This window comes from Leptodactylus fuscus, chromosome 7 (assembly GCF_031893055.1).
Source record: "Leptodactylus fuscus isolate aLepFus1 chromosome 7, aLepFus1.hap2, whole genome shotgun sequence".
Classification (NCBI taxonomy): Eukaryota; Metazoa; Chordata; class Amphibia; order Anura; family Leptodactylidae; genus Leptodactylus; species Leptodactylus fuscus.
The window spans coordinates 139,989,746-140,123,294 of NC_134271.1; the positions used below are offsets into that span (position 1 = coordinate 139,989,746).

At 45.2% G+C, this 133,549-nt stretch overlaps 3 protein-coding genes, 1 long non-coding RNA gene and 1 pseudogene across 4 annotated transcripts; 1 reads left to right on the top strand and 4 right to left on the bottom strand.

Annotated features, from left to right (window-relative positions):
- Window positions 1-2,746: 2,746 nt before the first annotated feature.
- On the bottom strand, window positions 2,747-41,970 carry LOC142214278 (uncharacterized). Its single transcript, XM_075283178.1, has 28 exons — window positions 41,841-41,970; window positions 41,246-41,304; window positions 38,711-38,785; window positions 36,207-36,297; window positions 35,580-35,716; window positions 35,104-35,226; window positions 33,975-34,044; window positions 31,046-31,879; window positions 29,841-29,883; window positions 29,669-29,702; window positions 29,547-29,585; window positions 27,685-27,744; window positions 27,423-27,575; window positions 25,926-25,989; window positions 25,640-25,723; window positions 25,463-25,564; window positions 22,873-22,959; window positions 21,307-21,396; window positions 20,765-20,821; window positions 20,479-20,550; window positions 17,624-17,698; window positions 16,713-16,826; window positions 16,054-16,146; window positions 14,487-14,696; window positions 7,161-7,277; window positions 6,950-7,009; window positions 6,629-6,794; window positions 2,747-3,032 (listed from the first exon to the last, which is right to left on the bottom strand). Exons 2-27 carry the CDS (start codon window positions 41,288-41,290, stop codon window positions 6,655-6,657), a joined length of 3,069 nt encoding a protein of 1,022 aa, XP_075139279.1. The 5' UTR covers window positions 41,291-41,304; window positions 41,841-41,970; the 3' UTR covers window positions 2,747-3,032; window positions 6,629-6,654.
- A 28,246-nt stretch (window positions 41,971-70,216) lies between these two features.
- LOC142214283 (cathepsin S-like) lies at window positions 70,217-83,047 on the top strand (annotated as a pseudogene).
- Window positions 83,048-95,438: 12,391 nt separating this feature from the next.
- On the bottom strand, window positions 95,439-99,775 carry LOC142213008 (uncharacterized). The gene is made up of 3 exons (XR_012717220.1): window positions 99,671-99,775; window positions 97,062-97,115; window positions 95,439-95,485 (listed from the first exon to the last, which is right to left on the bottom strand). It is a non-coding gene; the product is annotated as an uncharacterized LOC142213008 (long non-coding RNA).
- Window positions 99,776-102,098: 2,323 nt separating this feature from the next.
- LOC142213010 (olfactory receptor-like protein OLF1) lies at window positions 102,099-103,034 on the bottom strand. Its single transcript, XM_075281154.1, has one exon. It carries the CDS (start codon window positions 103,032-103,034, stop codon window positions 102,099-102,101), a length of 936 nt encoding a protein of 311 aa, XP_075137255.1.
- A 14,525-nt stretch (window positions 103,035-117,559) lies between these two features.
- LOC142214577 (olfactory receptor-like protein OLF1) lies at window positions 117,560-118,519 on the bottom strand. Its single transcript, XM_075283518.1, has one exon. The coding sequence runs from the start codon at window positions 118,517-118,519 to the stop codon at window positions 117,560-117,562; it is 960 nt and encodes a 319-aa protein (XP_075139619.1).
- Between the last annotated feature and the right edge of the window lie 15,030 nt (window positions 118,520-133,549).

A 133,549-nucleotide genomic window follows, 5' to 3' on the forward strand; every position in this document is an offset into this window, starting at 1 on the left:
GGTATAGTGTCCAATAGTGGCCCCTCCCCAGAGTATAATGTCCCATAGTGTCCCCTCCACACAGTATTATCCCCCATAGTGACCCCTGCACACAGTATTATCCCCCATAGTGACCCCTGCACACAGTATTATGCCCCATAGTGGCCCCTGCACACAGTATTATGTGCCATAGCGGCCCCTGCACACAGTATTATCCCCCATAGTGGCCACTGCACACAGTATTATGTCCCATAGTGGCCCCTGCACACAGTATTATGTCCCCATAGTGGCCACTGCACACAGTATTATGTCCCATAGTGGCCCCTGCACACAGTATTATCCCCCATAGTGACCCCTGCACACAGTATTATCCCCCATAGTGTCCCCTCCACACAGTATTATCCCCCATAGTGACCCCTGCACACAGTATTATCCCCCATAGTGACCCCTCCACACAGTATTATCCCCCATAGTGTCCCCTCCACACAGTATTATCCCCCATAGTGACCCCTGCACACAGTATTATCCCCCATAGTGACCCCTGCACACAGTATTATGCCCCATAGTGGCCTCTTCACACAGTATTATCCCCCATAGTGGCCCCTGCACACAGTATTATACCCCATAGTGGCCCCTGCACACAGTATTATACCCCATAGTGTCCCCTGCACACAGTATTATGTCCCATAGTGTCCCCTCCACACAGTATTATCCCCCATAGTGACCCCTGCACACAGTATTATCCCCCATAGTGACCCCTGCACACAGTATTATGCCCCATAGTGGCCCCTGCACACAGTATTATGTCCCATAGTGGCCCCTGCACACAGTATTATGTCCCATAGTGGCCCCTCCACACAGTATTATCCCCCATAGTGGCCCCTGCACACAGTATTATGTCCCATAGTGGCCCCTGCACACAGTATTATGTCCCATAGTGGCCCCTGCACACAGTATTATCCCCCATAGTGGCCCCTGCACACAGTATTATACCCCATAGTGGCCCCTGCACACAGTATTATGTCCCATAGTGGCCCCTGCACACAGTATTATGTCCCATAGTGGCCCCTGCACACAGTATTATGTCCCATAGTGGCCCCTGCACACAGTATTATGTCCCATAGTGGCCCCTGCACACAGTATTATGTCCCTCAGTGGCCCCTGCACACAGTATTATCCCCCATAGTGGCCCCTGAACACAGTATTATCCCCCATAGTGGCCCCTGTACACAGTATTATGTCCCATAGTGGCCCCTGCACACAGTATTATGTTCCAGAGTGGCCCCTGCACACAGTATTATGTGCCAGAGCGGCCCCTGCACACAGTATTATGTCCCATAGTGGCCCCTGCACACAGTATTATGCCCCATAGTGGCACCTGTACACAGTATTATGTCCCATAGTGGCCCCTGCACACAGTATTATGTTCCATAGTGGCTCCTGCACACAGTATTATGCCCCATAGTGGCCCCTGCACACAGTATTATGTCCCATAGTGGCCCCTGCACACAGTATTATGCCCCATAGTGGCCCCTGCACACAGAATTATGTCCCATAGTGGCCCCTGCACACAGAATTATGTCCCATAGTGGCCCCTGCACACAGTATTATACCCCATAGTGGCCCCTGTACACAGTATTATGTCCCATAGTGGCCCCTGCACACAGAATTATGTCCCATAGTGGCCCCTGCACACAGTATTATGTCCCATAGTGGCCCCTGCACACAGTATTATGTCCCATAGTGGCCCCTGCACACAGTATAATGTCCCATAGTGGCCCCTGCACACAGTATTATGTCCCATAGTGGCCCCTGCACACAGTATTATGTCCCATAGTGGCCCTTCCACACAGTATTATGTTCCAGAGTGGCCCCTTCACACAGTATTATGTGCCATAGCGGCCCCTGCACACAGTATTATGTCCCATAGTGGCCCCTGCACACAGTATTATGTCCCATAGTGGCCCCTGCACACAGTATTATACCCCATAGTGGCCCCTGCACACAGTATTATGTCCCATAGTGGCCCCTGCACACAGTATTATGTCCCATAGTGGCCCCTGTACACAGTATTATGTCCCATAGTGGCTCCTGCACACAGTATTATGTCCCTTAGTGGCCCCTGCACACAGTATTATGCCCCATAGTGTCCCCTGCACACAGTATTATCCCCCATAGTGGCCCCTGCACACAGTATTATGTCCCATAGTGGCCCCTGCACACAGTATTATGCCCCCTAGTGGCCCCTGCACACAGTATTATCCCCCATAGTGGCCCCTGCACACAGTATTATCCCCCATAGTGGCCCCTGCACACAGTATTATGCCCCCTAGTGGCCCCTGCACACAGTATAATGTCTGAAGATATTCGGTCTGAATGAAACCATCAGGCAAACCTCGCGAATATTCCCAAGATTAACCTCACAAGGTCACCCAGCACACACTCACCTCCATACACTGTTTCGGTGGATTCTAATAGTGGTAATTATGAGCTTGGTTTATATAATTGGATTTTTGTATATACCGTAAAATCCCTTTCTTGTTGTATTTATTGGGGGACACAATGCCAGACCCCCAATTATAGAAATGGGCAATCACTTGATGTCGGGCCCTCTTGCAGCCTCGGGCCCTGGGCGACCACACATTTCACCATTACTATTTTCCTTCCCTGAATCTACTACAGTAACAATAGCAGAAACACCAGGATTGTGGAAAATGTGTCTTGATCCATCTGTGCACACTGATACTTTGAAGTTCCCACCTTTTGCACAGCAGGTGGCGCTACTATTAATATCCCACTGGATAAAACGACAGGAGGAGCGGTCAGAGTCCATTCACATTTTACTAATGGCATAACATGCCATCTCTTAACAGAATAAAAAGAAACTCCTAAAACTATATACAAGTCACTGGCCGTCTGATATCACAGGATATATGGAGATGGGTTAGTCCAATGTTCCATAGACGGTCACAATACAGACTTTACACATAACACTGCGTTGCTCCGACCACGGCAGCGCCTCCCCGACGTCCATATCACCAGGTAGATGACACCTAGATATCATCAGAGAGAATAGGTCAGGTTGGAGGAAAGTGATAATACCTGGTATAGACAGGTTCTGTCTGCCCACACAATGGCGACTGCGGTATATGTGTAACTATGGGACAGGGAAGAAGGGGCAGAATAAAGGAGGAAAAGCGGGAGGAAGTAAAACGGGAAAAGGAGGGGAAAGGAAATGTGAGAGGAGGATGAGGAAGAAAAGTAGTAGAAGGAAGTGGGGGGAGAAGGAATCATGTGAGGAGGAGGAAAAGAACAAGGAAAAACAGAAGGAGGAAATGTAGGAGAAGAGAAGGAGATGAAGTAAAAGTGAGAGGAGGATGAATGGGGAGAGGAGGAGGAAGAAAATTGGGAGGATTAATAGCAAGGGAAAAAAAGAGGGTAGGAAAAGCAGAAGGAAGAGGAAAAGCAGTAGGAGGAGGAAGAGCAAAAGGAGAAGGAAAGGCAGGAGGAGGAGGAAAAGCAGTAGGAGGAGGAAGAGCAGGAGGAGGAAAAGCAGTAGGAGGAGGAAGAGCAAAAGGAGAAGGAAAAGGAGTAGGAGGAGGAAAAGCAGTAGGAGGAGGAAGAGCAAAAGGAGAAGGAAAGGCAGGAGGAGGAGGAAAAGCAGTAGGAGGAGGAAGAGCAGTAGGAGGAGGAAAAGCAGTAGGAGGAGGAAGAGCAGTAGGAGGAGGAAGAGCAGTAGGAGGAGGAAGAGCAGGAGGAGGAAAAGCAGTAGGAGGAGGAAGAGCAAAAGGAGAAGGAAAAGGAGTAGGAGGAGGAAAAGCAGTAGGAGGAGGAAGAGCAGTAGGAGGAGGAAAAGCAGTAGGAGGAGGAAGAGCAGTAGGAGGAGGAAGAGCAGGAGGAGGAGGAAGAGCAGGAGGAGGAGGAAGAGCAGGAGGAGGAAAAGCAGTAGGAGGAGGAAGAGCAAAAGGAGAAGGAAAAGGAGTAGGAGGAGGAAAAGCAGTAGGAGGAGGAAGAGCAGGAGGAGGAAAAGCAGTAGGAGGAGGAAGAGCAGTAGGAGGAGGAAGAGCAGGAGGAGGAAAAGCAGTAGGAGGAGGAAGAGCAGTAGGAGGAGGAAGAGCAAAAGGAGAAGGAAAAGGAGTAGGAGGAGGAAAAGCAGTAGGAGGAGGAAAAGCAGTAGGAGGAGGAAAAGCAGTAGGAGGAGGAAGAGCAAAAGGAGAAGGAAAAGGAGTAGGAGGAGGAAAAGCAGTAGGAGGAGGAAGAGCAGTAGGAGGAGGAAGAGCAGGAGGAGGAAAAGCAGTAGGAGGAGGAAGAGCAAAAGGAGAAGGAAAAGGAGTAGGAGGAGGAAAAGCAGTAGGAGGAGGAAGAGCAGGAGGAGGAAAAGCAGTAGGAGGAGGAAGAGCAGTAGGAGGAGGAAGAGCAGTAGGAGGAGGAAAAGCAGTAGTAGGAGGAAGAGCAGTAGGAGGAGGAAGAGCAGGAGGAGGAAAAGCAGTAGGAGGAGGAAGAGCAAAAGGAGAAGGAAAAGGAGTAGGAGGAGGAAAAGGAGTAGGAGGAGGAAGAGCAGTAGGAGGAGGAAGAGAAGGAGGAGGAAAAGCAGTAGGAGGAGGAAGAGCAGTAGGAGGAGGAAGAGCAAAAGGAGAAGGAAAAGGAGTAGGAGGAGGAAAAGCAGTAGGAGGAGGAAGAGCAGTAGGAGGAGGAAGAGCAGGAGGAGGAAAAGCAGTAGGAGGAGGAAGAGCAAAAGGAGAAGGAAAAGGAGTAGGAGGAGGAAAAGCAGTAGGAGGAGGAAGAGCAAAAGGAGAAGGAAAAGGAGTAGGAGGAGGAAAAGCAGTAGGAGGAGGAAGAGCAGTAGGAGGAGGAAGAGCAGGAGGAGGAAAAGCAGTAGGAGGAGGAAGAGCAGTAGGAGGAGGAAGAGCAGGAGGAGGAAAAGCAGTAGGAGGAGGAAGAGCAAAAGGAGAAGGAAAAGGAGTAGGAGGAGGAAAAGCAGTAGGAGGAGGAAGAGCAAAAGGAGAAGGAAAGGCAGGAGGAGGAGGAAAAGCAGTAGGAGGAGGAAGAGCAGTAGGAGGAGGAAGAGCAGGAGGAGGAAAAGCAGTAGGAGGAGGAAGAGCAGTAGGAGGAGGAAGAGCAGTAGGAGGAGGAAGAGCAGGAGGAGGAAAAGCAGTAGGAGGAGGAAGAGCAAAAGGAGAAGGAAAAGGAGTAGGAGGAGGAAAAGCAGTAGGAGGAGGAAGAGCAGGAGGAGGAAAAGCAGTAGGAGGAGGAAGAGCAGTAGGAGGAGGAAGAGCAGGAGGAGGAAAAGCAGTAGGAGGAGGAAGAGCAAAAGGAGAAGGAAAAGGAGTAGGAGGAGGAAAAGCAGTAGGAGGAGGAAGAGCAGGAGGAGGAAAAGCAGTAGGAGGAGGAAGAGCAAAAGGAGAAGGAAAAGGAGTAGGAGGAGGAAAAGCAGTAGGAGGAGGAAGAGCAGTAGGAGGAGGAAGAGCAGGAGGAGGAAAAGCAGTAGGAGGAGGAAGAGCAAAAGGAGAAGGAAAAGGAGTAGGAGGAGGAAAAGCAGTAGGAGGAGGAAGAGCAGTAGGAGGAGGAAGAGCAGGAGGAGGAAAAGCAGTAGGAGGAGGAAGAGCAGTAGGAGGAGGAAGAGCAAAAGGAGAAGGAGTAGGAAAAGCAGTAGGAGGAGGAAGAGCAGTAGGAGGAGGAAGAGCAGGAGGAGGAAAAGCAGTAGGAGGAGGAAGAGCAAAAGGAGAAGGAAAAGGAGTAGGAGGAGGAAAAGGAGTAGGAGGAGGAAGAGCAGTAGGAGGAGGAAGAGAAGGAGGAGGAAAAGCAGTAGGAGGAGGAAGAGCAGTAGGAGGAGGAAGAGCAAAAGGAGAAGGAAAAGGAGTAGGAGGAGGAAAAGCAGTAGGAGGAGGAAGAGCAGTAGGAGGAGGAAGAGCAGGAGGAGGAGGAAGAGCAGGAGGAGGAAAAGCAGTAGGAGGAGGAAGAGCAAAAGGAGAAGGAAAAGGAGTAGGAGGAGGAAAAGCAGTAGGAGGAGGAAGAGCAGTAGGGGGAAAAGCAATAGGAGGAGGAAGAGCAGTATGAGGAGGAATATGGGCCCGTTCACACGGAGTAAGCGCACGTGTATTTTGGCAAAATACACGTGTAAAAATAAGACTCCCACCGACTTCAATTACATTTTTTTACATGTGTAAAAAAAAAAAAAAAAAACACGTCAAAATACACATGTAAAATGTCATTAAAGTCAATCGGAGTCTTATTTTTACATGTGTATTTTGGCAAAATACACGCGTGTTTACTCCGTGTGAACGGGCCCTATCAGAGAGAAGGACAAAGTGCGAGAAGAAGAGGAGGTGTCGTAAATGTGAGGAGGAGGAAGAGGAACAGAAACAAGAATTAGGAAAGTGAAAGTGGGAGGAGTATGAATTACAGGGGAGGAGAAATAGCAGGAAGAGGAGGAGGAAAATCAGGGAAAAGGAAAAGTGGGAAAAAAGAAGGGAGGTAAAGGGAATGGAGGAAAAGAGGTAGAAAGACAAGGAAAAGCAGGAGGAGGAGAAAAGTGTAAAGAGGAAGATAAGCAGGGGAGGACAAGAAAGACTATATTCCTTTGGATGACAATCTATGGTCTTATAGAGTATACAGACAGGGGCCGTCTTCATGTGACATCATCACTTACAGAAACAGTTGCCTGGTTTTGGAGGATTACGGTGGATTTCCTGTTCTGTTTTTGAGGATGCTCTTGGGGTAGGCGCTAGACTTTGTGGGTTCTTGGCTGGACCATGTGCCTTGTGGTTTGTCAGATGAGAACCCGCTGGAGCCTGTAGGCTGCTGACTCTGCGGACCTGTAAAGTATAGCACGATACATAGTGTAGAGTAGTAGTGCGCCATTGTCACAGGTGAGACAGCCGAGGACAGAGCTCTGTTAAAGGGCCTCTTTGTCGTCACTATTTCAGGTCTGGTGTGCTAAGATTTGTACCGATACAAGGTGGACACATACCTGACCCGTAGCCTCCTCTGCTGTTGTACTGGGATTGCCACTGGTTCTGGGTGTATTGCTCTATGAATAAACACATTATTACTTATACACCTTCCTCCTCTTCCCATACAGACATGCTGTTCCCTATTCACCCAGTGAAGGGCGCTCTAACCACTAGACGTATTAGCAGCAAGGCTTAGTTCACGCACAGTGATATGACCAAGTATAATACCTCCATATCTTCCTGATCCCGTCCCAGTAGCTGTTGATGGCGTCTCCTTATACATCCCTTGGCCTCCCGTCTGCCCTCCGCTACTCCACGGCATTGGCTTGTACTTTGCATCTGGATCTATAAAATAAAAGCATATATATGGCTACAGTCCTGTAATCTGGCAACCATTACAGTCCCATGACTTATACAGGACAACCCTCTCCGCACCGATCACTGTACCGCCATAGAGCGGCACGTGGAGGAGCTGCAGGTTCATATGACATATTTATACCGCCATATGGTGCTTCCATCACATACCTTCATCTATAGCAGAAGCATTGCAATATTATACATGCCATGGCACAATGAATGTTGGTGCAGAATATGGCGGCCATGTTCAAGATGGAGGAAGCAGCCATGTCCCTATGGCTATGTCTACATGGCCATGCAACGTCACAAATGTCACACAATGTGCTTGTGCAGAAATCCAGGTGCGACACTGCGATTCTTAAAGGGGTGGTCCAGATCTGTGATATTAAGTTCCACGTCCCCTTCTGAGGCAGTGACATCACGTCCACTTGTGTGGTCACAGCTCATTCCCAATTCAATGAACTGGGACTGAGCTGCAATACCAAGCACTGCCACTATATACTGTACGGCGCTGTGCTTTGTAAGTAGTGATCGGTCCAGGGTAATGGGGCTGCCCCATAGTTTATACTTATCCACATGAGGTTACAAGTGTAAGATTGTAGGGTCCTACCCCAGCCCTGCAGATAGATAGGTTACTGTCACCAGAACCAGTATATCACCCCAGCTCTGCAGATAGATAGGTTACTGTCACCAGAACCAGCATATCACTCCAGCCCTGCAGATAGATAGGTTACTGTCACCAGAACCAGCATATCACTCCAGCCCTGCAGATAGATAGATCAGTGTCACCAGAACCAGCATATCACCCCAGCCCTGCAGATAGATAGGTTACTGTCACCAGAACCAGCATATCACTCCAGCCCTGCAGATAGATAGATCAGTGTCACCAGAACCAGCATATCACCCCAGCCCTGCAGATAGATAGGTTACTGTCACCAGAACCAGTATATCACCCCAGTCCTGCAGATAGATAGGTTACTGTCACCAGAACCAGTATATCACCCCAGCCCTGCAGATAGATAGGTTACTGTCACCAGAACCAGCATATCACCCCAGTCCTGCAGATAGATAGGTTAGTGTTACCAGAACCAGCATATCACCCCAGTCCTACAGATAGATAGGTTAGTGTTACCAGAACCAGCATATCATCCCAGTCCTACAGATAGATAGGTTAGTGTTACCAGAACCAGCATATCATCCCCAGCCCTGCAGATAGATAGGTTAGTGTCACCAGAACCAGTATATCACCCCAGTCCTGCAGATAGATAGGTTACTGTCACCAGAACCAGTATATCACCCCAGCCCTGCAGATAGATAGGTTAGTGTCACCAGAACCAGCATATCACCCCGGCCCTGCAAATAGATAGGTTACTGTCACCAGAACCAGCATATCACCCCAGTCCTACAGATAGATAGGTTAGTGTTACCAGAACCAGCATATCACCCCAGTCCTACAGATAGATAGGTTAGTGTTACCAGAACCAGCATATCATCCCAGTCCTACAGATAGATAGGTTAGTGTCACCAGAACCAGCATATCACCCGAGCCCTGCAGATAGATAGGTTAGTGTCACCAGAACCAGCATATCACCCCAGCCCTGAAGATAGATAGGTTACTGTCACCAGAACCAGCATATCACCCCAGCCCTGCAGATAGATAGGTTACTGTCACCAGAACCAGTATATCACCCCAGCCCTGCAGATAGATAGGTTAGTGTCACCAGAACCAGCATATCACCCGAGCCCTGCAGATAGATAGGTTAGTGTCACCAGAACCAGCATATCACTCCAGCCCTGCAGATAGATAGATCAGTGTCACCAGAACCAGCATATCACCCCAGCCCTGCAGATAGATAGGTTACTGTCACCAGAACCAGCATATCACCCCAGCCCTGCAGATAGATAGGTTAGTGTCACCAGAACCAGCATATCACCCCAGCCCTGCAGATAGATAGGTTAGTGTCACCAGAACAAGCATATCGCCCCAGCCCTGCAGATAGATAGGTTAGTATCACCAGAACCAGCATATCACCCCAGCCCTGCAGATAGATAGGTTACTGTCACCAGAACCAGCATATCACCCCAGCCCTGCAGATACATAGGTTAGTGTCACCAGACCCAGCATATGAGCCCAGCCCTGCAGATAGATAGGTTAGTGTCACCAGAACCAGCATATCACCCCAGCCCTGCAGATAGATAGGTTACTGTCACCAGAACCAGCATATCACCCCAGCCCTGCAGATAGATAGGTTAGTGTCACCAGAACCAGCATATCGCCCCAGCCCTGCAGATAGATAGGTTAGTGTCACCAGAACAAGCATATCGCCCCAGCCCTGCAGATAGATAGGTTAGTATCACCAGAACCAGCATATCACCCCAGCCCTGCAGATAGATAGGTTACTGTCACCAGAACCAGCATATCACCCCAGCCCTGCAGATACATAGGTTAGTGTCACCAGACCCAGCATATGAGCCCAGCCCTGCAGATAGATAGGTTAGTGTCACCAGAACCAGCATATCACCCCAGCCCTGCAGATAGATAGGTTACTGTCACCAGAACCAGCATATCACCCCAGCCCTGCAGATAGATAGGTTACTGTCACCAGAACCAGTATATCACCCCAGCACTGCAGATAGATAGGTTACTGTCACCATAACCAGCATATCACCCCAGCCATGCAGATAGATAGGTTAGTGTCACCAGAACCAGCATATCACCCCAGCCCTGCAGATAGATAGGTTACTGTCACCAGAACCAGCATATCACCCCAGCCCTGCAGATAGATAGGTTACTGTCACCAGAACCAGCATATCACCCCAGTCCTACAGATAGATAGGTTAGTGTTACCAGAACCAGCATATCACCCCAGCCCTGCAGATAGATAGGTTACTGTCACCAGAACCAGCATATCACCCCAGCCCTGCAGATAGATAGGTTACTGTCACCAGAACCAGCATATCACCCCAGCCCTGCAGATAGATAGGTTACTGTCACCAGAACCAGCATATCACCCCAGCCCTGCAGATAGATAGGTTAGTGACACCAGACCCAGCATATCACCCCAGCCCTGCAGATAGATAGGTTACTGTCACCAGAACCAGCATATCACCCCAGCCCTGCAGATATAGGTTAGTGTCACCAGAACCAGCATATCACCCGAGCCCTGCAGATAGATCGGTTAGTGTCACCAGAACCAGCATATCACTCCAGCCCTGCAGATAGATAGGTTAGTGTCACCAGACCCAGCATATGAGCCCAGCCCTGCAGATAGATAGGTTAGTGTCACCAGAACCAGCAAATCACCCCAGCCCTGCAGATAGATAGGTTACTGTCACCAGAACCAGCATATCACCCCAGCCCTGCAGATAGATAGGTTACTGTCACCAGAACCAGCATATCACCCCAGCCCTGCAGATAGATAGGTTAGTGACACCAGACCCAGCATATCACCCCAGCCCGGCAGAAAGATAGGTTACTGTCACCAGAACCAGCATATCATCCCAGCCCTGCAGGTAGATAGGTTACTGTCACCAGAACCAGCATATCACCCCAGCCCTGCAGATAGATAGGTTACTGTCACCAGAACCAGCATATCACCCCAGCCCTGCAGATAGATAGGTTACTGTCACCAGAACCAGCATATCACCCCAGCCCTGCAGATAGATAGGTTACTGTCACCAGAACCAGCATATCACCCCAATCCTGCAGATAGATAGGTTACTGTCACCAGTACCAGCATATCACCCCAGCCCTGCAGATAGATAGGTTACTGTCACCAGAACCAGCATATCACCCCAGCCCTGCAGATAGATAGGTTACTGTCACCAGAACCAGTATATCACCCCAGCCCTGCAGATAGATAGGTTACTGTCACCAGAACCAGCATATCACCCCAATCCTGCAGATAGATAGGTTACTGTCACCAGTACCAGCATATCACCCCAGCCCTGCAGATAGATAGGTTACTGTCACCAGAACCAGCATATCACCCCAGCCCTGCAGATAGATAGGTTACTGTCACCAGAACCAGTATATCACCCCAGCACTGCAGATAGATAGGTTACTGTCACCAGAACCAGCATATCACCCCAGCCATGCAGATAGATAGGTTAGTGTCACCAGAACCAGCATATCACCCCAGCCCTGCAGATAGATAGGTTACTGTCACCAGAACCAGCATATCACCCCAGCCCTGCAGATAGATAGGTTAGTGACACCAGACCCAGCATATCACCCCAGCCCTGCAGATAGATAGGTTACTGTCACCAGAACCAGCATATCACCCCAGCCCTGCAGATAGATAGGTTACTGTCACCAGAACCAGCATATCACCCCAGTCCTACAGATAGATAGGTTAGTGTTACCAGAACCAGCATATCACCCCAGCCCTGCAGATAGATAGGTTACTGTCACCAGAACCAGCATATCACCCCAGCCCTGCAGATAGATAGGTTAGTGTCACCAGAACCAGCATATCACCCGAGCCCTGCAGATAGATCGGTTAGTGTCACCAGAACCAGCATATCACTCCAGCCCTGCAGATAGATAGGTTAGTGTCACCAGACCCAGCATATGAGCCCAGCCCTGCAGATAGATAGGTTAGTGTCACCAGAACCAGCAAATCACCCCAGCCCTGCAGATAGATAGGTTACTGTCACCAGAACCAGCATATCACCCCAGCCCTGCAGGTAGATAGGTTACTGTCACCAGAACCAGCATATCACCCCAGCCCTGCAGATAGATAGGTTAGTGACACCAGACCCAGCATATCACCCCAGCCCGGCAGAAAGATAGGTTACTGTCACCAGAACCAGCATATCACCCCAGCCCTGCAGATAGATAGGTTACTGTCACCAGAACCAGCAAATCACCCCAGCCCTGCAGATAGATAGGTTACTGTCACAAGAACCAGCATATCACCCCAATCCTGCAGATAGATAGGTTACTGTCACCAGTACCAGCATATCACCCCAGCCCTGCAGATAGATAGGTTACTGTCACCAGAACCAGCATATCACCCCAGCCCTGCAGATAGATAGGTTACTGTCACCAGAACCAGCATATCACCCCAGTCCTACAGATAGATAGGTTACTGTCACCAGAACCAGCATATCACCCCAGCCATGCAGATAGATAGGTTAGTGTCACCAGAACCAGCATATCACCCCAGCCCTGCAGATAGATAGGTTACTGTCACCAGAACCAGCATATCACCCCAGCCCTGCAGATAGATAGGTTAGTGACACCAGACCCAGCATATCACCCCAGCCCTGCAGATAGATAGGTTACTGTCACCAGAACCAGCATATCACCCCAGCCCTGCAGATAGATAGGTTAGTGTCACCAGACCCAGCATATCACCCCAGCCCTGCAGATAGATAGGTTAGTGTCACCAGAACCAGCATATCACTCCAGCCCTGCAGATAGATAGGTTAGTGTCACCAGACCCAGCATATGAGCCCAGCCCTGCAGATAGATAGGTTAGTGTCACCAGAACCAGCAAATCACCCCAGCCCTGCAGATAGATAGGTTACTGTCACCAGAACCAGCATATCACCCCAGCCCTGCAGATAGATAGGTTACTGTCACCAGAACCAGCATATCACCCCAGTCCTACAGATAGATAGGTTAGTGTTACCAGAACCAGCATATCACCCCAGCCCTGCAGATAGATAGGTTACTGTCACCAGAACCAGCATATCACCCCAGCCCTGCAGAAAGATAGGTTAGTGTCACCAGAACCAGTATATCACCCCAGCCCTGCAGAAAGATAGGTTAGTGTCACCAGAACCAGCATATCACCCCAGCCCTGCAGATAGATAGGTTAGTGTCACCAGAACCAGCATATCACCCCAGCCCTGCAGATAGATAGGTTACTGTCACCAGAACCAGCATATCACCCCAGTCCTACAGATAGATAGGTTAGTGTTACCAGAACCAGCATATCACCCCAGCCCTGCAGATAGATAGGTTACTGTCACCAGAACCAGCATATCACCCCAGCCCTGCAGAAAGATAGGTTAGTGTCACCAGAACCAGTATATCACCCCAGCCCTGCAGAAAGATAGGTTAGTGTCACCAGAACCAGCATATCACCCCAGCCCTGCAGATAGATAGGTTAGTGTCACCAGAACCAGCATATCACCCCAGCCCTGCAGATAGATAGGTTACTGTCACCAGAACCAGCATATCACCCCAGCCCTGCAGATAGATAGGTTAGTGTCACCAGAACCAGCATATCCCCCCAGCCCTGCAGATAGATAGGTTACTGTCACCAGAACCAGCATATCACCCCAATCCTGCAGATAGATAGGTTACTGTCACCAGTACCAGCATATCACCCCAGTCCTGCAGATAGATAGGTTATTGTCACCAGACCCCAGCATATCACCCCAGCCCTGCAGATAGATAGGTTACTGTCACCAGAACCAGCATATCACCCCAGCCCTGCAGATAGATAGGTTACTGTCACCAGAACCAGCATATCACCCAGCCCTGCAGATACATAGGTTAGTGTCACCAGACCCAGCATATGAGCCCAGCCCTACAGATAGATAGGTTAGTGTCACCAGAACCAGCATATCACCCCAGCCCTGCAGATAGATAGGTTACTATCACCAGACCCAGCATATCACCCCAGCCCTGCAGATAGATAGGTTACTATAACCAAACCCAGCATATCACCCCAGCCCTGCAGACAGTGTTTTCCCCTCGTGAATTGGGGCCTCCCTTGGCAAGATGTCGCTTTATTGCCTATATTCAAATGAGCTCTTTGGAGCAATGGCACCACCCTCATTGCTTCAAATAAGCTCTTATTTGCATATAGACAATGTCAACGAGATCTCCCAAGGGGAATAGACTGTTTGATTCTAGATATCGTGGGGTCTGGTGACACACTCCCTTTAAGGCACCTTTACATGGTGTATGCTTAGCATTAGGCATTAATAGGGTTGTCCAGGGAGTTTAGACTATACCTAATCTGGTGGACTCTTAATGATGGACCCCGGGGTTCCGGCCTGGCTCTGTTCCCCAGGTTGCTCCGCTCCGTCCCCTCTCCTCTTATCTCACAGGACATTACTTGTGCTAAGGGGGTTGGTAGAGTCCTGCAGGATCAGATAAATGAATCTAATCTCCCTGGACAACCCCTTTAATAGTACAGACAATGTGAATCCCAGCTTCCTGGACCGCTGCACTACCTGAATATCCGCCGGCTGCTTGTCCCATGAGAGGCTTTAGCTCCTTGGAAGGAGTCGGGTTATCAAATCTGGACCCAGAGGTTTGCTGATTCTGACTGAAATATGCGCCCGCTGCTTGTCCTGCGAGGGGTTTCGATTCCTTAGAGGGATTTGGATTATCAAACCTGGAGCCAGAACTTTGCGCCATCTGACCGAAACGCGTTTCAGGACCTGCGATATTAAAACAAATGGTACGACATTGTGATCTCACAACAGAGGGCGCTCTGACACTGTTCACACTTGGCGGATATTGTTAACCCCATTTTTTGTGTTTTCCTTAACTTTGGGATTGTTTTTCGGGATGAGGACTTGTTTTTACAGGTCAAATTGTACTTAGTAATGGCATCATTTAACCCCTTCCCACTCTGCGCCTCCTGACGCGCTTTCCTTATCGCACATGTGGATAACCCGCAGACTATAGGTAATGGGTTATTATGGCCAGAATAACAAAATCCATAAGAAAATATGTGCCGGCCCGGCTTCTGAGTGGACGCCATAGCTCCTCATGTGCCTTGGGGTATAGAGAGATGTCCTAATTTGTGAATAATCTAAAGCAGCTTGACTCCCTTTATGACATGTCCCACTATAAGCTGAGAGTGCGTGTATGTGACATCCCAGACACCCGCTGATCAGCTGTTTGAAGAGGCTGCCAGGATTGTGAGAGTGCCGTGACCTCTTCACCATTTACATCCCACGCCGTAGGTTTCATAGCAGCCTTGTTCCATAGAAAATGAACTGGGCACGGTAAATACATTATATGGCCTCTATGAAAAAGACTGTGAGCGATGTAAAAAGGTCAAGGGGTCACGGCACCCTTGTGTACGTTGCAGCTCCTTCAAACAGCTGACCAGGGGGCTAGGTCATAAATGATCAGTAGGAGTCCCGCACCCCCGCTGATCAGCTATGTGAAGGAGCTGTAAGGCTTATGAGAGTGCACTCACTCCTTCATATTGCACACTGTAGGTTTTATAGCAGCTGGACAGCCCCTTTAAATTGTATCAGAGAGATTGTATCTTGCAAGAGAAGTCGCTCTGTCGGCCGGGTTCACACCTGTGCCCGTGCCCGCTTTAGCGAATACCTGAATATTCGCCAGCGGCTTGACCTGTGAAAGGCCGCGGGTCCTTAGGGAGATTGGGATTATCAAATCTGGAGCCACAGATTTTCTGATTCTGACTGAAATGCGTTTCGGAACCTGCGGGGGGAAAACATTTAGATTGTATGAGGGGCGGACGTTGTAAGATCACACTGACTCGAGAGCGCCAGTAGACCTCAAGACTGTGTACATACTAGAATGGCACCCTGCGGTATCATCTGGACATGCTGCTCCACAGAGACGGACTTGGAGTCAGGAATATCCGTATGGACATGACAATGGCACATGTATTGCCCCTGTAGCACACGTAGGTTTACCACCAATGCTACATAGTGTTACAGTACAGGATCACAGCAGGCAGTGACAACCATTCTGTAACCAGACAATATGGACCCCGGGTACAGTCATGTGATACCCCCGAACCTCAGTCATTACCTGCACTTATGGGGGGCTTCTTCTTCTCCAGAGGTGCTCCGTTGTCAGCCCAGGAACCACCAAACTGATCTTCGTAAAAATTAATGTCGGATTCTGTAAATGAATGAATAATGATAGAATAAAACCAACCCCCATAGTAAGAATGTAGAATGAAAGGGGTTGTCCAGGACCTGAAGGCAATTGATACCGATCACCTATCCACGGGATACGTGATCGGCATCAGATTGGTCAGGGTCCAACACCCATCCCTCCATGTCTGAATCAGCTGGAAGCCATATACTAAGTAGCAATGGCAGGCGCCACCATTACAGTGTACAGAGCTCTGTACACTGTATACAACGTGTAGTGGTGGTGCCTGGAACTGCAGCTCATCTCAATAGGGGCAGAACTGCTTCTGGCTGTATACCTAGTATATGGGTTCGTTCACATGGGGCAAGAGGGGGCGGATTCTGATGCCGAATCTGCCCCCTCACAATAGAGGTCTATGTAGACCGCTACCTTCCTTTTTGGCGTGATCGGTATGGTACTCTGACCATGACTGGGATAGAGCGAGAGTGTCAGGACTGTGCCGCCATGTCCAAAAAGGTAGGAGTGACAACTCTTACCAGGACGAGAGTGCAACGGAGTGTACAGGGGGCCTCGCACACTAAATGGGATACCTAAATATTGGCCTTCTCCTTGCCCCATGGAAGTTGTTTCTGAGTCCATTGAGAATTCTGGGTCATATTTGGAGGCAGGAGTTCTTGGATTTTGACTGAAACGCGTGTCAGAACCTGAAATACAGAAAATGGTTTGTTAAAGAGAGTGAGGGGAGAAGAGTGAAGGCGAACTACTTCTCTGTATACATGGGTCTATACGGATGTAGGGTGCAGGGGGTCTCTGTCAGACTGCAGCCATGGCTTTACTAATTTGGACATGCAACTCAGATATCTTGGGCGAGTACTCACTGGAGAGCCATTCCTCCTGACCATGAAAGCTGGGCTCAGCCAAGTGTGCGTGTGTCCTCAACAAGGAATTTAGTCAATGCCAGACACGAGGGGCGAGTACAAAGGATCAGATATCTTACAATCCAACATGGTGGATTTAGGGAGGCAGAGGGGCTGTCTGATCTGACACATTGGGGGTCTACCACTAGGATATGCCCCCAATGTCCATCAACATTAAACTACTATCATTGGGCTGCACGGACACCATTTCAATCAATGTCACGCCAACACCTAAGTACCAGAGCCCCTATATTCTGGAGGTCCACCTGCTGTAATCCCAAAAAAACTGGACACTGGTGGCCTATCCCGGTTATGTGCTACCAATGCTTGTACTGACAGCTATAAAGAAGGTCCCGGCGCCATCTGCAGGTCACACTAGGGTGAAATTGTATAAAGTAGGCTACTGAAAGCTCAGCAAAGGTGCAATCACAAGGAGGCTATAGGAGAACATTCGGTCCCCCATCCTCCTGATCGATGGGGGACACAGCAATAGGGCCTCCAGCGATCAGACACTTATCCCCTATCCACAGAACAGACAATAAGTGTCCTTATGGCACAACCCTTTAAACTCATTGTGACATTACCTGGTCCTGAGACGGATTCTGTCCTATCGCCGGGTCCCTTGATGTCAAAGCGAGACACCCGATTTTGGTTGGAGCCTAGAAATGGGAAAAAAAAAAAAAAGTCCTTAAAACTTAGATACGGTATCCAAGAGGATTGTATACTGGAGCAAATAACCAGAGTAACACTAGGGGGAGCTAGAGATATCAGCAGACAATCTGGGACCACTAGAGCTACTGTAAAGGGTTAACCCCTATAACATGTCCTCAGTCCTGGCACACAGCTGATTCGGCAGGGGTACTGTAGCGGGACATGGCGGTCAGCCATTCATTGTGGAGTCGGAGGGGGATGGTTTGGCCTCCACAGCCCTAGGCTTGACCTGTCCGCTCTCCTATCAATTCCCATACATAACATTTCTGGATCATCTTTACTCAGAGCTCTGTATTGGTTTCCCAATGAATGGACGACAGGATGAAGTTGAACTGTAGCACCCATGAATTATGTATTTCCAGGAGGACTAACAGAGGAACGATGCAATGCAGTAAACTTTCAGAAGACAGAAATGCTTTTTAAAACCTCGTAACAGAACATGGCGTACTACGATGTCATGGTGTAAGTAAGGTGGTATGGAGAGGAATCAGCAGCGGAGCTCCCCTTACTCTGTGGGTGCTGGTTGTACTATATAGCAGGCACCCACTACCAATAGCCATGACATCTACATGGGGGCTGAGCTGTAGTACCAGTACCCGGCCACTATACAGGGTATGGAGCCATCTGCTTCCAGCTCTGTGCACTGTATAGTGAAGGTAGTGGGTGTACTCCCAAACAGCTGATTCATATCAGCCCCCACCAAATATTTATGGCCTACTAGCAGGAGGACCCGGCTTTGCATGGGTAGATTACATTTTTTGTTTGCATAAGGATCATGTGTATCTCAGTATGGATGTCTTGGAAAAAACTGCCATCAGTTGTTACCTGGAGTAAGGCTCTGCTACATCTTACATACACAGCTCTGCTACATCTCTACATATGCATAGCATACCCAGCTCTGCTACATCTCTACATACCCAGCTCTGCTACATCTCTACATACCCAGCTCTGCTACATCTCTGCATAGGCACAGCATACCTAGCACTGCTACATCTCTGCATAGGCACAGCATATACAGCTACATTTCTGAAAACGCACAGCATACCCACCTCTGCTACATCACTGCATAGGCAAAGCATATCCAGTTCTGCTACATCTCTGCATAGGCACATCGTACCCACCTCTGCTACATCTCTGCATAGGCACAACATATCCAGTTCTGCTACATCTCTGCATAGGCACATCGTACCCACCTCTGCTACATGTCTACATACCCACCTCTGCCACATCTCTGCATAGGCACAGCATATTCAGCTCTGCATACACATCTACATCTCTGCATACGCACAGCATACCCAGCTCTGCTACATCTCTGCATACGCACAGCCTACCCAGCTCTGCTACATGTCTGCATACCCAGCTCTGCTACATCTCTGCATACGCACAGCCTACCCTGCTCTGCTACATCTCTGCATACGCACAGCCTACCCAGCTCTGCTACATGTCTGCATACCCAGCTCTGCTACATCTCTGCATACCCAGCTCTGCTACATCTCTGCATAGGCACAGCATACCCAGCTCTGCATAGGTACAGCATATCCAGCTCTGCTACATCTCTGCATACGCACAGCCTACCCAGCTCTGCTACATGTCTGCATACCCAGCTCTGCTACATCTCTGCATAGGCACAGCATACCCAGCTCTGCATAGGTACAGCATATCCAGCTCTGCTACATCTCTGCATACGCACAGCCTACCCAGCTCTGCTACATGTCTGCATACCCAGCTCTGCTACATCTCTGCATAGACACAGCATACCCAGCTCTGCATAGGTACAGCATATCCAGCTCTGCTACATCTCTGCATACGCACAGCCTACCCAGCTCTGCTACATGTCTGCATACCCAGCTCTGCTACATCTCTGCATACGCACAGCATACCCAGCTCTGCTACACCTCAGCATACCCAGCTATACTACATCTCTGCATAGACACAGCATACCCACCTCTCCTACATCTCTGTATAGGCACAGCATACCCAGCTCTGCCTACATTTATGCATACGCACAGCATACCCACCCCTGCTACATCTCTGCATACCCAGCTCTGCTACATCTCTGCATATGCACAGCATACCCACCCCTGCTACATCTCTGCATACCCAGCTCTATTACATCTCTGCATAGGCACAGCATACCCACCCCTGCTACATCTCTGCATACCCAGCTCTGCTACATCTCTGCATAGGCACAGCATACCCACCCCTGCTACATCTCTGCATACCCACCCCTGCTACATCTCTGCATACCCAGCTCTATTACATCTCTGCATAGGCACAGCATACCCACCTTTGCTACATCTCTGCATACACACAGCCTACACAGCTCTGCTACATTTCTGCACACCCAGTAGGATCCTAAAGATAAGCCATTAATAAAAAAAAAAAACAACCCTCTTAAGGCCCTGTGATGACCTCATCAAAGGTCTTCAGGCAACTGCATATGTAGCAGAATAGCCCCCTCCTACCGTCCTATGGGCTGTGTCCATTGACACGATACACAGATGTCGCGCCCACTACTGACCAACAGTGGGAAATATTTAAAATGATTTGGGGAAAAAGAAAATGATAGTTGAATACTGGTCTGATCAGAGGGGCCTCAACCAATCATGAGAACAGGGGCCCCACATGCATTGTGGTTTACATGCTCACTGCCAGTCCTGCCTCCCATATCTATGGACACCTGTATGTAGCAGGTTGTGTCCCCGCCATTACAATAATCTGACATTACCTTGCCTGGAAACTGATTTTGTCCCACTAACAGGTCCCACGTCAAAGCGAGAGCTCCGAGTTTGGGTGGAGCCTAGGAATGAAAAAAAAAACAAAATGAAACCTTAAAATGTAAAAATCTGATTCATTATCCTATGGGATTGTATGCTGGTGTGTATAATGACTAACACTAGGGGGAGCAAGAGATAGCTTGGAAAGTTCTGTCCCCATCGTCTTGTCATTACCAGATCACCCTGCCTAAGACTTTTGCCCCTCGTGTTCACGGCATTGCAATAATCTGACATTACCTGGTCCTCGGTTGTCAAAACGAGAGCCCGGATTTTGGTTAGAGGAGTTGGCAGAGTCTATGGATGAAAAAAGATATACTTAGGATAGAGGTTGGCCATACATCACCCATAAACCGTCCCTGCACAAGGCTCTGCGGCTGCAAGATTTCGGGCGGACGTGTACATACGAGTGGACTACTTGGAGGTATATAGTCTATGGGTGGTCTGGAAGCGGTTAAATAGGTTATCTGGGAATTATTAATTGATGTCCAGCACCCGGGGGCCGCAGCTGATCAGCCACTTGCAGTTCACAGTGCCATACATTTGTGCAGCAGCTGTGCTCGTTTAGCCCATTCACTTGAATAGGACTGAGCTGTGATCGGGCCATGTGACCGATGAAGGTGACGTCACACGGTCTGAGAAGTGAAATCTGCTGATCCGCAGGGGTCCCGGGTGTCACTCCCCTTGGCTTTTTCATTGTTGACTTATCCTAAACATAAGCCATCATAGACCCTTTAAAGAGGTCTTCTAGGGCCACATTTCCTCCATTACTATCTACTTACCTTGAGGTTTTAGGAAAAGTTGTTGCAGTACTGGCCCTAGACCGGACACGAGCGCCTTATTGGAGAGGGACGCCGGCTGGGACGGTTTGGCTGCAGAGGGGGGTAGAAATATCTGGGTTACTGTAAGATCTGGAAAAGTGACCATATAAAATGGAATTTGGAATCAATCATGGCCCCTCCATCATTTTCCAAGCTCGGGGGGTGCATTTCACCTGACATTGGCCTGACCAAAACTGCATAATAACACCCAGAAGTGGGTCGTCAGTATGTGATCTGTCATGGTCCGACACCCAGGCACCACACAGATCAGCTGTTATAGCAATCTCTGGTGGGCAGGAAGTGTGTAATGCAAGTAATAGGAGCGGCACTGCAGTTCCCCAGAACCACTACTGGGTAGTGGACGGGGCTGCTGCACTTCACCTATTACTTGAATTACGCATTGTCCGTCGACTAGCGTCTGTGTGTCGGACCACAGCACACGGAGACTCCTCAATAGCTGATCTGTGTGGGGTCTATGTGTTGGACCACGACACATGGAGACCCCTGCAATAGCTGATCTGTGTGGGGTCTGTGTATGGGACCACGGCACACGGACATCCTTCCAATAGCTGACCTGTGTGGGGTCTATGTGTTGGACCAAACCACACGGAGACCCTTGCAATAGCTGATCTGTGTGGGGTCTATGTGTTGGACCACAACACACGGAGACCCTTGCAACTGCTGATCTGTGTGGGGTCTGTGTATCGGACCACGGCACACGGACATCCTTCCAATAGCTGACCTGTGTGGGGTCTGTGTATTGGACCACAGCACACGGAGACCCTTGCAATAGCTGATCTGTGCATCGGACCACAACACACGGAGACCCTTGCAACTGCTGATCTGTGTGGGGTCTGTGTATCGGACCACGGCACACGGACATCCTTCCAATAGCTGACCTGTGTGGGGTCTGTGTATTGGACCACAGCACACGGAGACCCTTGCAATAGCTGATCTGTGCATCGGACCACAACACACGGAGACCCTTGCAACTGCTGATCTGTGTGGGGTCTATGTGTTGGACCATGGGACCCGGAGACTCCTCAATAGATAATCTGTGTGGGATCTGTGTATCGGACCACGGCACACGGAGACCCTTGCAATAGCTGATCTGTGCATCGGCCCACAACACACGGAGACCCTTGCAACTGCTGATCTGTGTGGGGTCTATGTGTTGGACCATGGGACCCGGAGACTCCTCAATAGATAATCTGTGTGGGGTCTGTGTATTGGACCACAGCACACGGAGACCCTTGCAATAGCTGATCTGTGCATCGGACCACAACACACGGAGACCCTTGCAACAGCTGATCTGTGTGGGGTCTATGTGTTGGACCATGGCACCCGGAGACTCCTGCAACAGCTGATCTGTGCAGGTTCCGGTTGTCACAGCCTGACAGATCACATTGATCGCTGGTCTATCCTGTAGCTAGGCCACCAGTACCCCTTTACTACCAATATACTGTCACACTTTGGGTATGCTGCACTTTGGGGATGGGAATAACCCTTTCACTGTTGCATAGTTACCTTCAGGTTTCGGAAAAGCTGGTACTGAACCCTCCACCAGCGCCTTCTGAAAGCCGGTCAGGGGCGTAGGCTCAAACCTCTTCTCTACTACGGAAAGATATCAATGTTAGTGAAAGATCATATGTGGAGTCATAGCGGAGCGTATCTCATCTTCCATCTAAAATCCCTGGAGATGCTACAAATTTCAGATAATTGCACCAAAAAGGGGTATCACAGTGTGTAGGGGGCCGGGGACAGTGTGGGGGTTGGCTATGGGATCCCCAGGACAGAATATAATTGGGGTACGTCTCCCGGATTCCAGATGCCGGTGTGCAGAGACTCCTTTTTCTGCTGGACGAGTCCCTGCAGTTAGGTTAAGAGCGGTGGCAGTGGTAAAAAACCCAAACAAATAAAACTCATGAACCTATGAAACAGCGCTTTATTCATATGGACCAATCACAGAAGAGCCGCTGACGGAGCCCTTACCACCAATGTGCAGCACAGGAATAAACAGCAGGGCCGCCCCTCCATTACCGCTGACGGTCTCGCTATGATTTGCTGCCAAATTCAAATGGACACATCGACGACTCATAGCAGGACTTATTAACCCCATATGTTCACATCAGTCTCCTAAGGGTAGGACCCCTTTAAGAGTCAAGAGATCCTGGTAATTGTAAGTTACACCCTATGGATAGGGGAGGACTACTAAACTGGTGGGGGGTCTCACTTTTGGGACCCCAAATGAACATGAGATGAGTTTACAGGATTACCCTTTCAATGCTACACAGTTACCTTTAGGTTTTGGGACACCCCTTACACCCTCCACCATGTTCTTCTCCGCTGCCGAAAGATATCAATGCAAGTGTAAGATCTGAGACGACATTTGGAGTCATAGCAGGGCGTATGGGGTGTCCCACTGGCTGGGGGCCTGCAACATTTTGGCTATAGCTCCCCGGCTAATGCAGACTCTGGTCAGAGCATACATTAACCCCTTCATTACACGTGCCAGAAGTAGTCGCAGCTTGTGGTGAAGTAGACATGAACCCAATGGTCCAATCCAATTCCTGGATAGCCTGCGCTTTTATCATAGTAAACCCTAGGAGGCGCCACAAGATAAATGTCTAGTGGGGTCAAACCAGGTGACTGTGATGGCCAAAGTCCCCTAGACATGATCCCATCCTTAAAAATGCTCACGCCTCAAGCATGGCAGGAGACGTGAACCTGTGTGATATCAAGAATATTTAGATAGTCAATGGGAGTACCCAAGGTGTGTGTTGGTATCGGGACCTTTAAATTCTTATGAATACTATAGGCTCTCTAAACAGCTGATCGGCGGAGGGGCTAGGGTGTTGGACCCCTGATGATCTTAACTACTCCCAGACTGCCCATTGACTTTACGTGCTTGCTCTTGCCCAGTATAGTGAGACATGGGCAGCACAGGCTCCTATTGACTACATGACTGAAGCAAAACATGGCTGTCAGGGGCGCCATAGAGTGACACAGTGTTCAGTCTTCTTTGATGCAGATTTTACGATGGATTCTGCTTTCAATATCGGCTCCAAAATCTGCCCTGAATATCGAAACAGGAGGCTGAAAAAATAAGTGCCCTATTGATCCACCCTATGACCGATCACTCCTCTGATAACCCCGTTCATGTGAGGCCGCGGAGGAAAGTGAGGTGCAAGTCTGGCTTAAAATCCTCTTCACTTTCTGGTGTGTGACCTTCTCTTACACCCATCTCTCCTCTCCAGGGTGTTATGAGGGGGCTCCAGATTCTCAATCAATTAATAAATGTATCTTTTGACCAAATTTTACTAAAATGTGTTCATTGGTCTTGGAATTACAGCGGGGCCTCCAGTATCTGGGACGCCCTATAGCAGCGATGGAGAACCTTTTAGAGACCGAGTGCCCAAACTGCAACCCAAAACCCACTAAACTATCACAAAGTGCCAACACTGCAATTTAACCTTAATGATGTGCGGATCTGCAATTACACACAATTACAGACCTGCAAAATATGGTCATACGAATGGGGCTTTATAGAGGTTTCTACTCCACTGTGCCACCACACAGCCCAATCTGCTGCACAGTGACCCCCACACAGTATAATCTGCTGCACAGTGGCCCCCACACAGTATAATCTGCTCCATAGTGGCCCCCACACAGTATAATCTGCTCCATAGTGGCCACCACACAGTATAATCTGCTGCACAGTGGCCCCCACACAGTATAATCTGCTGCACAGTGGCCCTCACACAGTATAATCTGCTGCACAGTGGTCCCCACACAGTATAATCTGCTGCACAGTGGCACCCACACAGTATAATCTGCTGCACAGTGGCCCCCACACAGTATAATCTGCTGCACAGTGGCACCCACACAGTATAATCTGCTGCACACTGGCCCCCACACAGTACAATCTGCTCCACACTGGCCCCCAAACAGTACAATCTGCTCCACAGTGGTCCCCACACAGTATAATCTGCTCCACAGTGGTCCCCACACAGTATAATCTGCTCCACGGATAGGTACCCAAACAGAGGGCTCAGAGTACCACTTCTGGCACCCGTGCCATAGGTTCGCCATCACGGCCCTATAGTATAATAGTTACCTTGAGGTTTCTTAACAGCCGGTTGAACTTTTGGTGCGGGGCCAGACACGGGCGTCTTGTGCGGAGGTTGGGTGACCTTCTCTTTTGTAGACCCTTTATTATCTGCAAAGAACAGTGGGGTTCATGTTATCTCTCTGCGCCCCTGTATATGGATAGCCTTCCCCACTGTATACTTACCTTGAGGTTTCAGACCTCCAGTAACATCAAGTGCGGTGATATCGGTGCCAGTCGCTTCCTGAAACAGCTTAATCATCTTAGGTTCTGAAAAATCAACACAATAGTTAAAGGGGGTCTCCAGGCTTACTAAAGGGGGTTGTGCCGTTAAGGACTCCCCTATCTACAGGATTGCTAGGGGTGCAACTACTGGGATCAGGAGAATGGGATCTTGTGTATAATTGGACCTATATCAGAAGGTTACAGTAGTGCAGCCTCAGGCTTTGGGCCTGTACCATAAGCACCTTACCTGAACAACTTAGGTGCGTTGCGAATATGCTTTTCTCTTTTCGTTTCTTAATCTCAAAAAATTCCTAGGATATAAAAAAAAAAATATAGCTGGTTATAGGAGGACTGCTGCAAAGTTGTGCAGATCTGTACTGTTAGTTTCGCAGCTGTACCGTAAAGCGATTTTTAATTCGTGCCGATGGTCATTCGGGACAATCCGTTCCGATCAGGCGCTATTGGGACCTGGCACCACTCAGTAAAGGCTCATCTCATAGCAGCCTGGAGTCCTAAATAGGTCCTTCGCTTCTTAACTTTAAGGAGTTCTCCCATAATTTAAAGGGATCCTATCATTAAAATTCCATTTTTTCTCACTAACATTTCGGAATAGCCTATTCTTCTCCTACCTTTAGATGTCTTCTCCGCGCCGCCGTTCGGTAGAAATCCCGGTTTTCAGTATGCAACTGAGTTCTCTTGCAGCACTGGGGGCGGGCTCAAGTGCTCAAACAGCACCGGGGGTATCCCCAATGCTGTGAGAGAACTCTCCAGCACCGTCCCCATCTTCTTCATGCGTCTTCTTCTAGGCCTCGGGCCTAGGACAAAGCCGACTGCACATGCCTGCCGGCCACAAGAAGCCAGCGCTGGAAGAAAACGCGTGAAGAGGACGTTCCTGAAGAAGATGGAGGCGGCGCTGTACTGTTAGTTTCGCAGCTGTACCGTAAAGCGATTTTTATTTCGTACCGATGGTCATTCGGGAAAATCCTTTCCGATCAGGCGCTATTGGGACCTGGCACCACTCAGTAAAGGTTCATCTCATAGTAGCTTGGAATCCTAAATAGGTCCTTTGCTTCTTAACTTTAAGGAGTTCTCCCAGAATTTAAAGGGATCCTATCATTAAAACTCCATTTTTTCTCACTAACACGTCGGAATAGCCTATTCTTCTCCTACCTTTAGATGTCTTCTCCGCGCCGCCGTTTGGTAGAAATCCCGATTTTCGGTATGCAAATTACTTCTTTTGCAGCATCGGGGGCGGGCTCAAGCGCTCAAACAGCACAGGGGGTGTCCCCAATGCTGCGAGAGAACTCTCCAGCACCGCCTCCATCTTCTTCATGCGTCTTCTTCTAGGCCTCGGGCCTAGGACAAAGCCGACTGCACATGCCTGCCGGCCACAAGAAGCCAGCGCCGGAAGAAAACGCGTGAAGAGGACGTTCCTGAAGAAGATGGAGGCGGCGCTGGAGAGTTCTCTCACAGCATTGGGGACTACCCCAGTGCTGCGAGAGGACTCATTTGCATATTGACGAAAACCGGGATTTCTACGGAATGGCGGCGCGGAGAAGACATCTAAAGGTAGGAGAAGAATAACCTTTCTTAAGGCTATTCCGACGTGTTAGTCAGAAAAAATTGTGTTTTAACGATAGGATCCCTTTAAGGGAGCTCTCAAAACAAATTCTGAGCCTTTCAGCAAAGAAGGGAATGGAAGGAACATGGCGGTCCCTCATGTTCAGGACGGCGGACACCGTACCTTCTTCTCTTTTTCCAGCTTCTGCTTCTCCTCTAAGATCCACTTCTGTAGACCCTCCTTCTTGGCCCTGTGACGTGCCAACGCATCAGACATCATCTTTACGGCGTCCATGACATAATGGACGCCGGCTTCGTCTCGGATTTGGTAGGTTCTCTGATAAAAAGATGAATGAAGCCAGATCAGGATACGCTCATTATACGAGGACACTAGTATATTAATGGCCGCTGTCTCCAAGTCGCAGAAATCGCGCCGTTGACCTTACCATGTAATCAAACAACTCCTCATTACACCAGAAATCTTCCGGGTCACAATCGCTGAACTCCTATAGAGGGAAGACGGACATTTTATCAGCGCTTGCTGTCTATAACCTAGGACTGGGCATTGCTGCTCGCCGGGCATGGAGTTGTGGGGTCACAGATTGGTCAGAGCGCCCAGGCTGACTATAGGATAGGGCATGACATTATCAGAACTGGACCATGAAGCCATGGAAGGAGGTGCCCTGGCCGAGTATTGACTTGGCCTCAGGATCCCCCGAGATCTCAGTCCTATTGAGGGTCGGTGGGATGTGCTGGATAGACAGGTCCGATCCCTAAGTCGATGTGTCGAGTTCACTGGTCACGCGGTTCAGCCCCCATTCAACTGAATGGGGATGAATTGCGATATCAAACACAGCCCCTGTGAGATGTACGGCGCCGAGCTTGGTGTTCAGCGAACAGGTCACAGAGTCAGGCACCCAGGTCCGCCACAGATCAGTTATATCTTAGGGATAGGTTGTCAATATGCGTGTCCCAGAAAACCCCTTTAAATCCTACTAATACCTTGGATGTTTGTTCCACTATCACAGCCAAACGCCTGAACGGATTTGGCTGAGATTTTGTACATACCTAGAAATTCAGCCGGAAAATAACATAGGCCACTTCACGAGACGCGCACTCCCCCGACAGCCCGGCTGCGATCGGTGGAATGATGCTCCAGCTCCGCTGTAGGACCTGAGATGACGTGATCACGGGTCTTTCAGCGGCGCCCCCAATGGTGCGCAGCAGGCTCTGGGCGGGCCGGTGAAGAAGCAGCGGAGCCCAATACGTACAGGGCAGTCTGTGGGCGGGCTGGTCTCCGCTGTGCGACCTGGGCAACATGGCGGCTGCTCTGCGGGGCCCGACGACTCCATCGGCGGCAGCGCGTGTGCAACCTGCCTCAGGAACCGACGCGGCCGCGCTACGACAATCTGTGAGGGGCAAGACGTCCATCGGCTCTGCCGGCTGAGTAAGTACACCTGGAGACTGTATGGTCCAGGTAGGGTGGGCCAACCGTCGTGCCGTGGGCAAGGTGTTTAGGGCCCTGGGGGACTGTAGGGTGCGGGTACGGCGGGACGACCGCGTAAGGGCCCGTGGGCAAGGCATTTGGGACCCTGGGTAGCGCGTGGGAGGATGGTGCGCAGGACACAGTTTGGGGGGTACAAGGGCACGCGAGGCAGGGAGAGCACGGGAGAAGGGTTCCCGCGGGAGCAGAGGAGCAACTGCAGGGGAAGAGGGAGGCCCAGAGAAGGGTGCAAGTGGCGCCGTGGGATGGGGGAGCCACAGGAGGTGGGGGGACGGGAGCCACGGGAGGTGCAGCAGGAGGGAGAGAACACCACCCCAGGGGCGACAGGGTTCCGCCTTGGTGCATGGCACATCATCTCCACCACCAATACACTCTACGCAGCTCAGCGCCACCACCAACCCGCAGGCAGATGCTAGTTTTCTATACTTTACGCTGCAGCTAGGCCTCCATAGAAGCCCAAGCCCACCAGACAGTCAGTGCATTCAGACGTGATGATCGGGTATCTGCCATATAGGGGGTGAAGTGAATGATCCTTAAAGGGGTTGTCCAGGATTTAGGTTTATTATGGCCTATCTTTAGGAGCTGCATTGCAGTGCTGATACCCGGCCATGACCTAGAGATTGGCGCTGTCCGCTCCCGGCCTGGTGTTACGTATAGTACTGACGTCGTTAGCTGCCCCATACAGTTAATTTGTCGGCCCCCTAAAAAAATCTCATATTTATGGCCTAATCTCAGAAACCTAAATCCTGGACAACCCCGTAAATAAAGGGGGATCCCATCTGCCCACATTTATAAGTCTCCTACCATGCTGCACACTTCCATGTCGCTGTCGGTTTCCTTCTCCTGAAAAACAAAATATAGTCCGTGAGTCGCCACTTTCCGCAGATGACCGATCCGGCGGCGTCTACGGGAATTCTGTCACTTACCGTCTTCTTCTTACAGAGGGGGAGATGTGCGCTGCTAAAAAACGAAAAACATCCATGAATACGTTGTAAGTTCTATGGAGACTCAATAGCAAAGAGTTGTATAAAGCACCGGACGCCATCTATACCAATAACTAACCAAATGGCGCCCCCTAGTGATCGCCTCAACACTAACCTGAAACCTTCTTGTGGATTTCCCTCGTGCGCTGCCTTCAGTTCTGTAACGATAGAATATATTATCACACATCGATAGGTCAGGGTTTTTGGCAGTCGTTGTACAAGACCGGACCATTCTGGAGGGGGAACCATCTCCCCCTAAATTACACAAAAATCTATCGAACCGTTTCTCAGTTCTAGTCACAATTGTCAACAACCAATATGGCCTTGTAAAATGGCGTACTGCTAGAATGGGATCTGACGTCTGGAACTCCCACCAATCCTGAGATCGGAGGGGGCGCAGCGCCGATTTGTTGCCTAGACCCCCCCGCAACCCTATTCACGTGTATGGAGCTTTGCCGCAACACGGCGGGCGGTGAGGAGAGACTCCAATAAGTGTTGTGGGGTCGGACCCCCAGTGAAGACATATCCTATCAGATGGGAATACCCTATTAGGGTGAGTTCACATGGGGTTTTTTGGACCGGAACCTGAGGTGGAGGCCGGCTCAGGGTCCGGTCCAAAATACGGGTCGCTGCGACTGGATACCGGCACCCAGTCGCACACTCCGCTCCGGATTAGGCCCAAATGAATGGGCCTAGTCGTGCGTCTTCAGGCCGAATCACGAGGCGACTCCGCCGAAAGAATGAGCAAAAAGAACTGATCGGCTCCCATTGATTTCAATGGGAGCCATCTTTCTGGTTAGAATTTTGAGGCGGATACGGCCTCAAAATCCTGACCAAAAAACCTCATGTGAACTTACCCTTAGACTAGAAGCGAGCTCCTCTTCCTATTCTGAGGCCCAAGACTTGTCCTATGACCATATTGGAGGTCAGTCCCATTCAAATGAATGGGGCTGAGCTGCAACACCAAGCACAGCCAGTATACAACGTACAGTGCTGTGCTCAGGAAGTATTGTGCACCCGGATAACCTAGCTTTCCAAAAGATCAGGCAAAACTAACTAATCATTATATACAAGAGCCTTGGAAAGCTGGGTGAGAGCTCCCCATGGCCTTACTAGTTGACATCGCTTTCCTCGAAACATCTGTTCCTTTTGGAATAGAAATACTAATTCGGTAATAAACCCCGCATCATGTCATTAGGCTTATTAATGAGTCATGCATGATGTTACGGGGGCTGCCCCTAGAGGGCAGCACTGTTCTCCTAATTACATCCTGGAGAATAGATTTGCATTTTTCCCCCTAGAAATAGAAGATAATTTTACCTCGGAACGAGATGCCGCCTGTGGGCAACACGGAGCGCACATCCACATCGCCACAGCCCTCGTCAAACCGCGATCTGCGTCTACGGGAGTCCGGAGAGCGTTGTCGCCTCCTATGACGGTCCGAGTCCCGGAGAGCTGCGGGTCCACCACGATCACTGTTTACCCGTCTCAAATCGACGTCTTCGAACTCATCTGGAGATGCCAGCCCTGCGATACCTGTCAACTGGAGGACAGCGCCTACCGGTGGCAGAGCGGCAGGTTGGAACGGGCGTTCTAGTGGATAGGACGTTCCGCCACTATTAACACCTCGAAGATCTACATCTTCCATGCCGCCTTGAGGTATTGGAGGTCCACGGCCGGCCAGCTGGAAAGTACTGCCCCCTGGAGGCGGATACGGAGGGACGCTATCAATAAACCGCTGATCGACTCGAGAATCGGGCAACATCTGTGTGCCGTATGGCATGGCCGGGCCTCCAAAGGCACCGTGTAGAAATTTCGGCATGTCCCTGTTGTCAGACTGGTACGCCGAGCCCATATCGTGGTATCTGGACTGGGCATCTCGGCCACCACCTAGTCCTTGGAAATCTGCATTGTCTATTCGATCTTGCCGTGGATTACTGGGACGGTGCAAAGCCCTGGCATCGAAATCGTCATCGAGAAGCTGAAATCTTGGCCCGTCACGGTGCGACTGCAGTTGCATGGATTGGGCGTTGTCCTTTTCGCGATTTAGGGACCCAAAATTGGCGTCATTTCTCGCCAGTTCCTGCTCTCTGCGCTTCTTCCTTGTTTTCTTGCTCACTGTCTGGTTTTGTTGGTCGGCTTTATTAGACCCGGCTGTAGGATTGGAAGAAAGATTTACTTTCAAGGGGTCATCCGGGGACTATATAAAGACAAAACTTGATCTGGGGTTCTTCTTCTTCAGAACCTTAGGATTCTGGGCTGGTTCTGACTTGGGGTCATGTGATCAGAACCAGAGGCAGGAGGTGGCGTGATATGGGTCGTGGTTGCTGGTTCCGATCACATGACCCCGGGTCGGAATCAGCCCACAAACCCGAGGCTCTGAAGAAAGGAACCCTGAAGAAAGAGAGTCTTAAAAACTCCCTGGATAACCTCTTCAATAATGTAGAAGGTCAGAAAAACACGGCCGTCCTTTTCCAAAAAATAGTCCCGCTCCTGTCCACAGCTTGTGTGGTATCGAAGCCCAGCCAGATTCACGTTAATAGAGCTGAGCTGCAATACCTGACACAGCCTGTGGACATGTGCGGCACTGTTTATGCAAACATGGTTCAAGAGGGAAAAAAAAAAGAGGGGGGGGGGGTATTTATTAAGTCGGCAGAATGGAAATTTTGGTTGACTTGGGGAAAGTACAGACTTAACCCCTTCCTACCTTGGGCATTTTTTGATTTCCATTTTTGACTCTCCCCCTTCCCAAACCCCATAACTTTTTTATTTCTCCGCTCTCAGAGCTATATGAGGTCTTAAAGGGGTATTCCCATGTCCCTTGCTCACCAGTCTTCACTGCTGCAAAGACTTCTTTCTTCCTGGTTTTCGACGTCAATTGGTGGGCAGGGCTTCATATGCAAAGCTACACTCTCCGAATACCTCCCGTTTAGCGTGTAGCTCCGTCCACCACATAGCGTGATCCTATGGGACGACTGAAGGGCCTGTGATGTCATCAAAGGTCCTATAATACTTGGATTTAGCTTGTTCTATATAGAGTCGGCTAAATCCTAGTGAGCAGAGGGACCAGGCAGGGACCCCCCCCCCCCCCCAAATGACCTATCACCTGTATTCTAGGTTTCGGTACGATTCCGGGATACCAAATTTATATGGTTTTATTTTCATCTTAACCCCTTACCAAAAATCCTAAACTGTGCCAATTTTTTTTTTTCTAAAAGTCGCCATATTCTGACACACGGAACGTTTTTATACTTCTGTGTACAGGGAAATTTTTTTTTTTTTTTTTTTAGATTTGTAGAGCGGGCGTTTTTGGACACAGGGATAGCCAACAGTATTTAAGTACTTTTATATGAGTTGCAGGGAAAGGGGGGGGGGTGATTTGAATTTTTAATACATATATATATTTTTAACTTTTTTTTTGCATTTATTAGACCCCCTAGGGGACTTGAACCCCAGGGGGTCTGATCACTAATGCATTACAAAAATTCAGCATTTCTATTGTAAGCTACATAGAGTGCCTGCGATCACTGTTAAAATGGCGCCTCAAGCGTCAGAGAGGTTAATGCCCGAGTTTGGTGCGGGCACTGATCGCGGGCATTAGCACATGGTGTCTTCTGTATAAAATAGCAGACAACAGGCAGCTATGGCGGCCGACAGGCCGCCATATTTAAACACCCGGCATCCGCTAGTACGTCGAATTTCGGGAAGAGGTTAAAAGGGACTGTCCAGGATAACCATCTATTTGAAAGGAGGCTGGGGAAGGTGAGAAAAAAACAAAAAAACAACCACCCATACTTACCCATCCCCAGTGCTCTGGTATCTCTCACTGCGGTCCGGCTCTGCTGCTTAGGGGTCTTGTTTTGGCAGAAGTCCCGGCCGCACATGACCACCGAGGTCAATCAGTGGCCTCAGTAAAGGAACTCGGACATCACTCGCAACGTCACCTATGACGTCCCGTGTCCTTTTCCTAGGCCGTGGCTTGAGAAACAGGGCAGAATGAAAGATTACCCCCTGGTAGGGGGCTTTTCAGACTGAGAGAGGTAAAGTGTGAAGCCGCGGGGGGACGGGGGACTGATAAAGAGATAGGTTGTAACAGCCTGCAGTATATGGAGCTGTCAGGAGTCTGTTTTAGGTTATAGCGTGTGCATTCGGCAGGGTGATACGGTGACATCCATCACACTGACCAGGAGGGGGCGCACCCCCTCCTCCCCGAGCCATTTCTTTCTTTCTTTTTAGGTGGTGAACGTACCATCCGAAGCAGGTTCTGAATCACTTTCATCACATTTGTTTGGTTTCGGTACATAAACTTCATTCACAACCTAAGATATAAAATAGAAGAGGAGCAATTACACGCCCACCTGCGACCGGTGGAAGCAGGGGTATATAGCTAGGAACAAATGGGCCCCCCTCCCCTCGTATAACGCCCCTTTCCGGGCCACCACATGGTATAACATACCCTTTACTGCCCCATTACAGGCCCTCATACAGTAAGGGCCCGTACTGGTCCCCGCAGAGTGACCTTTAGGCCGTTACCTACTGGATCACTCCAACAGGTAGCAGCCGATTGGCATCGACTCAGTTCCTGGTAACCGCCTCCCCTGCATGTTACAGAGGAGGACACAATTTAGCACCAGGACCACAAAACAGAGGTGGCGGTTAGCAGGAGCAGGGTCAGGTCCGGTCCCCTAAAGTCACAGACCCCATAGCAGCCACTACGACGGCTATGGTGGTAGTTCAACCCCTGCCCTAAAAATACAGAGACAAAAAATTACATAAAATATACACACAAAAAAATTGGCTGACCGATAGGGTCTTGGGATGTATTTCCTCGTCGACCTCTGAGATCGCCACTACCCCTAAGAATGAAGGGCCACAGTACCCCAATTACCCCATCTGGCCCTATTCAATGGCAAAAGTAGTCCTGTAACCACAATGACCATGCCATCAGACTGTGAAGGGGCCACAGCTCCGGCCCGCCTCTGCAGCCACTTCATTCGTTCATAGGACCGCCGCTGATCAGAAAATGACGGCATATCCTAGTGATATGCCATTGCTTTACAAGATGCAGCCGCAGGTGCACTGACTACATCATACATAGAGTATGGTTGCCTAAAAGCCCCATCAGTGCCCGTAGGTTGGGTCAGGTTGCTGTCATTTCAGACAGTGGCCCACTTAAGCAGATCGATTGTAACGTGTAATGGTGTGAATGCTGGCGGTCACCGACAGGCCTGGTGATGTGGCCAAGGCTTTATGGGGGAGAAGGAACGACAAGGCACATCGCTCGCTCCAGTCACTCCTATAAGTAGCTGTGGCCATTCACCAGGCCCGTTCTACGGCATACATAACAGCGGTCTACGGCCGCCATGAAGAAGGCTTACATTGATCTTCTTCCTTCCATAGGTTTGCTCGATGGCGAGGGAGCTGCTGGTCAGTCTCCTGTAATTGGCTTGGCTTTGGATTTCGTAACCAGCCCAGATTCCCATAATAGGATGATGCTTCACCTGAAAGACAAAACGTCAGAACCTAAACGGACGTCACCACCCAATACGGTAAACCTTCCACGCCGGTGTCACCTTTTAACCATTTCAGGACTGAGCTTTTTTGCCCTACTACCGGTTGTCATCCTCTCTATTACACCTTGAAGTTAAAACAGTTGTACAGTATAAAAAAAAACATGGCTGCTTTCTCACAAAAACAGCGCCGCACCGGTCCAAAGGTTGTGGGCGGTATTGCAGCTCAGACCTGTTCTGTTCACTGCAATACCGGACACAATCCACTCGCGGAAGAACCAGCCAATGGTCTTCACACCATGGATAACGGGACGCAGCAAGCTCATGTCAAGGGTTGGACTTACCAGGTAGGCTATTCGGTGTTGAATCCCCACAATGTGGAGGTAGATGGCGTCTGGGTTGAAGGGAGCATCACACAGCTTGCATTCGTACATGCGGGAACCATTGCTGTCCTCCGCATATTCATAGATGTACTCAAGGCCTGGCAAAACAAGACGTAACCCTTTCAATATCGTAGTCTCAGATTTCCCCTTAAAGGCCCAGAAATGTATACACCAAAACCTTAAAGAATAAGAGACTGCTGCTCCTTTATAGTATGGGGACGTGGGACCCCCGTTTTGCCTCTATCCTGTGGACAGGGGATAAGTTTACGGGGTCTTTCCATATGGGCAATTTATGACCAGAGATAGAGTGGTCAGGTCCCCACCAACCTGCAGGTTATGTTCTATCCCGTGGACAGGGCATACCTCAGCCCCCTTTAGCAGATCACTAGTATGATCGGAGGTGCTCCAACCTCAGGATTCCCACAAAATCGCTAAAACAAGAACCTAGTCCCTACAGATCCCGTCTACCAAGCTCAGCAGGCGCTGAGGTGCGCTGTAATCCCTTCGTCTTGGGTCCTAGGTCAGGTTCCCCACCTAGCGTCCCATGACGCGCCCCCTAGGGATACACCAACCTTAGGACTTTCTTACCAATAAAAGTGTCCTTTTTGCCAGTATCTACGATCTGCTCACTCAGCGTCTTGGAAGTATCTACATAGGACAGCTGTGTATTCTTTACCCCCTGTAGAAACAATTGGCAGAATCAGGTTATGTCCTCATCGTACAGGACAATCCCACTAACACACAGCTAGGTTATCAGATCTTCTGGATTATTGGACCATTATACATATCCCTACTACTTCTAAAGACATCATACGTCACAATCTGAGGTGTCTTATAGTCAGATTCCCCCACTGAAGCCAGAGAGACTTTGATCTACAGGAGCGGTCTACAGACTCTGATCTGTGAGGTTCACCTAACACTCATTTATTGATGACTTAAAGGGATTCTACCATTAAAATCAAATTTTTTTCTCGATCACACGTAGGAATAGCCTTAAGAAAGGCTATTCTTCTCCTACCTTTAGATGTCTTCTCCGTGCCGCCATTCAGTAGAAATCCCGGTTGCGTCTGTATGCAAATGAGCTATCTCGCAGCACTGGGGGCGGTCCTCAGCGCTCAAACAGCACTGGGGGCGTCCCCAATGCTGCGAGAGAACTCTCCAGTGCTGCCTCTGTCTTCTTCTGGAACGCCCTCTCCCTGTGTCTCCTTCCGTTCTGGGTTTCAATCTTCTAGGCCTCAGGCAGAGCCAAATAAGCATGCCCGAGCCACAAGAAAATGGCCCCTTACATAGTAAGCTGCTTAAGTGGCCATTTTCTTGTGGTCACAGGCATGCACAGTCTGCTTTGCCCGACGCCTAGAAGTTTGAAACCCAGCTCCTGAAGAAGATGGAGGCGTCGCTGGAGAGTTCTCTCACAGCACTGGGGACCGCCCCCAGTGCTGTGAGAGAACTCATTTGCATACAGATGAAAACTGGGATTGCTACCCAACGGCGGCACAGAGAAGACCTCTAAAGGTAGGAGAAGAATAGCCTTTCTTAAGGATAATCCTACGTGAGATCCATAAAAAAAAAGTGATTTTAATGATAGGATCCCTTTAATCAAATCCCAGAAAACCCCTTTAATTACTGACATCAACAGTATATCCTATCCTATGTGAAAGTTTGTGTGTTTGGATGTTTGTTCCTCAATCACACCCGAACGGCTGAATGGATTTCATAGAAATTTCACACACACCTACATATTGGCTAGGAAGGAAAAATGGGCTACTTTAAAAGTGTGTCATTCATCCCAAAACGCCACCACGACCCTCAAAAGTTGTCTCCTGCTCCACTGTCGGTCCGGGCATGACGTCAGCGCAGGTAGTTACACGCCACTCCTATTGGTGCATGTCGGTGTGTGGGCGGGATAGGGAGCCAGCACAGCAGCCCATAGGTTGGCGCCGAATTGTGGGCGTGGCCAGCGCGCGGGGACCCTTTGCTCAACATGGCGGCTGCCCGCATGGTTCCGAACGCCGCAGACATGCCGGTCGGCCACACATTGCCTCAGGCCGGCGTAGCATGCAGCAGCGCACCCGGCCCGAACAAGCCCAGCCACACCTACCCGCGAACTGTGCGGCTGGGCACACACACGGCAGGGGAAGGACCGCACATGCTCACTGAAGCTGCGGCCATGAGACACTCACCTCTCCAGCATGTGCATGGTGAGTGCTGCGGGAACAGGGATCGGCGGGTTGCTTAAGGGAGGGGGGGGGGACAAAAGGTGATGGGGAGGGGGGGTTGGTGGTTTGGGGGAGGTGGTGGGGGTTAGGGAGGTGGGGTTTGGCACCAGAGGGCAGAAGGTAAGTAGGGGGAGGGGGGCCAGATTGCACATGTGCAAAGGGGAGGGGGGGGGGGAGGGTAACTGGGGTCACGGGTAGGTGGTGGTGGGGGGGGGGAGGTAGGGGTAGCTGTAGGAGGCGACTGTAATCTCTAAAGGGGGGAAGGGGGCCGGGGGCGCAAGTGGGGGGGAAAGGGGAGGGTCGGAGGTGCAGCAGCGGGGCTGTCGGGCCCCGGCCCACGATACTGTGGGAGGGGCCCGCGCCGGCCACAAGGAAAGGGCTGTGGGGGGCCACGGGCCGCGCTGCAGGTGGTTCACGCAAGGGTAAGGGGACAGCGGACAAAATCGCGGGTTATAGCTAGCACATGTATACATGTATGTATTGTAACATGGCTGTTTTCTCCTTCTCAGGAAGAAATTATGTAGCACATTAAAAGGTGTCATTAAAAAAAATACAACTGGTCCCAGAAAAAACAAGCCCACTGTATGGGTCCTGGGGAAAAAGTTGGTACCAAACTGATGTCCTATCCAATGAAGATGGGTGGGCTCTGACTGCCGAGACCCCCACAGATCAGTCGCTTCCCCACGCTGCAGTGCTCACTCATTGTACTTTTAATAGTAGCCATAGTGAGTTCTCATTGACGTGAATGAGATAACCACTACAATGCTCACTATGGCCGTCATTAAAAGTATCGCAGCTCACACTATCAACGGGAAACAGTTGATCTGCAATGGTCCCAGGCGTCGGACCCCCGCTGGTGTCAGGGAGATCACTCACCATCATGAATTTATGGACCGGTGAGACGTAGTGTATGGCCTGGTCTCTCGGGTTGATGCACCGTATGTTGCAGAGCTGCAAAAGCACAGAAAAAGCAGATTAGTCACATGTACACTATGTAATCCAAGACCCCGACACTGCACACACATCATACTGTACACACGCAGAGTACCCCAATACCCAATAACAGGGGCTTTAAGGGTGCATCTGTTTCATGGAAAAGGAGAAATACGCGTGGGTCTAATTACAAAGTCAACTAGTGAGATAAAACCTCAATTCTTTATTGAAAATAAGATTAGATAAGTCTACAAGTGGTGAGGCAATGTGTCATTATGTGAGGAATAAGGAAACCCTGAGGCTAAAGGGATTCTACCATTAATACCTCTTTTTTTTTTTGTGGATAAGACGTTGGAATAACCTTTAGAAAGGCTATTCGTCTTTTACCTTTAGATGTGATCTCCGCCGCGCCGTTCCTTAGAAATACCGGTTTTTACCAATATGCAAATCACAGCGATGGGAGCGTCCCCACTGCTGCTCGAGAACACGATCCTGCGACGCCTCTATCTTCGGCTGGATCCTCTCCTTCTCTGTCGTCTTCCTCCTGCGTCACCTCCGACGCCTGCGAAGTTGGCTCTGCCAGTGAGACACCAGCAGAGCCGAGTGCGCATGCCAGCCGGTGGCCATTTTTGGGAGGCCGTTCTTACTCTTGTAGTTCAATGTAGGAGCGGCCTCCCAAAAATGGCCAGCGGCTGGCATTCGCACTCGGCTCTGCTGGTGTCTCACTGGCAGAGCCAACTGCGCAGGCATTGGAGGTGACGCAGGAGGAAGACGACGAAAGAAGGGGAGGATCCAGCCGAAGATAGAGGCAGCGCAGGATGGTGTTCTCGAGCAGCAGTGGGGACGCCCCCATCGCATTTTCTGCGCTAGGGCCCGCCCCCATCGCTGCCAGAGAACTAATTTGCATACCGGTAAAAACTGGTATTTCTAAGGAACGGCGCGGCAGAGATCACGTCTAAAGGTAAGAGACGAATAGCCTTTCTAAAGACTATTCCGACGTATTATCCACAAAAAAAGAGGATTTAATGGTAGAATCCCTTTAACCTTCGGGTTTCCTTATTCCTCACCACTTGTAGACTTATCTAAGCTGCAAACCTGGGAGTGTTTTACCTCTCTTAGATAGTGCTCAGTATATAGATTTCTGCTTTTTATCAGTGTCCTTTAGCGATGCCCTATGGGACCATACCGGCCAGTATAGGGTGTTTTTGTAGTATTAACCCCTCATCTCCCGGTGTGATACTGCAAACATTACATACTGAGAGGAACTATCTGGAGGGGTAAAAACCTTCCCGTTGGTGATATCGCTATATATATGGTTTTAAATATTTCCAATAAAGAATTGGAGTTTTACCTCACTATTAGGGTTGAGCCGATCTTTACTTTTCAGGATCGATTTTGAAATCCGATTTCCGATCATTTTTCATGCGAACCCGATCTCGATCCCAATGCAAGTCAATGGTATTTTTTTATTAATCGGAGATCAAATTTTAAAAACAATCTTATTCGCTATACAGCATGGAATCTAACAATGGAACGCTTTAATTGTTAAATCCATGCTGTGTAGTGATTTTTTTTAATCACTAACTAGCCAGAGGATTTTTTTTTAATCCTCTGGCTACTTAGTCCCCCCTGGTGTCCACTTACCTGCGGAGATGGCTGGTCCGGTACCCGGTGTTCTTGTTCTTCTTCGCCTCACTGCCCCCGCCTCCCAGGTTAGAAGAGTGTGGGCGGGTACTGGGAGGGGAGACATCACGTCTCCCCGCCCTGTACCCACCCACACTCTCCTAAGCCACAAGCCCCGCCTTCTTCTTCTTAGCTCTTTAACACTAACCTGGTAGGCGGGGGCAGCGAGGCGAAGAAGAACGAGAACACCGGGCACCGGACCAGCCATCTCTGCAGGTAAGTAGCTACTAGAGATGTTAGCTAGTCTCCCATTAGAATGAATGGACGCAGCCGGCGCGCAGGGGGTTAAGACTGCATGCCAGCTGCTTCCATTCATTCCTATGGAACCGCAGCGGAGCCTTCACACTGAGTATACACTCAGAATGAGCGGAGCGTATACTCAGTGTGAAGGCTATCATTGTTAGCTTTTCCCACAATGCTTGGCCAGTAGCAAAGCATTGTGGGAAATAATCACCGATCTCGATCCCACCTAAAAAGATCGTGTTCGGAATTCCGAAATTTTCTTGATCGCCGATCGGAATCCGATCTTTTCCGAACACGATCGCTCAACCCTACTCACTATTTTTGCCACAAAGTTGACTTTGCATCTGTTTCATGGTCTTGGTCAGTGGGTGCAATAGATCTCCCAGGTAATGGCGCTACGTTTTCCATCATGCATATATGAACACAATCCGATGAGATGTCATGGCCTCCTCCGCACATGACCTGTCAGCGGATCTTCTATAGATAGACCTACTTTGGATTTCTCAACGCTACATGAATAAGCCAGTGTCTGGAATCGGCGGCGGTACTTACACGGCAGATATGTTTGAATTTCGTCTTTTTTGTTGCGGCGTCCATGTTTAATCTTCACACTCTGTAGAACAGAAAACGGTAAGAAATAAAGAAAAATATTGCGTGAGGAATAAAAAGTATATACATACACGCACTACATTAATCTATCTATACACGCATACGTCCATCTTTGGGCAGAAACCGAATCGAAATATGACGCGCGAGTCTCACTGGCTACGTCCCTTCAGAAGTGAATAGAGACAATGGCGGACATGTTTGTCACCTTCCCTTCCGTCTTACCATGTGGGCCCATTCTACAAATAGCGATTAGAGATGAGCGAATACCTCGCTCCATAGGAATGAATGGGAGCGGCTGCGCGCCGGCCAGCGCTTAACCCCTTGCAGTTCGCACGCTCCCATTCATTCCTATGGGAGTGACCACTGGTCGTGACGGCACCACGTACGGGTTACATACGAGATTGGAGCGGTATATGGTATATACATGTAGCCCTACATACAATACATCTCTGTTATCAGCTGCACCATAGGTACCAGGACAGTCCCTCCAAATATAGCAACCATAGGTCCCTAGTGCCCAGCACCTCACTATACTTACCCCTACAGGTTGCAGGCACAGTGTGGCTCCTCTCCTCCACTTCACAACTTCCCACCACTTACACAGCGCCCAACAATAACCTCCGTCCTCTCATTGTCTCCCGTGCAGGCGCCATTTTGTCTGAGATTATTCATTAGCCGTTCGAAGTTCGGGAGGCTACGACAAAATGGAGGACAATGGAATCCGGGGCTCGGCAGCGCAGACAGTAAATTGCGGCGCAGAGACGATCACTTCCGGGCAAGTTGTTATTGACGTCATCAACATGAGCCAGCTCGTTGTGTTTAGTGTTGGAGGGAGAGTCTGTGTGTGTGTGTGTCCGGCCAGCAGGGTGTAGAGGCGGGGAGAGCTCTAGTGTCACAGCCGGGGGACAAACACACTGAGCGGCCATAGACCGACATCTTATTGTGAGTGCCTGGTGCCCTGTGGGGTGGCATTATCAGGGCACGGTGCCCCGCACATCTCACAGAAGACACCTAGCTTTAGGTCATCAATATCTTTATCCTAGAACTCCCCTTTAAATTCCCTGACAACCCTTTTAAAACGCCCAATTCAGGTGAATGGTTACTGTAGTACCTGTTCTGAAACACTACACTGAGAACAGCGCTGTCCGTTTCCTGCTGCGTTCTTGGTGGATCTGTTGCTGAGAATATACACATACACACTATATTGGGGCCTGTGAAGAGGCAGTATAGTGTGTGGACCCAGTAAAGGGGGAATTACTGTGTGTGTTTCTTGGAAAAGGGGCAATATACTGTGGGGTGGGGGGTAGGAATGGGGGCAATATACTGTGGGGTGGGGGGTAGGAATGGGGGCAATATACTGTGGGGCGGGGGTAGGAAAGGAGGCAATACACTGTGGGGCGGCGGTAGGAAAGGGGGCAATATACTGTGGGGGGTAGGAATGGGGGTAATATACTGTGGGGCGGGGGTAGGAATAGGGGCAATATACTGTGGGGTGGGGGTAGGAAAGGGAGCAATATACTGTGGGGCGGGGGTAGGAAAGGGAGCAATATACTGTGGGGCGGGGGTAGGAAAGGGAGCAATATACTGTGGGGCGGGGGTAGGAAAGGGAGCAATATACTGTGGGGCGGGGGTAGGAAAGGGAGCAATATACTGTGGGGCGGGGGTAGGAAAGGGAGCAATATACTGTGGGGCGGGGGTAGGAATGGGGGTAATATACTGTGGGGCGGGTGTAGGAAAGGGAGCAATATACTGTGGGGCGGGGGTAGCAAAGGAGGCAATATACTGTGGGGCGGGGGTAGGAATGGGGGTAATATACTGTGGGGCGGGGGTAGGAATAGGGGCAATATACTGTGGGGCGGGTGTAGGAAAGGGAGCAATATACTGTGGGGCGGGGGTAGGAAAGGAGGCAATATACTGTGGGGCGGGGGTAGGAAAGGAGGCAATATACTGTGGGGCGGGGGTAGGAATGGGGGTAATATACTGTGGGGCGGGGGTAGGAATAGGGGCAATATACTGTGGGGCGGGTGTAGGAAAGGGAGCAATATACTGTGGGGCGGGGGTAGGAAAGGGAGCAATATACTGTGGGGCGGGGGTAGGAAAGGGAGCAATATACTGTGGGGCGGGGGTAGGAAAGGGAGCAATATACTGTGGGGCGGGGGTAGGAATAGGGGCAATATACTGTGGGGTGGGTGTAGGAAAGGGAGCAATATACTGTGGGGCGGGGGTAGGAAAGGGAGCAATATACTGTGGGGCGGGGGTAGGAAAGGGAGCAATATACTGTGGGCCGGGGGTAGGAAAGGGAGCAATATACTGTGGGGCGGGGGTAGGAATGGGGGTAATATACTGTGGGGCGGGTGTAGGAAAGGGAGCAATATACTGTGGGGCGGGGGTAGCAAAGGAGGCAATATACTGTGGGGCGGGGGTAGGAATGGGGGTAATATACTGTGGGGCGGGGGTAGGAATAGGGGCAATATACTGTGGGGCGGGTGTAGGAAAGGGAGCAATATACTGTGGGGCGGGGGTAGGAAAGGAGGCAATATACTGTGGGGCGGGGGTAGGAAAGGAGGCAATATACTGTGGGGCGGGGGTAGGAATGGGGGTAATATACTGTGGGGCGGGGGTAGGAATAGGGGCAATATACTGTGGGGCGGGTGTAGGAAAGGGAGCAATATACTGTGGGGCGGGGGTAGGAAAGGGAGCAATATACTGTGGGGCGGGGGTAGGAAAGGGAGCAATATACTGTGGGGCGGGGGTAGGAAAGGGAGCAATATACTGTGGGGCGGGGGTAGGAAAGGGAGCAATATACTGTGGGGCGGGGGTAGGAAAGGGAGCAATATACTTTGGGGCGGGGTAGGAAAAGGGGCAATATACTTTGGGGCAGGGGTAGGAAAGGGGGCAATATACTGGGGTGGGGGTAGGAAAGGGGGCAATATACTGTAGGGCGGGGGTAGGAATGGGGGCAATATATTGTGGGGTGGGGGTAGGAATGGGGTAATATACTGTAGGGCGGGGGTAGGAATGGGGGCAATATATTGTGGGGTGGGGGTAGGAAAGGGAGCAATATACTGTGGGGCGGGGGTAGGAATGGGGTAATATACTGTAGGGCGGGGGTAGGAATGGGGGCAATATATTGTGGGGTGGGGGTAGGAAAGGGAGCAATATACTGTGGGGTGGGGGTAGGAAAGGGAGCAATATACTTTGGGGCAGGGGTAGGAAAGGAGGCAATATACTGTGGGGCGGGGGTAGGAATGGGGGTAATATACTGTGGGGCGGGGGTAGGAATAGGGGCAATATACTGTGGGGCGGGTGTAGGAAAGGGAGCAATATACTGTGGGGCGGGGGTAGGAAAGGGAGCAATATACTGTGGGGCGGGGGTAGGAAAGGGAGCAATATACTGTGGGGCGGGGGTAGGAAAGGGAGCAATATACTGTGGGGCGGGGGTAGGAATAGGGGCAATATACTGTGGGGTGGGTGTAGGAAAGGGAGCAATATACTGTGGGGCGGGGGTAGGAAAGGGAGCAATATACTGTGGGGCGGGGGTAGGAAAGGGAGCAATATACTGTGGGGCGGGGGTAGGAAAGGGAGCAATATACTGTGGGCCGGGGGTAGGAAAGGGAGCAATATACTGTGGGGCGGGGGTAGGAATGGGGGTAATATACTGTGGGGCGGGTGTAGGAAAGGGAGCAATATACTGTGGGGCGGGGGTAGCAAAGGAGGCAATATACTGTGGGGTGGGGGTAGGAAAGGGAGCAATATACTTTGGGGCAGGGGTAGGAAAGGAGGCAATATACTGTGGGGCGGGGGTAGGAATGGGGGTAATATACTGTGGGGCGGGGGTAGGAATAGGGGCAATATACTGTGGGGCGGGTGTAGGAAAGGGAGCAATATACTGTGGGGCGGGGGTAGGAAAGGGAGCAATATACTGTGGGGCGGGGGTAGGAAAGGGAGCAATATACTGTGGGGCGGGGGTAGGAAAGGGAGCAATATACTGTGGGGCGGGGGTAGGAATAGGGGCAATATACTGTGGGGTGGGTGTAGGAAAGGGAGCAATATACTGTGGGGCGGGGGTAGGAAAGGGAGCAATATACTGTGGGGCGGGGGTAGGAAAGGGAGCAATATACTGTGGGGCGGGGGTAGGAAAGGGAGCAATATACTGTGGGCCGGGGGTAGGAAAGGGAGCAATATACTGTGGGGCGGGGGTAGGAATGGGGGTAATATACTGTGGGGCGGGTGTAGGAAAGGGAGCAATATACTGTGGGGCGGGGGTAGCAAAGGAGGCAATATACTGTGGGGCGGGGGTAGGAATGGGGGTAATATACTGTGGGGCGGGGGTAGGAATAGGGGCAATATACTGTGGGGCGGGTGTAGGAAAGGGAGCAATATACTGTGGGGCGGGGGTAGGAAAGGAGGCAATATACTGTGGGGCGGGGGTAGGAAAGGAGGCAATATACTGTGGGGCGGGGGTAGGAATGGGGGTAATATACTGTGGGGCGGGGGTAGGAATAGGGGCAATATACTGTGGGGCGGGTGTAGGAAAGGGAGCAATATACTGTGGGGCGGGGGTAGGAAAGGGAGCAATATACTGTGGGGCGGGGGTAGGAAAGGGAGCAATATACTGTGGGGCGGGCGTAGGAAAGGGAGCAATATACTGTGGGGCGGGGGTAGGAAAGGGAGCAATATACTGTGGGGCGGGGGTAGGAAAGGGAGCAATATACTTTGGGGCGGGGTAGGAAAAGGGGCAATATACTTTGGGGCAGGGGTAGGAAAGGGGGCAATATACTGGGGTGGGGGTAGGAAAGGGGGCAATATACTGTAGGGCGGGGGTAGGAATGGGGGCAATATATTGTGGGGTGGGGGTAGGAATGGGGTAATATACTGTAGGGCGGGGGTAGGAATGGGGGCAATATATTGTGGGGTGGGGGTAGGAAAGGGAGCAATATACTGTGGGGCGGGGGTAGGAATGGGGTAATATACTGTAGGGCGGGGGTAGGAATGGGGGCAATATATTGTGGGGTGGGGGTAGGAAAGGGAGCAATATACTGTGGGGTGGGGGTAGGAAAGGGAGCAATATACTTTGGGGCAGGGATAAGAAAGGGAGCAATATACTTTGGGGTGGGGGTAAGAAAGGGTGCAGTATACTGTGGGGCGGGGTAGGAAAAGGGGCAATATACTGTGGGGCGGGGGTAGGAAAGGGAGCAATATACTTTGGGGCAGGGGTAGGAAAGGAGGCAATATACTGGGGTGGGGGTAGGAAAGGGGGCAATATACTGTGGGGCGGGGGTAGGAATGGGGTAATATACTGTAGGGCGGGGGTAGGAATGGGGGCAATATACTGTGGGGTTGGGGTAGGAAAGGGAGCAATATACTGTGGGGCGGGGGTAGGAAAGGGAGCAATATACTTTGGGGCAGGGATAAGAAAGGGAGCAATATACTTTGGGGCGGGGGTAGGAATGGGGGCAGTATACTGTGGGGTGGGGGTAGGAAAGGGGGCAATATACTGTGGGGCGGGGTAGGAAAAGGGGCAATATACTGTGGGGCGAGGGTAGGAAAGGTGCAATATACTGTGGGGCGGGGGTAGGAAAGGGATCAATATATTGTGGGGTGGGGGTAGGAATGGGAGCAATATACTTTGGAGCAGGTGTAGGAAAGGGGGCAATATACTGGGGTGGGGGTAGGAAAGGGGGCAATATACTGTGGGGCAGGGGTAGGAAAGGGAGCAATATACTGTGGGGCGGGGGTAGGAAAGGGAGCAATATACTTTGGGGCAGGGATAAGAAAGGGAGCAATATACTTTGGGGCGGGGGTAGGAATGGGGGCAGTATACTGTGGGGTGGGGGTAGGAAAGGGGGCAATATACTGTGGGGCGGGGTAGGAAAAGGGGCAATATACTGTGGGGCGAGGGTAGGAAAGGTGCAATATACTGTGGGGCGGGGGTAGGAAAGGGATCAATATATTGTGGGGTGGGGGTAGGAATGGGAGCATTATACTTTGGAGCAGGTGTAGGAAAGGGGGCAATATACTGTGGGGCAGGGGTAGGAAAGGGAGCAATATACTGTGGGGCGGGGGTAGGAAAGGGAGCAATATACTTTGGGGCAGGGATAAGAAAGGGAGCAATATACTTTGGGGCGGGGGTAGGAATGGGGGCAGTATACTGTGGGGTGGGGGTAGGAAAGGGGGCAATATACTGTGGGGCGGGGTAGGAAAGGTGCAATATACTGTGGGGCGGGGGTAGGAAAGGGATCAATATATTGTGGGGTGGGGGTAGGAATGGGAGCAATATACTTTGGAGCAGGTGTAGGAAAGGGGGCAATATACTGGGGTGGGGGTAGGAAAGGGGGCAATATACTGTGGGGCAGGGGTAGGAATGGGGGTAATATACTGTAGGGCGGGGGTAGGAATGGGGGCAATATACTGTGTGGGGTCTAGGAAAGATGTGTTATATTGTGTGGGGGCATCATATACCATGTGGGGTCCAGTCAAGGGCTGATCAGTGGTCACCAGCATGGATTCTCACTTAATTTTCACCCCTCGGTAGTAATATTGACCGTGTTCACCAACATTTCATCAGCCACTTACAACCTGCACCAGTAAAGCCACAAGCCCACTGAGAACACCCAGTCTGAGACGTTCCTTCCTTTCTTGGCCAGTTCCCGGGTGTAGTGGGCACTGCTATGGGCGCACTGTGCTACCAAACCAGTTTGACGTGGAGCCACCTCTAAGGGAATTGACATATACACTCACCGGCCACTTTATTAGGTACACCTGTCCAACTGCTCGTTAACACTTAATTTCTAATCAGCCAATCACATGGCGGCAACTCAGTGCATTTAGGCATGTAGACATGGTCAAGACAATCTCCTGCAGTTCAAACCGAGCATCAGTATGGGGAAGAAAGGTGATTTGAGTGCCTTTGAACGTGGCATGGTTGTTGGTGCCAGAAGGGCTGGTCTGAGTATTTCAGAAACTGCTGATCTACTGGGATTTTCACGCACAACCATCTCTAGGGTTTACAGAGAATGGTCCGAAAAAGAAAAAACATCCAGTGAGCGGCAGTTCTGTGGGCGGAAATGCGTTGTTGATGCCAGAGGTCAGAGGAGAATGGCCAGACTGGTTCGAGCTGATAGAAAGGCAACAGTGACTCAAATAGCCACCCGTTACAACCAAGGTAGCCAGAAGAGCATCTCTGAACGCCGCACAGTACGTCCAACTTTGAGGCAGATGGGCTACAGCAGCAGAAGACCACACCGGGTGCCACTCCTTTCAGCTAAGAACAGGAAACTGAGGCTACAATTTGCACAAGCTCATCGAAATTGGACAATTGAAGATTGGAAAAACGTTGCCTGGTCTGATGAGTCTCGATTTCTGCTGCGACATTCGGATGGTAGGGTCAGAATTTGGCGTCAACAACATGAAAGCATGGATCCATCCTGCCTTGTATCGGTAACGGTTCAGGCTGGTGGTGGTGGTGTCATGGTGTGGGGAATATTTTCTTGGCACTCTTTGGGCCCCTTGGTACCAATTGAGCATCGTTGCAACGCCAAAGCCTACCTGAGTATTGTTGCTGACCATGTCCATCCCTTTATGACCACAATGTACACAACATCTGATGGCTACTTTCAGCAGGATAATGCAATGCCATGTCATAAAGCTGGAATCATCTCAGACTGGTTTCTTGAACATGACAATGAGTTCACTGTACTCCAATGGCCTCCACAGTCACCAGATCTCAATCCAATAGAGGAGCATCTTTGGGATGTGGTGGAACGGGAGATTCGCATCATGGATGTGCAGCCGACAAATCTGCGGCAACTGTGTGATGCCATCATGTCAATATGGGCCAAAATCTCTGAGGAATGCTTCCAGCACCTTGTTGTATCTATGCCACGAAGAATTGAGGCAGTTCTGAAGGCAAAAGGGGGTCCAACCCGTTACTAGCATGGTGTACCTAATAAAGTGGCCGGTGAGTGTAGATGAATGTCATATAAAGGATGGTACAAACAATAATAATTTCAACCCCTGCTTTGTATCTCTAATACAGCGACATCTCCCAGCATGGATATAAGACACTAATGTGCTTTATGGGTCTTAAAGGGGTGGTGCAGGACTTCAAAAACATGGCTCCTTTCTTCTTCTCAGGAAGTGACATCCTGTCCATTGGTCACATGGCGATGCTTCGGCTCAGTTCCCTTCATTTTAATGGGATGGAGATGCGGCGTTGCCATGTGACCAACGGACATGATGTCACCTACTCAGAAGTAGAAAGGAGCCATGTTTTTGAAGTTTTTACAGCTTGGTCAGCTTTACTTGGGGTATCAGGGGCCTAAATGCCCACGATCAGTGCAGGCACTGGTTATGGGCATTAGTGTCGGCTCTTTGCTGTATAATACTGAACGGCCATGTTAGGAAGGGGTTAAAGGGATTTTTTTTTTCTGTAGATGGTGAGCCCCATGTAGGGATCACAATGTACATTTTCCCCTCTCAGTATGTTTAGAATGAGAGGAGGTCCATGCAACCACGGGGAGAACATACAAACTCCTTGCAGATATTGTTCCTGTCGGGATTCGATCCCAGGACTCCAGCGCTGCAAGGCTGCAGTGCTAACCATGCGTGTCCCCCTGGCTTAAAGGGATTCTACCATTAGAATCCCTTTTTCAGTTAATATCACATAAGAATAGCCTTAAGAAAGGATATTCATCGCCTACCTTTATATTTCTGCTCCATGCCACCGTTCCGTTGATATACCGTTTTTCCCCTGTATGCAAATGAGTCTCCAGACAGCACAAGGGGCGTCCCCTGTGCTGCCTAAAGATTCTCCAGCAACACCTCTACTAAAACCGCGCCTCTCCACTGCGTCCTTCATGTTGTCGTCTTCTGGCGAGCCTGCGTTCGGAATCTAAGTTTTGCACATGCGCAGTCGCCTCGTGCAGGGCCAACTGCACATGACTGTTCGGCCATTTTACTGTGGCCGCTTACAGGCACAGTAGCCTCGTGGGCAGCAGACTACAGAGACAAGCTGAAGAAGTCATCACGGGAGTCTGGGCCAGGCAGAGAAGAAAAGAGTGAACAACTGAAATCGCAGGGAGCAATTGCACAGCACAAGTGCCCCGTTCCTTCTCCCCACATGACAACGTGCTGCTGCTCCATGTACAGTGTATGAAACAGACCATGAAAGCCGATCCCTGATGCGCTGTAATGGAGAAAGTAAATTCCTCTTCCACCCGCACAGACACAACTTCAGAGAAATGCACTTGTGTTGTTTTTGCAATGCGACTTATACGCTTGAGTGCCCGTTTACTGTCCTTTCTATTTTTATATTCCTGGATTCGTGATATTTTTATACACTTCAACGGCCATGTAGTATTTGTACGATTTTAATATCCTCAAATGCCATGTTATTGTTTTCGATGCTTGGGGTACTCAACTAATAGGTCGGAGTTCACACCCAGGCATTATACTATGCAAGACCTCAGTGGGGGCATTATACTGGGTCAAAGGGGCATTGGTGTGACTTGGTAGGGTTAGAGATGCGTCTTAACATATGTAAATCTATTGCAAGCTCTGACCTTTAGCTGATAACAGACCAATTCAAAGTGTACAGGTCTGACAGAGTCAGTCAATGCTGTACGGCTAGAAGGAATCCATGAGTAGACATTGCTGAACATTCCTGGACAATGACAAGTATAACAGGTTGCCGTTCACATTGTGACTGTGTTTACCTGGGCTGAGATAAGCTCAGTCTGGTCCAAGTAGTTATGGACTACTTTCTGTTTACTTAGGACCTTGACAAGTCTAGAACTTTGCAGTTATGGTCTGTTTTTGTGTTCAACCTGTGGAATAAACCGGTCGAAGACATTCTATGTTGGGCTGAAATTATTGCTTTGCCATTCGCCATACACTGCGCCGACACTGTGTTTTTTGAAAGCTCCAAAAATTATCCTTTTATCGGTGAAATGCGCTTGTTCTATAGCGATGCTACAGGGGCTTATTGTTATTTGGGAGACAAGTTTGTGAGCCACTTGAAAAGTGAAGAGTGGCTTTTCAAAAAAACAAAATACCAAAAATGATTCCTTTATTGGAACAGATGCAGCAGCCATGAGCGACAATTACAAGATTTGAAGAATGAAAGAAATTTTTTGAGAGAAGTCCCCAGTAGTTGATACCTTTTTTAATGGCTAACTCAAAAAGTTTTTTGATGACATATCAAGCTTTCGAGACTCTATAGAGGTCTCTTCATCAGGATGGTATAACACAATTTCTGAAGGTAGGCATATATATACACAGAGAAATGGAGTGTTAGATGCAAAATAGATGGAGAACAGAACACAATGTAAATAAACATATATATCAGTTCCCAGGGAAGTTCTCTGGGTTTGTAGCTTCTTTGATCAGTGACGTGGTGTCTAGTGGTTGTAAAACGTCATAAAACCCTGGGCCTGGTTTAACCCCCTTTGGAGCGTGTCAAAGTTCGCCATAAGTTTAACCTCCCATATGAGGCGATGTTTTCTGCTCTTGAAATTCCCTCTCAGTACCAGGATCTTCATATCCTGGGTCATATTATGATTTCGATTACAGAAGTGTTCTGGTACCAGGAGGTCCATTCTTTGCTCTCTAATCGTATGTCTGTGTGAGTTCATCCTCATCCTAAGTGACTGTCCTGTCTCACCTACATACAGGCCCTCAGGACACTTAGTATACAATATCAAATACACTACATTAGGTGTGCTGCAGGTGAAGTTACCTGGGATCTTGTAGTGTCGATCAGAGTTTGGGATCTTTATTTTGTCCGTAGTCAGTATGTGAGGGCAGGTTTTGCACCTCTTCTGTCCACATGGAAATGTTCCTTTGTTAGTTGGAGGTGACAGTGAGCTGCTAATAATCATATTCCTGAGGTTTGGTGGCTGTCTGTAACACAGCAGGGGGGGGTCTGGAAATATGGATGTTAGACGGTTGTCTTTTTGCAGTAGTGGATGTAATTTGCGTGTGATTCCTCTCAGCGTCTCCAGGTGGGGGTTATATGTGACAACCAGGGGTACCCGAGTGTTCTCCTGTTTGGTGTTGTATTTTAATAACTCCGATCTTGGTATTCTGGTGGCCCTGTTGATTTGGTTTTCAACTGTTCTTGGATGGTAACTCTGCCTCAAGAATGTGTTTTTGAGGCCCCCAATGTGCTTATCTCTGTCCACAGGGTTTGAACATATGCGATGGTATCTGATGGCCTGGCTGTAGACAATGGAATTCTTTATGTGTTTCGGATGAAAGCTATCCCATCTTAGGTAGGTAGGGCGGTCAATCGGCTTCCGATACAGCGATGTCTCAATTTTGTTGTCCTGTATCTTGATGACTGTGTCTAGGAAGTTTATTTCAGAGAAGGAGTGATTGAGCGTCAGGTTGATGGTGGGATGGAACTGGTTGAATTGTTCATGGAAGGTTTCCAGCTGTTGTTCAGACCCAGTCCAAATGATTAGGATATCATCAATGAAACGGTAGTAGGCCAGAGGCCTGGTGGAGCAGGTGGATAGGAAGTCACTCTCAAGCTTGGCCATGAAGAGATTAGCGTACTGTGGCGTCATTTTGCTCCCCATTGCGGTGCCAGTCTGCTGTAGGTAGATACAGTCACCAAAAGAGAAGTAATTGAAGAAAAATAGTGATGCACTATATCGTGCATGGTCTTCTGGCTGATAAAAAAAAGAATATGCTCTAATATGGAACAGATTCTATGACTTGAATTATCCTGAATCAACCCTGTCTAAGCCTTTCACCTCTGCCAGATCAGTCCTCTCTGCACCAAGCTGACGAGATGCAAGAACATCAAAACAGCTGTCCTTGGCTGAGAGACTGTACCTGGTAAAATCCCCGCATCATTGCAAACAAAGGTCTCTGAGAAGGTTGGCATGATGTTAAAGGGAGCGCCCTCTATAGGTTTGCTTGACTGAGACTCATCATGGAAGGTAGACTTGCACATTCTCAGTGAGCGCCCTCTATTGGTGTGCATTCTTGAGGCACTGGCATCCTAATTACATCATGGAAGTCAGATTTGCATATTCTTCCCATGTCCCTTTGCACAGTAGAGCGCTCATGGCTTAATAAGTCTCCACACACCTAAATGGTGGTTCTCTCCCTATGGAGTAACGATATCCCTTCAACCCTGTCTAGGCCTCTCACCTCTGCCAGATCAGTCCTCTCTGTGCCAAGCTGATGAGATGCAATAACATCGAAACAGCTGTCCTTGGCTAAGAGACTGTACCTGGTAAAATCCCAACATCATTGCAAACAAAGGCCTCTGAGAAGGTCGGCATGATGTTAAAGGGAGTGCTCTTTATTGGTTTGCTTGACTGAGACTCTGTCTTCCTAATTACATCATGGAAGGTAGATTTGCACATTCTTCCCATATTGGATTATCCTGCCAGTTATCCCTTTATAGAAGCACATGCCACATCAACATTGTGTTGGCAGAGAGACAGTTTACAAAATTTGAAGAAAAACTTAAGGCACTGTAAAATACTGTATACTCGGGTGATGGTATAGTTACACGTTGACCCATAAGATAGTATTGGAGGCCTCATCCTACTAATATTATAAATGTGAAAGTTTGTGTGTTTGGATGTTTGTGAGTTTGGATGTTTGTTCCTCAATCACGCTAAAACGCCTGGACGGATTTGCGTGCAATTTTCCACAAACATAGTTTTCCCTCAGGATTGAGTCACAGGCTACTTTTGGTGCCACTAAACAACATGGCTTCCTAGCAGGAGACTCACAAAAGCAGGACTCCTAGCCCCAGCTATAGACTCACACACACTGACTAGTATTTCCTGCCTCAACCTGCCTGCACACTCCTTACTGTCACCTCAGGAGTAGCCCTCACTCTACTCACTCACATTTACATATAGCTTTCCACTATATAACCCATCACATTGTCTGTATCACTACATACACAATACAACACATCACATTGTAATTATATGTATATCCTATCACTGCTATATACAGTACCTGATACATATATACTCCTGTACACAGGCTGTCTATACTATATAATTACATGTATCTCCTATCACTGCTATATACAGTACCTGATACATATATACTCCTGTACACAGGCTGTCTATACTATATAATTACATGTATCTCCTATCACTGCTATATACAGTACCTGATACATATATACTCCTGTACACAGGCTGTATATACTATATAATTACATGTATCTCCTATCACTGCTATATACAGTACCTGATACATATATACTCCTGTACACAGGGTGTATATACTATATATTACATGTATTACCTATCACTGCTATATACAGTACCTGATACATATATACTCCTGTACACAAACTGTATATACTATATATTACATGTATCTCCTATCACTGCTATATACAGTGCCTGATACATATATACTCCTGTACACAGACTGTATATACTATATATTACATGTATCTCCTATCACTGCTACATACAGTACCTGATACATATATACTCCTGTACACAGGCTGTATATACTATATATTACATGTATCTCCTATCACTGCTATATACAGTACCTGATACATATATACTCCTGTACACAGGCTGTATATACTATATAATTACATGTATCTCCTATCACTGCTATATACAGTACCTGATACATATATACTCCTGTACACAGGCTGTATATACTATATAATTACATGTATCTCCTATCACTGCTATATACAGTACCTGAAACATATATACTCCTGTACACAGGCTGTATATACTATATAATTACATGTATCTCCTATCACTGCTATATACAGTACCTGATACATATATACTCCTGTACACAGGCTGTATATACTATAAAATTACATGTATCTCCTATCACTGCTATATACAGTACCTGATACATATATACTCCTGTACACAGGCTGTATATACTATATAATTACATGTATCTCCTATCACTGCTATATACAGTACCTGATACATATATACTCCTGTACACAGGCTGTATATACTATATAATTACATGTATCTCCTATCACTGCTATATACAGTACCTGAAACATATATACTCCTGTACACAGGCTGTATAACACATCACATTGTCTGTATCACTAGATACACAATATAACACATCAAATCACATTTGCTAGCCCACCAAACTTTTTAAAGCACTTTTACAGTTTCACACGTCTGTGTCCGCCCAATACTCAACTCACCGCAGACGAAGTCGCGGGTAAAAGCTAGTCTTCTTATAAATACAAGAAAATTTATCGAAGTCTTCATGGAAAAATGGTGGAAGAGGATATATCAGTCAATGTCTATTAGGCTTACATCACTGAAGAAGTCCATAGTTGGAGTTTATCAGCCTGGGACTTCATGTGTGGGATGGTCGTGTTTATCTACGTGGACATCTGTGCTTCTTCTCATGACATGTCTTCAAGCAAGACAGAGCGACAGTCGAAAATTGCTGTTTACTGGACACATATTCCTTTATAGATGTTGACTGGTGGTATGGAAGAGGAGCAGAAACAATCGGAGACGATGATGAACATGTGCTAGGCGTGGATGTGGCCTGAGTACAAAGATTGATCATGGGGAGGAGGAATAAAACAGTCTTGCTCACTTGGTGCTACTGCTATTGCCATTTTGGCCAAATGACCTGGTGATGCCATTTCATGTGAGACCTAGTTCCTACATATGCGCCTGCACGTCCATGGTGAATCGTCTGCTTGCAGATCTTATCCCTTGCCATTGATTTGTTATTTGATGACTATACGTAGCTGCTGCCACCAAAACCAGCACAGTGAAAACTTGTCTGCCAGTGTTACCACCACCCAAGCTTGCCTTAGATCTACCCCAGACAGGTCTTCTAGATGTTTTGGTGGAATTCTAGGACCTCATACACACGACTGAGTTCATAGCATTATGCATTCATGTCTATGGAGGCTTCAGATTCATTCTGTTCTGTTGACACAGAGGATTATACAGCAGGTCCTATCTTGCTCTGTGTCATTTGATCAGATCCAAAGCCATCATAGACATGAACATGTCATGGAAAGCACTTGGATAATACTCCCCGTATCATCCAAGTGCATTCTTCTGCAAACTTGGCTCCACATCAGATGCACACTACATTTTTTGTGACTCGTTATGGCAATGGGATTCCTCTATGTCCTCACAATTCCTATCAGATTTCCCCCTAGTGCACCTACCAGCATGACTACCTGTAGCACATCTCTTACCACTGCTACTTCCAACACTTATGTCTTCCACGTCTCCTCTACATCTACAAAATACTGGCAGTTCTCATCCAACTCATCAAGAAGAGGAAGTCTTGAGCTATGAGGAATATTTCATCAGATATTACATGACTACTATGGCAGTGAAAAAAGACATGATTGACCGTACAGAAAGAAAACATGGTAAAACAGTGAACACACAGAACCTTGACTTAACATTTTTGGTTTAATGCTTTCAAATACTTCTGTATTCTCAGGAAGTACAACAACGCTGTGGCTACTGGAGAAGCTGTTAAGACCAGAAGTAGTGTTGCTGTTGACTTACACATTTTTATTATTAGTCAGGAAGTGACATCCTGTCCATTGGTCGCATGGCAATGCTTCGGCTCAGTTCCATTCATTTTAATGGAGATGCGGCGTTGCCATCTGACCAACGGACATGATGTCACCTACTCAGAAGATGAAAGGAGCCATGTTTTTGAAGCCCTGGACAACCCCTGACATGTTAGCTTTATTCTGTGGGTCAGTACCACTACACTGGTATTAAATTTGTGTCGTTTTTTTTCGTGTATGTATATGTTTTTGTAGAATGGGAGGAAATCCACGCAACTATGGGCAGAGCATACAAACTCCTTGCAGATGTTGTTCCTGGCGGGATTCGATCCCAGAACTCCAGCGCTGCAAGGCTGCAGTGATAACCACCGAGCCACTGCGTTGCCCCTGGCTTAAAGGGATTCTATCATTAGAATCCCTTTTTCAGTTAATATCACATAAGAATAGCCTTAAGAAAGGCTATTCGTCGCCTACCTTTATATTTCTGCTCCGTGCTGCCGTTCCGTTGATATACTGTTTTTTCCCCGGTATGCAAATGAGTCTCCAGACAGCACAAGGGGCGTCCCCTGTGCTGCCTAAAGATTCTCCAGCAACACCTCTACTAAAACCGCGCCTCTCCACTGCGTCCTTCATGTTGTCGTCTTCTGGCGAGCCTGCGTTCGGAATCTAAGTTTTGCACATGCGCAGTCGCCTCGTGCAGGGCCAACTGCACATGACTGTTCGGCCATTTTACTGTGGCCGCTTACAGGCACAGTAGCCTCGTGGGCAGCAGACTACAGAGACAAGCTGAAGAAGTCATCACGGGAGTCTGGGCCAGGCAGAGAAGAAAAGAGTGAACAACTGAAATCGCAGGGAGCAATTGCACAGCACAAGTGCCCCGTTCCTTCTCCCCACATGACAACGTGCTGCTGCTCCATGTACAGTGTATGAAACAGACCATGAAAGCCGATCCCTGATGCGCTGTAATGGAGAAAGTAAATTCCTCTTCTACCCGCACAGACACAACTTCAGAGAAATGCACTTGTGTTGTTTTTGCAATGCGACTTATACGCTTGAGTGCCCGTTTACTGTCCTTTCTATTTTTATATTCCTGGATTCGTGATATTTTTATACACTTCAACGGCCATGTAGTATTTGTACGATTTTAATATCCTCAAATGCCATGTTATTGTTTTCGATGCTTGGGGTACTCAACTAATAGGTCGGAGTTCACACCCAGGCATTATACTATGCAAGACCTCAATGGGGGCATTATACTGGGTCAAAGGGGCATTGGTGTGACTTGGTAGGGTTAGAGATGCGTCTTAACATATGTAAATCTATTGCAAGCTCAGACCTTTAGCTGATAGCAGACCAATTCGAAGTCTACAGGTCTGACAGAGTCAGTCAATGCTGTACGGCTAGAAGGAATCCATGAGTAGACATTGCTGAACATTCCTGGACAATGACAAGTATAACAGGTTGCCGTTCACATCGTGACTGTGTTTACCTGGGCTGAGATAAGCTCAGTCTGGTCCAAGTAGTTATGGACTACTTTCTGTTTACTTAGGACCTTGACAAGTCTAGAACTTTGCAGTTATGGTCTGTTTGTGTTCAAGCTGTGGAATAAATTGGTCGAAGACATTCTATGATGGGCTGAAATTATTGCTTTGCCATTCGCCATACACTGCGCCGACACTGTGTTTTTTGAACGCTCCAAAAAATATACTTTTATCGGCGAAATGCGCTTGTTCTATTGCGATGCTACAGGGGCTTATTGTTATTTGGGAGACAAGTTTGTGAGCCATGTTGAAAAGTGAAGAGTGGCTTTGCAAAAAAAAATACCAAAAATGATTCCTTTATTGGAACAGATGCAGCAGGCATGAGTGACAATTACAAGATTTGAAGAAAAATAGTGCTGCACTATATCGTGCATGGTCTTCTAGCTGATAAAAAAGAATATGCTCTTATGTGGAACAGATTCTGTGACTTGAATTATACTGAATCAACCCTGTCTAAGCCTCTCACCTCTGCCAGGTCAGTCCTCTCTGCTCCAAGCTGATGAGATGCAATAACATCGAAACAGCTGTCTTTGGCTGAGAAACTGTACCTGGTAAAATACCAACATCATTGCAAACAAAGGCCTCTGAGAAGGTCGGCATGATGTTAGGCTGTATTCACACAGAGTATCGCCAGGCGTTTTTTGTGTGTTTTTTGCAGGTAGCGCCGCGTATACGCCGCGTTAACGCCAGTCAACGCCACCGCAAAATAGCGCGGTGTTAACGCCGCGTATACGCAGCGTTAAAGCGGCGCTACGCGGCGTTAACGCGGCGCTATGTGCAAAAAACACAAAAAAAAAAACGCCTGGCGTTACTCTGTGTGAATACAACCTTAAAGGGAGCGCTCTCTATTGGTTTGCTTGAATGAGACTCTGTCTTCCTAATTACATCATGGAAGGTAGACTTGCACATTCTCAGTGAGCGCCCTCTATTGGTGTGCATTCTTGAGGCACTGGCATCCTAATTACATCATGGAAGTCAGATTTGCATATTCTTCCCATGTTCCTTTGCACAGTAGAGTGCTCATGGCTTAATAAGTCTCCACACACCTAAATGGTGGTTCTCTCCCTATGGAGTGACGATATCCCCTCAACCCTGTCTAAGCCTCTCACCTCTGCCAGATCAGTCCTCTCTGTGCCAAGCTGATGAGATGCAATAACATCGAAACAGCTGTCCTTGGCTAAGAGACTGTACCCGGTAAAATCCCAACATCATTGCAAACAAAGGCCTCTGAGAAGGTCGGCATGATGTTAAAGGGAGTGCTCTTTATTGGTTTGCTTGACTGAGACTCTGTCTTCCTAATTACATCATGGAAGGTAGACTTGCACATTCTTCCCATGTTGGATTATCCTGCCAGTTATCCCTTTATAGGAGCACATGCCACATCAACATTGTGTTGGCAGAGTGACAGCTTACAAAATTTGAAGAAAAACTTAAGGCTCTGTAAAATACTGTATACTCGGGGGATGATATAGTTACATGTTGACCCATAAGGTAGTATTGGAGGCCTCGTCTTCTTATAAATACATGAAAATGTATTGAAGTCTTCATGGAAAAATAGTGGAAGAGGATATATCAGTCATCGTCGATTAGACTTACATCACTGAAGAAGTCCATAGTTGGAGTTTATCGGCCTGGGACTTCATGTATGGGATGGTCTTGTTCATCTGCGTGGACATCTGTGCTTCTTCACATGGCGTGTCTTCAAGCAAGACAGAGAGACAGTCGACAATTGCTGTTTACTGGACACATATTCCTTTATAGATGTTGACTGGTGGTATGGAGGAGGAGCAGAAGCAGTCGGAGACGATGATGACCATGTACTAGGCGTGGATTTGGCCTGAGTACAAAGATTGATCATGGGGAGGAGGAATAAAACAGTCTTGCTCACTTGGTGCTACTGCTATTGCCATTTTGGCCAAATGACCTGGTGATGCCATTTCATGTGAGACCTAGTTCCTACATATGCGCCTGCACGTCCATGGTGAATCTTCTGCTTGCAGATCTTATCCCTTGCCATTGATTTGTTATTTGATGACTATACGTAGCTGATGCCACCAAAACCAGCACAGTGGAAACTTGTCTGCCAGTGTTACCACCACCCAAGCTTGCCTTAGATTTACCCCAGACAGGTCTTCTAGATGTTTTGGCTGCACATTTGGTGGAATTCTAGGACCTCATACACACGACTGAGTTCATAGCATTATGCGTTCATGTTTATGGAGGCTTCAGATTCATTCTGTTCTGTTTACACAAAGGATTATACAGCAGGTCCTCTCTTGCTCTGTGTCATTTGATCAGATCCAAAGCCATCATAGACATGAACATGTCATGGAAAGTACTTGGATGATACTCCCCGTATCATCCAAGTGCATTCTGCTGCAAACTTGGCTCCACATCAGATGCACACTACATTTTTGTGACTCATCATGGCAATGGGATTCCTCTATGTCCTCAGAATTTCCCCTAGTGCACCTACCAGCATGACTACCTGTAGCACATCTCTAACCACTACTACTTCCACCAACACTTATGTCTTCCACGTCTCCTCTACAACTACAAAATACTGGCAGTTCTCATCCAACTCATCAAGAAAAGGAAGTCTTGGGCTATGAGGAATATTTCTCTCATCAGATATTACATGACTACTAAAGAATGGTGTCTATTGCAGTGAAAAAAGACATGATTGACCGTACAGAAAGACAACAAGGTAAAACAGTGAACACACAGAACCTTGACTTAACATTTTTGGTTCAATGCTTTCAAATACTTTTGTATTCTCAGGAAGTACGACAACGCTGTGGCTACTGGAGAAGCTGTTAAGACCAGAAGTAGTGTTGCTGTTGACTTACACATTTTTATTATTAGTACTTGCACAAATGTTCCCTTCTCCTTCCCCTTCTTTTGACTGATCCCTGCCTTGATTTTTCCAGTCATTTCACTGCTCTGTAGTCCTCCCAGCCTGGTCTGGTCCTTCTGCTGGACTGTCTTCACAAAGTAAAATTGCTCGGTGGCTGTGATGTCGTGGATCCCTTCCGCTAAAACTGCTGATTGGCCTACATATTTAAATAGGGCTACATTCATGGGAAAACACCTTTAACTAAAGATTTTTCACTAACAGGACTGTCTGTCAGACAAAATTAGATTATTGGCAATGAAAGGTTCTAAGCTTTTCTGAACTTAGTGTGCTGTGGCCTGCAGTGAAATGAATCACAGACCCATCTGTATATCCACCATTACAGCGGTCCCTCGTGATCATGCTTGTGGCATCTTATATAGTGTATATGTCATCAGCACCGTAAGGTGTCCACCTACCACTGACTATTGGCTGAGGATCTCACAGGTGGTGCTAAGATGTTCCAGAGACTCACAAGATACGTGTCTCTTCTGTATTTTTCCTGTGCAATAAATGGTGTCAGCTATTTTAGTTCTTCCGAGACGAATTCTGTGTGCCATACATGTACAATGAATCCAAGAAATATGGACCCACAGACTCGCATGGCTGAGATGAGTAGAGAATAGAGAAAAAAATAGCTCACGATTTTTTTTCTCAGCATCTCTCGGTTCGTGATAAAAAACTGAGATGTGTTTTTTTCATGAACACCATTTGCACAGAAAAAAAAGTTAAGTTTTTTTCTCTGCAAAGTAGCCAATCGCCTTATTCTGCTTATGGCAGCCACTACGACACTGTCTACCAATAAATGGACACCTGTGGTAGAATAGAAAAACAACATTTACTCCTATCCAATAGTTGGTAGAACCAGCAGATGCTTCCTTACGGATGGGACACAATACTCCAGATGCCTGGTGAAACTCCTGGTGTATGTGAGCCATCGGTTGGGTGCGGTTTATCTCTCCAGCACTCGTCGGTCTGTATCTCCCGGTTTCGGGGGGTCTGCTGACTCGGGGCACATTCTGACAATCACCGTTCACCTTGCACTTCGAAATCACAGAGGCCGCTGTCGATTTTGGGTAATTCAGGTTGCTTGCTATGTCCCTTAAGGATCGACCATTTCTGTGGTACCCCACAATTACCCCTTTCTCAAAATCGGACAACTCTGCATTGTGCATGAGACTAATTCCAATGCTGTTTCCTATTTAACGGCGGAAGGCGCGACGTACATCACGACCGCAGATACCTTCATATGCATGGGTGTCCATATACTTATTGGTAGACGATGTACTAGGGTGATACATCTCCAGCTGGTCAGGGCTCACTGACTTTGTAATGTGGAATACCAGTGGACACTGCTTAAATGTTTGAACTGTTTTTGCATTGTTTTATTGTTTGTGGCATGGTATTAAATATACACTAGCTATAACCCGCGACTTCGTCGGCGGCCCCCTGATGCTTGCCTAAACCACCTGCAGCGCGGCCCGTGGGCCCCAACGCCCCTCTACTTGTGGGCAGCGCGGGCCCCTCCCACAGCATTGTGGTCCGGGACCCCACGGCTCCGCTGCTGTGCTTGGGGCCCTCTCCTTTTCCCCCACCCGCGCCTCCGGACCTCCCCTTACACCCCATCCGCGTACCTTCTCTCCCCCCCCCCCCGTCCACATGTGCAATCGGGCCCCCGCTACTTACCTTCTGCCCTCTGGTCCTAATCCCCCCAACACCTCCTCCAAGCCCATTACAGCCTCAGAAGAGGGAAGTTGGGTTTCTTATTATTAGCGATGTCATGAGTGCCAAATTGGAGAAGAAGTTGAGGATTACCAGAACATCAAAGCCTGGACCCTGCATCATACTGGTAGTCAGGATACCACTGGGACTTGTTAATATCATCCCACATCCATAGTGGGAGAGGCAGGAGTATAGTGTTACACATGAAGCATTGGATTTCATATCTATTTCTGGGCACCCACTTACTGCCCAGTACTATCTTCTACATTGGAGCTCCCGTTGCACTTCTACACTCATCTGGAAGCTGCATTTGTTGTCGTTATCTCAGTAACCTTACATTGTTGGGCACTTTCTCCTGAGTCATTCCGGCGTTTACCCTGAAGGACCCTTCCGACCACCATCATTTACCCTGAAGGACCCTTCCGACCACCATCATTTATCCTGAAGGACCCTTCCGACCACCATCATTTACCCTGAAGGACCCTTCCGACCACCATCATTTACCCTGAAGGACCCTTCCGACCACCATCACCTGGCTCAATGAGATGAAGACTCCTCATAACTGGAATCTCCCAGATGATGTCCCTTCTTGGGAATTCCCAGACTTACAAGGAAATAGATTCTGTTATTGCAAAGTCACTATTGCATAGGGGGTAAAGAGAGATGTTATCCTACACATAATAATACTCATAGGCACTGAACTAAATCATACATGGTTGAAAGAAGAAGTTTTTTCAAGAGAAATCTCTGTCTACCATGTTTTCTCTTTTGTGTTTATTGATGTATTCATGTATCAGTAATGTCAGACATGGAGAATTCTACATGACCGACCATGCATATACGTCTCATAGCTCATGGACCTTCTTCTGATTTTACTTCTTCCACCCATGTCACTCTCCCACGCTCTTTATTTGATCTGAATCCATCATGGTCTCCCATTAGATTACATTAGGCTATAAAAGTCTACAGAGAGGGTCGGAGGGGAAGGGAGAAGGAGAGGAGCATAGATATAGAGGAACATGGAGCTGGAGCTGATATTTCTATCTTGTATGGTTGAGGAGCGCCCTAGTCTAGCAGATAAGCCCACCTTACATCGACCTACCCAAGGACGGAGCCAGCCCAATCTCTACTATTGTGCCATGATAGATGAGAATTTATAGAAAAATGTTGGCACTCCATAAAGTGGGTCATTTTCCATGGGTGGGTTGCTATGATTTTATGAGTAGTTATACAGTGGAAAAATAAACAGTACACATGATCATTCAGCTCTGTGATTAGTATGGTCTGTGTCGGAGGAACCATTACTGAGATGTATTATAACGTCAATGAACACCGTCACAAAGGTAGACTTACCTGTCCCACCGCATTCGGGAAAAGGTCAGAGCTAGAGATGGGCGAACCGCTAATGCCCTCCGCATTAGATTCCAAAGTTTAAGAAATGGAGGCCAAAGGTAGGTGACAGAACCCCCCCCCCCAAAAAAAAAGAAAAACAAAAACATTCATACTCACCTTCTGTTACCCCTTTTGGGCCTCCTTGTGGTGTATGGCGCTCTTCTGTGACATCATTGGCCCGGGGATCACTCAGTATCAGCAGATTCTTGAGAATAATGTTCAAGAATCAGTGACGAAGTTGAAGTTACATCGGGGATGGAGATTTCAGCAAGACAATGATCCAAAACACCGCTCCAAATCGACTCAGGCATTCGTGCAGAGGAACAATTACAATGTTCTGGAATGGCCATCCCAGTCCCCAGACCTGAATATCATTGAACATCTGTAGGATGATTTGAGAGCGGGCTGTCCATGCTCGGCAACCATCAAACTTAACTGAACTTGAATTGTTTTGTAAAGAGGAATGGTCCAAAATCCCTTCATCCAGGATCCAGGAACTGATTAAAAGCTACAGGAAGCGACTAGAGGCAAAAGGAGGATCTACTAAATATTAATGTCACTTTTCTGTTGAGGTGCCCATACTTTTGCACCGGTCACATTTTGGTTTAATGCATATTGCACATTTTCCGTTAGTACAATAAACCTCATTTCACTGCTGAAATATTACTGTGTCCTTCAGTTATTAGATATATCACACTGAAATGGCTGCTGCAAACACCAAAATATTTAGAACTAAAAATGATTAAGATTAATGGGGGGGGGGCACAAACTTTTTAATAGGACTGTATATTACTATGACCAGGCTTGAGAGCTCTCATCTCAGGAGCCATCATACAACGACAACACTGATGAAATTAACAAATTAGATACCATGGTTTATCAAGACTGCGGCATCTAAAGTGCTCAGGCGCCACTTGATCGCCAGCCTCCGGTAGTACAATACTCCAATAATAATCCATACAGATAATACAATATTGGCCATTAACTTTGTCCATGTATAGATGGAGTTTTCCAGACTATCTGAATCTTATGATGATCTTATGTAGTGTAGATTGTGGGATGTTCACATTATTTTCAATTTTAAGTTGAGGAACATTTTTCTGAAATTGTTCAACAATTTTTATACAGTTTTTGACAGATTGGTGAACCTCTGACCATCTTTGCTTCTGAGAGACTCTGCCTCTCTAACATGCTTTCTCTCTCTCTTTAATATATTCGTATATGGTCATGTGACTTGGCTGAAAATTGATCCTTCATCTGTTTTTTATCTGTTAAGCCTGTCCCACCTTCTTTAACAAATCCATCTAAAAGAGGTTGCCATGTTGCTGGCAGATGGGCTCATATAGTTTGATCAAAATGAAGACCAAGAACCTCATTCTTCATGTATGTTATGTACAGTAGGTATTTGCAGTAATGCTCTTGGTGCGAGGGGAGCGCCGTTGCAACTTTTTGTGTTCTCATGCTGCCATCAACTTTTAAAGGAGTAAATTGCTTTCAAATGAAATGGAGAAACCTATCACTTTCAGCTTCTAATGTGTGTTCTATTTTCTATTATGTCACTTTCACCTTCTCATTTGTTCTATGTTTGGTTGTGTAACTTTCACCTTTTGATATGTGTTCTATATTTTATTGTGTAACTCCCTTTTTGTGTAAATTTTATTTTCTGATATGTGTTATATGGTTTTTTTGTGCAACTTGCACCTTCTGGCATGTGTTCTACGGTGTAACTTTCCCCTTCTGATATGTGTTTTATGTTCAACTAGCCCCGCCGCGACTTTGACTGCGGGTTGTTGGAGTGGATGATCCACCTATATTCAGCAAACTGCTGCTGCCGATGATCCGCCTGCTCCGGCGTTTCGGCAGCTCTCAAGCTGTCCTGCTGCTGAACTTGTTCCTCACGCCGTGCATGTGATTGTTCCGGCATCTCAGCAGCTTGCTGGGATGCCATATAATGAGTGTGTTGTTTGCATTGATGATCCACCTGCTCTGGCGTTTCGGCTGCTCTAAGAGCCGCTTGACGTCTAGCTTGCTCAATCCTCCTCAGCTCTGCTTGAGGAGAACTCTGTTGATTTCTGGCTTCCTTCATAGCTCCTGTTGTTTTAGAATTTTGCGACAAATTAGATTTTCATATTCCCGGCATGTTTAAAATTGGCAAACTGCCAATTTGGATTAAAGGGCAATGTCTCATCACTGGAGCAGATCAGATAATATGCAAATGCCTGTACATAATGGACTTAGTGTTATATGTGTGTTTACAGAAAGAGATAACAGACCTGGCTTTATCAGCAAAATCCAATTAGCTGAGATAGTCCTGCTGGCAAGAGCAGTTTAATATAGTATATGAATATAAATTCATAACAGTCGTGAAGCCATGTCATTTACTGGGATAACAAGTAGCCTATGTGTTAATCGAGGTTACAAACTATGTGCCATATTTCATCCAAATCTATTCAGCCGTTTTTTGCGTAATTGAGTAACAAACACACAAACATCCAAACTTTCACATTTATAATATTACTAGGATTGTATAACTTTTTCCTTGTAATATAAGTTCTATGTTTATATAACTTTTACCTTATGATGTGTGTTCTATGTTCGACTATGAATTGTTGGATTGTGTAATTTCCACCTTCTGATATGTATTTTATATTGTGTTGTGGAACTTTCACCTTCTAATATATGTTCTATTGTGTAACTGCCACCTTCTTATATGTGTTCTATGTTTGTATAACTTTCACCTTCTTATATGTGTTCAATTTTTAAGTAACTTTCACCTTCTAATATGTGTTCCAATGTGTAGCTTTCACCTTCTTATATGTGTTCTATTTTTAAGTAACTTTCACCTTCTAATATGTGTTCTATTGTGTAACGTTCACCTTCTTATATGTGTTCTTTTGTGTACTGTAACTTTCACCTTCTTATATGTGTTCTATTGTGTAACTTTCATCTTCTTGTACGTGTTCTATGTTTGTGTAACTTTCACCTTCTTATATGTGTTCTAATGTGTAGATTTCACCTTCTTATACGTGTTCTATTGTGTAACTTTCACCTTCTTATATGTGTTCTATTGTGTATTTTTCACCTTACGATGTGTGTTCTATGTTCGACTATGAATACAATATGATTTTATGAGATTTCCAAATCATTACATTCTTGTTTTCTTTACATTTTACACAGTGTTCAAACTTTTTGGAGAACTCCATTAATTTTATTAAAGTGAATCTGTTGGGTCTTTTGGGGATAGTAGACCAATCACAGGTCCTTATGGATTGGCACATATTAAGTGATGAAGCCCCCCACCTTTTTGGTGATCGGTACAATTCATTTTTGTCTTGATTTCTATTCACTTGTTAAATTAACTGTTTAAGTCACAATGCAGGTTAGAATTTACGGCTCGCTTTTGACATTCTTTGCTAGAACTTACGGGAAAATACATTTGGTATTTTCATAGGAAATACTCACAAAGGCAGCCAACCATGACCAAACATGTCATGGGGAATATTTGTGATAGCTATATGGGTAGATGAAGGGAGTGCCTAGAAAAATAAACTAAACTAGTCACACCTTCCCGTATCAAAACATATTTGCACCGATCACATGAAAATTTTGGTTTTAAGTGGGAATTTTAAATTAAAGAAAGAGCGACAGATTTATGAGTATAAACTTATGACCCTGCTGCAAACACTGGAGAAGGGGCTAAATCTGTCACATGGGTTTATGGCATCTTACAGAAATCACTGACCTGAGACCCTGAGAACTGATAAGAACCTGGAATGTTTACATTGTTTTTACCAATTACTAATAACCCTCTACCCCCCTTCCGCCTAGAATTCTATCCCTATGTGCCCTTTCTGTATATAAATATGCGTCCTTCAGAAATGGTTATTAGATTTACTTGAGAAAGGAGCCGAGAGTTCTGAAGTTGTAATCTGTCATCATTATTAGTTAGCCATTAAAAAGGTATCAGCTACTGAAGACTATCAAGTTTTTTTTTGTTTTTTTTTACATTTCCTACCCATTGGCTAACACGGTACGAGAACAAACATTTTCCTTATAGTCACACCTAGACCAGAGATTCTCTTGGCCTACACCACTTCGTGGGTGGTCTGCCCAGTGACCCTACCAACCTCTCTTGTCTACTATTACCTACCTGCCCCACAGTCTGAAAATTGGTTGATAAGTTAGCTGTCTGCCCCCATGATGCTTAGTGGACTAGTATGACCATCCCTTTTGAAGATTGGACTCTTTCTTAGTCCATGATGACATCCCTCTATAGCAGTGGTTCTCAACCTGTGGGTCGTGACCCCGGCGGGGGTCGAATGACCAAAACACAGGGGTCGCCTGAAGCATACCTCACAACCGTCCTGGTCGGCTGGAGGTATGTCCCGGTTTCATTTGACCACACAGGTGATTAAAGCAGGAGCTGTCACAGCAGCAACGGCATGACACTGCAGATGGGGGGTGGGAGGAGAACGGCATGACACTGCAGATGTAGGGGGGGAGGACGGCATGATACTGGGGGCAGAGATGGAGGGACATGAATTTGGGGGCAGAGATGGAGGGACATGAAACTGGGGGCAGAGATGGCGGAACATGAAACTGGGGGCAGAGATGGGGGGAGATGAAACTGGGGAAGAGATGGGGGACATGAAACTGGGGGCAGAGATGGGGGGACATGAAACTGGGGGCAGAGATGGCGGAACATGAAACTGGGGGCAGAGATGGGGGACATGAAACTGGGGGCAGAGATGGCGGAACATGAAACTGGGGGCAGAGATGGTGGAACATGAAACTGGGGAAGAGATGGGGGACATGAAACTGGGGGCAGAGATGGGGGACATGAAACTGGGGGCAGATGGAAGAGTGAAATTAAACTGGGGACAGATGGAGGGGACATGAAACTAGGGTAGAGATGGCGGGGGGACATAAAATGTGCGGACCTAAATTCGCCGAGGCGCACTGCACTCCGCACGTTTTGTCCCTCTTTCTGATCTTCAAAAGTTCGGAGGTATGCCTAAAGCCATCGGAAAATACATATTTCCAATGGCTTAAGCCGCTGAGAAGCCGCGCTACCGTCTGCAACAGCGCTATTCAGCTGGAACGCACACTGTTATGGACGCACGTTCCAAACTGAATGGGGTCACCACAAAATTATTGCGGGGTCACAGCATTAGAAAGGTTGAGAACCACTGCTCTATAGGAACTAGGCCCACAGGCCAAAAGCAGCTCCAATTGGCACTGCCCGATAACCATACCGCCATCGCTCCTGTTGATGCCAAACCTTCTGCTTTAGGGTCGGCCTCTTCCACTTCAACCAACCAACACAGCCTGTCATGGCGGCACTACAGGACATCAGAAACCATCAGATAGACAAAAATAGTGCAACATGACACACATGGTATCTGCCGCTATGGCTGGAGGTGGAGATTCCACATGGTTTATTTGTAACCTGTAACCACGAAGACATATACGGTAAGTCATCCTGTATACACAAACAGTAGTATATTTTTAGTGTTTAGTATTTTTTATATTTTTAGACCATCTGTATCAAGCACACAAGTGCACATACCATGTCCAGATACAATCAATTCCTCCTAGAAGATAAGATCTGTGTTTTCTTTAGTCTTCTCATCTATAAACTCAATATCAGATGTTTGTTTTATGTAAATTTCTGCAACTTTTTCGGAAGAGGAGAACTATGAGAAGGAGGAAACCATAGACCTGGGACTAGTGATTGGAGAAGAGGCCGATGACGTAACCTATTGTCCTGTATAAATGGCCGACACTGACGAGGTCTCCTTCTATCTCTGAGCGACGTCTCTGCAGGTGAAGACGGTGACTTGTATCTGCTGGCTGTACTCAGGTAAGTGCACGTCCACTATACTATACACTGTATCATATTGGAGCAGGATATGGATATACAAGTGCACTGAGGGCGGAGCCTGAGTTGCAGGCTTTGCCTATAGACAGCCATGGTGCAGGCAGAGGCTGAACTTGTCATTCACGGCTAAAGAACCAGCGATTGCAGAAGAGAGTCCTAGCACTTATGGCTGTCTGTAGGCAAATCTGGTTGATCAGGCCCCGCCCTCAGTGCACTTGCAAACTGATTTGCATATCCATAAAACGATTTTTATCTCTACATTGCTTCATTGGTTTGTGACTACTAAAGTAGGTATCTGTACCTATTAAAAAGGACTCTACACAATGTTATCATTGACTTGACCTGACACTTTCCCTTTAAGTTATTACTCAGCAGCTCTTAGTACATAAAGCCCGACTCACAGATATCAGAGAACAGATGGGTCACCATATTATAAAATGAGACTAATAAATATAAATATTAGCAATTTCCTAGAAACAGCGCCACTCTTGTCTATAGGCCGTGCCTGGTATTGCAGCTCAGCTAAGGATAGAGTTTTTTTGACCCGGTTGGATCTGCTCCTTAGTCTTGTCTGTGCACTGAATTGTTAATATCATATTATATAAGTGTCATTTCTCCTTGACAGGATGAAGTCCTTGACGTGTATCTTGCTGGCAGCCTTTGTAGCTGTGTCTGTGTATGCGGACATCGACCCGGCACTGGACAATGACTGGAATACATGGAAATCTAAATATAACAAGAAATATGACACTAAGGTAACGTCGTCATCATTATTATCCATATATGCATTTGTGCCATTACTTAAAATCTTCTAACCTTGATGGGTTCCCAAAACTGTATAATATCAGGTGTGACCTGGCACTTGGTGCTCTGTATTAGGGCAGAGGCGTAAGGTCAAGCTCTTGGACAGATGCAACATCTGTAATAGCATGCACCATGTATAATACTGGGGTTACTTACATGGCCTTTGTACCCCCTCTATAAAAGGTACTTGATAGGACTGAGATCTCTGCACCCTCTATAGCAGGGGTAGGGAACGTTCGGCTCTCCAGATGTTGCAAGACTACAACTCCCAGCATGCATACTTGCTCTGCTGTTCTTGGAACTCCCATGGAAGTGAATGGAGCATGCTGGGAGTTGTAGTTTCACAGCAGCTGGAGAGCCGAAGGTTCCCTACCCCTGCTCTATAGTAAGGGTCTATAGAACTACAACTCCCAGCAGGCCCTGATAGCGTTCAGCCTTCTAATGTAAAATCTCCATAAATATTGCCGCATCCTGAAAAATGTTATAAGAATTACAAGAAATTTTAAAAAATGTGTCTTTATTGTATTTTTGTACAGAGTGACGTTCTGGCAAGGCGAATGATATGGGAAAATAATTACAAGTTTGTCCAACAACAAACGTCAAACGTACACCGTGGGCATGAACCATCTTGCAGATTTGGTAGGTGTAATCTGTAACATGATATACGTGCGGCTAACTGTTACTAATTAATACACTAATATATTGACTAAGCAGGACAAAATAATAGCGTCATATAGTGTCCCGATAATACCACTAACATTGATGATCAGCAATATACACTGAGCAAATACTACAACTAAGTCTGATTAATACTACCGTACAGTGTCTGAATAATACCATCGTATAATGGCCAAATAATGTCACTAAGACTGCTCAACCCCACTAAATGCTGACCAAATAATACAACCAAACCAGATAAATACTACCATACAGTGTCCAAATAATACCACCATAAGGTGACCAAATAATACAACTAAACCAGATAAATACTACCATACAGTGACCAAATAATACCACCATAAGGTGACCAAATAATACAACTAAACCAGATAAATACTACCATACAGTGTCCAAATAATACCACCATAAGGTGACCAAATAATACAACTAAACCAGATAAATACTACCATACAGTGACCAAATAATACCACCATAAGGTGACCAAATAATACAACTAAACCAGATAAATACTACCATACAGTGACCAAATAATACCACCGTAAGGTGACCAAATAATACAACTAAACCAGATAAATACTACCATACAGTGTCCAAATAATACCACCATAAGGTGACCAAATAATACAACTAAACCAGATAAATACTACCATACAGTGACCAAATAATACCACCGTACAATGGCCAAATAATGTCACTAAGACTGCTCAACCCCACTAAATGCTGACCAAATAATACAACTAAACCAGATAAATACTACCATACAGTGACCAAATAATACAACTAAGAATAATGAATGCTACAACATAGTGACCAAATAATACCATAAGACTGATGACTGCTACCATATAGTGACCAAATAATACAGCTAAGACAGGTAAATACTACCATACAGTGACCATATAGTACCACTGTACGGCGACCAAATAATACCACTGAGAATAATGAATGCTACCATATAGTGACCAAATAATACAACTAAACCAGATAAATACTACCATACAGTGACCAAATAATACCACCATACGGTGACTAAATAATACCACTAAGAATAATGAATGCTACCACATAGTGACCAAATAATACCATAAGACTGATGACTGCTACCATATAGTGACCAAATAATACAGCTAAGACAGTTAAATACTACCATACAGTAACCATACAGTACCACTGTACGGTGACCAAATAATACCACTGAGACTAATGAATGCTACCACATAGTAACCAAATAATTCCAGTGTACAGTGGCTAAATAATACCACTGAGACTGATGAATACTTCAAATCAGTGGCTGAATAATTCCACCGTACGGTGAATAAATAATACTACCTTACAATGGCCAACTAATACCACTAAGACAGAATGCTACCATATTGTGACCAAATAATACCACTAAGACTGATGACTGCTACCATATAGTGACCAAATAATACCACTGTACAGTGGTTAATGCCATCTCACAATGGCCGAATAATACCAGCAAGACTTATGAATGCTACCATACAGTGATCAAACAATACTACCTTACGATGGCTAAATAATACCACTAACACTAATGAATGCTACCACATAGTGACCAAATAATACCACTGTACTGTGGCTAAATAATACCACTGAGACTGATGAATACTACAAAACAGTGGCTGAATAATACCACCGTACAGTGAATAAATAATACTACCTTACAATGGTCAACTGATGTAAATGTAATACGTGAAGATTAGGAGAAAGATGAATTCTGAACACCGGTGTAACCTACTTTTCTTCCCTTAGACCACTGCGGAGATACGGGCCCAGCTTACTGGTCTGAAAGTACCGCCTGGTACTGACAGGGGGAACTTTGATAGTAGCGTGTTGAATAATGTCAAGGCCTCTGCCCTGCCAACCTCTGTGGACTGGAGACTAAGTGGAGCTGTCACCGAGGTCAAAGACCAGGTAAGAATATTGTCTTGGAAAAATCCTTCTCTTGACTGATCAGTGGATCACTGCCACCCAATGCCAAAGGTAATACCACCACATAGTGCTCAAGTAATACCAACATACAGCAACCAAAGACCAATCGGTTCTTTATGAATTTTCCCAAAATCTTGGCTTCAGGTGGACAGTAGATTTCTGGGTATCATCAACCGTCAATCCCTTTGGGGTTTATTCAGACCCCCAGAGTATAACAAGTGGAAGTCCTGGGTAGCTTTGAAAAACTAATAAGCCGTCATGTTCACCTTATCTCATCTCACCTCTCCCGGGCTCCATTGTGGCATCTGGTGTTCGTTGCCCCCCCAGTTCTGCCCTTTCCCAGTCTCCTGGGTGATGTCAACAGCTCCCAGGATTTCTGAGGCCTGTGATAGGACCTCCATGTTCACGTGGGGTGTGTTGGTGTCTGACGATTTGACTCAAACATGATGATGTCAACACGGCCCACATGACCGTTGAGGCCCGATTTCACCGGCTTGCTGATGTCACTCAATACGCCAGAAGAGGTCAGAGGGACTGGATACCTTTCTCGAAGAGAATATTACAGGTTATCGATTCTAGATTTTAAGGACACGTTGATCCAGGGTCTCTCGTGGACTATTTCGACTCCGCCTAGTGGTTCTGCCTTGACCCACGGGCAACCACCGGTCAGGGTGGGCCCTGGGAGTCGCTGCCGTGGCGGTTAAGCGTGAGACGGTGGACCCTAGCGGCCAGTCGACCGGGGAGGACCCAGACCACACGTGTCGCCTGGTCAGGTACTTCGGAAGGGTAGGAAGGAAGCTGTTCGGGGGCTTGCTGTGCTTGGATGCCGCCTCTTGGTTTCCCGTCGGCCAGGATGGGGGGGTCGTTGTCCGGCGAGTGCCGAGTAAGCGTGGTCGGTCTTACGGTGATGCGGAGGTCAACCTGTGCGCTTGGGCGCCAAGCCTCCCGAAGAACCAAAGCCCAGAGTCGGGTGGGGAGCCTGGCTGGGTTGGATTTGGCGAAGAACGCCGGACGCCTTGTTTCTGACGCCTCTCGTGATGGTTCAAAGGCAAACTCTCGCTTATCCTTCCTGGGTCCGTGTGTACCGCTGGCGCCTGCCGGCGAGAACCGCCTTAAGGGCGCTACTAGCACTTGCTATGTTACGCAACTCCGGGGCTGAAAGGAAGGGAAGATCCCCATGCCGTAGCCATCACGGACCCCCTAGGTCCGGCCGAGTAAGGGTCCCTTCCCCTCGGGTTGGCGGACATCAAATCAATCAATATGACGTTGAGCCAGGGTTTTTATACTGACTGCCAATTTGGAGTCGGGAAGGAATTTTTTCCCCTGAAATGGGGCAATTGGCATGAGCCTCATGGTTTTTTTTTTGCCTTCCTCTGGATCATCACTGTAGGGATTGTAAGGTTATAGGTTGGACTTGATGGACTGATGTCTTCATCCAACCTCATCCTCTATGTATCTATGTAGAAGAGGACAGAATAGGCCCGTGAAGGAGCACCGGATACCACAAGGGAGCCCCCGCGAGGTAACAGAAGGTAACTATGGCTGTTTGTTACTGTTCTGCACCTCCCATGAGTGCGGAGACCCCGGGGTATAATAACACTTCTGGTTCGGAAAAGGAACTGATGGGCAAGCCTCGTAAATTTCTGCAAAGTGAACCCAACAAGGTTCGCCCATTTCTAATCACGTATATTTTTCCAGGGCGCCTGTGGATCCTGCTGGGCATTCAGTGCTGTCGGTGCCTTGGAGGGACAGCTGAAGATAAAGACTGGAGCGTTGGTCTCCCTCAGTCCTCAGAATCTTGTAGATTGTTCCTCTAAGTACGGAAATGCAGGATGTAATGGCGGATTTATGACAAATGCCTTTCAGTATGTGATAGTTAACAATGGGATCAATTCCAACGCTACGTACCCGTATCGTGCTGTGGTAAGTAGATGGTAATGATTGACCCCCATTGATCAGAATATTAAATTACCAGATATTATTAATGTCATCTACAAATATTCTCCTAAGGGAAGCTTTAAGGGAGTCTCCAGATTAGACTATCCTTGTGTGATGGATGGGACCCAATACCTTGGACCTTTAACATTAAGCAGAGTGTAGAGGCTGCGGCTCTTCTTGGAGTATTGAAGCTACTTAAATGCTATATTGAACATAGCGCCACTTTGTCTATGAGGCTGTAACTGGTACTGCACCTCAGCCCCTTTATCCCCTTTAAATGCAGCTTTATCCAGTGTGTGGGATCTGATCTTGTAATAGAAATCTAATTGGTTATATATCTCTTGTAGGCTGGACCATGCAGTTATAACTCAGCTAAAAGAGCGGCCACTTGTACAAAGTATGGATTCTTGTATCCAGGAACTGAAGATCTTCTGAAGCAGGCCGTAGCCATCGTTGGTCCCATATCTGTAGCAATTGATGCCGGACGCCAGTCCTTCGCTTTATATAAGAGTGGTAAGTGTGGGCACAGTGTGGCAGGAAGGATATGGGGTCTGTGCTCTGGAGTATAATACAGACGGTAACTCAGGATCAGTACAGGATAAGTAATGTAATGTATGTACACAGTAACTGTACCAGCAGAATAATGAGTGCAGCTCTGGAGTATAATACAGGATAAGTAATGTAATGTATGTACACAGTGACTGTACCAGCAGAATAGTGAGCGCAGCTCTGGAGTATAATACAGGATGTAACTCAGGATCAGTACAGGATAAGTAATGTAATGTATGTACACAGTGACTGTACCAGCAGAATAGTGAGCGCAGCTCTGAAGTATAATACAGGATGTAACTCAGGATCAGTACAGGGTAAGTAATGTAATGTATGTACACAGTGACTGTACCAGCAGAATAGTGAGTGCAGCTCTGGAGTATAATACAGGATAAGTAATGTAATGTATGTACACAGTAACTGTACCAGCAGAATAGTGAGCGCAGCTCTGGAGTATAATACAGGATAAGTAATGTAATGTATGTACACAGTGACTGTACCAGCAGAATAGTGAGTGCAGCTCTGGAGTATAATACAGGATAAGTAATGTAATGTATGTACACAGTGACTGTACCAGCAGAATAGTGAGCGCAGCTCTGGAGTATAATACAGGATGTAACTCAGGATCAGTACAGGATAAGTAATGTAATGTATGTACACAGTGACTGTACCAGCAGAATTGTGAGTGCAGCTCTGGAGTATAATACAGGATGTAACTCAGGATCAGTACAGGATAAGTAATGTAATGTATGTACACAGTGACTGTACCAGCAGAATAGTGAGTGCAGCTCTGGAGTATAATACAGGATGTAACTCAGGATCAGTAATGTAATGTATGTACACAGTGACTGTACCAGCAGAATTGTGAGTGCAGCTCTGGAGTATAATACAGGATAAGTAATGTAATGTATGTACACAGTGACTGTACCAGCAGAATAGTGAGCGCAGCTCTGGAGTATAATACAGGATGTAACTCAGGATCAGTACAGGATAAGTAATGTAATGTATGTACACAGTGACTGTACCAGCAGAATAGTGAGCGCAGCTCTGAAGTATAATACAGGATGTAACTCAGGATCAGTACAGGGTAAGTAATGTAATGTATGTACACAGTGACTGTACCAGCAGAATAGTGAGCGCAGCTCTGGAGTATAATACAGGATAAGTAATGTAATGTATGTACACAGTAACTGTACCAGCAGAATAGTGAGCGCAGCTCTGGAGTATAATACAGGATAAGTAATGTAATGTATGTACACAGTGACTGTACCAGCAGAATAGTGAGTGCAGCTCTGGAGTATAATACAGGATAAGTAATGTAATGTATGTACACAGTGACTGTACCAGCAGAATAGTGAGCGCAGCTCTGGAGTATAATACAGGATGTAACTCAGGATCAGTACAGGATAAGTAATGTAATGTATGTACACAGTGACTGTACCAGCAGAATAGTGAGCGCAGCTCTGGAGTATAATACAGGATAAGTAATGTAATGTATGTACACAGTGACTGCACCAGCAGAATAGTGAGTGCAGCTCTGGAGTATAATACAGGATAAGTAATGTAATGTATGTACACAGTGACTGCACCAGCAGAATAGTGAGCGCAGCTCTGGAGTATAATACAGGATAAGTAATGTAATGTATGTACACAGTGACTGCACCAGCAGAATAGTGAGTGCAGCTCTGGAGTATAATACAGGATAAGTAATGTAATGTATGTACACAGTGACTGTACCAGCAGAATAGTGAGCGCAGCTCTGGAGTATAATACAGGATAAGTAATGTAATGTATGTACACAGTGACTGTACCAGCAGAATAGTGAGCGCAGCTCTGGAGTATAATACAGGATAAGTAATGTAATGTATGTACACAGTGACTGTACCAGCAGAATAGTGAACGCAGCTCTGGAGTATAATACAGGATGTAACTCAGAATCAGTACAGGATAAGTAATGTAATGTATGTACACAGTGACTGCACCAGCAGAATAGTGAACGCAGCTCTGGAGTATAATACAGGATGTAACTCAGAATCAGTACAGGATAAGTAATGTAATGTATGTACACACTGACTGTACCAGCAGAATAGTGAGTGCAGCTCTGGAGTATAATACAGGATAAGTAATGTAATGTATGTACACAGTGACTGCACCAGCAGAATAGTGAGTGCAGCTCTGGAGTATAATACAGGATGTAACTCAGGATCAGTACAGGATAAGTAATGTAATGTATGTACACAGTGACTGCACCAGCAGAATAGTGAGTGCAGCTCTGGAGTATAATACAGGATGTAACTCAGGATCAGTACAGGATAAGTAATGTAATGTATGTACACACTGACTGTACCAGCAGAATAGTGAGTGCAGCTCTGGAGTATAATACAGGATAAGTAATGTAATGTATGTACACAGTGACTGTACCAGCAGAATAGTGAGTGCAGCTCTGGAGTATAATACAGGATGTAACTCAGGATCAGTAATGTAATGTATGTACACAGTGACTGTACCAGCAGAATTGTGAGTGCAGCTCTGGAGTATAATACAGGATAAGTAATGTAATGTATGTACACAGTGACTGTACCAGCAGAATAGTGAGCGCAGCTCTGGAGTATAATACAGGATGTAACTCAGGATCAGTACAGGATAAGTAATGTAATGTATGTACACAGTGACTGTACCAGCAGAATAGTGAGCGCAGCTCTGAAGTATAATACAGGATGTAACTCAGGATCAGTACAGGGTAAGTAATGTAATGTATGTACACAGTGACTGTACCAGCAGAATAGTGAGTGCAGCTCTGGAGTATAATACAGGATAAGTAATGTAATGTATGTACACAGTAACTGTACCAGCAGAATAGTGAGCGCAGCTCTGGAGTATAATACAGGATAAGTAATGTAATGTATGTACACAGTGACTGTACCAGCAGAATAGTGAGTGCAGCTCTGGAGTATAATACAGGATAAGTAATGTAATGTATGTACACAGTGACTGTACCAGCAGAATAGTGAGCGCAGCTCTGGAGTATAATACAGGATGTAACTCAGGATCAGTACAGGATAAGTAATGTAATGTATGTACACAGTGACTGTACCAGCAGAATAGTGAGCGCAGCTCTGGAGTATAATACAGGATAAGTAATGTAATGTATGTACACAGTGACTGCACCAGCAGAATAGTGAGTGCAGCTCTGGAGTATAATACAGGATAAGTAATGTAATGTATGTACACAGTGACTGCACCAGCAGAATAGTGAGCGCAGCTCTGGAGTATAATACAGGATAAGTAATGTAATGTATGTACACAGTGACTGCACCAGCAGAATAGTGAGTGCAGCTCTGGAGTATAATACAGGATAAGTAATGTAATGTATGTACACAGTGACTGTACCAGCAGAATAGTGAGCGCAGCTCTGGAGTATAATACAGGATAAGTAATGTAATGTATGTACACAGTGACTGTACCAGCAGAATAGTGAGCGCAGCTCTGGAGTATAATACAGGATAAGTAATGTAATGTATGTACACAGTGACTGTACCAGCAGAATAGTGAACGCAGCTCTGGAGTATAATACAGGATGTAACTCAGGATCAGTACAGGATAAGTAATGTAATGTATGTACACAGTGACTGCACCAGCAGAATAGTGAACGCAGCTCTGGAGTATAATACAGGATGTAACTCAGAATCAGTACAGGATAAGTAATGTAATGTATGTACACACTGACTGTACCAGCAGAATAGTGAGTGCAGCTCTGGAGTATAATACAGGATAAGTAATGTAATGTATGTACACAGTGACTGCACCAGCAGAATAGTGAGTGCAGCTCTGGAGTATAATACAGGATGTAACTCAGGATCAGTACAGGATAAGTAATGTAATGTATGTACACAGTGACTGCACCAGCAGAATAGTGAGTGCAGCTCTGGAGTATAATACAGGATGTAACTCAGGATCAGTACAGGATAAGTAATGTAATGTATGTACACACTGACTGTACCAGCAGAATAGTGAGTGCAGCTCTGGAGTATAATACAGGATAAGTAATGTAATGTATGTACACAGTGACTGTACCAGCAGAATAGTGAGTGCAGCTCTGGAGTATAATACAGGATGTAACTCAGGATCAGTACAGGATAAGTAATGTAATGTATGTACACAGTGACTGCACCAGCAGAATAGTGAGTGCAGCTCTGGAGTATAATGTCTAATCAATGTACATATATAGCAGTTCAGCTTTAACTTTAACTACAATTTTATACATACAGTCCTATGAAAAAGTTTGGGCACCCCTATTAATCTTAATCATTTTTAGTTCTAAATATTTTGGTGTTTATAACAGCCATTTCAGTTTGATATATCTAATAACTGATGGACACAGTAATATTTCAGGATTGAAATGAGGTTTATTGTACTAACAGAAAATGTGCAATATGCATTAAACCAAAATTTGACCGGTGCAAAAGTATGGACACCTCAACAGAAAAGTGACATTAATATTTAGTAGATCCTCCTTTTGCAAAGATAACAGCCTCTAGTTGCTTCCTGTAGCTTTTAATCAGTTCCTGGATCCTGGATAAAGGTATTTTGGACAAACAATTCAAGTTCAGTTAAGTTAGATGGTCGCCGAGCATGGACAGCCCGCTTCAAATCATCCCACAGATGTTCAATGATATTCAGGTCTGGGGACTGGGATGGCCATTCCAGAACATTGTAATTGTTCCTCTGCATGAATGCCTGAGGATTTGGAGCGGTGTTTTGGATCATTGTCTTGCTGAAATATCCATCCCCGGCATAACTTCAACTTCGTCACTGATTCTTGAACATTATTCTCAAGAATCTGCTGATACTGAGTGGAATCCATGCGACCCTCAACTTTAACAAGATTCCCGATGCCGGCATTGGCCACACAGCCCCAAAGCATGATGGAACCTCCACTAAATTTTACAGTGGGTAGCATGTGTTTTTCTTGGAATGCTGTTTCTTTTTGGACGCCATGCATAACGCCTTTTTTTTATAACCAAACAACTCAATTTTTGTTTCCAAAATGAAGCTGGCTTGTCCAAATGTGCTTTTTCATACCTCAGGCAACTCTATTTGTGGCGTACGTGCAGAAACGGCTTCTTTCTCATCACTCTCCCATACAGCTTCTATTTGTGCAAAGTGCGCTGTATAGTTGACCGATGCACAGTGACACCATCTGCAGCAAGATGATGCTGCAGCTCTTTGGAGGTGGTCTGTGGGTTGTCCTTGACTGTTCTCACCATTCTTCTTCTCTGCCTTTCTGATATTTTTCTTGGCCTGCCACTTCTGGGCTTAACAAGAACTGTCCCTGTGGTCTTCCATTTCCTTACTATGTTCCTCACAGTGGAAACTGACAGGTTAAATCTCTGAGACAACTTTTTGTATCCTTCCCCTGAACAACTATGTTGAACAATCTTTGTTTTCAGATCATTTGAGAGTTGTTTTGAGTAGCCCATGATGCCACTCTTCAGAGGAGATTCAAATAGGAGATCAACTTGCAATTGGCCACCTTAAATACCTTTTCTTATGATTGGATACATCTGGCTATGAAGTTCAAAGCTCACTGAGGTTACAAAACCAATTTTGTGCTTCAGTAAGTCAGTAAAAAGTAGTTAGGGGAATTCAAATCAATAAAATGATAAGGGTGCCCATACTTTTGCACCGGTCAAATTTTGGTTTAATGCATATTGCACATTTTCTGTTAGTACAATAAACCTCATTTCAATCCTGAAATATTACTGTGTCCATCAGTTATTAGATATATCAAACTGAAATGGCTGCTGCAAACGCCAAAATATTTAGAACTAAAAATGATTAAGATTAATAGGGGTGCCCAAACTTTTTCATAGGACTGTATGTCTCCCTCAAGTGTTACCATAATTGTAGACATGTTCCATGATATCCTGAATAAATATGACAACCATTGTATTAGTTAAAGTGATGTAAGTCACTGTTCCTACACCTAGTGTCAGCACTTGTTCCCCCTATATAGTATCAGACATATGAGGGAGCTCTTTTATTATAAGTTAATGGCAGTGATCTCTGACTGTCGCTGCTTATATGGGCACTTCTGGCTGCCCCTTTTTATGGAGTCCCCTCTGTTTGGTCCTGGCCCTATTATCATTATGGACATAACAATGGCACCAGGATCGGTGTTCTCAAGTATTGTGGAAAGACCTTTATTAAACCACATGTCTTCTGTAGGTGTCTACAATGATCCAGGTTGTACTCAAAATATCAACCATGGAGTCCTTGTTGTAGGATATGGAACCCTTAATGGACAAGACTACTGGATTGTCAAAAACAGGTGAGGTCTGAATTATATATATATAGTATAACTTGGAAGAGTGAGAAAAACTGCAAAAATAAAAGTAGCACATCTTGAGAAGAGGAAGCATCATTACCAAATTCAGAGAAGAAAAGAAGGCTGTACCTCTAGCACCACCTGTTGGAAGGGAGGTATCCTATAAGTCAATGGCCGACCCATTATCAAGCCTTGTAACATGACTAGGTGACATCTGCTGAAGCGTTGGGCATTGATTTATAGCATACCTAAATCCATCTAGTGTAAAACTGCAGTATCTTTCCCTCAGTGTCTGTATGCTGTGAGAGGGGAAGAGGGAGTTTCCTATGTAACAATAAGTCCTATATGTCCGTTTTGGCTTTTGCTTGAAAATCCATAAAAAACCTGAATGTTCATTTCCTGTTTTTCTTCTTTTCTAGCTGGAGTCAATACTGGGGAGACAAAGGCTATATCCTCATGGCAAGGAACAAGGGGAATTTGTGCGCCATTGCAACATATGCCTGTTTCCCCCAGATCTGAAATGAGCTTCACAAGTCATAAGATGTAGCTGATGAGGTGCAGGGGCTCTATGAGTAGACGCTGGGCCGGACCTGCACGGGGATGAAGATGAGATCTGGATCTTCTCTAATACTTGCTTATTCCTATGATCATTGTTTCCGTTACTGTAGTGCCATATAACACATATATCCCATATAATGGGTGTGCTTACATCTCCTACCTGCCTACAGTTCCGCTGGCATTCTGTTCACTCCTTTCTGAATTTTCAATCCCTATAAAATTTGAGGCTTTTTTAATAAAATCAATATATCGTTGGTGTCCACCAGGGTTATTGCTGAATTCTTTGGGGCACTGGTTGAGTCTGTGGTTGGGGTCTGGTGGCGGGATGTCATCTCACTGGGGGCAATGTCTGGAAATGGCGACTACTTGGACACCAGGACAATGGGAAAAACCACCTTAATTTTTTGGAGACCCTCCTCGAGTAGAGCAGCCATACAAGACTGTAGCTCACCAGGAAATACCTCGCTCTTGACATCGAGCTTTTAGAGTAAGTGGTGGAGAAGAGACCGTTTATTTGACTCCTACAGAATTGTAGGAGAATCTGGGATCCTTGGCGTATATACTCGAGTATAAGCCGAATTTTTCAGCATAGTTTTTGTGCTGAAAAAGCCCCCTTCGGCTTATATTTGAGTCAGCAACTACTGCACCCAAAACCTCCAACCATTTTAATTTTTGAAGTTTTCCAGTAGCTGCTGCATTCCCCCCCTCGGCTTATACTCGAGTCATTAAGTTTTCCCAGTTTTTAGTGGTGAAATTAGGGGCCTCGGCTTATATTCGGGTGGGCTTATACTCAAGTATATACGGTACTTACTCGTTCTCTGTATACTGCTGCTAGGCCTTACCGTTCCCATTACGGTCTTCCATCTTCCCTAGTGCCCTTCATGGGTTTTCCCAGTGGTCTCGGAGGATATAACTAAATCAAATGAAGGGTTGCCCACCAATAAGGATGGGAAAAGTGAACTACAACATGTTGAATGGCTCCGTTATTCTATTCTTGAGTCCAATTTTCCAAGATGTTTTTATATATTTTGAACTACTAACTTAAATCCTGAATTTTTTTAAAAAAATTGTCTTAGAAATCAGTAAAAACAATCCAAAAACCTGTGGCAGAGACTAGATTTCGGCAAACCGTTATGTTCTGAGCCGTGTTCAACCCCGATATTCCAAATGGTTCAGTTTTAAACTAAGTGATATCTAAGGGCTCATTCACACGCAATCCGCCTCAAAATCTGCTCAAAATCTGACTTCAATGGAAACCACTCGCTTCTTTTTTCTGCTAGCTAGTAGCCATGCCCTATCCATGGCTCGAGACATGCTCCAGTGTAGCCCCATTCATTCGGGCCTACACAGGTGCAGGATGCCATGATGGAATGGCGATGCTGCATCGGCATTCTGTTGCGGCGGGTGGCACGGAATGTTCACACGGTGGAAGAGGTTTCCGCGACCTTCTCCTCCGTGTGAACATACTCTAAAATGGCCACCGTGCATGCATTGTGCAGTGAAAATACAGAAGAAGCACGTGTGCATACCTCCCAACCGTCCCGATTTCCGCGGGACATTCACGATTTCGGTGATGTGTCCCGCGGTCCTGGTTGGAGGGAGGTATGTCCCAATTTCAACTCAGATCTGCGTCCAGAGGACGCAGATCTGAGTTGAACACATACGCGGCTAAAGCAAGGAGCTTTCACAATTCAGCTCCTTGCTTCACCGCTGCACGCCGGCTACTGGCTGTGTAGGCGCGATGTGACATCATCGCACAATTGTGTGCGAGAGAGAGAGGCGCAGAGAGAGCGGCGGGGGAGCAAGGAGAAGGTAAGTGTAATATGTACACTGAGGTGGAATGTGAAACTGGGGGCAGATGAAGGAGAGGACGGCATGACACTGGCAGAGATGGAGGGGACATGAATCTGGGGGCAGAGATGTGGAGCATGAATCTGGAGGCAGAGATGGAGGGGATATGAATCTGGAGGCAGAGATGGAGGGGACATGAATCTGAGGGCAGAGATGTGGGGACATGAATCTGGGGGCAGAGCTGTTGAGACATGAGTCTGGGGGCAGAGATGGAGAGGACATGAATCTGGGGGCAGAGATGGAGGGTACATGAATCTGAGGGCAGAGATGTGGGGACATGAATCTGGGGCAGAGCTGTGGAGACATGAGTCTGGGGGCAGAGATGGAGAGGACATGAATTTGGGGGCAGAGATGGAGGGGACATGAATCTGGGGGCAGAGATGGGGAGACATGAGTCTGGGGGCAGAGATGGAGAGGACATGAATCTGGGGGCAGAGATGGAGAGGACATGAATCTGGGGGCAGAGATGGAGGGGACATGAATCTGGGGGCAGAGCTGTGGAGACATGAGTCTGGGGGCAGAGATGTGGGGACATGAATCTGGGGGCAGAGATGGAGGGACATGAATCACATTTTGTCCCTCTTTCGTTTCTTCAAAAGTTGGGAGGTATGCACGTGTGTGATGTCATGGTGTCACCTGACATCTCCAGACAGCCTCTCAGCTGGTAGGTGGACATCTTAAGGTGTTGATGTCATATACAGTATATAAGATGCTGTGGACAGGAAGACGAGGAATTGTAGTGAAAGGGTAAGGCATAATCCACATCAATTACTCCATTATCTTCTGTAATACACAGCAAAACTTGTAAGAGAACTAGAGAATCTTCAGAGTAGGAGAAGTAGAACAAAGTTTAGTCAAATGTAACCAATTACAGGCAGATTAGTGATAGAACAAATACATAGGACTGAAGGAGAATATCTGCTGGTGTCTCCCTCTATCGTCTTCCATTTACCGTACTACCGATGCTGCCTGCTACTCCTAAACAGTGGACATCATCTCTTGCGAACTGGTCCTTCACTTTATTCCATGTTGTACTGCCGCTATTGTCGCCACAACTACCACCACTTGGCCAGACATGTCCTGTTCCCTGGTCCATCGTATTCCCTATACCACACTGTTGGTGGCACAAAGTTGGTGACCATTGCACCCTTAGATATGTCCGCACTGAACCTGTTTCCTAACATAACTGACGTACAAAATAAAGAAAGACGAGGAGAATTATTGGTTATTTATCACAATACATATAGATATCATTATTCTCACATATGACCACCAGGGGGCAGCAGCATTCTTCCACCATTAGCTTACACATAGACGTTCCGGTAGCTGCTCCTTCTGGTGCGTTCTGACAATTTTGTAAATTCCATTTTTCCTTATATTTAAGGTTAGATACGTCCTAGTGTGTATCTAACAAGTACCTATTACAAGCAGATCGCCTCCTCATGGGGGTAAGTGTATGTGGAAGAGTCTTTCTATCCAGAGATCCTTCATTGTGATCAACTTAAGGGTGCGGAGATGGAAAGCTACTATATGTCCTGAGCAGTACATAGATAGGTGAGCGGGTCTATAGGTGGAGGTCCATTCCATGCCGGGACTCTGTTTTACTAGGAGGTTCTCCATTTTCCGTACGTAGCTGTCCATAGACCTCGATCATAGATGTTGTCTTCGAGTCTCCTATATCTGGACATAATAGGGCTAGGATTAGGAGACTTTGGACAATATTGGCTATGCCGTCAGTGATACTAGGTCCTGTGTCCCATATACTCAGAGGCTTTCGTATAGCTATCTAGAAATCATGAAAAATAGCGCTTTGGTGTAAAATTCTGGCGTTGACAAATTTCTTTTGCTTCCTTATTCTTGTGTCCTTGAGGTTTGCCGAACTCTAAAAAAAAGCATTGAAGATCGAGTTAGAAACCGCATCCTTCTGACATATATGTGTCCTTGGTCAGAGTTGACTACATACAGTATACACTATAGAAGAAGTGCGCCCCCTAGAGCAGGGTGTGATAACCACCTGTACAGGGCAGGATTATAGCATGGAGAAGATGCGTCCACCATATAGAGATCTTTACTACCCAGCGCCGGACCTCTAATGAGGCGAGGTGAGGTGCTCGCCTCAGGCGGCACACGGGAGGGGGCGGCAGCCTGAACGATTTATTTATTTATTTTTTTTACTTTTTTTTTCTTTGAACCAGCGCAAGAGAGCTACCGCTCTCCTTGTGCTGGTTCAGACGTCTATGTATCAGCGTAGGCGGCGTAATCACGCCGCCTACGCTGATAAATAGATGTCTGACATCTGCAGAGAGAAGAGGATCGCAGAGGCAGCGGGAGCAGCAGCAGCGCGATCGGTAAGTATAATGACATTTTTTTTTTGTTTTATAATAGGCCGCTACTTGCTGGAGTATCTCCAGCAGGTAGTGGCTTATTTACCAACCTCCCTGGATCTGATCACTGCCGCCACCGCTTCTCCTTGTACTATAGGCCGCAGAGGCCAGCAGTGAATAGGCCCGGGCCAGGCCGCGATCCCACTGCCACTATTATTATTCTCGGGGGTCTTTTTAGACCCCCAAGTATAATAATCGGATCCCCAGGGGAGGTGAGAGAACATAAACAATGTTACTTACCTCTCCGGGATTCGATGTTAATCCTAGCTTGCTTCAGGCCTATATGGTAATGCCCAGACGTCACGTGATCTGGTATATTACCATATAGGCCCAAAGCCTATGCTAGCAGAACCATATAGGCCCAAAGCCTGCTAGGATTAAAGAAGACCCTTCATGGGTTTGGGCACAGGCAGTTTTATATACCACTGTAAAGGCGACAGTGCGCTGAATTCAGTGCACTATCGGCTTTCCCGATCTGTGCCCCGGGTGAAGAGCTATCGGTCCCTGTACTGTAGCTTTTCACAGTCAGAAGGGCGTTCCTGAACACCCCCCTCCCCTCCTGATAATACACGTCTATGGACGAGCACTGTGAGCAGAGGGAGGGGGCGTTCCTCCCCGCTCACACTGTGCAGCGCTATAGGCGCTGCTGGGAAGAAGGACCTACCTGATTGACTGTGAGAAACGCCCTTCTGACTGTGAAGAGCTACGGTACCGGGACCGCTAGCTCTTCACCCGGGGCACAGATCGGGAAAGCCGACAGTGCACTAAATTCAGCGCACTGTCGGCTTTCCAGCAATATACAAAACTGCCTGTGCCCAAATCCATGAAAGGTCCTCTTTAACATTGGTTCCCGGAGAGGTGAGTAACAGTGTTTATTATGTTCTCTCATCTCCCCTGGGGCTCCGATTATTATACTTGTAGCCTCTATTATGCCCCATAGCGGTCCCCCTGCAACCTCTAGTATGCCCCACAGTCTATTGTGGGGTCCGCTGTGATATATATATATATATACAGTATATATATATATATATATATATATATATATATATAGGGGTTGGGTGCATGGAGAAGTGAGGAGTCAAAGATGTCTGTGTTTCACACTTTAAAGAGTCAAATCACAGCTCAAAGAAGTGGTCATGGCGGTCCAAAGGGAAGAGATGGGAGATGCGGGGAGACGTCTCCTGTGAGTATTACTGCACAAAATATTACTGCATTGTATTTATTGTAATGTTCCCCCCAGCCAACCCCAGCCCACCCTCCCCCCCCGGACTCAATCCGGGGGGGGGGGCATCTTTCGATCGTCCTCCTCAGGCAGCAGAGAGGCTAGGTTCACCACTGTTACTACCCCTACCACAGGTGGGGCCTGCACTTATCAGACACATATGATACGCTGTAGATATGACATACATGTCTATGATGGGAATATCCCTTCATACGTTGTCAGGAATTAGCAGATTTACCTTCTATATCCATGAAGTCCTTGGTGTAAAACAAGATGGAGGAGATAAAATAAGAAGAGTGCGGCAATGGTGACGTAACTGGGGTAGATGGACGATGCCGAGTTCTGTGGTTAAATGGAAGAAATGAATATATGAGAAATACGTATATAAGAACCCCAGCCCTGTATAGACTGCTGCTTATATAAGGAAGGACCCAGATGTGTAAGTAAGGTCTTGTGGGCCCCGCTTCAAACGTTTCTCCGGTGCCCCCTGACTAGAGAGAATTCTTGATCGTGACGGATACAGGCGCTGCAGCGATAACTCTGATACTTGAAAGGGATAAAGACGGAGGACCCATAACTGTGGTTATCAAGAATATGCGGAGTGAGCAGATGACACAATTCCAAGGTCCTGCACAGTCACAGAACTGGGGATATGATGAAGGGAACAGGTGAGATACAGAACAGGTGAGATACAGAACAGGTGATATACAGAACAGGTGATATAGAGAACAGGTGATATAGAGAACAGGTGATATAGAGAACAGGTGATATAGAGAACAGGTGATATAGAGAACAGGTGATATAGAGAACAGGTGATATAGAGAACAGGTGATATACAGAACAGGTGATATAGAGAACAGGTGATATAGAGAACAGGTGATATAGAGAACAGGTGATATAGAGAACAGGTGATATAGAGAACAGGTGATATACAGAACAGGTGATATAGAGAACAGGTGATATAGAGAACAGGTGATATAGAGAACAGGTGATATAGAGAACAGGTGATATAGAGAACAGGTGATATAGAGAACAGGTGATATACAGAACAGGTGATATAGAGAACAGGTGATATACAGAACAGGTGATATAGGGAACAGGTGATATACAGAACAGGTGATATACAGAACAGGTGATATAGAGAACAGGTGATATACAGAACAGGTGATATAGAGAACAGGTGATATACAGAACAGGTGATATAGGGAACAGGTGATATAGAGAACAGGTGATATACAGAACAGGTGATATAGAGAACAGGTGATATACAGAACAGGTGATATAGAGAACAGGTGATATAGAGAACAGGTGGTATAGGGAACAGGTGATATAGAGAACAGGTGATATAGAGAACAGGTGATATAGAGAACAGGTGATATACAGTACAGGTGATATAGAGAACAGGTGATATACAGAACAGATGATATACAGAACAGGTGATATAGAGAACAGGTGATATAGAGAACAGGTGATATAGAGAACAGATGATATAGAGAACAGGTGATATACAGAACAGGTGATATAGAGAACAGGTGATATACATAACAGGTGATATAGAGAACAGGTGATATAGAGAACAGGTGATATAGAGAACAGGTGATATACGGAACAGGTGATATACGGAACAGGTGATATAGAGAACAGGTGATATACATAACAGGTGATATAGAGAACAGGTGTTATACAGAACAGGTGAGATAGAGAACAGGTGAGATAGAGAACAGGTGATACACAGAACAGGTAATATACAGAACAGGTGATATAGAGAACAGATGATATACAGAACAGGTAATATACAGAACAGGTGATATAGGGAACAGGTGATATAGAGAACAGGTGAGATAGAGAACAGGTGAGATAGAGAACAGGTTATATACAGAACAGGTGATATGGAGAACAGGTGATATAGAGAACAGGTGATATAGAGAACAGGTGATATAGAGAACAGGTGATATAGAGAACAGGTGATATACAGAACAGGTGATATAGAGAACAGGTGATATAGAGAACAGGTGAGATAGAGAACAGGTGAGATAGAGAACAGGTGATATAGGGAACAGGTGATATAGGGAACAGGTGATATAGGAAACAGGTGATATACAGAACAGGTGATATAGAGAACAGGTGATATAGAGAACAGGTGATATACAGAACAGGTGATATACAGAACAGGTGATATATAGAACAGGTGATATAGAGAACAGGTGGTATAGGGAACAGGTGATATAGAGAACAGGTGATATAGAGAACAGGTGATATACAGTACAGGTGATATAGAGAACAGGTGATATACAGAACAGATGATATACAGAACAGGTGATATAGAGAACAGGTGATATAGAGAACAGGTGATATAGAGAACAGATGATATAGAGAACAGGTGATATACATAACAGGTGATATAGAGAACAGGTGATATACATAACAGGTGATATAGAGAACAGGTGATATAGAGAACAGGTGATATAGAGAACAGGTGATATACGGAACAGGTGATATACGGAACAGGTGATATAGAGAACAGGTGATATACATAACAGGTGATATAGAGAACAGGTGTTATACAGAACAGGTGAGATAGAGAACAGGTGAGATAGAGAACAGGTGATACACAGAACAGGTAATATACAGAACAGGTGATATAGAGAACAGATGATATACAGAACAGGTAATATACAGAACAGGTGATATAGGGAACAGGTGATATAGAGAACAGGTGAGATAGAGAACAGGTGAGATAGAGAACAGGTAATATACAGAACAGGTGATATAGAGAACAGGTGATATAGAGAACAGGTGAGATAGAGAACAGGTGAGATAGAGAACAGGTGATATAGGGAACAGGTGATATAGGGAACAGGTGATATAGGAAACAGGTGATATACAGAACAGGTGATATAGAGAACAGGTGATATAGAGAACAGGTGATATAGAGAACAGGTGATATACAGAACAGGTGATATAGAGAACAGGTGATATAGGGAACAGGTGATATAGAGAACAGGTGATATAGAGAACAGATGATATAGAGAACAGGTGATATACATAACAGGTGATATAGAGAACAGGTGATATAGAGAACAGGTGATATACAGAACAGGTGATATAGAGAACAGGTGATATAGGGAACAGGTGATATAGAGAACAGGTGATATACTTACAGGATGTGAAGTAGATGTTTTCTGATCTGCCTATAAAAATAAAAATAAGGCACATATGTGAATTTCTTACAGCAATCTACTACACAGGGAGCGACTTCTGAATATTAACTGTATCTGACAATGGCTGTGTCATCAGGTGGACTGTGGGTCCCTGTTCTGGAGATAAATGTGGTCCCAGCTCGGGAACCTGAACCAGTTGGGCAATGTAGATATAGATATCTAAGATAAGAATATCCCTTTACAGAACAGGTGATATAGAGAACATGTGATATACAGAACAGGTGATATATACGGAACAGGTGATATACAGAACAGGTTATATACTTACAGGACGTGAAGTAGATGTTTTCTGATCTGCCTATAAAAACAAAACAAAACAAAAAAAAGGCACAAATGTGAATTTCTTGCAGTAATCTACTACACAGGGAGCGACTTCTGAATATTAACTGTGTCTGACAATGGCAACACGTGAATGGCCCCCACGACCTCTAGTCTCCCCCGCTGTGTCATCAGGTGCACTTTGGGGTACCTGTTCTGGAAATAACTGTGGTCCCAGCTCGGGAAACTGCACCAATAGGGAAATGTAGATATAAGTATCTAAGATAAGAATATCCCTTTAAGGCTTTTGATAGAGCAATATGGTGGCACAGGGAGTTTCTTAAGCTCTCTTCCAAATACATAATTCCATCTACCTTATCACAGATGTCCTTTAATAGAAGCAATGCTATATACCCTGCTGTAACGGTGTCTGATATAGCGTGCCACAATTGGTTTTCTATCCGATTACTACCAAGAGGTACACTATAGCTACACAGATGGCTGCAGGTGCGGGATTATTGTTCCCTACAACTCATGCAAAGAAGTCTTAAGGCTCAGAGATCTGGAATGGTTATGCTGATTTAGTTTTTTCCTTGGATTGGTATGACTGCTTCTTTTTGTAAGTCAAACTTCTCTGAGGGTGCTGAAAGCTACCACTATAATTTTGGGTGATTAGGGTCCGACTTAAGAGGACCGAATTCTGACTATCTGTCAGTGCTACTAAGTGAATCAGCAGCACTGGGGGGGATTGACTTCCTTCACACTACTCCGTACATAGGGAGCTTGTTTTTAGAGATGGGCGAATAACTCAAGATTCAGGTTCCAGGTTCGTTTTCAGGTGAATAAGTCTGGTAAAATCACAATTTAACACAAAGTGTCTAACACTGTCAGGGCTCCTAGGAACCTATCTATAAAACATAGCATAGAACACTGTCAGGGCTCCTAGAAACCGATCTATAAAACATAGTGTATAACACTGTCAGGGCTCCTAGGAACCTATCTATAAAACATAGTGTAGAATACTGTCAGGGCTCCTAGGAACCTATCTATACAACATAGTGTATAACACTGTCAGGGCTCCTAGGAACCGATCTATAAAACATAGTGTATAACACTGTCAGGACTCCTAGGAGCCTATATATAAAAAATAGTGTAGAACACTGTCAGGACTCCTAGGAGCCTATCTATAATACATAGTGTAGAACACTGTCAGGGCTCCTAGGAACCTATCTATAAAACATAGTGTAGAACACTGTCAGGGCTCCTAGGAACCGATCTATAAAACATAGTGTAGAACACTGTCAGGGCTCCTAGGAACCTATCTATAAAAAATAGTGTAGAATACTGTCAGGACTCCTAGGAACCTATCTATAAAAAATAGTGTAGAACACTGTCAGGGCTCCTGGGAACCTATCTATAAAACATAGTGTAGAACACTGTCAGGGCTCCTAGGAATCTATCTATAAAACATAGTGTATAACACTGTCAGGGCTCCTAGGAACCTATCTATAAAACATAGTGTAGAATACTGTCAGGGCTCCTAGGAACCTATCTATAATACATAGTGTAGAACACTGTCAGGGCTCCTAGGAACCTATCTATAAAACATAGTGTATAACACTGTCAGGACTCCTAGGAGCCTATATATAAAAAATAGTGTAGAACACTGTCAGGACTCCTAGGAACCTATCTATAAAACATAGTGTATGACACTGTCAGGGCTCCTAGGAACCGATCTATAAAACATAGTGTATAACACTGTCAGGGCTCCTAGGAACCTATCTATAAAACATAGTGTATAACACTGTCAGGACTCCTAGGAGCCTATATATAAAAAATAGTGTATAACACTGTCAGGACTCCTAGGAACCTATCTATAAAACATAGTGTATAACACTGCCAGGGCTCCTAGGAGCCTATCTATAATACATAGTGTAGAACACTGTCAGGGCTCCTAGGAACCTATCTATAAAACATAGTGTAGAACACTGTCAGGGCTCCTAGGGACCTATCTATAAAACATAGTGTATGACACTGTCAGGGCTCCTAGGAACCTATCTATAATACATAGTGTATAATACTGTCAGGACTCCTAGGAACCTATCTATAAAACATAGTGTATAACACTGTCAGGGCTCCTGGGAACCTATCTATAAAACATAGTGTAGAACACTGTCAGGGCTCCTAGGAATCTATCTATAAAACATAGTGTATGACACTGTCAGGGCTCCTAGGAACCTATCTATAAAACATAGTATTGAACACTTAATGGTCTTTTACAGTATGATGAACGATATTTGATAAATAAAATGACATGTAATGACAATGGCTGCGGACATCAATTTAACTACTTCAACACCATAAGTAGATTACTTACTTCATATTCATCATCCGCCAGCATAAACTGCAGGAAAGGAGAAGATAAGAGTTAAGTCATGTCTAGCCCTCATACACTCTTCAGCTGGTAACCATAAAACTTGCTGTACATAGAATATATACATACATAGAGTATATTGGAATGGTTTAGCTGTAGATATATAGATGTTAGATGTCTCCAGTGTGGCTATAGGGGTTACAGATGCTACAGTTCCAATTGGTCCCTATTCCTTGGGAGCCCTTGTAAAACCAATGTCATGTATGTCATGTAAGGAGGGATGTAACTACAGGTGATGCAAAAGTTACAGTCCCAACTGGTCCCTATTCCTGAGTAGCTCTTGTAAAACCAGTGTCATGTAAGCAGGGGTGTGACTATAGGTGGTGTTAAGGTTACAGTCCCAACTGGTCCCTGCACCCGGAGAACTCCCATAAAGCCAGTGTCATGTCATCAGGGGCATGACTATAGGTAGTGCTAAAGTTACAGTCCCAACTGCTGTTTGTCTTGTCTGCGTTCTTTGGCATTACCACCCTATCCACCGTCTATGGGACTGATGCAGATAGACGAGGGCTGTACTTGGCTATGGTATCTCTAGAAGTCCCATAGCCAATAAGTAGAGTCACAGGGCACATCCTACTACTCCAATCAGACCCCCATTGTTGTGATTGGTGGTGGTCCCACACATCAGATGGTTATATCCTGCCCTGTGCATAGGTAATATCTTTTAAACTTCGACCAACCCCATATAGAGTAATATCCGTGATGGTCTAGGGTAGTCAATGGGTAATGTCAGTATACCTGGCGGTCTATGGTAGTAAACGGGTAACTATATTGCTGGTGTCTAGAGGGTTAATCATCTCCCTATATTTTATTTTTGTCCTCCTACTGCCCTGATCTTATGGTTTTTAGTTAAGGAAGTGACTCTGGGGCCCCTGATGCCGTCATCTTCAATGTCTCCCCCTTTCATTTACAAGCCCCATAATATCCATCTGCCCTAATGTACCATATGTACATTGATATGTAAGTGAAATATATAACTTACTAGTTCCTCGTCCTCACCAGGAAAAATCACTTCAAATTCAGAATAATCTGCAAGCAAAATAAGAGAAATAACATATACTTATTGTAATACCATGAGTGACCACACGGAGTGCTATTATTTGAGCACAGCCTGTATATCTGTCCCTTCTTATCATTCGATTTAATTCAAATACCTCCAAAATTCATTAAAGGGGTCAGACCTCCATATTTCCGCTCTAGAGCTCCATATCCCTCTTCATTTACCATGACCTCTGAGAGGTCTTTAAAGGAGTTTTCCAAGTTTACGACTTATCACCTAGCTAAGGATAAGTGTCTGATAGGAGGGAGGGGGTCTAAACAATGAAGGCCAACTTAGCTGAGTGACCATCAATGGCCATATACTGTGTCTCTAGACAAGATAGGTTAGCAATCCTTGTTTAGGATGTATTCTCTGCGTTACAATCTTGGCACTTGGCACTTACTGGTGGACTTGTTAATGTAATGTGTTGGTCGGGGTCTTTTCTCGACAGCCACAAATAGAGAGGTTCGAACAGTGGTGGCACCTAGGTGTTGTGCCATGGGAAAAGTTATTGGTACATCCCATGTGTTGGTTGTGGTGGGACATTTAGGTTAGGTAATGACAAGGGCTCGCTATATAAGGGGGGGTTCCTGTGCCTCTTCAAAGGTCTTCTTTGTTGGCCACATGGCCAATCTGTTTAGCCCCGAAAAGCATCCTACGAAGCTCTGTAGAACCAACCAATGGTGAGACGGAACGTCGCCTTTGAGAACAGGAGTGGTGGTGTCAACTTATATAATTGAAGTTGTCGTATTGAGTTACCGTAACGTTCCATTTTTACCAGTTGGGTGGTTGTTTTCTACAGGACTACCTTGGAACACCAACCTGTGCTATGTTACAACCGTTTGGCAGGATAGTGGGGACTGAATATTTGAAGATGGTAGCACCAAGGTTCAAAAGTCCTGTTGGGGAGAGTACTTTTCCAGTCCATTGAGTCATGAGGCCCGTGGATAGGCAATGGGGCAGTTTATGTGGAGGTCACCAGGCCATGTGGCCAAAAGCACTGAAACCATGCCCTTATCTGTCCAAGGATTTGCTTAAGCCAAGCCAGTATGAGAGCCACTTGAGAAGGGGTAAGAGGAGATACCCTAAGGCAGAAGAGTATTTTGTAGACTGCCCTTTTAATGGTACCAATGGAAAGCTCCCAAGTTCCGAAGATAACCATGGCTTATAAACTGATGATACAGATGAAGAGGAAGAAAAGAGGCAACGGAAGAAGGAAGAACCAAGAAGGTCTCTACTTGAGAACTAGAGGCACATCTCCAGTCTACTTCTCAAGTGACCCTTACCTGGGCCAAGCTGCATACATTATTCTGTATTCTACAATATTACGGGACCAGAAAAATACAATTTTGGTATACCAAGTTGTTGGGTGGCTCTTTGGCATGACTACACTACAAACCCCGTGCGGATGTCACAAGTACAATGGACGCGGGTCTCTAAGGTCTCATGTTTGTTGGACGTGTCCCCGGTGAGACCGTCACTGATCACATACTTATCAACGTGGCAAACCCCTTTAAGAGTGTTATTTTTTGGGCATAGACCTCTATCGGAGACATTTGCCATTACCTAACGTTACATAATCCGGGGTTTCTGTTGTGGCCTCCAGATCTTCGCAACTCCCTGTAACAAATATGGAGAAACGTCACGGACTGTGATAACATAGAAATATAGTCAGCATTAAAGGAGTCTCCCTTCTCGGGAATGATACAGCATAAATATCTAATAGATGTTGGCCCGATCTCCGAGATCTAGACCTATTTTGAGAACATGGTCAGGAACCAAAACCCTTAGGGATCAAAATGATCTATTCTAAGACGTCTTCTGGAAATGGTCACCATAAGAAATGGGTCAAAATTTTTGACATGGTCCAGTGATCAGGAATGGACACAGGTTACAGAGCTGGAAGAAAATGGCGCCATAAACTGTGCAGTGGCCGTGCCGTGCTATTACAGCTCAGCTCCATCTGCTTCACTGAACTGTTCACATATCAGCTGATCTAAGGGTTACAAGAGTTGGTCACCACCAATCGGATACTCATGATCTAAAGATAGGGTAGTCAACAACTACTTCTGAGCAAGTCCTTTAAATTCTCCCATAGGGAACTCGATATGGTGCAGTCCTATCTATGTGCACCATTGTACAGAGAAGGAGGAGCTGAGAAGTTTCATATATAGTTTTTTGGGGAAAATTTGTATAACTTGATATTAATTCCTGTTCGTTTTGAGATTAGGAGTCCGGTGGGCGGTCCTTCTCTCTGATTGACAGCCTTCCTGTCTCCACACGGTCAGTCACTACATAGGACCGCCCACTGGACTAAGCTCAGAATAAACCAGAATTAAAAAGAAAAAAATGCAAATTCTAGTAATTCTTTTCTTGAAGCCCAACATCAATCTGCTCAGCTCCTCCTCCCTGTAACATCCTGCCGGCAGATAGACAGCATGTTCGCTATGTCAGGTGACTCGTGCCCACCTACTGTCTCCGGCCGTCTTGTTATACCCTAGTGCCACTTTTTGCTTCCATGGGTCACTTACAGGTGGACAGATGGACATCAATGTGTGACCACAGGGGGTCCATTCCCCTGAGACCTCCCCATCATTCTAGAGCCAGTAACAGTCAGTAAATGGTAACTGTCCGTAAAGGAAAGCAGTAAAGGGTAACTGTCAGTAAATGCTGCAGTCAGCAAAGGAAAGTAATAAGTGATTGGTAACAGTCAGTAAAGGAAAGCAGTCAGTAAGTAGTAACAGTCAGTAAAGGATAGCAGTCAGTAAGTAGTAACAGTCAGTAATGGAAAGTAGTCAGCAAATGAAGTAACGCGTAAATGGTAACAGTCAGTAAAGGATAACAGTCAGCAAATGGTAAGAGTCAGTAAAGGAAAGTAGTCAGTAAATGCCAACAGTAAATACTAAGTAGTCAGTAAATGGTAACAGTAAAGGTAAACAGTAAAGACTAGCAGTCAGTAAAGGAAACTAGTCAGTAAATAGTAACAGTCAGTAATGGATTGCGGCCAATAAATGGCAACAGTCAGTAAATGTTGGTAACCGTCAGTAAAGGATAGCAGTCAGTAAATGGTAACAGTCAATAAAGAAAAGCAGTCAGGAAGGGGAAGTTGTCAGTAAATGGTATCAGTGAAGGAAAACAGTCAGTAAAGCCTAACAGCCGATCATTTGTACAAGATAGTAGTCAGTAAAGGAGAGTAGTCAGTCACTCCTGAGAGTTAGTCCAGGATAGCAGTAAGTCACTTATGATAGTCAGTAACGAAAAGCAGTCAAAAATGGATAGCAGTCAGTAATGGATAGCAGTCAGTAAAGGATAGCAGTCAGTAATGGATAGCAGTCAGTAATGGATAGCAGTCAGTAATGGATAGCAGTCAGTAATGGATAGCAGTCAGTAAAGGATAGCAGTCAGTAAAGGATAGCAGTCAGTAAAGGATAGCAGTCAGTAATGGATAGCAGTCAGTAAAGAATAGCAGTCAGTAAAGGATAGCAGTCAGTAAAGGATAGCAGTCAGTAAAGAATAGCATTCAGTAAAGGATAGCAGTCAGTAAAGGATAGCAGTCAGTAAAGAATAGCAGTCAGTAAAGAATAGCAGTCAGTAAAGGATAGCAGTCAGTAAAGAATAGCAGTCAGTAAAGAATAGCAGTCAGTAAAGGATAGCAGTCAGTAAAGAATAGCAGTCAGTAAAGAATAGCAGTCAGTAATGGATAGCAGTCAGTAAAGAATAGCAGTCAGTAAAGAATAGCAGTCAGTAAAGAATAGCAGTCAGTAATGGATAGCAGTCAGTAAAGAATAGCAGTCAGTAAAGGATAGCAGTCAGTAAAGGATAGCAGTCAGTAAAGGATAGCAGTCAGTAAAGAATAGCAGTCAGTAAAACAGAGTAGTCATCAGATGATAGTAATCCATAAACAGCAGTCAGTAATGGACAGGGGGTCATCATTTGACAGTGGAAGAGGATAGAAACCATCACCTAGGAAGGCATCAATAATAGACATCAGTCAGTAAAGCACAAGAGTCAGTAATGTATAGCAGTCACTAATATACATGTCAGTAGGCAAGACTAGATACCACTTTCTAATACATAGCAATGAGTTTAGAATAAAAGTAGCGACATAATATAGATCAGTTATAATGTAACTACTAGTCAGTAAAGGATATCAGTCAGTAAATCTGTAATCTTACCTGTGTAGACCTGGAGAAGAAGCAACGGCACTAGGAAAAGCTGGAACATTTGGCTGTGGAGCTGTAAGCAGGATACAAGTCTCATGTCTTGAGGAGTGAGCTGTATATACCAGATTGTACTGTATATACCTGGGTGAGCTGTATATACCAGAGTATGCAGTATATACCAGAGTGTGCAGTATATACCAGATTGTACTGTATATACCTGGGTGAGCTGTATATACCAGAGTATGCAGTATATACCAGAGTGTGCAGTATATACCAGATTGCACTGTATATACCTGGGTGAGCTGTATATACCAGAGTATGCAGTATATATCAGAGTGTGCCCTCACTGCTGACAGTCTCCTCAGGACTATTCTGAGTGTGGACAGTTCCCTTCTTAAGCTCCTGCGCCCTGCCAAGTTTCCTCCCTGTACTGCTCCTCTTATTGTGCAATCCATGGGCAGCCCAGCCAGTAACTTAAAGGGGTTTTCCCATGACCATAACCTGATATAAATCTGTAGACAATAAAAAATGAAATATTTTTGCAACTATAAATAACTTAAAAATTTGCAGAGTTTTATAGATTTCCTCCAGCCATCTTAGTGGTGACATCTGTTGTCTTGATCGGTTGCCAATGGATATGACCATGAATGCAGGAACCGTCTAGAGTCAGAAACCCAGCCATGATGTCCTTACTATGGACAGGTTCTTTAGTGACATGTCATCTCAGTGCGCATGCGCAAGACCGCGGCCCCAAGAGACAGATTTCCATCTTCCCTCAATGTTCCTGGGCATCATGGCGGTATCTGGTGCTCCATCAGGGCTCTCTTTGGTCGTCTTCCAACCTCCTTGATGATGCCTCAGACCCCGGGGGACTCAATCTCAGGTCTCAGTGTTCCCTTGGGGCTGGGACATGAATGCCGGATGGTGCGCGAGAGCCCAGGAGACATGAGGTAAAGCGAGTATCACCGTTTATTATGTTGTCGCACGCCCCGTACTTCCGCTTGCTATACTCTGGGATCTGAAGTGATTCATGGGTGTCAAAATCCCAAAATCTTGGGTTCAATTTTTTTTAGAAAATTCCTAACAAGACATTTCTCCCCTGGACTTCCCCTTGAAATTTTGATGCATAAAGAAAAACATTTGACTCTCTCACATACATGAAACAGTAACTAACATCTACATCTTTAAGGAACTGAAATAAGGAACTTAGAAAAAGCCAAACCCTTGTAGGTCTGTATGAATAATGGTGCAACTTAAATTGAGGATGTTACTTGTTTTTATATCTTTTAGAGTTGGTGTGTATAAATGGAAAAAAGAAATCAAAAAGCGACAACCAATATGGCCGAACTTCCTGTCCTTGCATTGAAAAATGGACAATGGAGCTAAAAACCTTTTCTTTTTCCTGGAACAGCGCCACTTCTATCCATGGTTTGTGTCTGGTATTACACATCAGTGCAAATAAGTTTTTGTATGACCTCTGTTTTTGGGAAGTGTGAGGGTCAATACACAAGGGAACATTTAGACCTCTGATTGAGTCCCCTGGGGTCTGTGGCATCACCAAGGAGCCTGGAAGACAACCAAAGATAGCCATGATGGAGCACCAGATACCGCCATGATGTCCAGGTATTGGAGGCCTCTGTGGATTGTACGGGGATCCACTTTGTGGTGAAGTGTTGGCCAAGACTGAGTTAGGGTTTTATGGACAGAGCTGAGGAAATAACCCTTAAGGCCTGGTTCACATCTGTGTTCGGATCCGCTTGGGGACCCCCCCCAAAGGGAATACCGAACGCAGATGTGAACCAGGCCTCACTCTTTCTTTACCCGCTATAGACTTTATTGAATGCTTCCCTATTGAACTTTTTGGATTTGACAAAATGTGAGCAAGACCCTTGTAAGGGGTTCAGAAGTGGAACCAAACCTTGTCAAGTTTTTAGGGCATGTCCTTTGAATATTCTATAAAAAACTTGTCTAACTGGTGGAACCACCCCAATGGGGTACCGTTCTCTATATGAATGGCACGGCAAGTGGAGAAGGTGTAGGTCTGGTAATATATCCAACTATCTCCATTAGCTCATGCTCAACAAGCCGCTCCATGCCAACAGGGAAAAGGGACCCAGTAGTGAGAACCCCATTGGTCAGCAATACCTTTAAAAGTTGGCCCATCCCTTTAAGGTGGGAATACCTCTTTAAGATGATGCAAGACCCAACACAACCAATGACTATTCTCTTTCATGTATGGAATATGACCTTTATTAGGAGTTTTCCAGAGAGTAGACCATCGTCCCATGTCCTACCAAGACCTTCCCTTATGCCCATGGTGCATCTTTGGCAAGATAATCCCCACCACAACCCTATAGAACATTCTGCAGCATTTTCTGCCATCATCATAGAGGCCTATCTCCTCTCCGAAACGGATCCATGTTGACAAAACAGTATTTGGTCAATGATCAACTTTCCTCAAGACTTTTCTCTTTAGGGTTCCTTTGACATCCTTATTTCTTATACTGTAGATAATAGGATTCAACATCGGGGTCACCACTGTGTAGAGTATGGAAATGGCTCGGTCCCGATCTGGTGAATAACTGTGTCGGGGGCGTAGATACATGAACATAATGGTTCCATAGTAGAGAGAAACCACGGTCAGGTGTGAAGCACAGGTGGAGAACGCCTTGGATCTGCCTTTGGTGGAACGGATCTTCAAGATGTTGGTGATGATGCGGAAATAAGAAACTATGGTCAACAAAAAAGAGCATAGGGCAATGATTCCTCCAGAGATGTACACGGCCACCTCATTGAATAAAGTGTCTTGACAGGAGAGCTTGAAGAGTGGTGGCATCTCGCAGAAGAAATGGTGGACATGGTGGGACTTGCAGTAGGGCAACTGGAATGTTAAGATGGCATGGAGGACGGCGTTGAGAAAGCTCACAGTCCAGGAGAACACCGCCAGGCCTATACACAGCGTCTTATGCATGATGATCTGGTATCGTAAGGGGTTACAGATGGCCACATATCTGTCGTAGGCCATGACTGCCAATGTAATACATTCCGTAGCTCCCAACGCCAAGGAAAAATACATCTGAGCGGCACATCCTAAGAACGAAATGCTTTTGTCTCGAGACAATGTATTCTTGAGTAATTTGGGCACGATGGTGGAGGAGAAACAGATGTCAATGACGGAGAGATTGCTGAGGAAGAAGTACATAGGGGTGTGCAGGTGGCTGTTGACTCTTACCACTACAAGTAATAGGACATTTCCTGACAGGGTGATGGTATATATAATCAAGAATAGCAGGAAGTAGATGACCTGAAGATGGGGGACGCTGGAGAGACCAAGGAGGATGAATGACTTCACACTTGTTTGGTTGAACTGTTCCATTACATTTCTCAAGATGTTCCTAAATAGTGGAAAAATACGTCACTATTATTATTTGAGCTGTGTACTCCAGGGAAACCACCATGGTCCATCTCCAGCCCGTACATGGAGCCATTGCAGAAGATCCCCTTATATAACTTGGGCTTCCATATGCACCGCCTTCTCGCAACCGTCAGTGACGTCACATTGTAGCAGCAGTTACATTGCATGTGCGCACATTTCCCATCACCCCCTGTTAATGCGCCCAACATATTTTTCTATGTGTTTTTAGGTCAGGCATATTTGCACACGGGATACCTAATGTGTACGTGTTTTAGTTTGTCTATTAATTTAAATATATGACCTAAAGAAAAGGGGTGTTTTTTTTTACCTTTTATTTTTAGGCCCACGAATACAATACATTGCAATGCATCAGCATTGCAGTCTATTGTAAAATACAAAGAGTTCTATTACAGGCTGATGACAAGCCTGGGAGCCTTTAATGGAATAGAATAGTCCCGGGGAATGTCCATTGTCATCAAGATGGTGGTGTCCTTGCAAACATGACTAAGGTATCTGTACAGTTAATACCCACAATCAGTGCAACCTGGCGAGCACGGTAGCTGCCATGTTTCAATACCTGACAACCTTAATAGTGCGGCAGATGTCAGTAAAGGGTTAAAGGGTTAGTGTGGTACCCAGACCAGGATAGGTTATCAGTATGAGGTTGGTGGGGAAGATGTCTGACATCTAGACCAGGATGCGGAGAATGCGCCATCCCCTGTATAGTGGCCATGTCGGTGTACTACAACTCTACTCCTAATCATAGGAGTGAGGGCAAACTACAGTACTCCAACTCCATAGGGACCAGAAAACCCTTTTAGGGTATGTTCACGCAGAGTTTTTTGCAGGCAAATTTTGACACGGAATCCGCCTGCAAAAATGACTCCCTCCTTTTTTTTTTCCACTAGCGATTTTTTTACACTACCCTATCTTCCTGCCGATTCCATAGCTGAGTCATCCGCGGTGTCCACGGCACGAGACTCCCTCCTATTTAGGCGCATTCAATCGGGCCTAATCAGGAGCGGGATGCCGTGACGGGATCCTGTTGCGGCTAGCCGTGCAGAGAAGTCACACACCGGAAAATGTTTCTGCCATGCGAACAAGCCCTTAGACTGAGGCCACGTTTTACGGTGCATTTTTTGTTGCAGATTTTTCTACATTTTTACAAGCCAAAGCTGGGAGTAGACTTAACAGAAGGGAAAACTTTAAGAACTTCCTATATATTTCCCCCTCCTTTTGAAGCCAAGCTTGGCTTTGCCGCAAAAAAAATGCTGCAAAATCTGCAACAAAAAAAACACAGCTTTTCTGGGACGTGAGGTTAATTGATACTAGTCTGTTTTCACCCAATCTCTGTATTGTGCTATCCCTTTAAGAACACTCATGGTTCTGGAATCTTACTTGGAATCTTATTCGGCCAAAGAAAGTTCTCTGAAGTTCTGGCTTATCATGTGATGTTGGGCTTGGCAGGTTTGATCCCAAAATTACAGGAGAATATAAAAAACGTTGTAATATCTTATCAGAGAAAAATGCTTTTTTCTCCACTTATCAGGCTTGCTTCCCTTCTCTTCTCCCTGTTAAGTTGAACTTTACTCTGACATACCCGCTGAATTGAAGGGAAGATGAATGATGAGGAGCTGAGTGAGAAAGGAGAGACAGGTGCAGACAGAGATGGCTTCTATATAGTGTCAGGTATGATCCTGCTAATGTTTCTGAGAGAGAGAGAGTAATGGAGCAGATTCTCCTCTACTGTCTGTGTGCAGTGTATGGCAGACATTGCAGCATCTCAATGGAAACCCCCAAAACTTTTTATGTTGTATTTTATTCTCTGTGCCACTGTATGTATATACTGGTAGTCTGTACTATATATTATTTTATGTGTATTTCGATGTGATATTGGATATGGGGAAGGCAAGGGGAAAATCTTGGAGGTGATTGTATGAGGAGGAGATAAGAGGAGAGTGAAGGATGAAGTTGTGAGATCTTATGTGGGGAGGAATCGGGACATTAGGTCAGATCTGTATGGAGGGGACAGGTTGTGGCTGGTCTTGTAGGCCATTGGTAATACGGGAAGAAGAGAAACTGGAGGAAAGGTGGGGTAACCAGACAGCAGAGTTAAGGGGGAGGGGAGGGTTACATGGGAAGCCAGAAGAAGGATGTTGCAGTAGTCTAGGTGGGAGATGATGAGGGCATACACTAATATTTTGGTAGATCGAGGATTGAGGAAATGCAGATGCTAGAGATGTTTTTCAGGTAGAGACAGGAATACGTTTCAGATTGGTCACCAGTCCGGCTCCATATACTGTTTTCATTCAAGTGGCCACTAAAACTAGCCCAAATCTAAGGAGTCAGAAGTAGACCTGCATGTATAATGTGCAGTAGATATTGGATATCTGTGCTAGTTCCCATGGCCATGACTCCCAATATCATTTGATTGGGGGGAGTCCAGTTGTGACATCTTATCTTACACCTACATCATAGGCCATCAGTATCTAAATGTCAGATCAAGAAAGGTAATAGGTGGGGAAACATGGTGGCTCAGTGGTTAGCACTGCAGCCTTGCAGCACTAGAGCCCTGGGCTCCAATCCCACCAGGAATAACATCTGCAAGGAGTTTGTATGTTCTCCCTGTGTTTGCATGGATTTCCTCCCATTCTACAAAGACATACTGATGGGAAAAAAAAAATAGGCTTCAGTTATTGACTATTTCCTTTAAAGAGAATGTGTTGCCATAAAATTACCTATTTTGCGATGTTAAACATGTTTTTTTAAGAATTTTTAATATTTTCAATTTTATTTTCCATGTCACGATCTATATTTTACAAAAAAAAGTTTTAAATCCTGCAATTTTCACCCTGACAAGCAAACCTAATAATAGCCTGATATTTGCCTAGAATGTAGAGGTTTTCTTTGCAGTCACCTTATTACAATAGAAGATAACATCTCTGTTTGAACATGTCTAGAAAACTCTCCCCTAGGCCTCCCAGTGAGTCGGCTCTAGTTTATTGCTCGGACCAAAAAAAAAAAAAAAAAGAAGGACGACACATTCCCTTTAACATCTCCCTAAATTTCTCCAGTGCTGAGAAATTTAATGATGTGATGTTGTCACTTTTAGATTTAGCGTCCCTTGAGAAACATCTCAGCCAAAAATTCCCTTCTCGAAAAAAAACCAAATTCCCCAGTTCTACAGATCAGGGGTCAGTCACAAGAGTCAGCGATATCTTTTCCTTTCTCTTCCTCCCAGAGACTGCGATCAAACAGCGCTCAGGTTTCAAGTTGGATGGAAACGAAATGTTTTTCATTTAGGGGAAATCCATTTCCTCTAGTCCCTCCCTCCACCATCCTCCGCGCTTTGAGGACAGGAATATAAGACATGTGAAATACTCTGTGAAGTGTTTTTTTTCCCATAATCCTGACGTCTTATATGGATACCAGATGCTCAGTGACAAATACAGCGGCAATTGCAGTGCCCGTGTCAGCTGGAAATATCGCTAGCAGAAAAAACTGCGAGTGACTCCAATTGAAATGAATGGGAGGTGATTTTTAAAGGTGGATTTTGAGGCTCCAAATCAGCTCCAAATTCCGCCTTCATTCATTTCAATTGGAGTCGGATGTGGATTACTTCTCAGATTTTTTCACCTAGTGGAAAAATAAGATCCATGTTCAAACAGATTCCACCTGATAACTCCCGTTATGGTGAATGTGACTGGTTGGCGGTGTAACTATTGTCATGCTATGGCCACATTATATCTGTTACTAGCTATAACCCGCGACTTCGTCCGCTGTCCCTGCACTCTTGCACGATCCACCTGCAGCGCGGCCCGCAACCCCCTATGGCCCTTTCCTTGCGGCCAGCGCGGTCACCTCCCACAGCGTCGTGGGCCGGGACCCCACAGCCCCACTGCTGCACCTCCGGCCCTCCCTTTTCCCTCCACCCGTGCCCCTGGCTCTCCCTTTACCCCCACCCGCGTCCCAGGCCCCCTTTCCCCCTTTAGAGTTGCAGTCACCTCCTACATCTACCCCTTCCCCCCAGCACCACCCACCCGTGACCTCGGTTACCTTCCCCCCTTTCCACATGTGCAATCTGGTCCCCCTCCCCCCTACTTGCCTTCTGCCCTCTGGTGTGAAACCCAACCCCCCCCCCCCGCCCCCTCTCTAACCCTTACTACCAGCACCTCCCCCAAACCAGCAACCCCCCCACCCCACCCTTAAGTAAGCCGGCAATCCGTGTTCCCGCAGCACTCACCATGTAGATGCTGGGGAGCTGTGTGTCCTTTCCGTGTGTGCGGTCCTTTCCGTGCTGTGTGTGTTCCCGGTCGCACAGTTCAAGGGTAGGTGTGGCTGGGCTTGTTCGGGCCGGGTGCGCTGCTGCATGCTACGCCGGCCTGAGGCAATGTGTGGCCGGGCAGCATGTCAGCAGCGTTCGGAAGCATGCGGGCAGCCGCCATGTTCAGTGAGAAGTCCCCGCACGCTGGCCATGCCCACAATTCGGCGCCAACCTATGGGCCGCTGTGCTGGCTCCCTATCCCGCCCACACACTGCCATGCACCAATAGGAGTGGTGTCTAACTACCTGCGCTGACGTCATGCCCGGGCCGACAGTGGACCAGGCGACATCTTCGGAGGGTCGCGGTGGCATTTTGGGGTGAGTGACACACTTTTAAAGTAGCCTATTACCCCTTCCTGGACAATATGTAGGTGTGTGTGAAATCTCGAGGAGATCCATTCAGCCGTTTGAGTGTGATTGAGGAACAAACATCCAAACACACAAACCCACAAACATCCAAACTCCAAACACACAAACCCACAAACATCCAAACTCACAAACATTCACCTTTATAATATTAATAGGATTACTGCCCTAGTGCTTCACCATGGAAAACAGGAAGCAGGGGATGAGCCGAGCGCTCAGGCCGTTCCTATGACACATTTTCTATCAAAGCAAAACAGCAGCAGGTTTCCCTGAATTCTGCCAAATTCCTTTACAAATTTTGCATTGCAAAGAGCAAAAGCAGTGGTGAAAAACAACATTGTCATGCTGCAACTCAGCGACCTACAAATGTATATAAACTATTAAAAAAGGTGTCATAAGAAAAGCAAAAAGTCAATCTGCCTCTCTAATGACATCAACACAGTATAAGATGACACAACCTAAATTTCAATTCTCCCGTAGCTGGTGTGTAGAGACTAGCTGATATGATGTCTGCCTTACACTGCACTCAGAAAGCAAAGAAGAATCTGCTCACCTGAGTGTCTCAGTCAATCAGAAGCATCAGAGGGGTCATATAGAATAGTATAAAAAAAAGTTGACCTCTACTGATGTGAATAAAGCACTTGGGGTAATATAGAAACTTCCTATTAGTTCGAGCAGCCTAATCTCCCACTCATGCTTCTGTTGGCTCCTACCTCATTACCATAGGCTTCTATGTACTCTGATGTATATGGGAGTCCTATCTGTCTTGGACTGGTAGAGATTTTAGGTGGGTAGACCATTCAGCAGAGGTATCATAGCTGATGTCAGTTTAAGAAATAGGGAGAGGAGAAGTACTTGACAAGTGGAGAAAGAAGCATTTCTCTCTGGTAAGATATATTACAAAAAATCTCAGAATTCTCATAAAGCTTGTACTATAGATTTGTTAAAAGGTTAGTGACCATTTAATAGAAAGAAACTGGTACCTGTATGTGGTGACAATATCAATAAGGGCTCGTCTATCTATCTATCTATCTATCTATCTATCTATCTATCTATCTATCCCATATCTATCTATCTATCTATCTATCTATCTATCTATCTATCTATCTATCTATCCCATATCTATCTATCTATCTATCTATCTATCTATCTATCCCATATCTATCTATCTATCTATCTATCTATCTATCTATCTATCTATCTATCTATCCATACATACCCTATCTATCTATCTATCTATCTATCTATCTATCTATCCATCCATCTATCCCATATCTATCTATCTATCTATCCATACATACCCTATCTATCTATCTATCTATCTATCTATCTATCCATCCATCTATCCCATATCTATCTATCTATCCATCCATCTATCCCATATCTATCTATCTATCTATCTATCTATCTATCTATCTATCTATCTATCTATCCATCCATCTATCCCATATCTATCCATCCATTCATCCCATATCTATCTATCTATCTATCTATCTATCTATCTATCTATCTATCCCATATCTATCTATCTATCTATCTATCTATCTATCTATCTATCTATCCATTCATCCCATATCTATCTATCTATCTATCTATCTATCTATCTATCTATCTATCCATCCATCCATCCATCCATCCATCCCGTATCTATCTATCTATCTATCTATCTATCTATCTATCTATCTATCTGATAGAACTTACTTCTCATTGTCTGTACTTACATATATAGACACGCTTCTTCACCCCTCTGATTCTTCCATGGCTGACCCCTCCATGTTGGAATAACCATCACAGAGTCTCTGCAGTGACAACAGCAATGGCCACAGCAAAACCTCCAATCCCATAACCTTCCCTTTATATACTATATGTTACTGGCTTGTATATTTGGCTGGTGTTGTTTAGTGGGGTTTGGTCTTCCCAGGTCAATTAAATGTCTTTGTTGCAGAAATCCCTTATTCCTCGTAATTGGAGTCTCTACAGCATTAGTACTAGTGTCTCAAGATGCCGAAAATTTACTGTAATTATTCTCAGCACTGAGTCCAACTTTTTTTTACCAAGTAAAGATATTGAATATGGTGTCTATAATAGTGCTACACGGGATGAGTGCCAGCCATAGTGCCCCATCTGTGCCATCCATGACATAGCAATCAATGGTGGTAACAGTGATCCTATAAGTAACACTCTCACCACCAATGGGCTAATGCAAATTGGTGTATAAATTTCCATTTCCAAACTGCGTTGGGGTTATTTCTGGGCGATGGAGTGTTGGACTTCAGTGTGTTTTGGGATAGTAGTTGTAGGAGATATTACAGGGTATTGCTAATTTTAGCCATCTTCCATGCCATAAGAGGATGGCAAAGGATAGCTCATCCACAATATAGAATGTCTTACACTATACCAAAGCCGTACGAAATAACAATAGGAATAGAAGATCCTCGGGGGCGGAGACTCTTCTGTAATAATCTCTATAAGGAGTAAAGCGTGGCCTTACTAGCCTTTCCTTCTGAAACTACTGTCCATCATGGTAGCATGGTGATTGTTCTTCTATAGTCCCTTCGGTTGTCGGCACTCAAGACATTGTTCCATACCGTATGACGGGTTTGCATTCGCCAGATCTGGATGTTTTGTTCACACATCAGCAAATATGAAACTATTCTACTTCTCATTTTTTTCTTAAGAATGATCTTACCGAAGGGAAGTTTACTTCACCCTGTCCCTCAATGTCAGTCTAATGTGTCTCCTTGTGCAAAAATTAAGAAAACCAAGTCAAGTCTCCTGGGCGCCAGCCAGACTCGTGGTTAGCAGAGGAATAACGTGACATTTCTGGGCCTTATGGGCAATTTTTACTGGTTTTAACCTATGATGTGCCCTGATGTATTTTGATTTTGGGCTTCTTCAGGCTCCAGGGTTTGGGTGCAACCACAGTCTTTGGACTCCCTATAGCTGTGATCCTGTTAGTATAGTTTTCTACGCTATGAGGAAATTTATTAAGGCCTTTATGCAATACATTGTAGATAAAGTAGAATTTTCACGGCTAGGGTTCACAAGGCTAGGGTTGAGCGATCGTGTTTGGAAGAGATCGGATTCCGATCGGCGATCGAGAAAATTTCATAAAAATTTCACGGAATTCTGAACACGATCTTTTTAGGTGGGATCGAGATCGGTGATTTCGGTGATCGAGATCGGTGATTTATTTCCCACAATGCTTTGCTACTGGCCAAGCATTGTGGGAAAAGCTAACAATGTTAGCCTTCACACTGAGTATATGCTCCGCTCATTCTGAGTGGAGTGTATACTCAGTCTGAAGACTCTGCTGCGGTTCCATAGGAATGAATGGAAGCAGCCGGCACACAGCCTTAACCCCCTGTGCACCGGCTGCGTCCATTCATTCTAATGGGAGACTAGCTAACATCTCTAGTAGCTACTTACCTGCAGAGATGGCTGGTCCGGTGCCCGGTGTTCTCGTTCTTCTTCGCCTCGCTGCCCCCGCCTCCCAGGTTAGTGTTAAAGAGCTAGGAAGAAGGTGGGGCTTGTGGCTTAGGAGAGTGTGGGCGGGTACAGGGCGGGGAGACATGACGTCTCCCCTCCCAGTACCCGCCTACACTCTCCTAACCCGCCCACACTCTCCTAACCTGGGAGGCAGGGGGCAACGAGGCGAAGAAGAACGAGAACACCGGCCACTGGACCAGCCATCTCTGCAGGTAAGTGGACACCAAGGGGGACTAAGTAGCCAGAGGATTAAAAAAAATTCCTCTGGCTACTTAGTGATTAAAAAAAAATCACTACACAGCGTGGATTCTAATAATTAAAGTGTTCAATTCTTAGATTCCATGCTGTATAGTGAATAGGATTGTTTTTAAAATCCAATCTCCGATTAGTAAAAAAAATCCCACTGACTTGCATTGGGATCGGAATTGGGATCGAGATCGGGTTCGAATGAAAAATGATCGGAAATCGGATTTCAATATCGATCCTGAAAAGTCAAGATCATCTCAACCCTACACACGGCCAATTTTGTAGCAAAATGGGGACCTTTTGGACTCTTATTCACCATCACTGCCTTAAATGGAGCTCCAGTTTGTTATGTCTTTAGGTCAACAATTACCTAATATTTCCTTACGACCAGGAAACAGCTCCACAAAGCTGAACTTCCAGGATACTTAGGAGAAAGGATCTAATAATTATCCATTACCAAGATCCTTCCTATGAAGGGTTCAAGTAACCATGGAGAAAGTGTAAGGAAATGTCTGGTGAAAATAGTGTTGTAATAAAAGGAGGAACTAAAGTCTTTGACGTTCTTCTGATCCCATCAAACAGCTCTATAAACCTCAACCACCTGTTGTGTTCTAAGTAAATGTTTTCACTTTCTGGTTGTCTTTGGTGGAGAAGTCTTCTATTCCGCGCAGTCATCATTACTTGAGGTTATACAGTCCTATGAAAAAGTTTGGGCACCCCTATTAATCTTAATCATTTTTAGTTCTAAATATTTTGGTGTTTGCAACAGCCATTTCAGTTTGATATATCTAATAACTGATGGACACAGTAATATTTCAGGATTGAAATGAGGTTTATTGTACTAACAGAAAATGCGCAATATGCATTAAACCAAAATTTGACCGGTGCAAAAATATGGGCACCTCAACAGAAAAGTGACATTAATATTTAGTACATCCTCCTTTTGCAAAGATAACAGCCTCTAGTCGCTTCCTGTAGCTTTTAATCAGTTCCTGGATCCTGGATAAAGGTATTTTGGACCATTTCTTTCTACAAAGCAATTCAAGTTCAGTTAAGTTTGATGGTTGCCGAACATGGACAGCCCGCTCTCAAATGATCTGAAAACAAAGATTGTTCAACATAGTTGTTCAGGGGAAGGATACAAAAAGTTGTCTCAGAGATTTAACCTGTCAGTTTCCACTGTGAGGAACATAGTAAGGAAATGGAAGACCACAGGGACAGTTCTTGTTAAGCCCAGAAGTGGTAGGCCAAGAAAAATATCAGAAAGGCAGAGAAGAAGAATGGTGAGAACAGTCAAGGACAATCCACAGACCACCTCCAAAGAGCTGCAGCATCATCTTGCTGCAGATGGTGTCACTGTGCATCGGTCAACTATACAGCGCACTTTGCACAAGGAGAAGCTGTATGGGAGAGTGATGAGAAAGAAGCCGTTTCTGCACGTACGCCACAAATAGAGTTGCCTGAGGTATGAAAAAGCACATTTGGACAAGCCAACTTCATTTTGGAAACAAAGATTGAGTTGTTTGGTTATAAAAAAAAGGCGTTATGCATGGCGTCCAAAAAGAAACAGCATTCCAAGAAAAACACATGCTACCCACTGTAAAATTTGGTGGAGGTTCCATCATGCTTTGGGGCTGTGTGGCCAATGCCGGCACCGGGAATCTTGTTAAAGTTGAGGGTCGCATGGATTCCACTCAGTATCAGCAGATTCTTGAGAATAATGTTCAAGAATCAGTGACGAAGTTGAAGTTACGCCGGGGATGGATATTTCAGCAAGACAATGATCCAAAACACCGCTCCAAATCCTCAGGCATTCATGCAGAGGAACAATTACAATGTTCTGCAATGGCCATCCCAGTCCCCAGACCTGAATATCATTGAACATCTGTGGGATGATTTGAAGCGGGCTGTCCATGCTCGGCGACCATCTAACTTAACTGAACTTGAATTGTTTGTCCAAAATACCTTTATCCAGGATCCAGGAACTGATTAAAAGCTACAGGAAGCGACTAGAGGCTGTTATCTTTGCAAAAGGAGGATCTACTAAATATTAATGTCACTTTTCTGTTGAGGTGCCCATACTTTTGCACCGGTCAAGTTTTGGTTTAATGCATATTGCACATTTTCTGTTAGTACAATAAACCTCATTTCAATCCTGAAATATTACTGTGTCCATCAGTTATTAGATATATCAAACTGAAATGGCTGCTGCAAATACCAAAATATTTAGAACTAAAAATGATTAAGATTAATAGGGGTGCCCAAACTTTTTCATAGGACTGTATTCTCCCAACCTAATTTACTCCCAATTTACTTCTCATATTCACAATATTATCTAAGATCTTTGGTTACAATGAAAATCCCCTTATACTACACAGGAAAATACAAAGTGATTGCCATTGTTCTCCTTCCTGTAGGTCCCAATGGCCCACTCGGAAATGGCACAGTTTTATGGTTCACGTAAGACATCAACAATACACTAGATGGTTACTGGAAGAGAATCATTGGTATAGTATCTGATGACATAAACAGGTATAATCATTCCAAAAATATGATGGCCACCCAAGGATTTACCCAAAATATCCCAAAAATATACTTTTCACAACTGTGTTTCTGTTTGACCCGCAGCTTTTTTTTGAGGATTTACTGCAAGTTCTCAATAGGATTAAGATCTGGGGTCCCAAAATGTCTCCTGAATGGTCAAGAGATGTTTTTGGAGAATGTTTAGATCCCATTGTTTTTTAATGGTAGTGTTCCTAGGCAAAATTGTGAGTGAGCCTACTCCATGGATGAAGAGGAACCCAACACATAGTTACATAGTAGATGAGGTTGGATGAAGACAACGGTCCATCAAGTCCAACCTATAAACCTACAATCCCTACAGTGTTGATCCAGGGGAAGGCAAAAAACCCCATGAGGTTCATGCCAATTGCCACAATTCAGGGGAAAAAAATTCCTTCCTGACTCCAGTCTGGCAGTCAGTATAAAAACCCTCGTTCAACGTGTCCTTAAAGGGATTCTACCACTAAAACACTTTTTTTTCTAGTTACCACGTCGGAACAGCCTTTAAAAAGGCTATTCGTCTCTTACCTGTGGAAGTGCTCTCCGCCGCGCCGTTCGTTCAAAATACCGGTTTGTACCGGTATGCTAATTAGTTCTCTCGCAGCGATGGGGGCGTCCCCATCGCAGGAGCAGCGATGGGGGCGTCCCCATTGCAGCTCGAAAACCGACCGCAGCGCCGCCTCTCTGGTCTTCGGTGTCCTCCCCTTGCTTCTTCAGCGTACTGTCGGACGCCTGCGCAGCACGCTCTGTTTGACGAAGATTGCCGAACGTACTGCGCATGCGCGAAATTGCCGTCCCAGCCATAGTGCGGGCACCGCACTTTCGCGCATGCGCAGTACGTTCGGCAATCTTCGCCGAACAGAGAGCATACTGCGCAGGCGTCCGACAGACGCTGAAGAGGCCAGGGGAGGATACAGAAGACCAGAGAGGCGGCGCTGCGGTCGGTTTTCGAGCTGCAATGGGGACGCCCCCATCGCTGCTCCTGCGATGGGGACGCCCCCATCGCCGCGAGAGAACTAATTAGCATACCGATACAAACCGGTATTTTGAACGAACGGCGTGGCGGGGAGCACTTCCACAGGTAAGAGACGAATAGCCTTTTTAAAGGCTATTCCGACGTGGTAACTAGAAAAAAAAGTGTTTTAGTGGTAGAATCCCTTTAAAATCTAGAGTCCATAACCTTTAATATTTTTCTCTTCAAGAAAGGCATCCAGGCCCTCTTTGAACTTGTTCAATGAATCCACCATCACCACTTCCTGGGGCAGAGACTTCCAGAGCCTCGCTGTTCTTACTGTGAAGAATCCCCTTCTATGTTGCTGGTGAAACTTTCTCTCCTCCAGACGTAGAGAATGTCCTCTTGTCATGAATGGTCTCAGGATTTTTTAATGTTGGCATGACACAGGACTCAGGGTAGAGTTCTCCTTTTCTTTTCTTGACAACCATTCCTCTAGGTGTCCCAAACAATCTTGAAAGAGAAAATAACCTTACCCTCTTCCTTTGCAGTTCAACCCCTGTACTTCCTGCAGATTGTCCTTGATTTTTTTCTTGTAGAGATGTGGATTCTAGAAGAATGATTGTGAAGAAGATGTGGGTCCATGGCCAGGAATCTCTCCAGATCTCAGTCCCATTGACAACCTGGGTTGCAGCAATCCCAATGATTATATTTTTACAGTATACCCAAATATAACACCAAAGATAACACCAGAAGAAAAAACAATGAGATACTCGAGAAACAAAACTTTGTACAAAAATATCCTTCAAAAATTCTGACAGCTGAAAATTTCCCTATAGTCTTAATCTAAATCAAAGCCTTCAAGGGGTTAAAGTAAATAGCATAAGTAATGTGACAACTTAAAATATAGGTATCACTTTTTCTTTATTCCTTTTAGTCTTGGACGTCAGTTTTGGGGTCATCCGTACCGGGTACAGGTCACATAAGACCTTAGGGTCAGGTGATGGCACAAAGTTTAATATAAAAGCTCTTTATTTTTATATAATTCATTACATCGGTGAGAACAAAAAATGGCAAACCAGATGGCTGCAAGGCCTAGTGTCCCTCTGAAAAAAAGGCAACCCCCCCAAAAAACAGCCCTAAGACATAAGGTGGCATTGTGGTTAGAAAGGTCTTTATATCCCAATCTTAAAGGGATTCTACCACGACGCCTCTATCTTTGGCTGGATCCTCCCCTTCTTTCTTCGTCTTTCTTCGGCGTCACCTCCAACGCCTGCGCAGTTGGCTCTGCCGACTGCGCATGCGCGCAATTGCAGCATTGGAACTATGGCCGGGGCCTGCGCAGTCAGCTCTACTAGTGTCTCACTGGCAGAGCCAATTGCGCAGGCATCGGAGGTGACACCAAAGAAAGACGAAGAAAGAAGGGGAGGATCCAGCCCAAGATAGAGGCGTTGCAGGATTGTGTTCTCGAGCAGCAGTGGGGACGCCCCCAACGCATTTACAGTGCTGGGGCCCGCCCTCATCGCTGCGAGAAAACTAATTTGCGTATCGGTAAAAAACGGTATTTCTAAGGAACGGCGCGGCAAAGATCACATCTAAAGGTAAGAGACGAATAGCCTTTCTAAAGACTATTCCAACGTCTTATCCACCAAAAAAAGGATTTTAATGGTAGAATCCCTTTAAGCATATATGGCATATCCACAGGATCTTATATTAGAGGTCTTTCCCTATTGGGGGTCCTTGGATGTTTTCTGAATACTCATAGATTTTAAAGGCCGGGTTCACAGGGGGTATTTTGGACCGGAAGCTAAGGTTCCAGTACAAAATACAGACAGTCACGCACTCCGCTTCGGATTAGGCCCAATGAATGACTGAATCCACCTGAAGAAAGGGCATCTTGCTTCTCTTTTCCGGGATCCGGCTCCCAGAAAAAAAAACTTACCAGCCCCCATTGATTTCAATGGGAGACGTCTTTTTGGTCAGGATTTTGAGGCAAATTCGCCTCAAAATCCTGACCAAAATACCCCGTGTGAATCCAGCCTAATGGTTCTGTGAGGTCCACTGAAGATACCGATAGCCACCATAGTGGTGATGCCCAAACATATCAGGCCTATCGTATAACTGGTGTATATTCTTAAGAATGGAATGACTATTGAAGTTTATAGCTATGTATTGGGTATGCAGTAATGTGTTTGAGAATTTGTACACCATGGGGTTACTATATGAACTTGAGAGCGTCAAAAATTAACTTTCCTTTAAGTTATGGCTTGTCAGATATAGGAGATCCCAAAGTCCACATATCTTCTGAGTAAAAAATGTGCAAGGAGGTAGGTTCTTCTAAGCACTAAAAAACAAAAACATAAACCAAAAATATAGAGATTTGTTCCCAAACCATATCTGGTACGTCCACATTGTCACCACCAAGGCCTTCACCTGAGTGATTTATAGGTGCTAAATGTTTGGCCCCATAATCCAGACCATATCTCTAAAGAACCTTTGTGATGCTTCTTCTGGAGGCACCACAAAGGTCTACCACTTTTCACATCCTTCACGTTGACCGGACAATGTTTGAACACTGATCAACTTTCCTTGAAAACTTCTTATGTAGGGTCCCCTTGACTTCTTTATTTCTTATACTGTAGATAATAGGATTCAACATTGGAGTCACCACTGTGTAAAGCATAGATATGGCCCGGTCCCGATCTGGCAAGTAACTGCGCCGTGGACGTAAATACATAAACATAATGGTTCCATAGTACAAAGAAACCACAGTCAGGTGTGAAGCACAAGTGGAGAAGGCCTTATACCTCCCTTTGGTGGAACGGATCTTCAAAATGTTCGTGATGATGTGGAAATAAGAAAGTAAAGTCAACAGAAAGGAGCAAAGTGTTATTAGACCCCCTGCGATGTACACAGCCACCTCATTGAAGAAGGTGTCTCGACAGGAGAGCTTGAAGAGTGGTGGCATCTCGCAGAAGAAATGGTTGACAAAGTTGGACTTGCAGTAGGGCAACTGAAAGGTGGTGATGGCAAAACCTATGGCGATGAAGGGAATTATGACCCAAGATCCGGCAGCCAGGTAGCAGCAGAATCCCTTATTCATGATGGTGACATATTGTAAGGGCTTGCAGATGGCCACGTATCTATCGTAGGCCATGACGGCCAATAATACACACTCGGTTGCTCCTAAGTCTAAGGAGAAAAACATCTGAGCGGCACATCCTAAGAAGGAAATGCTTTTGTCTCGAGACAATATATTCACGAGTATTTTGGGCACGATGGTGGAGGAGAAACAGATGTCAATGACGGAGAGATTGCTGAGGAAGAAGTACATAGGGGTGTGCAGGTGGCTGTTGACTCTTACCACCACAAGTAATAGGACATTTCCTGACAAGGTGACGGTATATATAATCAAGAATAGCAGGAAGTAGATGACCTGAAGATGGGGGACGCTGGAGAGACCAAGGAGGATGAATGACTTCACACGTGTTTGGTTGAACTGTTCCATCACATTTCTCAAGATGTGCCTACACGTGGAAAAATACGTCACTTATTATAAGAGCTGCATTCTCCAGGGATATCACCATTGTCGTTCTTCAGACCCTACATGGAGTGACATTTTCCCATATTTGGCCCAATATTAGCAATCCTCAAAGGACAAAGTAGCATGGCGAGGTGAGAAATGGATTTTATTTATGGTGGACCATCAGGTTAGTTATGGGTGAGGAGCTTGTTGTAATACACCATCTCCATCTAACTAGTTACACCATTGCTGGGCTGTGAGGAACACTCTTCCATAGCCTTGTACTGTCAGAAAGCATGGAATGCCTCTCTGACAGTGGAAGGCACCGCTATCTCTAGCACCAGGGTGCATACCAGCAAAGCCGAGACTCCGCACACTATCAGCTTTATAGCAGAATATAATACCGCACATCTTTAATGTAACAATAAGCCTTGACCCATTGGAAGATGGTATTGTCATGAGAAATCAATGTCTGTAGGCATTTGTTTTAATGTTATGAATGCTCGTATGTATTCATACACAATATTCATATATATAAATAAATACACATCACACACATACATTCATATACACATAAACAACTATACACATAACATGCACACGTATATTCATAAACATTACTAACGTATATATATATTTATACACATTACACACATACATTCATACACATTATACACATACATTCATACACATTACACACATATATCCATATACATGATACACATACATGCACACACATTACACACATATATCCGTACACATTACACACATACATTCATACATATGAAACATACATTCATACACATTACACACATACATTCATATACATTACACACATACATTCATACACATACATTCATACACATTACACACATACACATTACACACATATATCCATACACATTACACACATACATTCATACACATTAAACACATACATTAATACACATACATTCATACACATTATACACATTACACACATACATTGATACACATTACACACATATATTCATACACATTACACACATACATTGATACACATTACACACATATATCCATACACATTACACACATACATTCATACACATACATTCATACACATTACACACATACATTCATACACATTACACACATACATTGATACACATTACACACATATATCCATACACATTACACACATACATTCATACACATACATTCATACACATTACACACATACATTCATACACATGAAACATACATTCATACACATACATTCATACACATTATACACATACATTCATACACATCACACACATATTCATACACATTACACACATACATTCATACACATACATTCATACACATTACACACATACATTCATACACATTACACACATACATTCATACACATACATTCATACACATTATACACATACATTCATACACATCACACACATATTCATACACATTACACACATACATTCATACACATACATTCATACACATTACACACATACATTCATACACATGAAACATACATTCATACACATACATTCATACACATTATACACATACATTCATACACATCACACACATATTCATACACATTACACACATACATTCATACACATACATTCATACACATTACACACATACATTCATACACATTACACACATACATTCATACACATTACACACATACATTCATGCACAGGAAACATACATTCATACACATACATTCATACACATTATACACATACATTCATACACATCACACACATATATTCATATACATTACACACATACATTCATACACATACATTCATACACATTACACACATACATTCATACACATTACACACATACATTCATACACATACATTCATACACATTACACACATACATTCATACACATTACACACATACATTCATACACATTACACACATACATTCATACACATTATACACATACATTCATACATATGAAACATACATTCATACACATTACACACATATATCCATACACATTACACACATACATTCATACACATTACACACATACATTCATACACATACATTCATACACATTACACACATACACATTACACACATATATCCATACACATTACACACATATATCCATACACATTACACACATACATTCATACACATTAAACACATACATTAATACACATCATTCATACACATTACACACATACATTCATACACATACATTCATACACATTACACACATACATTGATACACATTACACACATATATTCATACACATTACACACATACATTCATACACATTACACACATATATCCATACACATTACACACATACATGCATACACATACATTCATACACATTACACACATACATTCATACACATACATTCATACACATTACACACATACTTTCATACACATACATTCATACACATTATACACATACATTCATACACACTACACACATACATTCATACACATGAAACATACATTCATACACATACATTCATACACATTATACACATACATTCATACACATCACACACATATTCATACACATTACACACATACATTCATACACATACATTCATACACATTACACACATACATTCATACACATCACATACATATTCATACACATTACACACATACATTCATACACATACATTCATACACATTACACACATACATTCATGCACAGGAAACATACATTCATACACATACATTCATACACATTATACACATACATTCATACATATCACACACATATATTCATATACATTACACACATACATTCATACACATACATTCATACACATTACACACATACATTCATACACATTACACACATACATTCATGCACATTATACACATCTATCCATACACATTACACACATACTTTCATACACATACATTCATACACATTACACACATACATTCATACACATACATTCATACACACTACACACATACATTCATACACATGAAACATACATTCATACACATACATTCATACACATTATACACATACATTCATACACATTACACACATACATTCATACACATTACACACATACATTCATACACATGAAACATACATTCATACACAATACACACATACATTCATACACATTACACACACACACACACACACACACACACACACACACACACACACACACACATTTTTACAAGTTCTGTACAGCTGGTTGCTGTAACCTGGGGGTTCATTTCAGATATTGGTTTAGGTCCCAGAGGTGGGACAAACATCTATCAGACATAGGAGGAGGAGCGGAGCAGATTGATGGATAGATTTGTGGGGAAAGATTCTGGATAACTCACATTTTTAGCCATTGGAATTTCTGTTCTGTGCTATGCTAGAGTCCAGTGGGCGGTCCTCTCAGTGATCGACAATCCCCCCTCTATGACTGTGCATACATAGATAGATGTCAATCACTGATAGCTCCGCCTACTTGACACTATAGCATAGGAAAAGAAGAGATTTCAGTGGATAAAATAGAAATTATACTAAATCAGTCCCCACAAATCTATCTATCAATCTGTTCAGCCCCTCCTGTCCTATAACATGCTGCGTACAGATTGCGCTACACTAAATGTACACTGACATATAATGGGTTAATTATTTAGCTGTGTTTTAACACTTGTACACTGTCCATGCTGTGGTTACTAGCTCCAGAGGTGTAAGAGTTAAATGTGGGTTTTATCTACCTCCCTCCTTGGTGAATGAACCCTGTCAGAATATATGTGACATGCCGGGACTTCTTGTGTAGTATTATTTCCTGTAGTCGCCCCTGTCTATCTACAAACAACACAAGATGGCAGCACGCCAAAACCAGAAGAGTCCGTTACTGTGTGCGGTGTGTCAGCCTGATAAAGTCCTGTATGGACCGACCAACCACACACGGGGGATAAAGGACCGCACCAACGCTGCCTTACTAACATCATTATTGGATTGCCGACACACACTTTATATTATTTTTTAAATTGTGGAAAGAAGGATGTGGAGTCTTATATACAGTATCATCTATCTATCTATCTATCTATCTATCTATCTATCTATCTATCTATCTATTATCTATCTATCTATCTATCTATCTATCTATCCCCTATTTATCTATCTCCTATCTATCTATCTATCTATCTATCTATCTATCTATCTATCTATCTATTATCTATCTATCTATCTATCTATCATCTATCTATCTATCTATCTATCTATCTATCTATCTATTATCTATCTATCTATCTATCTATCTATCATCTATCTATCTATCTATCTATCTATCCCCTATTTATCTATCTCCTATCTATCTATCTATCTATCTATCTATCTATCTATCTATCTATCCCCTATTTATCTATCTCCTATCTATCTATCTATCTATCTATCTATCTATCTATCTATCTATCTATCTATCCCCTATTTATCTATCTCCTATCTATCTATCTATCTATCTATCTATCTATCTATCTATCTCCTATCTATCTATCTATCTATCTATCTATCTATCTATTTCCTATCTATCTATCTATCTATCTATCTATCTATTTCCTATCTATCTATCTATCTATCTATCTATTTCCTATCTATCTATTTATCTATCTATCTATCTACTATCTATCTATCTATCTATCTATCTATCTATCTCCTATCTATCTATCTATCTATCTATCTATCTATCTATCTATCTCCTATCTATCTATCTATCTATCTATCTATCTATCTCCTATCTATCTATCTATCTATCTATCTATCTATCTATCTATCTATCTCCTATCTATCTATCTATCTATCTATCTATCTATCTCCTATCTATCTATCTATCTATCTATCTATCTATCTATCTCCTATCTATCTATCTATCTATCTATCTATCTATCTAGCTATCTCCTATCTATCTATCTATCTATCTATCTATCTATCTATCTATCTCCTATCTATCTATCTATCTATCTATCTATCTATCTATCTATCTATCTATCTCCTATCTATCTATCTATCTATCTATCTATCTATCTATCTATCTCCTATCTATCATCTATCTATCTATCTATCTATCTATCTATCTATCTATCTCCTATCTATCTATCTATCTATCTATCTATCTATCTATCTATCTATCTATCTATCTGATAGAACATACTTCTCATTGTCTGTACTTACATATATAGACACACTTCTTCACCCCTCTGATTCTTCCATGGCTGCCCCCTCCATATTGGAATAACCATCACAGTCTCTCAGTGACAACAGCAATGGCCACAGTAAAACCTTCAATCCCATAATCTTCCCTTTATATACTATCGTACTGGTTTTGCTCATTACGGTTTAGATCTTTCCAGGTCAATTAAAAGTTTTGCCTGCAGTAAACTTGTATTCCTCGTAATGGACTCCCTACAGTATTACTACTGTCTCAAGATGATAGTGGCTTACTACTTTTATTCTTAACAATGAGATCAACTTTATTTTAACAACTTGGTAAACTTGGTATTTTAGTTATGGGACGGTAAGGTCATGAGTGTTAGCCATTGTTCTCAATCAGTGCCATCCCACAGTCTCCTATAAGTGCCATCCTACAGTGCCCTTATAAGTGTTATCCTACAGTGCCCCTATAAGTGCCATCCCACAGTGCCCTTATTAGTGTTATCCTACAGTGCCCCTATAAGTGCCATCCCACAGTGCCCCTATACGTGCCTTTCCACAGTGCCCCTATAAGTTCCATCCTACAGTAAGAAAGATGAAACATTAATAAAAGTCATAATTACCTTTCCTGTGTCCGTTCCAGCACATGCCGGGGCTTCTGCCAACAGAAGTCCGTGGTGCCCGTCACTCGTCCACTGATCGGCCTCAATGGCCTAAGGAAAAGAACTGGTGGTGAATGTGAGTAACGCCATTGGTTCTTTTTCTGTGGCTATGGAAGAGTGCACCATCAGGGGGCGTTCTTTACAGCCCAGCGAGGATGCTAAGCTGTAAGGCCTGCCCTTCCCACAGTACATTGATATCGGTGCTGAAACTATGGACACCACTATCCCTAGCACCAGGGTGCATACCGGCAAAGTTAAGGTCTATAATACGCCGATGTCAGAAAACATGGAAGGTCATCTTGGAGGTAAAGTTTTAACTTCACATACTGTAGGTCACTAAGACCTCTCAGAAGATAATATTGATGTGAGCCCCTGAATTCTGGTAAAGAAGGCACCATCTTTGATTTTAATGATATCTACTTTGGTTGCCCGACGGAAACAACTGGGGAGAAGAAGTGGAGCAATTCCCCATAGGAATCTATTAGATTCATCCTCATCATTTTTGAGGTTCTTCATGGTTGTCCTCCCAAGGCACTGACCAGAATTCTCACGTTGTTTCTTACAGTCTGTATTCCGTTGAAATGAATCTAAAGGTAGTCATCGGTGACCACAATGTTTCCGGGTCACATGAGGCTTTTGTAAAGAACAAGGAAAACAAATCCTTATAGAGAGACTTTGAAAGTGAATGTTTTTCCCTCCCGAGACTCCACGGTGGAGAAATGTTTTTGGACAATCATTGTTACTGGAAGTATTCGACTCCCCTGCTGATAAATCGTAAGGATCTTCCCTATTCTCCACTAGCTCATCATATCATGTATAGTTGGTAGCGCCTTCCCTTCATTCCACAGGAAAATACTAAGTGAAAGTTATTGTTCAGGTTCCTGTTGGGCCACAATTCAAAGGTCTAGGTTCACACTTTTTGGAAACTATCAGCGAGTCGCTAGACAGTTACGGGAAGAGAATCATTGCTATGTAGCTGATGACATGAACATGTATAATTGTTCTCGAAGACCTCGACCGGCCCCCTCCTCCACACAGTATTATCCCCCATAGCGGCCCCTGCACACAGTATTATGTCCCTTACTGGCCCCTGCTCACAGTATTATCCCCCATAGCGGCCCCTGCACACAGTATTATGTCCCTTACTGGCCCCTGCTCACAGTATTATGTCCCATAGTGGCCCCTGCACACAGTATTATCCCCCGTAGTGGCCCCTGCACACAGTATTATGTCCCTTACTGGCCCTTGCACACAGTATTATGTCCTATAGCGGCCCCTGCACACAGTATTATCACCCACTAGCTTCAACCCGCGACTTCGTCTGCGGTGAGTTGAGTATTGGGCGGACACAGACGTGTGAAACTGTAAAAGTGCTTTAAAAAGTTTGGTGGGCTAGCAAATGTGATTTGATGTGTTATATTGTGTATGTTGTGATACAGACAATGTGATGTGTTATACAGCCTGTGTACAGGAGTATATATGTATCAGGTACTGTATATAGCAGTGATAGGAGATACATGTAATATATAGTATATACAGTCTGTGTACAGGAGTATATATGTATCAGGTACTGTATATAGCAGTGATAGGTAATACATGTAATATATAGTATATACAGCCTGTGTACAGGAGTATATATGTATCAGGCACTGTATATAGCAGTGATAGGTAATACATGTAATTATATAGTATATACAGCCTGTGTACAGGAGTATATATGTATCAGGCACTGTATATAGCAGTGATAGGAGATGCATGTAATTATATAGTATATACAGCCTGTGTACAGGAGTATATATGTATCAGGTACTGTATATAGCAGTGATAGGTAATACATGTAATTATATAGTATATACAGCCTGTGTACAGGAGTATATATGTATCAGGTACTGTATATAGCAGTTATAGGAGATACATGTAATTATATAGTATATACAGCCTGTGTACAGGAGTATATATGTATCAGGTACTATATATAGCAGTGATAGGAGATACATGTAATTATATAGTATATACAGCCTGTGTACAGGAGTATATATGTATCAGGTACTGTATATAGCAGTGATAGGTAATACATGTAATATATAGTATATACAGCCTGTGTACAGGAGTATATATGTATCAGGCACTGTATATAGCAGTGATAGGTAATACATGTAATTATATAGTATATACAGCCTGTGTACAGGAGTATATATGTATCAGGCACTGTATATAGCAGTGATAGGTAATACATGTAATTATATAGTATATACAGCCTGTGTACAGGAGTATATATGTATCAGGCACTGTATATAGCAGTGATAGGAGATACATGTAATTATATAGTATATACAGCCTGTGTACAGGAGTATATATGTATCAGGTACTGTATATAGCAGTGATAGGAGATACATGTAATATATAGTATATACAGCCTGTGTACAGGAGTATATATGTATCAGGTACTGTATATAGCAGTGATAGGAGATACATGTAATTATATAGTATATACAGCCTGTGTACAGGGGTATATATGTATCAGGTACTGTATATAGCAGTGATAGGAGATACATGTAATTATATAGTATATACAGTCTGTGTACAGGGGTATATATGTATCAGGTACTGTATATAGCAGTGATAGGAGATACATGTAATTATATAGTATATACAGCCTGTGTACAGGAGTATATATGTATCAGGTACTGTATATAGCAGTGATAGGAGATACATGTAATATATAGTATATACAGTCTGTGTACAGGAGTATATATGTATCAGGTACTGTATATAGCAGTGATAGGAGATACATGTAATTATATAGTATATACAGCCTGTGTACAGGAGTATATATGTATCAGGCGCTGTATATAACAGTGATAGGAGATACATGTAATTATATAGTATATACAGTCTGTGTACAGGGGTATATATGTATCAGGCACTGTATATAGCAGTGATAGGTAATACATGTAATATATAGTATATACAGCCTGTGTACAGGAGTATATATGTATCAGGTACTGTATATAGCAGTGACAGGAGATACATGTAATTATATAGTATATACAGCCTGTGTACAGGAGTATATATGTATCAGGCACTGTATATAGCAGTGATAGGAGATACATGTAATTATATAGTATATACAGCCTGTGTACAGGGGTATATATGTATCAGGTACTGTATATAGCAGTGATAGGAGAGACATGTAATTATATAGTATATACAGCCTTTGTACAGGAGTATATATGTATCAGGTACTGTATATAGCAGTGATAGGAGATACTTGTAATTATATAGTATATACAGCCTGTGTACAGGAGTATATATGTATCAGGTGCTGTATATAGCAGTGATAGGAGATACATGTAATTATATAGTATATACAGCCTGTGTACAGGAGTATATATGTATCAGGCGCTGTATATAGCAGTGATAGGAGATACATGTAATTATATAGTATATACAGCCTGTGTACAGGAGTATATATGTATCAGGTACTGTATATAGCAGTGATAGGAGATACATGTAATATATCCTTCCTATTAATATTATAAATGTGAAAGTTTGTGGGTTTGTGAGTTTGCATGTTTGGATGTTTGTTCCTCAATCACGGAAAAACTGCTCCATCGATTTGGCTGAAATTTTCCACAAACATAGTCACTACACCCGATTGCGCAATAGGCTACTTTTCGTCACAATAGCGCACATACGTTTGTGCCAGGACCCCCACAAACCCCAAACTCACACCACCATCTCTGCATTCTCACACACTTTGGACCATAGCAAGCCACAAAATTCATATTGCCCTCTCCAGCCTCGCCCCTAACCCCACACAATCTCATATACATATACTTTACCACTTTGCCCCTCCCCTTAACCATACTCCAGGAGGCGCTCTATAACGCTTCGGAGCAGCCATGTTTGCCGACCCCCACCGCTGTGACAATCCGCGACACCGCCCACCCATGTCAATACCCCTAGGAGGTCTAATAAATGCAAAAAAAAAAGTTTAAAAAAAAGTAAAAAAAATATAAAAACAAATAAAAAGGATTGAAAAATTCAAATCACCCCCCTTTCCCTAGAACACATATAAAAGTAGATAAAAACTATGAAACACATACATGTTAGGTATTCCTGTGTCCGAAATCGCCCGCTCTACAAAGCTATACAAATTTTTTTCCTGTTCGGTAAACGCCGTAGCGGGAAAAATAGTCAAAAGTGCCAAACCGCCGTTTTTTCACTGTTTTGATTCTGATAAAAATTTGAATAAAAAGTGATCAAAGCAATAACATTTCCCAAAAATGGTAGAACTACAAAGTACACCTGGTCCCGCAAAAAAAGACACTCTATGCATCCCCGTACACGCACGTATACAAAAGTTACGGCTGTCGGAATATGGCGACTTTTCAAAAAAAAATTTTTTAACATAGTTTTGGATTTTTTTAAGGGGTCAAAATGTAAATAAAACCATATAAATTTGGTATCCCCGGAATCGTAACGAAACACAGAATACAGAGGACAGGTCATTTTGGTTGCACAGTGAACGCCGTAAAACCAAAGCCCGTAAGAAAGTCGCAAAACTGCATTTTTTCTTCAAATCCACCCCATTCTGAATTTTTTCCCTGCTTCCCAGTACATTATATAGAATAATTAATGGCGGCATCATGAAGAAAAATTTGTCCCAGAAAAATTAAGACCTCATATGGCTCTGGGAGCGGAGAAATAAAAACGTTATGGGGTTTAGAAGGAGGGGAGTCAAAAACTAAAAACCAAAATCACAAAAATGCCATCGGCGGGAAAGGGTTAACTTCAAATACCTCTGTCCCAAAGTCACTATGTAAAGTTTCTCACAACACCGTATATATAGCAGCTCAAATACAAAGTAACTTCAACACAAAAGTCTCACGTATTCTCTGAATTACAGCAAAAACAAGATACAAACTTACATTTCATATCCCATCCCTTATACACAGTACGAAAACCTTACCCACGCCTGTATATACCCACTGCTACAATCACTGCAGACGAAGTCGCGGGTACCAGCTAGTAGTATATACAGCCTGTGTACAGGAGTATATATGTTTCAGGTACTGTATATAGCAGTGATAGGAGATACATGTAATATATAGTATATACAGCCTGTGTACAGGAGTATATATGTATCAGGTACTGTATATAGCAGTGATAGGAGATACATGTAATTACAATGTGATGTGTTGTATTGTGTATGTATAGAGGAAAGCTATATGTAAATGTGAGTGAGTAGAGTGAGGGCTACTCCTGAGGTGACAGTAAGGAGTGTGCAGGCAGGTTGAGGCAGGAAATGCCAGGCAGTGTGTGTGAGTCTATAGCTGGGGCTAGGAGTCCTGCTTTTGTGAGTCTCCTGCTAGGAAGCCATGTTGTTTAGTGGTACCAAAAGTAGCCTGTGACTCAATCCTAAGGGAAAACTATGTTTGTGGAAAATTGCACGCAAATCCGTCCAGGCGTTTTAGCGTGATTGAGGAACAAACATCCAAACTCACAAACATCCAAACATCCAAACACACAAACTTTCACATTTATAATATTAGTAGGATAGTGGCCCCTGCACACAGTATGATGCCCCATAGTGGCCCCTGCACACAGTATTATGTCCCTTACTGGCCCCTGCACACAGTATTATGTCCCATAGTGGCCCCTGCACACAGTATTATGCCCCATAGTGGCCCCTGCACACAGTATGATGCCCCATAGTGGCCACTGCACACAGTATTATGTCCCTTACTGGCCCCTGCACACAGTATTATGTCCCTTACTGGCCCCTGCACACAGTATTATGTCCCATAGTGGCCCCTGCACACAGTATTATGCCCCATAGTGGCCCCTGCACACAGTATTATCCCCCATAGTGGCCCCTGCACACAGTATTATCTCCCATAGTGGCCCCTGCACACAGTATTATCCCCCATAGTGGCCCCTGCACACAGTATTATCCCCCATAGTGGCTCCTGCACACAGTATTATGCCCCATAGTGGCCCCTGCACACAGTATTATGTCCCATAGTGGCCCCTGCACACAGTATTATCCCCCATAGTGGCACCTGCACACAGTATTATCCCCTATAGTGGCACCTGCACACAGTATTATCCCCCATAGTGTCCCCTGCACACAGTATTATCCCCCATAGTGGCCTCTGCACACAGTATTATCCCCCATAGTGGCCTCTGCACACAGTATTATCCCCCATAGTGGCCCCTGCACACAGTATTATGCCCCATAGTGGCCCCTGCACACAGTATTATGCCCCATAGTGGCGCCTGCACACAGTATTATCCCCTATAGTGGCACCTGCACACAGTATTATCCCCCATAGTGTCCCCTGCACACAGTATTATCCCCCATAGTGTCCCCTGCACACAGTATTATCCCCCATAGTGGCCCCTGCACACAGTATTATCCCCCATAGTGGCTCCTGCACACAGTATTATGTCCCATAGTGGCCCCTGCACACAGTATTATCCCCCATAGTGGCCCCTGCACACAGTATTATCCCCCATAGTGGCCCCTGCACACAGTATTATCCCCCATAGTGGCCCCTGCACACAGTATTATCCCCCATAGTGGCCCCTGCACACAGTATTATCCCCCATAGTGTCCCCTGCACACAGTATTATCCCCCATAGTGGCCCCTGCACACAGTATTATCCCCCATAGTGTCCCCTGCACACAGTATTATCCCCCATAGTGGCCCCTGCACACAGTATTATCCCCCATAGTGGCCCCTGCACACAGTATTATGTCCTATAGTGGCCCCTGCACACAGTATTATGTCCCATAGTGGCCCCTGCACACATTATTATCCCCCATAGTGGACACCCATAAACAATTATTATACTCTGGGGTCTTTTTAGACCCCAGAGTATAATAATCGGAGACCAGGGGGAATAAAAACATAAAAAATTACTGTTTCTTACCTGTCACCGGCTCCTACGCTGTCTTCTCCGCTACCGTCCTTCTGAAATGACGTCAGATGTCACATGACTTGGACGCAGGCTGGGTTCATGTGACGTCAGAGACGTCAGGAAGGAGGCCTGATAGGATCATGGAGAGGTAAGTAACAGTGTTTGTTATGTTCCCTTACCTCTCCCGGGCCTCCGATCATTATACTCAGTTGTCTACAAAAACCCCCGAGTATAATCATAGTATTTGTGAGGCCCGCGTTGTCACTTGCCGATCCCGGCACAGCCAGGATCAGCAAGTGAATAGGGCCCGTAACGGCCTATAAACAACATAAAAAAAAAACAAAAAAAAAACGCAGCGGTAGCGGCTGTCACCGGGCCCCCTAATGGCCCGGGCCCTGTGGCAGCCGCCTGGGCTGCCTCTACTGTAGTTACGCCCCTGTATGTGAACCTTGGCTTCCAGTATCCGATGTGGCCCCTTGTGCAGCAATAGCTACATCTTAATATTTCAGGTCATTGTTGCTCAGTCCTGCATCGGCTTGGAAGAGTTTTAGCCCATTCCTCCTCACAACGGCTTCAACTCTGTTGTGTTGGGCAAGATTAATGGGGGCAAATCTCCTTTTTGGTTCTTGAACAGGTCCACTGAATGGATGGCCAGATTTGATTTTTCGTCTGTATCTAATCTATCTTATCTGTGTTTGTCCCAGCTTATATTTGGATCCCAATGCTTATAGTCAATGGGGGTCAACCGGTCTCTGTGAGTAACCAATGTTTTAGCGGTCCAGCTCTCGGGTTTGGCCGGAGATGGAGACCATGGCGCTAGAGTGAACCTAGTGTAAGATTGCTCCTCTTTACTATTGTCTCTCCAGTTTTGACTCTTTGTGTGGATTTTTTGAATCAACTGGTCGTCCTGTACGCTTTAGATATTGTTCCTCTATGACCATTGCCCCACTAAACATTATTTTGTAATCTTGTGGCTACTAGGTTTTGATCATTTGGAACTGCAAACTTTTTTTGAGGTTCCATAAGCTTTTGTGACTCAAAGAGTCTATATGCCCCCAAAATTTTCGGAGTGAATGTTGACCACAAGGTAAACATATGGACATCATTTGGAGCTCATTCAGGCGCCAAAATTTAGTTAGCGGTGGCCAAGGGGAGGTGAGCAAAAGATAAAACACTGTTACATATCTTCTCTTAACCCTCCTTGTGGCATCTGTTGCGCATTCCCTGGCATTTTCGGTCCTCTTGGACGTCTTCTGTGATGACATGGGCCTTGGTGACACCCAACCCAAGACGTAATATGAAGCTCTTACACTCCAAAGCAGAGTACATACTAGGCCCCACAACTGTAATGTATTGGTTATAGTACTATTCTCTTATTAAGAAGAGGTACCCTATGAGCCCCTTTAAGTCTCCTGGGCCCGTGAGTAACCACACCCTCTGCACCCCTGCCCAGTGGTCACGTATGGTGCCCCGAAGTCCTGACACTTAGGTACTTCTTCCACACCTCCCTTGTGTGTCCAGTGATTATACTCGGGGGATGAAACTGGCGAGAAAACCTCGCGAATATTCGTAATACAAATCTCACACAGTTGGCCCATCTCTCCTGCTTAGCTGAGGATGGAACACCAGTTTGTTATAAGGGGTTGCTCTCATTTCTTCGCTCTCTGTATACTGGGTAGACATGGCGGTGCCTCCATTGTCAAAATTAAAACTAGAATTCCCCAAATTGTAAGTTGTAGTTTACTGCAAGCTTCTCAATTCCAGAAAGTGTTGGCTTCGATCCCTAAATACTTCTCCTGACTCGTGGAGTTCATGAGGATGACTTTGCATGTGATGTCTGTAAACAAGGAACGTAGTCTTATTGTGTTCAGTATCTGCAGTGCTAAAGTGATAGAAGAGCGCCCCCTGGTAAAAGTTAAGTTACTTTCATAGTGCTCTGTTTAGAACCTAATTCCCTGTAGAGCTTCAAAAGAGGTGAGAGTCTATTATCCGAGTGTTTCCATCCCATACACAATTTTATCCGGCCCATTTTTGGAGTTTTTTGTGAAGTTGTGGCCAATATGCTTTTTAGTTCAGGTTTATAAGGGGACATTTATCGTGTGATTAAAAATCGCATTAAAATTTTGTGACAAAATTTTGCTCGATTTTAATACGATGCAATGTCACACGTGTGATTTTGCTCCTATAGGCAGCGTCTGCAGTTGCTGGGTTTTTTTTTTTGATTTTATATATTTCTTGTGGTCTAGAAGATTGAAACCCAGGAT

What these genes read in the sequence shown, in the direction of transcription:
- LOC142214577 (XM_075283518.1), bottom strand. Translation starts at nt 118,519, where the DNA reads ATGGAACAGTTCAACCAAACACGTGTGAAGTCATTCATCCTCCTTGGT.
- LOC142214278 (XM_075283178.1), bottom strand. Translation starts at nt 41,290, where the DNA reads ATGGACGCCGCAACAAAAAAGACGAAATTCAAACATATCTGCCGT. An exon ending in AGGAGTTGTTTGATTACATG is followed by an intron (nt 27,576 to 27,684) that starts GTAAGGTCAACG and finishes TCTTTTTATCAG; the next exon opens with AGAACCTACCAAATCCGAGA. An exon ending in AACGCACCTAAGTTGTTCAG is followed by an intron (nt 25,724 to 25,925) that starts GTAAGGTGCTTA and finishes TTGATTTTTCAG; the next exon opens with AACCTAAGATGATTAAGCTG.
- LOC142213010 (XM_075281154.1), bottom strand. Translation starts at nt 103,034, where the DNA reads ATGGAACAGTTCAACCAAACAAGTGTGAAGTCATTCATCCTCCTTGGT.